The sequence below is a fragment of the Lissotriton helveticus genome, chromosome 2_1 (assembly GCF_964261635.1).
Source record: "Lissotriton helveticus chromosome 2_1, aLisHel1.1, whole genome shotgun sequence".
NCBI classification, from domain to species: Eukaryota; Metazoa; Chordata; class Amphibia; order Caudata; family Salamandridae; genus Lissotriton; species Lissotriton helveticus.
In genome coordinates, this window is record NC_136059.1 from 529,632,954 (window position 1) to 529,777,132 (window position 144,179).

A 144,179-nucleotide genomic window follows, 5' to 3' on the forward strand; every position below is an offset into this window, starting at 1 on the left:
TTTAAAATTCAACCGCCAGAGTTAGTTAGAGCAAGGAAGGATAGGAAACCCGCCAAGCTCTACATGCCATGGAAGGAATTAGATGGTAAAGCATTGGAGGACTGTCTTGTAGCCTCTACCTTTACTCCATCGGCAGATGTAAATGGGGCGGCTGATAGATACACTAACTGGATAAATGATGCATGCATATCTCTAGTCAAGCCCAAACTATCTCGCCCAACACGCACAATCCCATCTGCCCCTTGGTTCACCCTGGAATTAAGAGACTACAAGGTGTCTTGTAAAAAACTTGAACGCCAATGGCGCACGGAATATTCACAGGCAGATAAACAAAAACTCAAAGCAAGCCAAAAGATATATAAAGAAATGATAAAAAAAGCAAAAAGTGTATATTTCTCGGCCAGAATCGAGGGAGCTAAGAACTCCTCCAAAGAACTTTTTCAGACGGTGTCCACTCTGTCCACTCCAAATTCAGTCACTATCCCTCCCAGTCTGGAGCTCTGCGAGACTCTCGCCAAATTCTTCTTAAATAAAGTGGAGCAAATCTTCACAGCCCTTGAACCCCATGTGGGACTCACTCTTACCGAGGGATCACATAAGACCATGCAAATAAAACCACAAAATTTGGAACTTGGGGAGTTTCGGCCAGTAACAGTGGAAGTAGTAAAAAAGCTACTACTGAGAACCAAATCCGGCTCCCCCCGGGATCCCTGCCCAGTCTCAGTAGCTCAACTGGCAGTCGCCCCTATATCCGCCTTGTTAGCAGATTTATTCAATATAATGTTCAAAGAGGGAGTATATCCACTATGCTGGAAACAAGTCTCAATAGCTCCTCTGCTTAAAAAATCTAACTTAGACATCTCTGACCCTAGTAGCTATCGACCTATATCTAGACTTCCACTACCGGCTAAGCTTATTGAAAGGGTCATGAATGCACAGCTTTGTGACTTCCTCCGATCCTCTGGTTGTCTTGACTCTGCTCAACACGGGTTTAGGGAAGGTCATAGTACCGAGACCGCCCTCATTAAGTCCACTGAGGAAATCAGGAAAGCATTGGATGCTGGAGGACGGGCGGTCCTGGTGCTCCTGGACCTGTCCGCGGCCTTCGATACGGTCCACCATAACATTCTGTTGGACCGTCTTGAGGGCTGCGGAATCCGAGGAGTCGCACTGACCATGCTGAAATCCTTTCTATCAGACAGGATCCAGGTGGTGGCCATGGGAGATTTTGAATCTAGCCCTTTTTCCCTCCCAGGAGGGGTTCCTCAGGGCTCCTCCCTGAGTCCTACTCTATTTAATGTTTATGTCACCTCCCTCGCCCCGGTGATTCGTTCTTTTGGCTTCGAATTAACATCTTATGCAGATGATACTCAAATTGTGGTATCTCTGCTCCCGGGGCGAGAGGAAGGAACTGCGGCTAGATTCCAGGACTGCATGACTGCAGTAAGTTCATGGATGGCCAGGAACTGCCTCAAATTGAACTCCTCAAAAACAGAGGTTCTTCTGTTTGGTAATGTGACCAATCTCTGGACCCCTAATTGGTGGCCTCATGAAATGGGAGCTCCACCTATCCCAGCCACTACAGTAAAAAACCTGGGGGTGATTATTGACACCCAACTCTCTTTCAAACCACAAGCTAATGCCTTATCATCCTCCATTCACTGGATAATAAAAACTATTAGGAAAATTCTTCCTTTTCTTTCCAGTGACAGCAGGAAAACGGTGGTGACAGCATTCGTGCTGTCCCGCCTTGACTACTGCAATAGCATGTATTTGAAAGCCCAGCAGAGAGTCTTGAACAAAATGCAAACACTCCAAAACGCTGCTGCCCGACTGATTATGGGTCTACCTAAGTTTGCATCGGTCACTCAGGAACTAAAAAACCTACACTGGCTTCCAATACGGAAACGCATTATGTTTAAAGCTCTCTGTATAGTATTCAAGGCAGTAAATGGAATTGGTTCATCATTCCTTCAAGAACACCTCCAACTGTACAAACCAGGACGACAACTAAGATCTGCTAATAAAAGCCTGGTTATGACTAACCGTATTAGGAAAGCCCGATGGGGAGGACGCAGTTTCTTCCATGGAGCATCCACCATTTAGAATGAAATGCCCCTCTCCCTAAAACAAAGTAATGACCTTATGACCTTCAGGAAAAATATTAAAACATGGCTTTTTAACCTCTAGTGATTCCTTTGCCTCTCGGAGAAAATGTATCGTTTCAGCGCCAGGACACCGCCCGGTAACAGTGCGCTTAACAAATGGTAAAAATAAATAAATAAAAATAATTCGTGCCTAATGTGATACTGCGCATAATTTGTTACAAGCTGATGCTAAGAACAGTGGATACCAGTGATTACTGGTTGTACGTTTATGATATGTTTTACTTTTACTACGTTCACTCTGTGATGGGTCTGACAGTGATCCAGTGGGCCCTGCCAGGTGTATATAATCCCTTGTAGATATGACCTAGTGCCAGGAGGCACAATGTATATTATGAGATTACTATTCTAATGTGTTATGAGAATTCAAAGGCTATTTTTGATAAAAGCTTGTGTGGAGATCCTTTTGCAGTGTGCCTGGGATGTTGTTGCTGTGTGCATGCGCAAATGCTTTACACATGGCCTCCGGGAGCCTGACTGCTCGTGCCAAGCTACCAAGGGGGTGATATGGGACGATTTATACAAACAGAAGATCCAGCACTCCATTCAATATCAAAACATGTCACAATTAACTAAATTCCAGATCCAATCAGCAGGTCTTGTGTAAATGTTCTTTTTTCAAATCTTCTTTAAAAGGAAACGAACGTAGCAAACTGGTTTCGTCCCTAAGGACTTCTTCAGGGCTACAAATAAGTGTATATGAAAAATATATTATATTTAAAATAATATTTACAGACAGATATACAGTTTAAAAACAATTTTTTCTATTTAGAATTTTAATTTTCATTGCTTCAATATGAAATAATTTCATATCCAATTGTATATATTTAATTGATGCGAAAGACAAATAAATACATTTTATAAGTTCCAATGAAATAAAAAGGTAATACAATACCCCTAATACACACTATTAAACCACGACCTGCTGAGAAAACAGACTTCTTAGTCACATTTGATTTAAAAATCCACATGAGGGTCAACTTTCTTTCTTGCAGTTCATATGTTGCTAGAGTCATAATCTGTGATTTCATTACTGACAAGAAAAAGATGGGTAAACGCGCAATTATTAATGCGAAATCTCCTACAATTCCATTGTCGATGTATTAAACAATGAAAATACAACCAAGAGACATAAATTCATTTATAGTCTCGATATTTCTACAGGACCAGACAAGAGATGCAACCATCATCACAAAATATTTTGACAATTTCATCAGCGCCATATTATAAAAAGATCTTGTGATACAGAAACCATATGCTACCCAAATAACAACTAAATTAACGCTTACCAAATATATTTTTTCAATAAATCTGTTCCTATTTTCGTCAATGACAAACTTGCGATAGGTCACTCCCTCCCAGAACAACCTCCGATATAGTAAAACCTGGAAAAAATGGAACATATGTTAAAGTCACGGTCCTATATTAGGACTTGCTTAGATAGTTATATTTCTTTAGATGAGCATACCTCAGTAGATTTCACGGGTTATTTAAGTCCCAGATGTCAATATACCTATTTGTCAGGTCTCCGGTTCCAGCATCCCTTATTAGTGGAAGTGCGGTGTTTCACCTGTCGCAATCTATATACTAAACCAAAAGAATAGGCAGCCTTTAGTTTTTAAATATCTTTATTTTAATGAAGCCAACTTTAAAATGATTTATACCAATTCATGAGATAGTGCCAATAGCTCAAATATTTTGTTTTCATTAATTTAAGTCATCGTCAGTTAACCGAAAATCTTAGTTTTTTAGTATCTTTATTCTACTAAAACCAAGTTCAAAATAATTCAAGTTTGTACTATATAGGAGGTTGTTCTGGGAGGGAGTGACCTATCGCAAGTTTCAATATATTGATATGGGACACGTTTAAGGCTGCTGCTCGTGGTTTCATTATCAATTTTGTCTCCAAGAAAAAGAAAAAATCCCTTGCTCAACATAAATCCCTACTAGCTAACATCGATTCTGTTCTTTCGCTTCTGACCCTAACCTACATGAACTTATTTGTGCAATATTGAACCCTGAACAGCTGCCACAAGTTAATCCATTTTACATTTTTACACAGGATGTACATCACCCCAGCGAAATCCCATAAGATAGACCCAAACAGATCCCACTTCTGCCTCACATGCGGGGCACCACAAGCAGACTTTGCCCACCTCGCTTGGAGCTGTAGCCAAAATACAATCATACTGGGAGTCATACACAAGACATTGAGTGACATGGTAGATCTCACTCTCATCCCCACGCCTGAAGTGGCCTTATTGGGATATGTGATGAACATTCCGAAAGGCATATGGAAATTTGTCTCCCTTAGTTTGCTACTGGCGAAAAGAGAGATTGACAAACACTATGGCTGTAAGACTGCCCCCACTTTATTGTGGGAAAGAGTTGAGCTTCATAAAGCACACCAAATGAAGCAGAAAAAAAAGGAAATAGCTAAATCCTTAAACTTACTTCAAAAACCGAAAACTCCGGGCACAGATGGATATACGGTAGAATTTTATTTGCATTTCTCAAATTTATTACAACCCAAACTACTTCACCTTTTCCAATATTTTAGCAATACTGGCAAAGCAGAGGGTACATTTTAGAGGCTACAATTTGTTTAACCCATAAGGAAGGTCGTGATCCTAAGTTTTGCAAGAATTACAGCCCAATTTCCCTTGTAAACGTGGATTATAAAATGTTCGCTAAATTGCTTGCCGTGCATCTCGAACCTCTTATGCCTACCCTAATCAATCTAGAACAATGCGGTTTCATGAAAGGCAGATTAACCTCTGATAATTCTCTAATGTTTTTCAATGTCCTGAATCAATCATCCACCCTCTCTTATTCTCTTGCTGCAATGACCGTCGATGCAGAGAAGGCTTTCGACAGAGTTGATTGGTCATTTTTATTCAAAACTCTAACCTGGCATGGTTTTGGCCCTAAATGTATTTCCCTTATTTCTTTACTTTACTCGTCACCTACTGCCTCTGTTTTAGTTAATGGCCTTATCTAACAATGTTTCCATTGCAAAGAGGTGTTCTCCAAGGATGTCCCTTATCCCTTATTTCTTTTGTCCAATCTATTGAACCCTTCTTGTCTCGTATTCGTCAAAATTCTTCTATTCTGGTTTTTCTTGCGGAGACTCTCATTTGAAATTGTCAGCCTACGCAGATGATATTTTGCTATTTATTTTCAACCCTGAAGCCTCTATTCCTTCTCTATTACAAGAATTTTTAGAATTTCCCTTGGCTTCTGGATACAAAATCAACTTCGATAAGATGGGAATCATGCCCATAACCAAATTCTGTCTTAAATACCAATTTGGTATCAATGGTTTTCGTTGTAACAACTCTAAAATTAAATACCTAGGAATTTGATTTAATAACTCAATCTTAAACTCGGTTAAACTCAATATGAAAGAGACCTTAAACCGTGTTTCTAGCCTTCTTTCATCCTGGAATCCTTTTTTCCACTCATGGTGGGGTCGTCTTGATTCTATGAAAATGATGATTACTCCTATTTTATTATACGTTCTCTCAATGATTCCCATCTGCATCCCTTCTTCGTACCTCAAAAATTTTTACTCTCTTCTATCTATGGCATAATAAGAATCTCCTTGAAATTTCTCAAGAAATCAAAAGCTAATGGTGGTGTAAAGTTTCCCAACTTTCGACTTTATCATACAGATTTTCACTTGAAACATGCCTCCAAATGGCTTCTTACAGTTGATACACCTTATACTCCCTAGTGGGTTAACATGGAAAGAACACTCCTCGCTCCTTTCTCCATAAATTATGTTTTTTCGTTTACTGCAAAGACTAGTATTACGTCCCACCCATTATTTTGTCACATCTGTTTCCTGCTAAGACCTTATTACCAACATTCACTATCTACCAGAGCATCTTTCTTACAATCTCCCTTATGGTATAATTGTCTTATTACTATTAACAATAGATCTCTATACTGGAAATGTTGGAGAACTCGGGGTATTGTATGGGTCCGAGACATGTTTGATGGTTTGACTCCTTGTTCTTTCCCTCAATTTCAAGCTTCAATCAACTGTCTGCACTCCTTCTGGCAGAAATTCTCAACTCTCATGGGAATTATTCTGGATATCTTCTACTCCCTTCCCTTTGAATCTTCCCCACCTTTAACTGAAACTTTTTTTTTAAATGATTGTTGCTGTTTCCAAAGGCTTCTTTGAACTATAAATATCTTTCCTCTCCAGACCCTACTCGTTCTAAAACAAATTTGGAGCTTGCTTTGGAAACTGATTTGAGCGGAACTTGGAGCGTTTATTTCTGGAATACATTTTGGACAAGATCATTAGAAATCTCTCGGTCTGCTTCTACCACTCAATCTAGGTTCTTTCTTTTCCACTAACTCTACTTTACTCCCATATCAATAGCAGTTTCTTTTCCCACAAACAATGGCTCTTGCTGGACATGCTGCTCCCCTTCTGCTGACTTGTTACATCTTTTATTCTTATGTCCACTGTAGCCTCCATCTGGGTGGGTATTGGATCTCTTATTTCTAAAATCGTTCACTTATGCTTATCCCTGACCAATGATATCCTTTTTGCAGGTAGTTTAATAGAGTCTTTGGCCCTATCTGCACATGAAAAAAGGTTACTTGATCTTATGCATTAAATTTTCAACAAATTACATTACACTGGAAATGCTCAACTAAACTCTCAGTTAAGGCATGGTGGAATAACCTTTGCCACTATCATAGATTAGATACTGCTTTTGCCTCCGCTCATAATCCACTTGTTAATAGAGGTTTACATTGGTTACCATTAACCACTTATTTAAAAAAAGTTGCAAAAAAAGAAGTAATATCCTTCAAACGTTCTGAAAATGTTAGACCTCCTTACGATGTTATTTCTCTACCTTTTACTGTGTATCAGTCCTTATTACTATTTATTAGTATGTGAATTACTTCATTGATTACTAATATGCATTGCAATTCGATCTTCAGTTATTAAATTAATTTTTATCCCTTACCCCTTTCCTTCCTCTCATATTGTAAAACTGTAAACAGCTTCTTATTTCTCTCAGTATTCCTTACATATTTGTTATTATATACTACAAGATATTATATATGGCTTACTGATTTGCAATTAATGTTTTGTTCTAAATAAACCTTTTAAACTTAAACAAATAAATGAGGTCCTCCTTAAGTTCCTGTATCTAATTACAAACATCCTCATTCCACAGCTCAAGGCCTTCTTCACCATCTGTGGCGAGTGAAGATCCTCAAGTAATAAGAACATATTTTAGGTTTGGGGAGCTGTATTCTGCTCCTCAAGGGCAGAGGAGGGATGTACTCGGCTGCACTGGTGGCCTTCAGCCTGCCATATTTACAGATCTCTGCCTGTCTGGCCGAGATCCCTGTGCCTTCAGATGAGCCACCACCAAATCAGTTTCCTTTAAAGGCACAATAGCTTTTCTTCTGTGGGTACCATGGTCAGTGCATCCACACAGCAAAGTTTGTTTTGAAAAACAATGAACAAATGGCCCGACACTGTGCAAGTTTACTCCCAGTATATTGGTGTTCAGTATTGCCATTCTTTATGCAGTGTTCTCGAACAGGAATAAAATAAGTCAAAATGTCCATCCTCAATAGGATGGAAAGTCTCCTATCCAATGACTTATGGCCCAATAACCCTTGGCAAATACACAAAAGGTGATGAAAGGAATGCTTGCAATAAGTATAACCAATGGCAATCACTCAGACTAGCATTCCAAACCATTGTTCTTTTGCCCACTATCAGGTTAAACCCAGCCATTTGCAAATACGTTTTTGTCCTGCTCCAACAGGAAAAGTCCAACCCGAATTGTCAGACCAGATCCTCTCTGAACCAGAACGCAAGCAACCCAAGATGGGTTTCACCCTGATTGGGGCTCGTCAGTCTGGTGTAGCTTGGTTTCAGTGGCACAGTGAGCGAGTGACCCATGTCGGCATACTCTTGGCTACAAAGAGCATGGCATCAAACACGCAAAAGGTGATGGAAGGAATGCTTGCAATAAGTCTAACCTATAACAATAACTCGGAGTACCATTTTATCCCATCGATCTTTCTTCCACCATGCCTTTTCAGATTATACCCAGCCATATGCAAATCAGTCTTAGTCCTGCTCCAATAGATACAATCCAGCCTGAACCATCAAGCCAGGGCTCTCCGAAACTGAACACAAGTAACCCAAGACTGGTTTCACCCTGATTGCAGCTCATCAGTTAGCTTTCACCAGAAAAGCCAGTGGAAACTCCACCGGTGGACACACATCCAATAAAAAATACACACTGCAGACCAAGAGTTTGGTAGACAGGGTATTCCTCCACATTTGTGGCAGTGTGCACCGTTTGCCAAACTTTAAATAAGGCCCATAATTATGTTCCTGAACTCTCTGACCAACCTTCTAATTCACACCAGCATATCTCTGTTCTATGAATGAAATGAATGAATGAATGAAATGAAAGAAACATTTATTAAGCGCAAAGCTACCCGAGGGCATCCGAGCGCTGACAGAGGCACAACAATACACACCACAACCACATTAAGAGAAAAGCCGCATTTTTAGAAGTTTACGGAAGGCCAAATGATTAGATTCACTGTGTATTTGGAATGGAAGGGTGTTCCATATCCTGGCAGCATTGTAAGAAAACAAACGGCCCCCGCTTCCTGACCTTTTGATTCTAGGTACTAATACAAGATGGAGGTCGTCAGAACGCAGGCATCTATTCACGGGATAAGGCAGAATAATGAAACAATTAATAGATGATCACTTCCTTGTTAGCATCTTGTGAACGATACACATGGCCATAAATGTAACTCTCTCCTGAAAATGAAGCCAATGGAGGGGCTTCAGAGCTGCTTTCGCAGATTGGTGGTTTGGAATCCCAAGGAGCATCCGCGCAGCGCAATTTTGCACCGTCTGGAGCTTCGAGATGGTGGAACAAGAAGCTCCTAAATAGAGAACATTCCCATAGTCCAGGTGAGAGAGAATGAGAGCCTGGACCATAAGCCTTCTTAGGTAGAAGCAGAAGAACTTTCCGGAGCATCCTAAGGATGCCATAACAGGAAGCCACCACATTCCGAGCCTGTGACTCCAAGCTCAAATCATGATCAAGCCAGATACCCAGACTTTTAAATCGGTTCTTGGGAGCGGAAGCGGGACACAGACAGACTGACCACAATACTTCTGCATTAAAAAAATGGAGGGGTTCCCAAGAAGCATCATCTCTGTCTTATCGCCATTCAGTTTCAAATATGAATGATCCATCCACTTGGCCACCTTCTCCAAGTAAAGGTGTAGGCCAAGAGAGGAACTATCGAATGGTTGAGGGCCACGACAAGTTGAGTGTCGTCGCATAGGTGACAATCTGCACCCCAAAAGAAAGTACGATCTCCGCTAGCGGGCTCATATATACATTGAACAGGGTGGGACTCAAGGACGATCTTTGCGCAACACCGCAGTAGAGAGACATCAGTTTTGAAGTAGCATCACCTTCGAAAACCTGAAAAGACCTGCCTTCCCAAAATGATTGCAGCTACACTATGGCCCCCCAGTCACCCCAAAAATGTCTAAGTCTATGGACCAAAATTTGGTGGTTAACAGTGTCGAAGGCATCCAGGAAGATGACAGCTGTAGTACCTCCGGCGTCCAAAATCTTCTTGGACTCTTCGACTAGTGCTAAGAGTGCAGTTTCTGTACCTTTTAGGGGTCGAAAGCCAGTCTGGAAGCGGTGAAATTCAATTCAATTCAATTCAATTAATTTATATAGCGCGCTACATACCCAGAGGGTCTCAAGGCGCTTGGAGAAGGGTGGGGGATTACTTGTCGAATATCCAGATGAAAAAGATTGTGGAACTCCCAAAATTTGGAAAGGACTGATTTAACATGTTTTTCCACAATTTTACTGATCTCTGGAAGAAGCGAGATGGGACGATAATTTCCCAGGAGATCAGGATTGAGACTGGGCTTTTTTAGCAACGCCTTCACCGTGGCAATTTTCCATGGAGGAGGAACTACTCCAGTACAAATGGAGGCATTAATCAGCTCCACTAAAATAGGAGAAACAGTTCCGGCGACCGATTCAAAATAATAGGTGGAGCTGAGTCTCTAGGCGACCCACACTTTACGAGCACTAAGATAGTTTGGAACGACTTGTGGTTCATCAAAGAAATTTCTTCCAAGTGATGCTCCCTGCTCTGTGGAATAGTATCCAGCATTAGCGAATTACCATGGCCATCCGCAAAAGGAAAAAAAAGTATAGATGGCTTGAATTTTTTCATAAAAGAAATGTGCCAGACTATTACAGCGAGAGCAGGTAACATCACAGGTAGATGGAGATGAGGGGGATCTATACTGTTGTTTTGCAAAGTGAAAAATTTTGCAAGGAGAATTAGCTGCCAAAGAAATTCTTTCTTCATAATAAAAGGCTTGGGCCAATTTAATTTCTGCTTTATACATTTTAACAGCTTCCCTATATTTCAATTTCTTGACTTAAGTAAAGTCCTTTATCCATATTCTTTTAAGTTTCTTACAAGTTTGCTTTAGCTCACGGAGCTTAGGAGAGTACCATGCCGTTCTATTGGTCACAGCTGTATTCTGAATCCACTTCTTCGGGAGAACCCGGTCTAGTGAGGCCTCAATCCATTTATTGAAATTTTCATTGGCAAAGATATAGGCTGTACGAGCCATGGTTCTGCTCAAACAAACAATTTGCAAAGTGCATACAGACTTTACATGTCTTTACAAGTACACATGCTTGTGCAGCTACCCCAGTGTACATGAGCACTCAGGCAATGATGAAATAAAAAATACTGAATGAAAAATAAGTTGTAAGAAGTTCTGAACGCTTAATATTGTTAACATTTACTGTCAATCAGGGAAAATCTGTGTGACATGCTGTATGAGATTTGGTATCATGTTTTTTCTTAGTGATTTGAAGTAGAGCCCTAATTGCTTGTGGACTATATGAAAGCAACACATATGATAACAGTATCACAGATATAAATGAGTTATTGTCTTTTTACAATTAAGGTCACATTTTCCTATTTCGCACTTAAAGACTAATCGAGCCAACTCACACAAAGTAACTATATTTAAACTCATGGTAGGTTACTTACTTGTGACTGTCACTGAGTAGATAAATGTTCTGCTTGTATTGACTTGAATGGTTAATTGTGTTGGGAGTGGGGGATTATATGGCTGAGATCCATATACCTGTCTCAGTTCCAGACATCTGCGCGCTAATCACATCATTATATTATTTTAGAAAAGGACAACCCTGCAGTAAATCAATCAAGCGACAACGTTTTCTTCCAAGGGAAGGCCTTGCCACTTTTATCTCCTGCCAGCACAGGCACATGTTGCCTGTGCTGGCAGGAAGTTGCGAGCCAGGAAAGAAGGTAGAATGATGATGAAGAGGCAGAGAAAAGCTGTAGGTTAGGGGGGAAGGTTCAATGATGGTGATGCAGCAGGAATGTTGTTTGTCTGAAGGTGATAGGACGTGGGACCATTTGTTCAGTAACTCTCCAATGTGGAGCCTCCGGTGGTTCTTTTTAGCAGCATGAAAGTGTAAAGGGGAACAAAATTTCACAACTCAATTTAATATACAGTGTAGCTCAATATGGTTACACAATAAGTCAGGGTGACAACCAAGTGAAGATTAGTCAAGATTTATTACAAATTTAAAAATAGTTGGACATATACGAATCTCAGCATGAGAGTATAAAAATACAGAGGAAATGGAAGGAATCCAAATCTTCCGAAAAGATTCACTCGGTGCATCAAGAAAAGAACTAAAAGTTCAATAACTATTATGCAGGAAATCAGAAAGCATGAGTTAAGGTTCACCTGCGTTGGCACTTCATTGGAGAAAGGCATTTAATTCTAGCTATCCATACTATCCACTCTAGGATCGCCATCCCTGATTTAGCATTTAAGCAAAAGGTTTGAAAGAGGAAAAGGAGTCAGCGGTGAGAGTCTTCCTAAGAAGTCACTCCAGCATCAGATGGTTCAAGCATCATGAAGCCAAAACAGGAAAGAGCAAGCTAGCGCTCAGGTGCTTCTGTCGGAAAGGCAAGTTGGACAATGGGCATCTGTCCCGCTCTCCAATGCATCATATATTCAAAATTGTAGTGATCAAGCGTCCCATAATGCTTACCTCAGACATATTCTACAGTAGGTTTCAACCGCAGTTTTTTCCATGATGTTGATTCCTATCATGGCATCCTCAAAGTACGCCCCTCTACAACAGTTCGTCTTTGGTCTTCTCTCCTTCTCCTGTGTGAACACACCTCCCGACACCTTATCTTCACCAGGTCATGCTAACTGTAAGGTCATAGGACGATGCAATGAATGGTTACTGAGAAATGTTAGGTGATAATAAGGGTTCACATTATACAGTGCTTAATTTGTAAAAAAATAAATAAAATAAAAAAGAATAAGTGCCAGGTCCCTCATTAGGAGGCCACTGTTGCTTGCACCATCCACTGCCCCTGCCAGTGCTGCCAATGACACTACCACTCAACTACTAACATTACACTCTAAGAAGCAGGGGCAACTTCTCCATTGGAGCGGAGGAGCGCCGCCCCACTTAAACACCCCCAAAGCTCCACCATTTTATTTTTCATGCCCCGTCCTGAATAGAGGGTCAGGATGGGGCCGGGCCGCTGCTGCAGAGTGACAGCAGCATGTCACTCAGCAGGGAAGAGGGTGGGCTGGCAAAGCACTGTTTAAAGTGAGCATGTCTTTTTGGCTGGCTGTCATGTGACGGCCAGCCACACTTTAAACAGCTGTAACCCAGATGTCTTAAGACATCTGCATTAGAGCAAGCCGAAGCCTCCAGAGCACTGTGGAGCGCCAAGTGAGGCCACTTCCATCAATCCTAAGGATGCTCTCATGCCGGTGAAAGCAGCCCTAGGATTGGTGAAGGAAATTGCAGCTTCCGGTTCCAGTTCAAAAGATGAGGTCGGGACCGTAGAACGTTGTGTTTGCATATGGTATGTTTATTTGTTTTATATATTATTTGCACACTTTTATATATATAATTTGCATGTGCCCACCACACCCTTGTAGATACCAGCCGTCACTGCTAACAAGTGTAACAGTTCCTTCTATTTCAGGCCCTCAAAACTATAAGAATGTCTTGGGTGGCAGTTATTAGTCATTGTTAAAATACATTCAGTCAGATGCTGCTCCTCTGCAATGACGAGGAGCGTAGCCCAACTGCTTGGCTCAGAGCCAGCAAATGTAAAATAAAACTATGTTCTTGGATTGTTTTATTTTGCACTTGCTAGCGGTTAGCCAGTGCTGTAGGGAGGTTCGCATAAAGGCATGGGAAAGTGGAGGAGGAGTTCTACGTGTCCTCCCTAAGAACCCATGTGTTTTTGGCCGGCCGTCTCAGGCCAACCAAAGTTCCTCCAGTTTGGCTGCATTGAACAGTCGGACTGGAGAAACTCCCACTCACCGGTCTGCCTGGGCGTCTTTCTAGCCCGCTTAGACAAATCCGCAGTGCGGAGATTGGATGGGAGTCGGTCCTAAGGGCTGCTGGGACTAAGAGGCCAGATGGAGCAATGCAACATGGGAGGCAGCCAGTGGCCTCAGGTAAGTTTTTTTATATCTATTATTTCTACCCCCACCCTCGCATGAGCCCCCCCTCACACACGCCACCCACCCCACCACCCTTTCTTTGTGGTGGACTCCACTGTATTCAGTTAATAAACAAATGTTGTGCTCATCCATAATTAGGCAGACAGCGCTACCATGTGGCAGACTGTATTAAGAGATGGGGCTAACATTTAAGTGTTGATGCTGAGCAACAGAAACCCCTGGCTCAAATTAGGCACTGGTCACAGGAATGATGTGTTTTAGGGAGGGAGGTTAAGTGACAGGCCAATTTAGAAATGGGGAAATTCCTTATTTTGAAGGCACCTCACATAAAAAAATGACTGAGAATCTACCTGGAAGGGGACTTAAGGTAATTGTAAAGGAAGAAAAATCCAGAAAAGAAACAAATCTTTGCAAAATAATAGACATGTCATAAAAAACACGACAGACCCGGATTTCCAGTTTGTGCTGGAAAGTATATAATTTTGCATCAGTTTTTAAAACGAGTATTTTCCTGTGGATAAACAACCTCCGATAACTTGGGGTAGGGTCAAGCTTGATATATTTCCGGAAAGCATGTTCAGGACCTATGGCTTTTTAGCAAATTTGTGTGATCATTGCTGGTCCATCAGCCCATGCACACTCGGGTGAAATAGTGTCTATGGTATAACTGGAAATATCTTTCTTTTTTTGGAAGGTTTAAGAAATCAGTAAATCCTATAAAAATCGGAACTGTTGCCATCCATAATTGCAGTTCTGCTCAGAATGTAATGGCTTGAATTGGCTTCTCTCAGACCGTTCGTCGCTGTAGTGACCCAATATATTATTCTCAACGTTATGAGTGAGGAAGCCACGCATCGTCAATTCCATCCAAAACAGTGCTAATTAGGATTTTAAAAGATTTCACATATCCACTGATTCCGTGGATAAGGACTAAGAGGAAGGGGTCCCAGCGTAAATGAACAAACGATTAGAAAACAGTAAGTAGTAAAATCACACAAAAAATGAAATCCATCCGCACTGTTTTAATCACAATGGGAGTACATATTGAATCTATCACATTTGAACAATCAACACGTGGTTGAACAGTGCCCCAGGAAGGGAGGGGGGGTGTGTGAGATTGTGTGAGGATAATGTGACGGGGAAGGAGATTGAGTGACAGAACAATCAATCAATTGAAAACATTAAGTAAAAAGAGTTACACATTATTTACAGGACAAAGGACAAAAAAGTTCAGGTTGTATATCTAAATGAGTCATACTCCGTAGAGTTCAATTAATGAACAGTTAGGACATGAAGTTGACATTCAAAGGCAGGTGGTTGTCGACGTTTCGACCCTCAAAAATGTGCAGGTATTGATACTATCCTTGCAATGGGGTCTTCATCAGGACGTGTAACGGGGCAGGCAACCTATTCAGTGTATACAAATTTGAATTATTATTATTAATTTAAACTATGGAATTATTCCATCAAATTACAGAAAACGACAAACAGCACACTGATCCAAACACGGACTAGTAACGGGGGAACCATTGATTTAAATTGAGAACAGAATGTGTTTCGGGCATTTAATGGCACCATTATATGAGAGAAAATTAATTATGAGCATGAGTGATTTATTAAATCATAAAGGCGTGAGTTTTATCAGGCCAGTGATTTGCAACATTATTTAAAACGAGAGTGACCCATCAAAATAATGAGCAAGAGCGATTGGGCAGAGGAAAAGAGTCACGCGGTGGCAATTGTGGCAGGAAAATACCAACAAAGAAATCACAAAATATATAGAGGGGTAGCCGTGTAGAAAAGTCAGCCCATATCGCACCCGATGCCCAGGCCGCTGGTGCAGGGCGACTCTTCGTTTGCATCTTGAATAGCTACCAAATAAAGAGACGGGCACTGGAAGTAGGAAAACAAGAACAGGGTTTATTACTCATGAGGAGAGCCTGTCCTTTGGGACACTCGCATAGTGTCTTCGGGAGGTGCTCTAACAAGTTTCTCTGAGGCTTCGTCTTTTATACACAGGTTTGTGGCACACAGGCATCTTTTATTACAATCAACACTTTGTCTAGTATGGAGGTATTCCAACACGTGGCTACAGTAGGGCCCTTATCCTCCATGCAATAGGAGGGGGCTGTCATGCGGCTGAGTTTTCTGCTGATTCCATTGGAATGTGTGTGCCTGATCGAATCTCAGGGGGTGGGGTGGCCATGATCAATAGTGGCCTCTTTCAGGAGAGGCGAGTGCATACAGAAATGGGCAATAAACTGTATCCTCAGGCTAAGGGATGACCAGTGGTTCGTGCAATCATTCAGGCTCAGAGGAAGAGGTCATCAAAGGAGGGGTATTCATGGTGGGACAGGAGGTGTTGGTCAGGCGCCGGGTACGATTCTGAGGGACAGAGTCATGCGGGAGGGGTGGGCTCATGACTCGCGCATGTGGGAGAGGGGGCTGTCAGGGTGCATGGGGGAATGCTTGCAGGGTCAGGGAAGTGTGCTGATGAGCGATCGTGAACAGGGAGACCATGGTACCTAAAATGGCTGTCATGTACATGTGTGCATGGATCTATGCTGGCAGAATAACACACTCAGTGCTCTCGCAATATCCGTTCTGCTTACAACAAGGGGTGCTATGAACACAAATGAACGCCGCTTATGTACATACACATTGCTATTTTTAACAGTCGCCGCTTTTTACATAAGCACGTTCAATTTCTACACAGTCGATGTGATAGGCAGAATACAATACATGGTAATTTACATCTGTTGGGCTCTTTATACAAGCCTAGAAATCGGCATAATATTTAGTCGGGGAAGAATCAAGGAAAATGTTCCGACACATAAAAATCAAGTCCACATTTTCTTTCTAGTGGCATCATATACTGAAAGAACGCTTCTGATACCTTCCGGCTTGTCAGTACTATAGGGGATTTTTTTGGGAAAACTAACCACATGAGTGACCGATGAAACATTTCTTAAAAGGCAATACAAAATGGTTGAGGGAGGTATTCAATTCGATACAAGTAATTTAGTCAAGGGGCGAATAGAAAGTTCTGGAAAGGGGGAGGGTCTTTGTCGCAATGTCTTTTAACAGTGTCCGTCTTCTTTTGTTGGCGCTGCTGAGCACCGGCGGTGGAGCTATAGGTCCAGCTCGGATTCGTCCTTACACGTTGCAGGGTGCGATCAGTCCTCTGCTGTTAGATCACAGTCCTGTTTCCTAACTTATTGTCTTAGGGGTGCCTTATGCTGGGCACCTGCGTGTCTTTCCTTTTCCGTGACAAAATCCCAGTCCATAGTCAAATTTTATATGAAAGAGTTTGTTGAACAATCGAGGGAGGAGAGGGCGGAGTGGGGCCAGATCTTTGAACACACCAAGGGACTAAGGGAGCAAAGGACAATGAGCAGGCAGGCCCATCAGTCGGACTCAAAAAGGGACGGGAACTTCAGGCACGAGTGGGTCAGCAAGTCGAGGGCTTCAAGGCAGCCCCTTATTCCTTTATCAGCTGAACTTGAAAGTTGTGCCTCGTCCCGCGTCTCGTTGCTCTGCGGCTCCACCTTTGGTCGTCACACGTGCTCCATGATCTGTGGCCAGGCTGTGCGTCACGTCCAGCTCCTCTCCTTTGGCGATTGTATCTTTAAATGGGTGAAAAACAAGTTGTTAGACAAACTGGTCGGGAGAACAGATATACATCTCAATTCCTTCCCTATTCCTGACAAAATGGTTGGGGGATAGGTTCATCGGTCACAGTCAGAGGTCGTTATTTATAGAGTCTGTAGAAGGGCATTGCATATTGAATTCATAGACTTGTTTGGCGTTCATTCGCGATATATGATAAGAGAAATTGAACTTTTGTACACAATGCATTACGTTACAAAAAATCGAGTCCTTTATGGAGAGACTCGTTCTTCCCTTTAACCCAAGTATCGACAATATCACATCTCCCTTCGGGGTTGGCTAATTCTTGCAAACAGGGGCGTTATCATAGGGTTGATCGGGGGCGCGTGGGTGCTTTTGGACAGGGAGCTGGGGTCGATCGGGAGAAGTGGGGTACTCTGGACATCCGCACTTAGGTGCAAGGGGGTGGGGCAATCGGGGCATTTGGGGATCGCATTTCTAACGAACTGAGAAACAGAAGGCCATTGACGTTATAGTTCCCTTATAAAAGACCAGATTTAGGGGACATTCGTCGTCTTACCTGTCCTTTCCTTCATTACCAACTCGGGTTCTATCGTTTGCAGAAAGGAGAGGTAGTAATATGGCAAGTCACAATCGCTTTGGTTTTGGTCAATTTTGCTGAACATTTTTGCGTTCGAGAAAACCTAATAATGTTTTGTGCCGGAGGGGCACAACGTCTTTATATTTGAAAAGAGAAAACGGGGTTTTTTGGAAAGAGGAAAAAAAAAAGAGAGAGAGAGAGAGAGAGAGAGAGAGAGAGAGAGAGAGAGAGAGACCGCACCCTAAATGGTCCATTCGGTACACGTATGACACGGGGAGAGAAAGAGAGACGTGTACAATAATGGACCGTTCAGTGCGCGTGCAACACAGAACAACAGGGGTTAAGTAGCACGGAAACACAGGCAGAAGGATGACGTAGATTCGTGCATCACGTACACACAAACTCAGACGGGGAAGACAGTACATATATTATACACAAAAAAATCCAAGACAAAACATGAAAGTTATTGGCCAAAATTATCCCTTTTCTGTATGCTGTGCATTTTTATCATCCTAAGCTCTTTTTACCTTTTTCTTATCTTTTATTCGTCGGCTGCCTCTTACTGGTGGCTTTGGTGCACACACTTACGCCTTTGGCAACTGGTCGTGAACTAACCTGGTCGGGCTAATGCTCACGGAGGTTTATTCGAGTCATTCTTAGCAAGTGCGTTTCCAGGCTGAGACAACAGTTGGTGTCAATTGGAGAGCAATGGGGCAGCTTTTAGTTATGTGCCTATGAGGATGCGGAAAAGGAGGTAGGAGGTTTTCAAATATTGGCAATATCCCTAGTCCTCTCGGCGGAGGATACTTGTGTAACCCCTACCTCGAAATATACCCTAAACTTTTCCCTATTTAGTTAAGCGTGGAGTGATTAATCATGTGTGCACGTTATTTTTGGTGGTATTATTCGGAGTGCATGGGCACCATAATCGAACGCCTTTTTCCCGTCTTCTTCGTCCGCCAGATCACCATTTTCCTTCTTTGTATTCCTAATCGATGTTCCAAGGTGACCTGCAGAAAGAGGGAAAAAGAAGGGGCGGGGGCAGCATTTAAGAATACAACAGCGCGCATAAACCCGAAAAGGCTTTTACTTACTACATACGCGGTCTATCTCCCCGGAACGCAGTTCTTGCTAATTCGGCATTTAAGCCCAGATGAACCTTTTAGTGTGCGAGAGATGTTTATCGGAAGCCGGTGGATAGCATAGGTCACCCAAGTGTGGTATTACAGATCGTATGTAAGAGGCCAGATGGCACTCCTTTGGAGCGACTTAGGGGCATTTTAGTACAATCTTTCTGATACAGGTAGCGTATAAAGTATAGACTGAATTCCAGGATCTTTTAGTGGTTGCTTTAAGCTGTACAAAAGTGTGCAAAGTACATACAACAAAAACCGTACCATTCATTTTTGCAGTATCTCTGCGTACTATACCTTTTTAATCTTTAAACAGTGGTCATTTATTCGAAACTTACTAATTCACACGTGACAACTATGTTTGCTTTTTCCAAAAATCTTTAATATTAATGTCAGTGCAAAAAATATGGGCCTACAACCCCGTGTGCCGGCCACGGAGCAGGCTAGAACTGTAGATGTGGGAATACTTTATTAGAAAAACTTTTAGTGGAGTCCGTTGTCGTTTATTTCATAAAAAGTGCGCCAAGTGCAATAAAAATCATATTGAATCTTTAGTGTGAGCGAATATCATAAGCATCGAAATTTCGAACTTTCAATAATCATGATGCGCCAAATTCAACAACAATTCATTGTCCGAATGTTCAATTAATACCCATCTGATGTCAATTTACCGTCTGAACACATAACCAGTACCCATCCAATATCAATTCTTTGTTCGAACATATAACCCGTGCCCTTCTCATATCAATTCATTTCCCGAACTGACAGTACACATCCTATATCAATCCATTGTCCGAACTCATAACCAGTACACATTCTATATCAATCTATATGTTTAAAAAAAAAGCTTCATACATATCCTATGACATCAAGGCTGAGCAATCGGGGTACAATAAGGAGTGTGAGAGTTTCATTTGCATCGGCGCCATTTTGGGTGCAGTCAAGCAGATTCAGGCATAGTCTAAATGTCTATTAACTCGTAGTTGGCTCAGAGCTTCTCTTGGCAGTCCAAAGTTCCGTTAAAGGGTAAAAGAAAGGATCGGTGGTTTGAACCATCAGTCAAAAGAGGAGGGAGGCAACAATCTTTTTCTACCGGGTCATACTGTGCCTTCGCCGGAACTGATCCGAACTGTAGTCTGCAGGATTCTAGTCATTCAACCTGAGGCTGGCGACAGCATGGGAGCGCCGACGTCCTGCGGCTACATTTCCATCGTTCCGTGGGCAATCATGGCAGTCACTCCCCATCGGGGGTATTTGCGGGAGTCGGGGACTCCCGCGGCTCCTCTAGAATCTTCAAGGTTGTGGAGAACTATGACGGTGGAGTCAGTAAGTGACCGGGCCATTCCTTCATGCTGGGCCCGCTCTTGCCAGGTCGACCGCCATTTTGAGAGTTCGGCAGCCACCGGCGATCGCGGGGTAAAGTGAGCGGACGGGCTCCACCCTGCCGGGCGAGGCGCCGCAGCATCGCCACAGTGGAAGAACCCTTTTCCGGGCGCCTGGAACGTTGAGGGTGCAGTTGGGAAGCCTCCACCTGAGGAGGCGGGAGAGGCCTGTTCGCACCGTCTCTCCCTCCCAATGCACCCCACGGCGTCTTGCTTGACATTTGTTATGGCCGGACCAGGCGATGAGGACGGGGGGGGTCGGAGGCATGTGCAAGACATCCCCCCCAGTGTTGTCGCAGCCATTATAAAAGAAAGAAGTGGCGCCTGGCGTGTTGTTGCTGCCATTACGGAAGAAAAAAGAAAGAAGTGTCGCCTGGCGTGTTGTCGCTGCCATTACGAAGGAGAAAAGGAAAAAATGTCCCGTCCGTCTTTGGGCCGGGCTTCCGGTGGATGTCGGCCGGACGCCCCTTGCTCTGGCCCCATAAACGGGTTCCTTGGCTCATCGGCTGCAGCCGGATCTCGTCGGCCCCAGCCCCCGGTCGTTGGTGGCCGGGCCGGGAGAGAATGTGGCGGGACTACCTGCAACTCTCAAGGGCCACCACGGCCGGACTGGGAGAGAGAGGGGAGGGTCGAGGACATAGACATTCCCCCCCCTGCAACTCTCCGGCGTTGTCAAGGCAATCCCCTGGCCGGGTCCCTTTGGCCTCGGCCTCTCCTCCGGCTACACCCTATGTTACGATCTCCTGGCCGACTGTTGGCAGCAGGACCCGCCCTATATGTGTTGTTTCCGGCTGGGCGTAGCCGTAAACTTGTTGCACTTTGGAAGTTTCCAGAATGGGGGCGGATGTTCTGCTGACTTGCATTTTCCCCAGTTTATCGTTCTTATTGTTTTCCGGTTTCTCATTACGGGTTACTAAATAGGTTTTACCATTAAGTATTGTTATCGTTTTACTTGTTCGTTATTTAATAAAAAGTTCATTTTTCATCAGTGGCCTACTGAATTCGTTTTCCTATTCCCTTCTTTCCAGGTTGTTTCATGCTAAAGTTTTTCTGTTAACAGGTTACAGTGATCACTTCGTTATTATTGTATATGTCCTTTTTACTAGGGGTGCTTTCTGGTCGGACCAGATGACCTTCCTCTAGTAAATGGTCCGGGTGAAACTGGCGTATCAACCAGTGGGGAGTAGATAGGCATGACAGATTACAACGGGGGACAAAGGTCCGCATTACCTACCCTTCACTACTTGCAAAGACTAGAGTATGGCGACTTCTGTGCTCGTTTGCAAAATAGAGAATACCTCCAAAAGAACCAATTCCGAACAGTCAATGTTCGGTCAATCAATCAATCAATGAGGAACGAAATAGGTACGACGTGTTAAAGGTTTGCGTTACCTACCCTTCACTCTCTGCAAAGGGAGAGAGAATATTCCTATCCTTCCCCGTTTGCAGGCAGAGAAGATTCCTAAGAGAACCAACTTCGAACAATTCAATGCTCGATTCAATCAATCAATCAATGGGGAGAAAAAAATAGGCACGACGTGTTAAAGTTTGCGTTGCCTACCCTTCACTATCTGCAAAGACTAAACAGAGTCTGGCGACTCTGTGTTTGTTTGCAAATAGAGAATCTCCCAGAAGCAATCAATAGGCAATACTAGTATTTTCAAACAATCAATCAATCAATCAATTTCGCAATTTGTCGTGTGTTACGACCTTACCCGGACCGGACCATGTGGGCAGTTTCTTCGCCTTCCTTTTTCCAGCGCCCGATCGTTCTCTTTCTCCATGTTTTTACCGCAGCATTCCTGTGGGATTCCAGTCAGGACAATAGGTCACTCGAGAGAGGTCCGTTCGGAATCGGTGAAGCTCATTCAATCGGCAGCCGGACGAGGGCCCTCTCAAGGCAGGTATACTCCAATCATTTAGATGTTCACCCCATCGTCTGGACCTCTCTTACCGGACCTTATGTCGCTGATGGGCCCCGCGTTTGGGACGCCAATTGTAGAAAAGTCAGCCCATATCGCACCCGATGCCCAGGCCGCTGGTGCAGGGCGACTCTTCGTTTGCATCTTGAATAGCTACCAAATAAAGAGACGGGCACTGGAAGTAGGAAAACAAGAACAGGGTTTATTACTCATGAGGAGAGCCTGTCCTTTGGGACACTCGCATAGTGTCTTCGGGAGGTGCTCTAACAAGTTTCTCTGAGGCTTCGTCTTTAATACTCAGGTTTGTGGCACACAGGCATCTTTTATTACAATCAACACTTTGTCTAGTATGGAGGTATTCCAACACGTGGCTACAGTAGGGCCCTTATCCTCCATGCAATAGGAGGGGGCTGTCATGCGGCTGAGTTTTCTGCTGATTCCATTGGAATGTGTGTGCCTGATCGAATCTCAGGGGGTGGGGTGGCCATGATCAATAGTGGCCTCTTTCAGGAGAGGCGAGTGCATACAGAAATGGGCAATAAACTGTATCCTCAGGCTAAGGGATGACCAGTGGTTCGTGCAATCATTCAGGCTCAGAGGAAGAGGTCATCAAAGGAGGGGTATTCATGGTGGGACAGGAGGTGTTGGTCAGGCGCAGGGTACGATTCTGAGGGACAGAGTCATGCGGGAGGGGTGGGCTCATGACTCGCGCATGTGGGAGAGGGGGCAGTCAGGGTGCATGGGGGAATGCTTGCAGGGTCAGGGAAGTGCGCTGATGAGCGATCGTGAACAGGGAGACCATGGTACCTAAAATGGCTGTCATGTACATGTGTGCATGGATCTATGCTGGCAGAATAACACACTCAGTGCTCTCGCAATATCCGTTCTGCTTACAACAAGGGGTGCTATGAACACAAATGAACGCCGCTTATGTACATACACATTGCTATTTTTAACAGTCGTCATTACCTGTATCGTAGATAGTCAGGAATTGAATTATTTGGAAGAGACTTGTCGCTGTGTCTGTGAAAGAGCACAGATAGTGGGTCACAAACGCGACTCATTATCAGAATTGTATTGGCACACAATAACCGAGAGCAGAATCTCAATCGGGCACAGTAGGGAGGAGAGTGACTTACCCAGTCAATGCGTTCAAGACGCGTTCACCAATTAGGAATCATTAGTCCGAAGGACTGATGGTAATGCGATGTCTGTCAATCAAGATAGAGAGGAGCATTTAGTGACGACAAAAGATGGCGGGACATATCTAAAGAGTATTGGTGCAGCGGTCCACAGAGTGCACTTACCCGGCGCCGAATGAATCTGACAGTGTACCGTTCACGCTCGCAATGGCGAGTCGAGGTTCCGGATTCATTAAGTTGCCATGGGGACTGGGTCACGTGGTGAGACGCACCCGCATAGAGATGGAGGAAAGACTTAGTTTGTGTTCCATGGTAGTCTTGGTAACTGATTTGATCGTGATATGTTTAAAAGAGGGGACAAGAGTCCCTCCATTTCGTTGCGATTAGTAAAGGTGCCATTCGGCTGAATTACCACACGATATATGGGTGTCTGTTGAATCAAATGTGGTCACGGAACTAGAGGATTTATCATACATGTAAATTACTAAATTCAAGTGCCCTGATAACCGGCTTCATTAGTACTAAGATACCGATATGAAATGGATAGTTTAAGATGGTGTCATCAGCTTGTATGAGTAGCAATAGCCACATGCCCTACGTCAAATGGTAATGGCCATATGCAATTGATGAAGAACATATATAAAGATACCGCTACTTACAGCGAAGGCGTACCTCTCACATGAGGGTATAGGCCAAAGATAAAGCATAATATACCAGGATTTACATAGACTAATAAGCGCTGTGATGCAACCTCAGAGTTGATGCGACGTACCTCTCGCATGAGGGTATAGGCCACAACAATACATTGTATGCTAGATAGACGCTTAAGACAGAGTAGCCAATTGAGAAAAGGAGCTATCTTGCTCATTGAGACCAGTTTCAATAGAATCATAGAAAAACATCCACTTTAACTCACGTGTATTTAAGATATTGGAGATGTTACCACCCCGGGGTCCGTGGATAAGGGGCACGTCAATGTGCACATTTATGCGAAGTAAATGGTTGTTTGTGAAAATGTAACATTTGAAAATTATGTGACGTCAATTATTTTTGCACCTGGTTACTCGTACTTGTTTACAATTTCAGGCAAAGCCATCGAAGTAAGCTCGACCTTCCATTAAACGTGCAAAATCTGTGATGTTTTCTATTGCATTTTTAACAGGCGAAAATTTCTTCCGAGTTATATTTTAAATATGCATAAACGTACAATATTCTAGGCAAAGAAGCATTACAGCGAGTTCTAAACATAGTTTCACATATGTACACCACACTGCGGTGTTTTGCTGAACCGGTAGCGCGTCTGCTGAGCAGGTTGGTCTGGGCCCACACAGAGAGCTCCCTGTCATAATGCTAATCAGCTGTGCATCAGGCAGAACAAGCTGGGGTTTAACGTGCTCCATTAGTGAACAAAACAGAAGGCAAGATCGCTAATGCGCATGATGTAACTAGGGTCCAGAAAATAGCTGCAGAGGCTTTTAGCCAACGCCTAGGCTCGTTTACTGAATCCTTAAGCCAACAGAGAAAGCCAGTTGTGATATGAAGGGCAGTGTGGGCCGGACTGATGATTCTGGGCACCGGGCAATCCCCCGGTAGGCTGGCTGGGGTGGGGGGCCGGTTTTTTACACTGGGGGCTGGTTTTGTTTCGGTCCGGTCTCTTCTGTTTCTCCGCTTCACGTTGCGAGTAAAAAAAAAAAAGCACAACTGCAGTGGTGCACACCGTCCATGACCGGTGCAGCAGCCTTGTGAATTCAACAATTAGGAGCAGAGGAGGTGCTGGTGCGCAGCACACAGATGACTCCTCCACCGCCGCGTCTGCGCGCCACCCTTCAGAGTGCAGTTCACCCTAGGGTGGGGCTGGTGGTTCCCTGCATGCCACATGCGCACTGGGGCTAGCGCAAGTGCGCGTGACTGACATCCGATCCCAGAGACTGAGTTGCCGCCATAATTGAACTATTCCTAGCCCCCTGGGCCCTGTCATCTGCCGCCTGCAGCAGGTGAGTTTGTCCGTCCACTCGACAATGTATCATCATGGGCAGTGGGAACTGGGCGGGCGTCGCGACCGGGCTGGGATTACATTTAAGACAATGCTAAAGGTATAGGCCCCGGTCCTGTTCTGATCTGCAGTGTGGATTTGATTGTGAGCAGGACGGAGTGAGAACGAGGTCAGGTGGCTTGAGTTGCGCACCATCGTGGCAATAAATCAAAAATTGTAATCATGATGATTGTCACCGTCAGGGACAGTGACAATCATCATGATTAAAAGGTTTGATTTGGTGCAGGCAGCGCAACTTCATGTTGCGGGCGGCCGGGCCGCGATTAAAGTAGAAGTTGAGAACGAAGGTAATTAATGCAGGCTGCTTCAAACTGGTACTCGCTACTGTGGCCCTGATGTATTTCAGGGAGTGGTGTTATTATTTGGCACTTGGTGTCTCCCAATATCACGTGGTACTTAAGTAGGGAAGAAAACTAGTGCTCGGCACTGGCTGTGTTAAGTCATTTCCATCTGAATTAAAACTTATTTTATTTGTAAAATGCTGAAACACTTTTGCTGTGTGTTGACTCATGCTTCTTGCCAGAGAGCGGTCAAGCCTGACAAAAAAACACCTCCATTGTGTCACGTAGGTGCTTTAAAAATTGTCTTGAAGGCATTTGAGTGCAATTAGGGGTCAAAAAGAAAGCTTGCAAAAGGGTTTTGTCTGCCTGTGCTCGGATCTGGAAGGCGAAACACTGGCAGGCTAGCATCAAAGGACCGCGACCCTTCGGAAAATGTACATATGTGCATTCGATGTAATGTGTGAAAAATGTGTGCGCAGCAGAAGATTAAAGCGTTGCTCTTGGAAAGGGAATTTAAGCAAAAGTCTGAGAACAATAGAGTAAGCATAGATGCAAAGTGAGGTGAAAGCATGCTCTTGGGGATTTGATTGCTACACATGGGAAGTTTTGCGACAGTCTATAAAAGTGTGACATGATGACAAAGAAGAGGGGTGGGCGTAATCAACTACATTTAATATGTGCAATGCTTGTGAAATTGACGAGTCTTAGGCGTCATGTGAGATGCCGGTGCGTGAGCCTGGTCATAAACATGAAAAGCAGGACTTTTTCGATGCATGTTTATTGCAAGGGCCTCAATTCTACCATCCGCTTTCCAGGTAGATTGTGTGCAACCAGTATCTATAATTGTGCAATGAACATCGCAGCATGTGTAGCCATGGCACACATCTAGTTTATTCACAGCGGGTGGTAGTTGACAGTTTCCTCAAGACATTTTCTTCCTAAACCACATCTCACTAGTATCGAAGTTACACAGTCGCAGTAATGTAAAAAAAAAAAAAAAAAAGAAAACCTACTCGTACAATGAGTAGCTAAAAAAAATCAGGCTTGCACAAGAAGGTGAGTTTTTTGCTTGGTGGGCTGGAGAAAGTCCCCTGCATGGCTCCTGAAAACGCACAACCCTGTCTCGAAGTCCCATAGGAAGCTGTAATGTTTTTGTCTCTCGCCTCAGCATATATAATGATCATGCGTGTGCACTAAGGGCTCCATGATCTGGAGTGAGACCCAGAGCGGGGCTTTGTAGCTGAATATGTAATGAAAAATGAGCTGTAAAATTCACCTTTTTGGTCTCTTTTTTTTTTCCAAAATTTTCTTTGGGGGGGAGGGGGGGAAGTAGTGGTCAGGCTCACTCGTTGCGCTCACTCGCAATGCGCCGTGCGGGGGCTGGTCTGGTGAAATTTGCCAGGGCTGCTTTCAGTTCCCAGTCCGGCTGCCAGAGATGAGGCACAGCAAACCTTACCTCTTATATCAGAGAAAATCTCTTTCCCAAAATGGCTGACCCACAACACCGCTGCCGAGGCCATTTAGAAATGTGACATTGCGGGGGCGTGGCTTGGATGGCAAGGAGGCTAGAGACCTAAGTCCGGAGCTCCCGACCCCCAAGTCCAACGAGCGGCGCGCATCATAGTTCAACGCGAGAGAAACGGGCCCCAAAGCTAGGGAGGTGTGTAGGAACCGATCAGGCACCCCGTGCGAGGCTCAGTGGAAGAAAAAGTGCAGGAACGAGGCGATGACGGAGGAGAAGACGAGCTGCCAGGGGGTAAAGAGGAGCGACCCCAAGATGGCGGCGTGACCAAGCAGACCCGGGGAAGATAACAAGCCACACTGACGACGAGCAAGCCAGCCCGGAGACACAACACACGACTGCCCCGATCCTACCGCCCCAGTAGAAGAGAGAGGCAGTCAAGGCGAGCGATCGGTGCAGCAGAAGCAACCGCCGGGAGGGGGACAACCAAGTAAGCAGACAAGCCCCGGCATAGCGAGACAGCGCGAGCAGAACAGCGCAACAAGCGCGCTAGTCGCCCCCTTACTGCTTACAACCCGCAACCCAGAACTAAGGCTGGAAAATTTAAAAAAAAAGGGGGACAGTCACTCAAGCACAGCCCAAGCAGCGTCTGGCCAGCAGGGGAAGCCAAAAACAAGGCGGCCATCTTGGTGAGGGGAGAAGAAGCACAGGGCGGCCATCTTGCCAAAGCACCCTACAGTGGTACGCCCCGCAGTGTACGTACAGCCCAACGAACAGCGCAAATACAAGGTAAAGAACAGCAATAGCGCAAAAGATACCAGCGCAGGAAACACGCGAAGACATCGTCGCAGAGAACGCACCGGCTGCCCTCTCCCAACTCGCGAGCCAAAACTCGGAAGTGTAAAACTTCTAAAACTTCTAAAAAAAGGCGCTCTCTCAAGCACAGCCCACAGCGAACAGCGCGAAACAGACCGGCGAGCGCGCTGGCCATATCTTTCACAACCCGAGACTCGGAACTAAGGCCAAGGCCAAGCAGCGTCACGTCAGCAGGGGAACCAACAACAAGGCGGCCATCTTTGTGAGGGAGGAAGCATAGGGCGGCCATCTTGCCGAAGCATCGCTCTACCAAGCAAGTAAGCAAGCCCCGGCATAGCGGAACAGCACAGCAGATCAGCGCAAACAAGCGCGCTGGTAGCCTTGTTACTTCCTACAACCCGCAGCTCAGAACTAAGGCTGAAAAAGGGCAATCACTCAAGTACAACCCAAGCAGCGCCAGGCGGCCATCTTGGTGAGGAGAAAGAAGCACAGGGCGGCCACCTTGCCAAAGCACCACACAGCGGTACACCCCCAGTGTAAAAAAAAAAAAAAAAAAGATCAACGCAGCAAACGAGATCCCTACAGCCCACGACTCAGATCTCAAACTTAAAAAAAGGGGGCAATCAGTCAAGCACAGCCCATAGTGAACAGCGCAAACAGATCAGCGCAGTTAACGCACTGGCCGTCTTCCCTCAACCCGCAACTCAGAACTAAGGCTGACATTCACAAAGCGGAGCCAAGGCAGTAGTGAAGCCAACAACAAGGCGGCCATCTTGGTGAGGGGGAGGAAACACAAGGTGGCCATCCTGCCAAAAGCACCCGAACAGCGCACAACAACCCAACAAACAGCGCAAACAGATGAGCGCTACTCAGAACTAAGGCCGGCATTTAAAGGGGGGCAATCACTCAAGCGCAACTCAAGCAGCGCCAGGCAAGCAGGGACGCTGATAACAACGTGACCATACAAACCACAACAAACGACCACCGGAACAAAGGCAAAAGAACCAGAGAGCACGGTGCAGGAGGCTGGCGGAGTATAGAACGAAAACCAGAGTGGTCAAGTGGCCACCCAGGTTTAGAGACAACACCACAACGTTGACAAACACCCTGAGGCTCAAAGAGGGTAAAGGGGGAGACAAAGCCGCAAGAGGACGCCCACCAACAGAAGGGAAGCCCAAGTTCAACCAGGCCAAAAGAGGGACCGAGGCCATGGCAGGCAGAGATGGGAAACAAGGCACAAATGACCCGAAGAAGAGCAAGAATGAAATCCCACCGTCCCCGGGAAAGGAGCGAAACAACCATGGGGAAGGCACAATCACGCTGGACACGCTCCTAAAGAAAATAACCGAAGGGAACGAGCTGGCGAAAGCCACGAAAAAGACAGTAGACAGCATCCAAATGGAGCTAATAGCAATCAGAGCGGAGCAAAGCAGAGCCAATGGCAGAATAGACGAGGTAGAGAAGAGAGTAGGCATGCTGGAGGACAGCGCAAACATAACGCATAAGGACATGGGCCTTGTGATAAAGAGAACAACGGCGCTACAAAAGGCCATGGCGGAGCAGGAGGACAGGAGCCGCAAGGGGAACATAAGACTCCTGGGAGTTCCCGAGGAGGAAGAAGACACACCGGGGGCATGCGCCCTGATGCTGGAGGCCTTAATACCTAAAATAACGGGACTCAGCTTCGACAAACCGCTGGAGATTACCAAAGCTTACCGCATACCGGCCAGGAAGCAGATGAACAGCAATGCCCCTAGGCCCATTATATGCAAACCCCTAAGAGAAAACCAAACAGAGGCGATATTTGCGGTAGCCAGGAAGGGCCGCCCGATGATGATAAACGGGAGCAAAGTAACCATCACCCAGGACTTCTCCAAACTAACAGTCGAGGTGAGGAAAGGCTTCCTAGCCCAAAGGGAACATTTGCGAAAAAAGAACATTGCTTTTACATTTGCAGGCCCGTCCAGGATGAGAGTGACAGACAGACACGGAAGCAGAATCTTCGACGACCCCAACGACCTGCACCGATACCTGCGAGACCCGGAACCAGAGGAGATGGAGCTGCCGAGCCCAGGGGCAAAGAGAAGGGCATCCTCTGACGAAACACACGAAGGAGGTGAATAAGAAGGAGTGCTTTTGAAGGAACACGTGTATCGCAGACAACCATGTACAGGAGCAACAGCAACCACCGAGACTCTTGACTGCTACGAACAATAGCCTGGAGTACCAAGCATGCACAACCATGCAAGGAGACTCGGACAGTAACAACAACTTACCTCAAAAAAAGAAAAAAAAAAAAAAAGGGAATCTACCTCATACGATATCAACAGACTACCTCAGAGGGCCGCAGAACGAGTTTGGCCACAGCCACCGGGATACAGAACATGCCGTAAGCCACCAAACAGCAAGAACAACCATACCTACCTCAGCAAGGCCACGGCGGCCAGGGGAAGAACGGGCGGGCAATCCGCTGATCATATCCTTTTCTTTTGAAATTGACCATGAGGGGCGGGGGTTTTTCTCTTTTTTTGTTTGGATAACATGCTAAGGACTAAAAGACTCAGGAAGAACTTGGGGGGGGGGAGTGTGAGGACCCTTGCTGTCGCACACCCGGTTTACTACTGACGGGGGGGAGGGGGGAGGGAGGGAGGGGGTCGGGCCAGGGGGGGGAGTGAAGTCGGCGGATATGATAGTACATGGCAGAGCCGCTGGTTGCGTCTTGAACAAAGGACCTAGAATCTTGCCTTTCTCCACAGGCACCCTATACTTTTCCTATTTCTTTTTTCCCATCCAGCACCCCGGGGGGGGGCCGCAGAACGCAAAGCACAAGCGACGAAGCCAAACCACCATGACAAATCCAACTAGAGCGGGCCTGTCCACTGACTTGAAGGTAGTGTCCATGAATGTTAAAGGACTGAACCACCCAGTCAAACGTAGGAAAATCCTAGACTACTTGTCCAAACTAAAGGGAGATGTGTACATGCTCCAAGAGACCAAGCTCTCCAAAGAGGAGGCGAATCTACTCAAAGCCAGATGGATAGGGGAGGTACTCTGCTCACCGGCAAAAGGGAAAAAAAGAGGAGTAATAACTATCCTGAGCAAGAAGGCCAACATGACAACACTAGCAGTAGACACTGATGAAGATGGCCGCGTGCTCATAGCAAGCGTCCAGAGAGGAGGCGACACAATCCACATGGTCAATATCTATGGTCCGAACTCGGAAGACAAGCAATTCTGGCTGGGAGTGGACAGCAAGCTATCAGATCTCCCCCAAGAGGACCTCCTGATCACAGCCGGGGATATGAACAAGACGATGGACCAGGCAACAGACAGACACCCAAACAGACCGAGTCACAACTCCAACAACAACAACAACACCCTGAAAGACTTATGCACCAAACATCAACTGGCAGACCCGTGGAGGCTCCAACACCCGACAGCGCAAGAATACACCTTCTACTCACACCCACATAACTCCTACAGCAGGATCGACTACATACTGATGTCCAACACACACACGCACCTCATAGAAGACACGGAGATAGCCGCAATCACCGTCTCAGACCACGCTCACATAACACTCACTCTAAGTGGGAAACACAATGAGAACCCAACGAGGAGGTGGAGACTGAACGATGACATCCTCCAGAACAGAGAGAACGTCAAAGAAATTGAAGCCACAATCAAAGAGTACCTCGAACACAACGACAATGGCGAGGTAGGGAAAGACACTGTATGGGATGCCCTCAAAGCGACAATAAGGGGGAATTTGATAAACATCAAGGCCAGGATGAACAGAGGGCGGAACAAAAAACTCAGTGAGCTCGAGGAGGAAATAACAGCACTGGAGAGAGGTCACTGTGCTAACATAACGGACAAAAACACGCTCACTTTGCTCACAAAAAAGAAATACGAGCTGAACAAGATCCTAAGCGAAAGAGCGGGCTCCTGGTTGACGAAGTTCAAGTCGGTCAACCTATGTGCAGCAAACAAAGCAGGGAAACAGCTGGCGTCCTACTTAAAGGCAAAACAAAGGCAACACACGATAGCAGCGATAACGGACCGCACGAACAAATCCCAAACAACGAACAAAGGAATACTAGAGGTTTTCAGACAATTTTACCAAGAACTGTACACTGAGGATCAAAACTTGAGCAAAGATGCAGGACGTGACCTACTCAGTCAAACCAATCTGCCGAAGCTGGACGAGGCGGAAAGGGAATCGCTCGAAGCTGATATCTCGGAGGAAGAGATTGGAATTGCCATAAGCCAACTGAAACGGAACAAGGCGCCAGGACCAGATGGTTACTCGGCGACATTCTATAAAACCTTCAGCGAACACATCAAGACACTGATGGCACAAACATACTCCACATGCATCCAGAAAGGGAGGATGACGGAGTCCATGTGCGAGGCCAACATCACCATAATTCCCAAGGAGGGGAAAGACCCACAATATCCCCAGAACTACAGACCAATATCGCTAATAAACGTCGACTGCAAGATCTACGCAAAAGTCTTAGCCAACAGACTAAACAGGATCCTGCCGAACATCATCCACCCCTCACAAGTGGGATATATAAAGAACAGACTGTCGCAGGACAACACAAGGTTACTGTGCCACCTGATCAACCACACAGCAAGCAGCAACGAGCAGGCAGTCATGATAGCGCTGGATGCGGAGAAGGCGTTTGACAGAGTCTCGTGGCCCTTCCTGGGTAACTGTCTGGGAGCGTTTGGCCTAGGCAGGAAGTACACGGCGATGGTCATGGCCCTCTACAACAAACCGAAGGCGAAAATAGTGGTAAACGGGAGCGCATCCGAAACGCTCACGCTGGGCAGAGGAACCAGACAAGGATGCCCCCTCTCCCCCGGACTATTCCTGCTCGCACTAGAGCCCCTGCTAGCCAGAATCAGGGACAACACCGAGATAACAGGCGTAAAGCTCAAGAGAAAGACCGTCAAACTAGCAGCATACGCCGACGACATCCTAATCACAACAGCGAACCCCTCCACGTCGATAAAAGCTCTGATGGCCACAATAGGTGAATACGCAGAAGCCTCAGGCTACAAACTCAATAAGGAGAAATCGGAGTGTAAGCCAATGAATGTCCATACCACAAGAGAAGTCCTAGGCGACTCCGGCCTAGCATGGCAAACGAAACCTCTGAAATACCTAGGGCTCCACTTTGGGAGAGACCTCACGTCAACCCTGCAACACAACGAGGACCTCACGCTGAAGAAGATAAAGGAGAGACTGGAGTTATGGTCACCAAAGTTCATCAGCTGGTGGGGACGCATTGAAACGATCAAAATGATGATAACACCGGTAATAAACTACACGCTATCAATGCTACCACTTCCAATGACAGAGACATTTCACAAAAAATTGGACCAGCTCATAAACATCTTCCTGTGGAAAAACAAGAAGCCAAGGATAAGCCTACAAAAACTAAGACTGTCAAGAGACCTCGGAGGCCTCAACCTGGCGAACTTCAAGACATACCAGACGGCTTGTCTGGCGAGACAGGGTATCGCCTGGGTAGATGCCACACAAACGTACAGGCCAGTATGGCTGGAGGTCGAACAAGACATCCTAGGAGGACTCAAGCCAATAGCACTCCTAACAGCGAACCGGCACCCACTGAAAACGAGCGCCATACTAAAACACACCAGAGATGCCCTGCTGAAAGTGGACAGGCACATGGCGCAGAAACTGAAGGGCACTGCTTGGGAATCCATCTGGTTCAACACTAAAGTGACCTACCAAGGGGCGACACTGCACAATGATACGTGGATTGGAGAAGGTATCAGCACGCCCAGTCAATTGGAAACAAAGAAAAAACCGCTGACGTTCCAGAACGTGCAGCAGCTACATGACCTCCCGAACCAAGAGTTCTATAACTTCCTAAAAATTAAGACAGCAATAACAAAGGCTAACCTATGCGGAGGAGAGCCGGGGATCATCAAGTATCTGCAGCTCATCGACTCAGCAGGTCATCAAACGGCAAAAATCTATAAACTACTCAGCCCATCCAAGATGGCGCAGAACAAAAAAGCAACCAACACATGGGAAATGCGCCTGGGCAGGCAATTAAATGAAAAGGAGCGAGCGATAATGTGGAGTTCAGCGACAACAAACAAAATCACCCCACAACTAGCGCAAACAAAATACTGGCTGCTCCACAACGCATACTGGACGCCATCCAAACTCCACAAGGTCGGCATAGCAGACTCAGACAAATGCTGGAACTGTCTGAAAGAGGAAGGGACCCTCGAACACCTTATCTTCACCTGCGTGAAAGTCAGGAAGTTCTGGGCACAAATCAACACTTTCCTGAACGATATGCTCAAAACACATCTGGAGATCAGCTTCGTCAGCCTGGCGACTGAGCACCTAACAGCGAACCTAAAAAGTAAAGAAGAAAGAGAACTCCTAGACCTACTTCTCACAGCAGCCCTCAAAATGATCCTAACGAACTGGAAAAACACAGCCAAAGCAAGCTTTAAAACATGGATCAACTGGATTACCTTCCTGAGGGGAGCCGACAACATCACAGGCACCTTCTCGAAAGAACACAAAGCCAAGCTGCACATGTGGGACCCGCTTGATGAGCTCCTGAGGACGACCCAATAAAGGACAATCAAAGACAACTACGTGCGCACCCCCCCCCCCTCTCTTCTCTTTTCTTCTCCAGTGGAGGGAGAACAGTAGATATATATGACCGTCGTCTGTGTACCTATATCTGTATATATATATTTTTGTACGACCTTCTTTTGTATACCAATAAAAATTTCTAATAAAAAAAAAAAAAAAGAAAAGAAATGTGACATTGCATTTTTATTCACACAGCCATTTGAGCGGTAAGCACATTAATAATAAATAACCTACATAATTGGTCCAGCACTCGGAAATGGCCGGAATCCAATAAAAAACAGTGCAAAATGTAAAGTAGATGTAAATGGATTGCAAAATTTAAATTCCACCAGTGCCCAGGATAATTCTGCAGCGTTGTGATACTGAAAAGTTGCTTGCTTACTAAAGTTTACAGGAGGTTTCTCTTTGCCTAATCTGATTTTAGGATGTTTCATATTTTTACCAGCGTTTTTCTCAAAGTCACCGCCACAAGATCAATGGCTCTATGACACAGGCTGCACCTCACTGATGTTTGCCAACAAAACTCGAACATGGCTGCAGTTGTTTGTGTTTCCATGTACAGGGGATGTGGGCAAATAGTTCGGGCGGGATTGGCACGTTTTCGGCTGGGCCAAGATAGATGTATCTATGGTTTGCCCCTGTCTGCAGTGGCATGGTGAGCAAAACAAATGATGGACTGGATTGTAACCTAGAGTAAATGCGAATGGATGTTGTGATTTCAAGCATTCATCTCTGTTCTTTTCTTTTATCTCACCTGTTCCATTGCCTCGACTCACTGAAATTTTTGTTTTATACACAACAGAGATCGAAATGCTTGGATAGATTTGAAGGTCTTTAAGAATTGTATTTACTTTTCTGATTATTCCCCCTTCCCATTAGCACCCATATAATATCTCCCAGTTTTTGAGGAGTGGATGATTGGGACTGCAACAGTTGAGAATGCGTAGTCTATGACTCCATCATATACTAAAAAACTGTCAACAAAGTGTGAGAATATGTTTTTAGATACATATATATATATGAATACTACTAAATAGAGTACAAGGAGGGTTATGTAGAAGACTACAAACCTCTAAACAAGACTGCATTGTGGAGATACGACTGATTAGGATCTCCGTAGTCTTAAGACCTTGGTCCTTTGTTTTTGTTTTTAACCCTTTATTCATAGTTATATTCAGTCCCTCTATCCTTTCTATTATAGGTCTAAGCGCCTCTTTTAATGATGTCTCTTATTTGAGTCTGTAGATTTAGTACCAAAGTAGACACCCACCCAGGCTGATCAGTGGTTCGAGATGTGGGGTCTACCGCTAAGCTAGCCATCAAGGGCTGCTCTATATCTACAGCCTGGCCCTGTGTTTTTTCCTTTTAGCTGGTGGCTTGGCTTTAGGTCTTGCTTTGGCTTTGGTACTTCTACCTAACTGAAGGGGAGCGCTTGAATTCAGGGACTCTCTGCACGTCCTGTCTAAATTTGACAATGGGTCATTGGACAACTCAATGGATGTTGCTTCTATTTCACATGAAGGGCTGGAGATCAGTAGATCAGATTCTAAGTTTGGTGTAATGGATAAACGCCTTTCGGTCCGTTCTATTTCAGAGGCTACAGCTCCGAGGGCTTTCTCCAGAATGTTAACTATTGATGTGGGCTTGGCACTGGGTTTAGGCGGAGATGAAATTAATTTCTTGGTCGCACAAACCCTGTTGCCCATCTTAAAGATTTTTTCAAGCAATTTATACACTTAACTAAACAGACCAATGTTATATATACAGTAAAACTACACACAGAAAGGAAAATATTTCTTTACGTCCTTAGCAAATCCTTATAGGCGGCTAGTATATCGGTAAGCCGCACCTAAGGGCTATCAATCTAAACAGGCAAGAGGCAGGCAACAGTACCTTTATGTCCAAGTTCCTTCTTGACTGAAGTTAGAGGGCAGCCCAGCCCGGCCTCTTCTGGCCCCTGACGGCCACAGACGGCCCGCCCTTTGCCCGGGCTTAGCCCAGTGTCCGCCCGCGCACGTCCCGCTGGAGGGGGAGGGGGAGGGGCAGGCAGTCCAGTCGTGGCCCCGCTGTCAGCTGTGAGCAATGTGCGCTGTGTTCTCCCCGCTCTGGCTCTCCAATTCACCCTCCAACGAAGCGTCTCCCGCAGAGCGGGAGGCGCGAGCTGTTTCTTAAGCCCCTGGTGGAAGGGGGAGGGACAGGCAGTCCGGTCGTGGCCCCGCTGTCAGCTGTGAGCAATGTGCGCTGTGTTCTACTGAAAAAAAATATATATATATATATATATATATATATATATATATAATTATAATATTAGTGAATGTGGTTTGCTTCATTATTTAAATATGCATTATATATATAGCAATTTGCATTGACGAATGAGTAGATATATAAAAATAAATATTTGGATGGAGGATTTGGTAGCAGTGTAATTGACTGTTTACTTGACCAATTTATAGTGTCTCACTAAATATAGTGGATAGTGACTAAACTGTTTGAATATCTGTATCACTTTGTCAGTAGTTGTGTAAACTGGTTCTCCAGTTGGTTACTAGTTATGTGAACGTCTGTATTAGTTATTAATTAGTTAACTGAGTATTTGTATGGGAGAGTGAATGTGTGTGTGGTTCGGTGGGGGGTGTGTGACTGCCCAAAGATGTGTGAATAGTTGATTCACTAGATATATGAAGTTAAAACTACATGTTCTAACAGTTATTTGGGTGAGTGAATATCTTTATGGGTGTGGTGATGAGCAATATATTTCTCAATGGTACATGTCCAACAAACTAGAAAAATAAAAGGCAGTGTATGTGTCAGTTGTTGTATATTAATAAGTATACATTAAGACTCAATGATTGTGTGAGTGACTGTATAGATAACTTTATACTTGTAATAATGATTTTATAATTCACTAAGTATGACTTACTATCTAAATGAATAGATGAAGTTGTGTTTGTATGATTGTGTAGCTAAGTAAATATGTAAGTATGATCCATTGTTTGCATAAGTGAGTCAATCAATCAATCAATCATAGTATTTATATAGCGCAATACTCACCCGGAGGGCCTCAAGGCGCTGGGGGGGGGGTCTGCTACTGCTCGAACAGCCAGGTCTTGAGCAGCTTCCTGAAGGCGAGATGGTCTTGGGTCAGGCGGAGGTGGGTCGGAAGGGAGTTCCAGGTCTTGGCGGCCAGGTAGGAGGAGAAGGACCTTCCTCCTGTGGTGGCTCTTTGGATGCGGGGGACGGCGGTGAGGGCGTGGCTGGTCGATCGAAGCTGGCGTTTGGGAGCGTAGAAGTTGAGGCGGCTGTTGAGGTATCCTGGGCCTTGGTTGTGTAGGGCTTTGTGTGCGTGGGTGAGGAGCCGGAAGGTGATTCTCTTGTTGACCGGGAGCCAGTGCAGGTCTCTTAGGTGTCCGGAGATGTGGCTTCGGCGGGGGATGTCCAGGATGAGTCGTGCTGAGGTGTTCTGGATCCGCTGGAGTCTCTTCTGGAGTTTGGCGGCGGTTCCGGCGTAGAGGGAGTTGCCGTAGTCCAGACGGCTGGTGATGAGGGCCTGGGTGACCGTCTTCCTGGTCTCGGTGGGGATCCATCGGAAGATCTTACGAAGCATGCGCAGGATGTTGAAGCATGACGAGGAGACGGCGTTGACTTGTCTGGTCATGGAGAGGGAGGAGTCCAGGATGAAGCCCAGGTTGCGTGCGTGGTCTGTTGGTTTGGGTGCGATGCCCAGGGCGGGGGGCCACCAGGAGTCGTCCCAGGCGGAGGGTGAGGATCCCAGGATGAGGACTTCCGTCTTGTCCGAGTTCAGTTTCAGGCGGCTGTTCGACATCCATTTGGCTACGTCTGTCATCCCTTCGTGCAGGTTGGCTCTGGCGGTGGCGGGGTCGTTGGTGAGGGAGAGGATCAGCTGGGTGTCATCGGCGTAGGAGATGATGTTGAGGTTGTGCTGGCGTGCGATGGCTGCGAGGGGGCTCATGTATACGTTGAAGAGTGTTGGGCTGAGCGAGGATCCTTGAGGAACGCCGCAGATGACTTCGGTGGCCTCCGATCTGAACGGGGGGAGGCAGACTCTCTGTGTCCTTCCGGCGAGGAAGGAGATGATCCACTCAAGTGCCTTCTCCTGGATTCCGACGTTGCTGAGGCGCTGTACTAGGGTACGGTGGCAGACAGTGTCGAAGGCCGCGGAGAGGTCCAGGAGGATGAGGGCCGCTGTTTCTCCATTGTCGAGCAGGGCTCGGATGTCATCGGTAGCTGCGATCAGGGCGGTCTCGGTGCTGTGGTTGGCCCGGAAGCCAGACTGCGAGAGGTCGAGGGAACCGTTCATCTCGAGGAAGGCGGCCAGTTGCTTGTTGACGGTCTTCTCGATGACTTTTGCCGGAAACGGGAGTAGTGAGATGGGGCGGTAATTCTTGAGGTCGGTGGGTCCGCTGATGGTTTCTTTAGTAGAACGCTGAGTTCGGCGTGCTTCCAGCTCTCCGGGAAGGTGGCGATGTCGAAGGAGGTGTTGATGATGTCCCGCAGGTGGGGTGCGATGACAGCGTCGGCTTTGTTGAAGACGTGGTGAGGGCAGGGGTCTGTCGGGGATCCAGAGTGGATGGAGTTCATCGTGCGGATGGTGTCTTTGGTGCTGATCGGGGTCCAGGCGCGGAGGGTGGTGGTGGGGGGTGGTGGTTCGGTCGCGGCGTGCGTTGGTTGAGTGCTGAAGCTGTTGTGTATGTCCGCGAGTGAGTAGGATGACTTCATATGTGAATGTGTGCTGGTGTGTAATGTCGATTTAGGTGTATAAGTATTTTTGATAGTGTTCTATTGTTCATTGACAGCATGTATGAGTGAATCTACAGGTAAGTGATTAGATGTGTGTATACATCTAAAATCACTGAGTGGGTTTTTAGATACTTGTATTTCTGTAACAATGGATTCAAATATGATACTCTTTATTTTACAAAGAGTGATGAAAGATTTTACTAGTGTATGAAAAGGTGTATGTGATTGTCACGTGGATGATGTCATCAGTGATGTCATCAGTGATGTCATTTGAGATGTCATCAGTGATGTCACTGACCATGTCATGAATGATGTAATATGTGACATCATCAGCAGTGGATTGCGGGTGCGCGAAATATAGTTAGTACAACTAACTATATAGGAGCAATTTCAATGGTTTTGTATGAGTGAAATGTCCAGCTAACTATAACACCCCTAAAACTTATAGTTTTTTGAGTGAATTTTAAAGGTTTTTTAAATGCTAATTCCTAACTATATAAGGCCTGAAACCTATGGTTTTTTCAGTGAATTTCAAAGGTTTTTTAAATGCTAATTCCTAACTATATAAGGCCTGAAACCTATGTTTTTTTCAGTGAATTTGCAAGGTTTTTTAAATGCTAATTCCTAACTATATAAGGCCTGAAACCTATGTTTTTTTCAGTGAATTTCAAAGGTTTTTTTAATGCTAATTCCTAACTATATAAGACCTGAAAGCCCACCAGGAATCTCCAGTATGCACCAGGGGACTGCATTGCAGAGAGGTGTAATGAAGCCACGCCCCTTTTTACACCTCTCTGCAATGCAGCCCCGTGCATGTTTGAAGAGGGGGAACTAATTTCCCTTGCATACTGGGGGCCCCTGAGGGCCAACTCGCCCACCTTGAACCTCCAGTATGCGCCAGGGGGCTGCATTGCAGAGGTGTAATGAGGCTATTCCCCTTGTTACACCTCTCTGCAACGCAGCCCCCTGGCGGGTTAGCAGAGGGGGAACTAATTCCCCTTGAATACTGGGGGTCCCTGGGGGCCAACTAGCTCACCAGGAGCCTCCAGTATGCGCCAGGGGGCTGCATTGCAGAGAGGTGTAATGAGGCCACACCCTTTTTTACACCTCTCTGCAACGCAGCCCCTGTGGATGTTTTGAAGAGGGGGAACTAATTCCCCTTGCATACTGGGGGTCAACTAGCCCACCTGGAACCTCCAGTATGCGCCAGGGGGCTGCATTGCACAGAGGTGTAATGAGGCTATGCCTCTTTTTACACCTCTCTGCAACGCAGGCCACTGGCGCGTTTGCAGAGGGGGGACTAATTCCCCTTGCATACTGGGGGTCCCTGGGTTATATCTGCCCAAACGCCGAAATTCCGAACAATTGAAAATGACTTTTCTTGAGAAACATTTGGATTTGGATTATCATGTCCTATACTTCGGAATTTTTGAAAGACTGACTTTGAGGATGCTATAAATTATTCAAGTCTGCCCGAATTGTGTGGGTAAAATTGATACCTAGTCACTTTGAATAAGAATGTACTTACGTCTCGTCTAACATTTGGAAGAAATATCTAGTTATATGACAACAGGATACCGACATAACTTGAAGGAAATAAGAACGCCCTGAAGAAGTTCTGTTGTACAGAACGAAACGCGCCAGCTGGCTGTGGTACATAAACGTAAGGAAAATAAATGCATTTGAATATACACCAAGATTCAGCGCTTCAATAAGGACTCTAAGTGATATGATTTGATTGGACTTATTGTGCAAGTGGTGCAGTGCCAAACTTTGGAATATTCTCCACTACTCTCTACTACTTACTCTCTACTACTCCACTACTCTCTAATACTCACTCTCTACTACTCATTCTCTACTACTCTACTACTCTCTACTACTCTCTCTCTACTACTCACTCCCTACTACTCACTATCTACTACTCTCTACTACTCACTCTCTACTACTCTCTACTACTCACTCTCTACTACTCTCTGTCTACTACTCACTCTTTACTACTCACTATCTACTACTCTCTACTACTCACTCTCTACTTCTCACTCTACTACTCTCTACTACTCACTCTCTACTACTCTCTCTCTACTACTCTCTACTACTCACTCTCTACTACTCACTCTCTACTACTCTCTACTACTCACTCTACTACTCTCTCTCTACTACTCACTCTACTACTCACTCTCTACTACTCTCTACTATTCTCTCTCTCTGCTACTCACTCTCTACTAATCTCTACTACTCACTCTTTACTACTCTCTACTACTCACTCTCTACTGCTCTCTACTACTCACTCTACTACTTACTCTCTACTACTCTCTACTACTCACTCACTCTCTACTACTCACTCTCTACTACTCTCTACTCCTCACTCTACTATTCACTCTACTACTCTCTACTACTCACTCTCTGATACTCTCTCTACTGCTCTCTACTACTCTCTACTACTCACTCTCTACTCTAATACTCACTCTCTTCTCTCTACCTCTCTACCTCTCTCTACTTCTCTCTCTACTAGTCTCTACCTCTCTACCTCTACCTCTCTACCTCTCTACCTCTACACCTCTACCTCTCTACCTCTCTCTACACGCACACATATGCACATATATATATATGCATATATATGCATATGCATTTATGTATGTGTATATATATATATATATATATATTTCGAGCTCCCTGGTTCAAAAAACCAATAGAAAAGCACTCGCAGCAGGTTAAACTTCGCATTCAAGTTTTATTGTGCAAATTAATCTCAAAACAGACGCGTTTCAGCTCTTGCCTTCGTCAGTGTCAGCTGGCGGCGGCAAGGCGGAAGTGTAATAAAGCAAACCATTGAAACAAACAATGGACAATCTTCCACAATGTGTGAGCGCCATCTTTGAATGGTTGATTACCCAAAATTTCAAAACAAAAACAATCAAGCAATGTTTGGACTGGTAAACAGAAACCAAATACTAAGCAGACCGACTTCAATAGTAGGACAATTATATACATGCTATATACACGATATTTACATTTTTAAGCCCTGGATGGGCTAATTCATCGTGTTCAATGGTATAAACAACTCGTTTACTGTAAGTCAACCAGACCCACATTGCACTAAATCAATACAAACTCTCATTGGTGAAGGGCATCTGTTGGCCAGTTCCAATCATCGAAACTATAACCAATCTTCTTCATTTACAATTATGGACTGGATGGCCTATTCTATGTATTATAAATGACATGCATTCCTATCCATACATATTAGTTTAAATAACCAAATGACCTAGATTATTTTAGATTCAAACGCCCAACCACCAACAGAAATTAATAAAAATCCTAAATGAAGCAAAATATTCTCTGGTAGAGACACTTGGTACTTTCAGCCCATATGTTACCGGAAACTGTTTCTCAAAGGTGTGTTAGAAGTTCCTCCCCTGCATTTAGACCTCCAGGTGACTTTGTTTGGAGGTCCACAATGTACCTAGACTCCAAACGCCTGAGCTTCATCTTCAGGTCACCACCCCTTACAGTTTGTGGGACACAGTCTAAACTAAAGAAGCTTAGGAGAGTCCTGTCGCTGTTATGACACAAGGCAAAATGTCGGGCCATCGTGTAACTCTCATCTTTGTTTGCGATGGCCCTTTGATGTTCCAAGACCCGTAGTTTAACCGCCTTAATGGTGCTCCCCACGTATCTAAGTCCGCAGGGGCATGTTAGACAGTAAACCACAAAGGTGGTTGAGCAGGTAATGAACTTGCTAATCCTGATCTTGGTGTTTTTATGTGGCACATGATAGGACAATACTCTCTGACTGTTGCTACATGCCTTGCATTTCCCACATGGGTATGACCCATGCATGGCCTGTAGATCTCCTTTGGGTTTCTCTCTCGCAAGGTGGCTTTTGACCAACCTATCTTTTAATGATCTTATTCTTCTAAAGGTGATCATGGGATGTTTTTGTAAATCCTTCCCTATTACGGGGTCGGATCTCAAAATTCCCCAATTCTTGGACATGATAGCTCGAATACTATTCGCTGCCACCGAATAGTTCGTAATCAGTCTAATGATGCCATTCCCACCTTTGGTTGCTCTCCCGGGATTTCAGCACAGGTAAGTATTTATTATCTCGACAGACGCGTTTCGGGAAAACTTCCTTCCTCGGTGTCAAACAAACACGCTATGCGCGGCACCATATTTAAACAGATATCTGGTCCAAGTGCAATAAACACAAACAAGGGACAACCACACAATTCTCTATGTGCGAAGCGCCATGTATAAGTGGAGTGTTTATACAATCACATATTCTCAAACAACAAATACATTTCTTAATCGTCTGAGATTTAAAATTCAATACCGCCGTGGATCGGCAATCGCGACCCAGCCGGGTCGCGAGAAAACCTCCTGTGTAATGTTAAATAGGTGAAAACAAAATAGCCGGAGCCATTACGTTAGACTATTCTAGCGCTAAGTGTAAACGACATTTTTCAGGATGTAAGCATACTCCAATTATGATACACTTAATGATTTTTCATTCCATTCGTACGATACTCAATGATAATCAATTATCAAGCCGTGGATCGGCTATTGCAACCCATTTAGGGTTGCTAAGGCCCCTCTGGGGAAGCTAATTAAACCGCCCGTTATTGTCCACCATTAATAACATCACAGGGTTCATATCAGACATATGGACCAGATTCAAAGTAACCATCTGTTATAGAGTCATCCGCATTACAGGTACAGAGATAACAAAACTACTAAGGCTCGTTCTAAAAATAATTACATTCATGTTATTTAAAGCATTCATTTTTCAGTTTATGCATTATTTTACATGACAAAATATGTGTTTCAGAGAAATATATTATATTGAATAGGCATATGTGTCAGAAATCGAATTTGTATGAACTACATAAACTGTCTAACTCTTAGTGAATTTCCCTAACCCAAATGTACAGACATCTCCTCTCCACTGTTTAGGCCTTCAGGGGCCTTCGCCTGCAAGTCCACTATATATCGTGACTCTAGTCTCCTCAGCTTTAATAACTTGTCCCCGCCCCTTATGCTGTCCGGGACACAGTCCAAACAAAAGTATTGTAGCTGATCCCTGTCACTTTTGTGCTTCATCGCAAAATGTCGGGCGACTGGGTAAGAGAAATCCTTGCCAGCAATCGCTCTCATATGCTCAAGGATCCTGAGTTTCACTGGATTGATCGTACTCCCTATGTATATAAGTTTGCAGGGACAACGTAAGCAGTAAACAGCGTGGCTCGTATGGCAGGACATAAACTTATTAATCCTTCTGTTCTCCTTGCATCCCTTTACTTCATAGGATAATACACGCTTGCTAAATGCGCAAGCTTTACATCTTCCACAAGGGAAGAACCCCTTAGCTTCTTTAATTGATCCAATTTTCTTGATTATAGGATCGAGGTGACTATGTACTAATTGGTCTCGTAGAGACCTAGCCTTTTTAAAAGTAATCTGGGGTGCCTGTGGGATGTCCTTGCCAATAATAGTGTCCATCTTAAGGACATGCCAGTGCTTTTTCATCATGAGTCTCAATTTATAGGAATCACAGGAGTATGCAGTTATGAGGCGGAACCTTCCCTCTTCCAAGTTAGCTTTCTCTTTATTCTTCTTTTTAAACAATGACTCCCTCGGTAGTTTGTTAACCCGTTGTAGTGCATGGTCCAAAAGGTTCTTGTTATAGCCTCTTGCTAGAAATCTGTTGGTGCTTTCTACTACGGCCTCTTTGAAATCAGAATCGAGCGAACAGTTGCGTTTAAGTCTCAAAAATTCCCCGTATTGAATTTTAAATCTCAGACGATTAAGAAATGTATTTGTTGTTTGAGAATATGTGTTTGTATAAACACTCCACTTATACATGGCGCTTCGCACATAGAGAATTGTGTGGTTGTCCCTTGTTTGTGTTTATTGCACTTGGACCAGATATCTGTTTAAATATGGCGCCGCGCATAGCGCGTTTGTTTGACACCGAGGAAGGGAGTTTTCCCGAAACGCGTCTGTCGAGATAATAAATACTTACCTGTGCTGAAATCCCGGGAGTGCTGCCTTTCTTTTCATTGAAATCGAAGAGTGGTTGAGCCTTTGATACATTACGCGGGACACCACCGCGTTGCAGCACCCGCTTTTGAAGAGTGACTCGCTGTTGGTGTAATTTGGAGCAGGCATGAGTTTTATGCGAGTGCACCGCCGCCACTAACCTTGGGAAGAGTGGGAACACGATTCCAAATTGAAACCAATATCTGGAGGAGAGTGTTGGACTGAACCGTGACGATTCACGGTAAGCCTTAATTTTCTTTCTACACTCATACAATCAACAGTGTCGGCTAAGCGAGGGATAAGTAAGCAATACAGGGAGTACAGTGTGGTTTAAGTGTTCCGGGACCGGAACACTACAGTATCAACCCACCAGACTAAGATGTTCAATGTCACAGAACGCCGCGCGGCGGCAGCGGGGATGTTTAAAAACAAAAACCCGGATATCACGCAACCACCGCAGAAACCGGTGACGGAGGTCGGAAATGCTCTGGCTGTTCTATTTATGAAACTGGAAAAGCTCTACGAAAGGGAAATACGCAAATGGTGGGAGGGCACCTCCCTTCAAAGCTATATCGAGGTGCAACGAGTCCCAAGAGGTTTGCGTATTTTTACCGTGCCAGCCTATGAAAACCCGGATCCCTTGTTATTAGAAGCCTGGGCAGCACACATAGCATTGTCGTGTAAAGGGATGTTGGAAATTTTAATACAATTCGCTTGGAGCGATCGGGACAAGGCTTTGAAAGAGATCGAAATGCTTGAACAAGAGCTAACACAACATCCTGAGAAAGATCAACAGGAACAATTGAGAGCTTTAATGAAGAAAAGACTGGAGAAATATGAAATCAAGATTAAAAATCGGAAACAAGAAAAATATGATCGTGACGAAAGGGATTACGCTATGGGCAGGATCCTAACTTTCGCTAAAAGGTACGATCAAAGTCGCAAAGAATTGGCAAACAAAAAAGAGACTCAGAAATCAACTGTTCCAACTACTGTCGAAACTTCAGAATCGGAAGTCACAGAGGATGAGCGATCAGGCGAAGATTTGGCTGGATCCTCAGACACTGGAACAAAGACCCCTTTTCAGCAGGAATTCAAAGTCATCCGCCAAAACTGGCTAAGAGGCGGGAAGAACAAACCCCCAGAAGAGGACGACAAACAAGGAGGGGTGGCTGGGAAGGGGAAGGGGAAGGGGAAGACCCTTAACCACAACACCAAGAGTCACGAGGAGCAAGAGAGGAGCAAGATGGTAGAGGAGCAGGATCTCTTAACCATTGTCAATCTATCACATAAAAAACTTACTCCTTGTGAAGAATCAGTACTGAAACTGGGACTCACCTTCTGCCCCAACGATCGGATAGAATATACGCAAACCAGGATAGATTTATTCAAGTTTATTCGAAAAATAAAACTGTACAAACATTATAAAATCAAACAAACTCCTAAAGAGATCAAATTTCTGAAAACTAGCCAGAGAGAAACAGACTTCCTCCGTGTGAATGACTTAACTGCATTGGAAATTTTGGAAGATTTAAGACAAGAAAGCACTGTGGAATGTGCCGCAACTTCGACAACACTCTCTCAGAGACTATTGAGAGTTGACATTGAGCAACAGGCACCCAGCAGTGGGTTTAAACCTACTTCCAAGTTCCTACCACAAATGCCTCCGGATGCCATTGACACCTTCTCGGATTTAATGATTAAAGATCTTATGGCTCTAAGAATGGAGAAGCAACCAAGAAATAGGAAGGATAATCTGACCAGAGCTCAACGGATGGCAGTTAAACAACTAGCAGAGGACAACAGTATCATCTGCAAACCTTCCGACAAGGGGGGCAACGTGGTCATTCTTTCACGGGATTCATATATCAATGAGGCTATGCGGCAATTAGGAGATAAGACTTGTTATGAATCGTGTTCTAAACGCGTATACCAGGAGAGCATTGAGGAACTTTGGGCCATATTGAAGAAATGGCACGATAAACATATGCTCGACCTTGATGAATATCTATTCCTAGAGACTACTAATCCAATTTTACCAACATTCTATTATCTTCCCAAGATACACAAGAATATGGATAACCCTCCCGGACGACCCATCATTTCGTCAAAGGGAGGACTGACAGAGAACCTCTCGAAATTCCTTGATCACTTTCTGTTTGAAATAGTTCTCTCTTTGAAATCTTATATAAGAGATACAACAGACTTTATCGAGCGAATTGAAAAACTTGATTGGCAACCTTCATACTGCCTTATAACACTTGACATTTCCAGTCTCTATACTTGCATCGACCACACCAAGGGTTTACATGCTGTAAATTATTTTTTGCAGAAACGACCATTGAAGCTGGCAATGCATAATGCAATGTTATTGGAATTAATTGAATTTTGCCTCAGCAATAACATATTTCTTTTTCAGGATAATATGTTTAGACAAGTCTCTGGTACGGCGATGGGCTCCTGCTTCGCCCCCAGCTACGCGAATTTATTCGTTGGCTGGTGGGAGGAGCAGGTAGCCTGGGCCCCAGAAAATGAGGAATGGTCGAACAAAATTGTATCCTGGTATAGGTACATAGACGACCTGTTCCTAGTTTGGAATGGCTCGTCTGATGAGGCAGAAACCTATGTGCAAGTGCTAAATAATAACAGTTGCAATTTAGTCTTTACGGGTCAGATTAGCCCTTCATCAGCTAATTATCTGGATTTGAAGGTACAGGTGTTTGGGGACAAGGTCAAAACAGCACTTTACAGAAAACCCACTGCGGGTAACAGTACGCTACATGCGTCTAGCAGTCATCCCCACAGTTTAATCAAGAGTATCCCCTACGGGGAATTTTTTAGACTTAAACGCAACTGTTCGCTCGATTTTGATTTCAAAGAGGCCGTAGTAGAAAGCACCAACAGATTTCTAGCAAGAGGCTATAACAAGAACCTTTTGGACCATGCACTACAACGGGTTAACAAACTACCGAGGGAGTCATTGTTTAAAAAGAAGAATAAAGAGAAAGCTAACTTGGAAGAGGGAAGGTTCCGCCTCATAACTGCATACTCCTGTGATTCCTATAAATTGAGACTCATGATGAAAAAGCACTGGCATGTCCTTAAGATGGACACTATTATTGGCAAGGACATCCCACAGGCACCCCAGATTACTTTTAAAAAGGCTAGGTCTCTACGAGACCAATTAGTACATAGTCACCTCGATCCTATAATCAAGAAAATTGGATCAATTAAAGAAGCTAAGGGGTTCTTCCCTTGTGGAAGATGTAAAGCTTGCGCATTTAGCAAGCGTGTATTATCCTATGAAGTAAAGGGATGCAAGGAGAACAGAAGGATTAATAAGTTTATGTCCTGCCATACGAGCCACGCTGTTTACTGCTTACGTTGTCCCTGCAAACTTATATACATAGGGAGTACGATCAATCCAGTGAAACTCAGGATCCTTGAGCATATGAGAGCGATTGCTGGCAAGGATTTCTCTTACCCAGTAGCCCGACATTTTGCGATGAAGCACAAAAGTGACAGGGATCAGCTACAATACTTTTGTTTGGACTGTGTCCCGGACAGCATAAGGGGCGGGGACAAGTTATTAAAGCTGAGGAGACTAGAGTCACGATATATAGTGGACTTGCAGGCGAAGGCCCCTGAAGGCCTAAACAGTGGAGAGGAGATGTCTGTACATTTGGGTTAGGGAAATTCACTAAGAGTTAGACAGTTTATGTAGTTCATACAAATTCGATTTCTGACACATATGCCTATTCAATATAATATATTTCTCTGAAACACATATTTTGTCATGTAAAATAATGCATAAACTGAAAAATGAATGCTTTAAATAACATGGATGTAATTATTTTTAGAACGAGCCTTAGTATTTTTGTTATCTCTGTGCCTGTAATGCGGATGACTCTATAACAGATGGTTACTTTGAATCTGGTCCATATGTCTGATATGAACCCTGTGATGTTATTAATGGTGGACAATAACGGGCGGTTGAATTAGCTTCCCCAGAGGGGCCTTAGCAACCCTAAATGGGTTGCAATAGCCGATCCACGGCTTGATAATTGATTATCATTGAGTATCGTACGAATGGAATGAAAAATCATTAAGTGTATCATAATTGGAGTATGCTTACATCCTGAAAAATGTCGTTTAAACTTAGCGCTAGAATAGTCTAACGTAATGGGTCCGGCTATTTTGTTTTCACCTATTTAACATTACACAGGAGGTTTTCTCGCGACCCGGCTGGGTCGCGATTGCCGATCCACGGCGGTATTGAATTTTAAATCTCAGACGATTAAGAAATGTATTTGTTGTTTGAGAATATGTGATTGTATAAACACTCCACTTATACATGGCGCTTCGCACATAGAGAATTGTGTGGTTGTCCCTTGTTTGTGTTTATTGCACTTGGACCAGATATCTGTTTAAATATGGCGCCGCGCATAGCGTGTTTGTTTGACACCGAGGAAGGGAGTTTTCCCGAAACGCGTCTGTCGAGATAATAAATACTTACCTGTGCTGAAATCCCGGGAGTGCTGCCTTTCTTTTCATTGAAATCGAAGAGTGGTTGAGCCTTTGATACATTACGCGGGACACCACCGCGTTGCAGCACCCGCTTTTGAAGAGTGACTCGCTGTTGGTGTAATTTGGAGCAGGCATATATATATATATATATATATATATATATACATACATATATAAACATATATAATCTGCATATCTATATAAATACAAATATAAATGCATGCATACATATACATATATGCATACATATTGAGCTCGGTTGGTGGTATTATACTAGGTATTGGCGCTCCAAGGGAATATACACCTTTCTATTTTCAGCTCTATATGGTTGACGGTGCTACAAGGAGAAGAGAACCACACTTCCTCTTCTAAATTAGGCAAAAGCCACTAGATACTAGAAACTCCTTAGCACACGATTCTATATCGTACTCCAAGTTTGTACATATGTGTTTCCACCAGACATCAATCATGCAGTCATTAATAATTGAGATCCTTGTTATTCAGGGTTCTCGATGGGTGTTATTTATTTCAGGAGACGTCACAGCCAACACGTGTTTCGTCGGTAGGAAATGTAACCTTCGACTTTTTCAAGGCTGTTAGAAGAAAAGTGACGTTGTAATATTCAAATTGCGGGCATTACATGATGTTACAGTACATATAAATACATTTTGTTTGTTAGATTACCGTGCGCAGGTGGTGATATAGATCTTACATATTGTGCATATATATTTAGGATAGTACCATTTTAAGTATATGTTTAGTTTTACATTAACCATTTGGTATATACAGCGTACTTCCAAAATGTCAGAAGTTATAAGGACCCTTTATGAAAATGGAGACACCTGTGGATCATTCCTAAATCGTGCTGTCAAGTATTATATGTGCATGGTGGTACTATCGAAGAAGGTGGTGCCGTATTGATCTAATTAAATCCAAAGTGACATGCATAGATGTAAATAGTGCTCGGGGTACCTATTCTCCGAAATGTTTCTTCTTCTGTATTGAGAAATAAATCAAGGAAAATATTTTTGTCAGACCCATTTTGAAGCGTTACAGGCGTATTCACATTTAGGGCATTCTAAGCGTGTTGGTTTAGGTCTACTTACATTCGATGAGGTGATACTTCCAACCCTCAAAAGGGTTCTGTTAGGGGACTTGTTCTCGTGCTGAAATATCCCACTGTTTGTAACCGGAGTGTCGGTTGTCAGTATGGCAGCTGAAAGTTAATTTAATTTTCATTATAAATCTATGTTTTATTCAATTAGTGATTTTTCTAACGTATAGCTTACGAGTCAGTTAACGTGATTTGTCATAGGACTGAATGACGCCCCATCTTGTAACCCGTGATGTCTAGATTATGCGGTAAATTCCCTTTATATTCAATTGGATGACATTAAATAGAAAACTCCGTAACTTCTAGTTGGTCATTTATTAGCACCGTTCACAATATTTCCGATATGTAAATAAAATTAAATCTCTTTTGCATTTGTGCTCTACATTACGTGCATTTAAGATGCTGCTTCTTTCTGCTGCATATGTGGTTTCCGTGCTGAGTGTAATCTGAGTCACGGTAGCGTGGTTAGGCTACGACTGCTTCGCGTGTATTTTTAGCATTATTGTTTATCTTTATCTTACCTTTCGCCGCTTGCGCTCGAGTGCTTCGTATCTGTCCCCTCTGCCGTTTCTATGATGCAGTGTTCGCTTCCCCGAGTTGACTCCTGATATTTTGGAACTCGGATTGTTCCGTGTCACATGACCCTGTTCACTTCCGGTATGCCGGTAATATTGTGTTCAGGGTTTTGTTAATAGTGTTTTAGTGAAAACGGCGGCCATCTTAGCCTTTCTAAGGTGTCCATAGTTTTAATGGCCCCATTTTATTTGTTGGTTACTTTATTTTGTTGAGCTTATCTCTGAGTTGTCTAAACGGCTTCTATTTAATTATCTCATTGCACGTGTTATGGTTTCATATTTATTTAAGGAACTCTATCGCAGTTGTTTCTTTATACGTGTTATAGTTTCATGTTTTTCATAATTTGTGGTGAAGACTAACCATGCTCTGCTCAGTGAATAGTGCTTTTACCATTATCGTATCCAATCAGTGAGTAGTGATTGTGAAGTTTTGGTCATTGTGATATTTTATGATTATTATTATATTTTGGTCGTATTGTGAGGGTATCTTATCATCTCGTTCCATTAGTGATGTGCTTCGAAGTGGGCCATTACTGTTGTGAAGGTGAGGTTTTTCCATTCAAAACGGGTACCGTACAGAAATGTGTGCCATTAGGTGGCTCCTTTATATACATATCGATAGTACAGGCATCATACGTTTCAATATAGAATATTCACATTTTTTATAACATACATTTGATAGGTACATGTTACTTTCTATTACTGATCTTGTCGTGTTCATGTACCTAAAAAGTAGTGAAATTCGGGGTCAATGTTGAGACTCAGTTCAACACTTTTAAGTGTCATAATCCAGGTCGCCTCCCTCCTGCGTAATGCCAGCTCCCTATTTCCGCCCCTTGGGTGGGTGGGTATATATTCGAATCCAAAAAACTGGAAAGAGTGATTCGTTATTTGCGCTGGGCAGATAGACATGTGTGCTGCCACTGGGTAGCGCATGTCGCCTTGTTTCACAGCCCTTATATGTTCATTTATCCTGTCCCTCACTGGTCTCTAAAGCGTAGACTACATATTTGCTTTGACAGTTTATAGTAGTGAGGATGCGATATTTTTTGTTATCGTTTGGTCCTTCAAATTCTTTTTTCTTCTTATAAGCCCACTGGCAGGCTACGCATCCCCCACAACTGAAAAAACCCGGTTCTGTCAGCCATGTGTTTTTCTTTACTGTGTTGGGGTAGCTGGGGCTCAGTATGTTCCTCAATGTTTTTCCTTTCCTGAATGTTATAGTGGGTCTTTCTGTTATATATTTGTTTAGTGTAGTGTCTGTCCTTAGTAAATGCCAGTGTCTATTCAGACTTTTCCTTAGAATCGAGGCCCAATTGTTGTAGCCCGTTACTAGTCTGATCTTTTCAACCTTCTCCTTGTTCTTATGTTGTTTTTCTTTAAGTGTGTCTGCTCTAGTTACTCTATCAATTCTGCCTACTGCTTTCAGTAGTTGTTTTCTTTTGTACCCTCTATTTTCAAATCTTTTCACCACCCCTCTTTTCTGAGTTTCAAATTCAGTTTCATTGCTGCAATTGCGGCGTGTCCTGACTAATTCTCCATAAGGGATTGCTCTTTTTTGGTGTTCCGAGTGTGCACTGTTTGCGTGTAATAGAGAATTACACGCGGTACTCTTCCTGTATAGTCTGCTTTGGATTGTGTTATTGTCTATATAAAATTCTACATCCAGGAACGGGAGCTTTGTGTTACTGTATTCCATCGTGAACTTTATATTCTGGTCATTGTTGTTTAGGTAATTATGAAATTTGTATAGTCTCTCTGATGTACCTGTCCAGATCATGATACAGTCATCAATGTATCTGCCCCAAAATAGTATGTCATTGTTCCATTCAGAGGCCGGTGCACCCCAGACTCTCGTTTCCTCAAACCTCCCCATTACTAGGTTGGCATATGAGGGCGAAAATCTGGAGCCCATGGCCACCCCCTGTTTTTGCCTATACCATTGGTCTCTATAAAGGAATACATTGTTGTCCAAAATGGTCTCAACCATTTCTAGGATCATTTCTGTGTGAGACCACGCACTAGCTGGTCTTTTACTCAGCATTCTCTTGATCGCAGTTAGTCCAGTCTCTCTTTTGATGCATGTATGTAAGGAGACTACGTCTAGTGTGACCAATAGCATATTGTCTTCCCATGGTAGGTCTGCCATGGTCCCTAGTATATGTTTGGTGTCCCTGATATAAGATGGGAGGTTTGATACCAGAGGTTTCAAAAATACGTCGACAAACTCAGATAGTCTCTCGGTCGGTCCCCCTATGCCTGATATGATGAGTCTGCCAGGCGGAAAAGTGAGATGTTTGTGTACCTTAGGTACTGTGTGGATGCATGGGTATCTTGGTCGGTCTACTTTTAGATAGGCTGGTTCATTGTCATCAATTAGACCCATCCCATGCCATTTTTTCAAGAGTGTGTTGATATACTCAGTCAGTCTCCATATAGGGTTGGTTCCTATTTTTTCATAACAGTCGTTGTTTTCCAATTGAGTGAGAATTTCATGGTTATAATCGTTACTTCGCATTATCACCATGTTTCCCCCTTTGTCGGCTTTTCTGATCGTGAGTTCCCTGTTTCTACTTAGTTCTGTGAGTGCTTTTCTCTCTCCCTGAGTTAAGTTGTCTCGATGTATATGTGATGCAGTGTCTTTGGAGTTGTGTTTGTCCAGATCACTGACAACTGCTTTGAAAAACAGGTCTATGTTATTGCCCGCTGTGAGTGTTGGTGTCCATGTAGATGTTTCTCTTAAACTGCTTGTGATATTGTAGTCCATATTGATATCCAAATCCCTCATGATTCTATCTGTGAGTATCACTTCATCTTCACAGTCAGTTATTGATAACAGCAGTCTGGTATCTACAATATCTTGAATACAATAATCACCTTTTGCCAACATGCCCAAATTTTGCTGCAATTCTTTATTTACTGGTTTATTCAATTCAAAGTGTGTTTTCAATTTTAAAAGTCTTGTGAATTTAAACAGATCAATTTTAGTAGTGCAAAAATCACCAACATCATTAGGACAAAAACTCATTCCTTTCTCCAGTACAAATATCATATCATTTGTAAGCACAGAGTCACTCAAATTCATCACAGATACATTTCTTATTTCCTCTGATTCTGGTTCCAGGATCTGGTTCTCACTCCCTGTCTGTCTTGGCCTGCTACCGCCTCTTTTGCCTCTCCTTGTTTTCCTTGCTGACCTGTTTTTCTGTTCTCTCTGTTTCCCTTTTTTATTCTGTGAATCTCTAATAAAAAACTATTGTTAGGGTCAGTTGTGCCAGTTGCTCCCAGTACTCCCTCATTTTCACTTTCTATTGAGTTCAAAGTATCTAGGGAAGTTGAGCTCAAGCCGACCGAGATGGTTTCGCTCTGATTTTGAGAGCTTGTTTTGGGAACCAAGTGATCATATTTTTTGGCGAAGGTGAATACTCTTCCGCTAGAGTAGTCACGCTCATCTCTTTTAAGCTTCCTGCTCTTACGTAGTTTTATGTCTGTGACATGTCGTTGTACTATATCATTTAATATCTGGTAGTTTTTATTGGTCACATCTGGTTGGTTAAGTTCCTTAATTTCCAGCTCTAATTTATCAATTTCAATTTGTAGTTTGGCCACCTTTCTCTCACAGTTTTCTATTAGTATCGTCATTAGGTTATTAGAGTTACTTGTTAGTTCCTTTTCCCAAGCAGTTAAGAGGCCTGGTTCTAGGTCTTCGTAAGTTGGGATGATTTGTGATCTGAGGCCTCTTGGGACTCTCTTAACCTTAATGTATTGTTTCAAAGTCGCTGCATCCCACCACCTGGATGTTTCACTGATTTTTAATTTTTCTAGTCTGACAAATTTATCTTTGAGACCATCTTGTCTTGTGGGTTGTGCACCCAGTCCTGAGGAGGTGCTAGCTTGTTGGGCGCCTATGTTGTTAAACAAGTCTTCGGCTTCTTTGTCTCTATTTATCCTGTCATTATTTAGAGAAGTCATGCTGTTCCTTTGGGCTGCCCCTAGTTTTTGGTAACTTATTGAGCTCGGTTGGTGGTATTATACTAGGTATTGGCGCTCCAAGGGAATATACACCTTTCTATTTTCAGCTCTATATGGCTGACGGTGCTACAAGGAGAAGAGAACCACACTTCCTCTTCTAAATTAGGCAAAAGCCACTAGATACTAGAAACTCCTTAGCACACGATTCTATATCGTACTCCAAGTTTGTACATATGTGTTTCCACCAGACATCAATCATGCAGTCATTAATAATTGAGATCCTTGTTATTCAGGGTTGTCGAAGGGTGTTATTTATTTCAGGAGACGTCACAGCCAACACGTGTTTCGTCGGTAGGGAATGTTATTTACATGAAAGTTTTAAAAACACTAATAAAAGCAAAGCTAAAAAGCCACCTCATTACAAACAGAATGGCTTTAACTTAAACGAGGGCGAGATCTATTGCATTTTCAATGCTTGTTTACTTTGGTTCCATCAAGAAGGCATTCAGATGTGCCACACATTTGCCATAAATTCTGAATGTTAGCACTCTAGTTGCTCATTAGATCACTGTAGTAAAGCTACTGCTCACCAGGGAAGTCTGCTGCTAATCATACTTTCTATGGCAAAATGAACCCCCACATTTTGTTCCTTTTTAAATTAAATGTTTTCAGACTTACCACTTCATTCCAATCAAGATGGCTTCTGGTGTGCCATACTTTTGTCATAAGTAAGACTGTTAGCGCTCTAGTTGTTCTTTAGAACACTCTGGGACATTCTGTCATTGGGCTATACTTGGGCTACATCTGGGTGATATTTGGGCTACATTTGGGCTCTTTTGTCTCTGGTGGCCATCTTGGGAGACTGCATGTCAGAATTTTTTAATGAAATAGAAGAGGATTTGGGAAGTCACTCAAAATGTGCCCTAATTTTTCTTTCTGCGGCACTAATCATACTGTCTATGGCAAAATATACCCCCTCTTTTTGTTCCTTTTTAAATTAAATGTTTTAAGAGTTACCACTTTATTCCAATCAAGATGGCTTCAGGTGTGCCATACCTTTGTAATAAGTAGGACTGTTAGCGCCCTAGTTGTTCTTTGGAACACTCTAGGAGGCTGCAGTAGAACACAAAGGAATCAACTGACAATCTCTGTCCTTGTTGGATGTACATGTTTTACTGAGAATGTCAGACTTCATGCTCACATGACTGAGAAAGATAATGTGAATTTACAGAAAATATGCTTTCCATTTAGCTTATAGATCCCCTTCCAAACCACTGTGGGAAAAGCATGAGATAATAGTTTTCTTTCAAACATGATTCATGATATCCCAGCAGAAGGCTTTTTCACATGGTAAAATCACCTTAGAACACACCACAATTCCTAAAATGAGTATGGTACCATCAACAAATGATTTATAATGTAACTAAAGTCCTAAAACCCTCTATTAACTACAATGCTTTTTAATGAGGAACTATCATGTATATTGGTCCCAAGATGGCTGCCAACACTTCTTGGATGAAGTGCTGACAGCCAATCAGATCTCACGATGAGATGTGTGGTTAGGCTCCGCCCAGATATATATGTGTTTTTGAAGTTAATTCTCATAAAACCACTGGAGCAATTTTCACCAAATATAGCAAAGGCACTTCTGCGTACCAGTCCCTACAATTTTGACAAGTTTGGTGTAATTCCGTTCAGCGGTTCGGGCTGTAGCCTTGTCAGAACGTCCTATGGAAATTAACATGGGGAAAACACGTTATGGGACCCCCCTTTTTTCTCAGCCCCCACTTCAAAAATCCCCCCGAAACTTTCAGGGAAGGAGCGCAGCGGAGCTGGCCAAAATTTGGGAAAATTACACGCAAATTCCTCAACCGGCGCCAAAGTTATTCCCAATAGAATGTTACGGATTTCCTATGGTAGCTAAGTCCTAACTAAATGTGATAAAGAAGCAAAGAGCTCTGGATAGTTCCCAAGTTTAGCTAGAGAGCAGCTCCTGTGTAGAGCACCTTACCACCAGCCACACTCTTGAATTTGCTCACCTCAGATGTCTGCTTTCTATCAAAGTTTTTAAGCATAGGATCAGCACATTGCCATCCATGCTGAGATAAAATGGTACAAAGTATTTGGCCATTTCTACAGCAAAGTCTTTAGCATAGGATTAGCACAGCGCCATTCACACCGTGCTGTAAAATGCTAGTAGATTTTTACCACTCTAGGCACAGTATTACAGCTTTGGATTAGTTAAATACCATCGAAGCCAATCTGGAATGAACAAAAGCAACCCCTGACATGTGTTCCTCCATCATTATAGCTCTTAAAAGAGAGTTAGCTTTGTCCAGACACAAGGGAGGACCCAGTATAAGTCAAAACAATACCCTTTCAGCAATAGAGTACTGCATAAATTATACAAAAAAGAAGCAGAGAACTCTGGGTAGTTATCAAGTTTAAGTGGAGAGCAGCTCCTGCATATAGCACCCTACCACACCAGCGAAATGCTTAAATTTGGTCACCCCAAATGTCTGCTTTTCTATCAAAGTTTTTATACATAGGATTAGCACATTGAATCTATACCGAGATAGAAAGGGGCTACGTCTTTAAGCATAGGATGTGCACAGTGCAATACACAGCAAGCTGTAAAATTACAAAAATTATTCTAAAGCTCCAGGCACGATATTCAGGGCCGGAATGGCTAATGGGCAGTTTGTAATGCTGCTGAGCTGGGGGGTGATTTTGTTCATGGAGACCTGCGTGTGCTAAACGAAATTAGTTTTGCATGAATTATTTCGAAGCACACGCAGGTCTCCATGAACAAAATCAGCCCCCAACGCAGTGAAATCAGCCCCCAGCTCTGCAGCATTCCAAACTGCCCGGTAGTCAGTCCGGCCCTGACGGTATTACAGCTATGGACTGGGAAAATACCAGCCAGGCCAACCTAGAATGAACAAAAGCAACCCCTAACATGTGTTCCTCTATCATTATAGCTCATCAGAGAGGTTTAGCTTTGTCCAGGCACAAGGGAACACCCAGTTTTATGTCAAAACAATACACTTTCAGGCATAAAATGCCATATAGATTATGCAAAAATTAAGCAGAGGACTCTGGATAGTTCCCAGGATTTCGGTGGACAGCAAGCAGCTCCTGTATAGAGCACCGTACAACACCAGCGACACTCTTGAATTTGCTCACCTCAAATGTCTGCTTTTCTATTGATAGAGCGCGCAGGTCACCCGTCTATAATTTTACCAAGATTTTCTCCTAGGCCCATATACAATTTTAATCCCAATTATTTAGAACAGGTAACCTGGGCACTGACTATCAGATATTGATATTTACTAGGTCCTATACCCTTGACTTACACTCCTAGTCACTGGCAACCGTGGACCTGTGGGATCAGGGAGTTAGCATAAATTGGGTATGGTAGCAATACAATAATATGCACTCATATAATAACCACAGACTCGAGAAGTTTTGAAAACCTTTATCTAATTCTCATCCAAAGTCGTAACCACCTTAGTTTTTCTAAGGGAGGGTAAAGAAAAGGAACATTTATATTTTCATGAACAGTCCTTTATCTCCAATTCTAAAAGATAGGAGAAAAATGGGTCATGCTAAAAATAGCCAGAATCACGATTTTATTAATTATCCCAAAGGAAGGTGGAAGAAAATGAACATATACAATTATAACTTTAGCAAGATTCAGGGAGGTAAGAAAAGGACGCAAATATACTATTTGTTTCCCACAGAGATTTATATTTACCTAGCACGGTGTGAAGACCAACCCTGGCCACGGGTCAGTTAAGGACAGGAACCCTGAAAGTTGCAAACGCCAGTAGGCCAGCAAGTGCAGGTCAGAGATAGGACAGGAAAACCAGATTTGGATCAGAACCGGACCACCGAAAGTTGAGACCAGCACCCGCAGTTCAGTTGCAACGCCTGCGCTACTCCCTCTCTGCAGCTATCAGTCAGAACCCCGATTGGGTTATCGATTTCCCCAGCAAAGTGCTTCGCCAAGCACTTAAGGTCCCAGAACCCTGATTGGGTCAGCGAGTCTTCTGACAGAGTGCTCCGCAGCACCTCTGTTCTCGATCAGCTATTGAGTGCGTTGGGTCAGTGACAGGTCAGCTATTCGGACAAGTCGGACAATTTCTCTAGCTAAGCCTTCTCTAGCTAAGCCTACACTAGTTATACTATTTTCCAGGTCAGTGTACCACCCCCCAATGTTGCAAGTGTAAGGATCCCCAATTTCGATTGGACAAGAGAGGAGGAGAGGTCGACACACCACCGAAATATTTGATACTTCAGCATTGAATATTAGGTTTTACGTTCCCGCCCATCATTTTCAGGTTCTCATGATGTCTTCATTTCATATAGCAATGAGCAGTCTATTGACAAATACATTGTAGTCTTTTGACTTCTTCTTAGTGGGGTCAGACGTGAGTTCCCAGGCACATCTTGGCTGAGGCTACCATCTGGCTTGGGTTCAATAACATGGAGTTCATCTTCTCGCTGTGGACTGTCATGCGCCGAAGGGATTTTCAAAATGGAGTAAATAGCACCTCCCAGGCCCAAAGATTGCGATACATGAAAAGTAAAGGAAACAATTTTAGAACACAGAATAAAATGAATACACTGTATACCATGAATCTCTACACTATTCCCATTACTTTATAATAAACTATAGCATTAGGATAAAGCAGAACGAACAGCTTAGCAAAAGCAGCAGTGCAAGCTTCTCGCATGTGAGAACACAAAGCAGCCATCTTAGCTCTAGGGCGCAGATGCGACAGATTCCCTCCAAAGCTGCGAGTTCGTCACGTCACATGGGTATGACCGACGCATGCGCAGTAGAAATTCCCGCGTAGCAGCAGCCATTTTATTTGCAAGCGTATTAGGATTAGAAAACACATAAGCAAGCTTCACTCGGACACCCGATATCAATGTAAAGGTGTACAATTAATAAGACAAACATGTTGGTAAATTCTTTAATCGTTATTCGAGGTTCATGAATACAAACAAGTCACTTTATGTGCGAATCCTTGCTCCATCAATCCCCTCTTTGATGATATTTTATATCATCACAATTAATGGAACCAGATGCCAACTTCTCACATTTCACCCATTTCAATCTCTTCAAACTTTCTATTTTGCTTTTTCTCAGCATTCTTATCAGGATGAGAATTTTTCATCTTTTTATAAATCTGGTTATTCAATTATTATAATTCGAGCTCTTCAATATTCCTTTTTACTCCTCGCTTATTCACAGAATATTTCTTTTTGTGTTTTCGACACTTGCAGCAAATTATTATTCCGAATACTAATAATCTTAATCCCGCTATTGGCATCAGTATTTTGCTCACAAGACTTTTACCTAAATTAGAAAACCAACTACCTACGACGGAGAGACCATCAGTAAGTCTCTCCCATGCACCGTCAACCTCCAGAGGTTTAAGCTCCTTTTCCAAATTTGTAATATTTCTCACATACCCATTTATTTCCACACTTTTGTCTGGTATGTAAGTTCAACAATGTTGCACTTTCAACATTCTGCAGACTCCGCCCTCTTTTGCCAATAACGTGTCAAGAGCAAGTCGATTTTGTAAAACCATTGATCTGATCGCAACCAATTCAGTATTGACCATCAGGAAACCTCCAGCAGTGTCAGTTGATAACCGATCTACTACTGTAGACAATTTGCAAATTCTGTGTGTATTCAGAGCCACTCCCACTGTAGGTATCAATGCACTAAAAATATCACCTACTATTTCACCAACACTTTCTCTTTTGCTACGTACTAATTCATTAGTTCTTTCATTGCTTCCAGTGATTTTACCCACATGGTATATCTTGGGAAGGCAATACCAAAATAACAGCTCCCATACCAATGGTTGGGCAATTTGAAATAAGCCTTGTTCCCACATATATAATAAATTCCAGGAAACACAGGCTCTGAGCCATCTTTGAAACCCCAACCCCCAATTACTTTGTAATTGTGCCCGCACTCACTGGAACCAATGAATATATTGTTATAATAACTGGTTCTTTCTCTGTGAAGACAAAGTTTCCCTTTCTTTTCGAAATCCAGCAACATAGCAGCATTAGCCCCACCATTTGAGGTGCTCCCTATGCTTTCAGCCCATTTAGGAGTTTTCTGATTCTTGTCATTTGCTTTCTTTTGGAAACTTTCTCTTCTTTTCTCTACCATGTTCAGAAACATTTTCTCTTTTTCATGTGATAAACATGTCAAATTATTCTTGTGTGCGTCATCTATATTTATTTTACCTATAGTTAGAAAATATTCACTCATGTATTTTGCTATATCTCTAAGTTGTATGTACAGGGTTTAAGTTTCTTCGTACAGGAAGTTCAGAAAACATCACATGTAGATTAGAATAGTAATACTGTAATGGTCCTCTTTTGTAAAATAGGATGGTTAAAACACTACAGGAAATTCCATAAGTTAGTGGCAGATGGTGGTACGTCACACCCTCAGCTACCGAAGTAGGCAGCTTCATGCAGACATAACAGTCGTCTATTTCCATAGCTTCTACATAATGTACTAACAGGTTTTCAAATACATTTAAATGAGTTCTGTTCTTGATTTTATTATAATGTAGTCCTTCCTCATCTGGTGCTTCTAAGTCTACTTTTGTTTGTCTAAGGCTAAATGCTCTCTCTGGTATATCTACTCTTTGTGGTGTGTCTCTAGTGTTTAGCTCTTCTGTGTCTTTGGCAATTGATTAGTAGGGTACAGGTTTGTGTCTTTACTCATCATGTAAGGAATAGTTATTGTTAGTCCTATGCAAAGTAAAAGTACTATTGCTATACTACATAAACATACTTTACAGCATGTTTTTAAACAACCTCGTTTCGGTCTTCCATTAACAGAAGAATCAGCCATTTTGACTGAAAGGAGATTCAACCCCTCTTTGTAACTTTACACAGCCTCTTTTACCCTGTGTGGATTTCAGGTCGGTCTCACTTCTTCATCAGTTTGGTCAGTAATCAATTCTTCATCACTTTCGTCACTTATTTCCAGGTTTTCAAAATCTTCCAATACAAGATAAGTCCATTCAGGGTTTTTGTATTTATTATTCAGTCTTTTTATTCATGAACTCCTTCTTCTGGTTTGTATCACAGGTGAGTCTGCTTGACTCGAGACTTCATTCACCTGCTCAGGTTCTTCGTTGATTGTTTTTAGTCGCAGTCTTAGTCTTTTGACAAATCTAGGCACCTTGTCTCCTTTTCTGAGTCTTTTAACTGGCACTGTGTCTTGGCCCTCTTCAAATGCTCTTTTATATTCATTCAGTTGTGGCATATTGGTTTCAAGATCTTTTTCTGTTTACCTCCCTATCTGACTAGGTCCAGGTCTTACTTCAGTTTCTTCTGCCTAGTCACTAAACTGGCCTTGTTCAGGTATATCCTGGATTTGTCTTTGGGTTGTTTCTTTTTGTTCTTCCTGAACACAATTGTCTATTCCTACCTGGTCCTGTTCAAGCTCTTCGAACTTTTGATTTTCTTCCGCTTGAACTTCCACCCTAATTTCTATTTGTCCCTCTTCTGGCTCAGGAGTTCTTGGAGGAGTGTCGATTGCCTCCTCTTTCCCTATCTGATCCTCCTCAGAATCAGTTTTGATATGGATTTCGATGATCTGAGTATCTCCTTCTACACCTGTCTCGTCCTCACTCTCCCACTATCTATCTAAATAGGTTTGTCTTCTTGTTCTCACAGGATCTATAGTCAGGTCGATTATTGGGACCCATTCATCTTGACTGGAGCTCGTTGTTCCTCTTCAGCTACTTCTGGATCAAGTTGTAAATGTAAATGTAGATGTGTTTGTATTTATATAGCGCACTTCTACCCAGAGGTCTCGTAGCTCTGTATTCATACCGCTGTGGAACCCATCCTGGTTTTCCTGTGAAATGTCCACTTCTGGGCACCCCCAAGGTAATCATTGAGCCACGCTTCTCAACACCTCGAGACCCTTCAGCTTCACAACCTTCAGCCTCAGTTTCCTCAGGTTCAGTCACTTTCTTCGTGTGACTGGCATTAATACAATGTGGCACTCCTGCACATTTCACAGCTGTTTTGGTAACCAGAATTACTTGTCGTGGTTTTCCCCACCTTGGTGCAAGGCAAGTTTTTCGAGTATGCTTCTTTATTACTACCCAATCACCAGGGTTCAGGTCATGTGCTGGTGTTGCTGGTCTGGCGACAGCGTCTTCCCCAACCTGGTGAGAGATAGAATGCGCTTGGTCAGCCAGTTCTTTACAGTATTCTAGCACCAAATCATCAGAAATGCTTATCAGTTTGTATCCTGGCACCCATGCTTGCCGCATTGCTCTTCCCATCAGTATCTCATGGGGACTCAAGCCTGTGTTCCGGTCTGGAATACTTCTAAGTCCCATCAAAACAAGGGGCAAAGCATCTGGCCATTCCATTTGAGTTGATTCACACATCTTTCCCAATCTTGATTTGATTGTGCCATTCAATTGTTCTACCACTCCAGAAGCCTCTGGGCGATATCCACAGTCCATTTTTTGCGTGATTTTGAATGCTGCGCAAATTTGATTTATAATCTCACTATGGAAATGCTTTCCTCTGTCTGATTCAATTGTCACTGGAAAACCGTACCGAGGTATAAGTTCCCTAAGTAACAGTTTGGCTACCGTGATGCTATCATTCCTGCGTGTGGGGTAGGCTTCCACCCATTTTGAAAACAGGCAGACAATGACAAGAATGTATTTCATTCCTCTACAAGGGGGTAACTGAATAAAGACAAGCTGTAGTCATATAAAAGGGCCCTCTGCCTTTCCAATTTTCCCGGGCAACACTACCGTTTTCTTTCCCGGGTTAAATTGTTGACAAACCAGCCACCTCTGGCAGAGTGCCTCTGCTATGTTTCTGAATTTCGAGTTGAACCATGCCTGTCTAAATATGCGTATCATAGCATCTCTTCCCAAATGTGTGTCTCCATGTATCAACCTAGCCAAAGGAGCAAGCAAACAGTCTGGGATCACAGGCATCCCATCAAGGTAAACAATGACACCATCTTCCACCCTCCTCTGACAATCATCCATCACCGTTCTTTAGCCCACTCTGCCACCCCAGTTCAGACATGGCTATATGCAAATCAGTCTGACCCTGTGCCTCATGGGAACAGTCCAGCCCGAACTGCCAAGCCATGCCTTCCCTGGACCGGCAACAAGCTTCCGAGGACCGGTTTCTGGCATTCCAGCCGTCTTCAGCCCGGCTTGCTTGAATCCAGTGGCAAAGTGAGCAAGGGACTCACGTCTGAGCATACCCTGCCACACTTATGGCGGCCAAAAGCGGTACAAAAGGGGGTGGTGATGGACGGAGCATCAGAACCAATCAAACACTCACACCCAGTCAGAAGATCTGGGTTTGATCCACCACCGTTCTTTGACACTGTGGCTCATCACACCTTGCTACAGTGTCTAAGGATGGGTGGTGTCTCTGGTCCTGCCTTGCAGTGGCTGGGCTCGTTTCTGGCTGAGCAAAGCTTCCAGGTGAGACAGGGAACTCACTACTCGAAGAGCATTAAGCTTTCGCAAGGGGTGCCACAGGGTTCGGCTCTTAGTCCGACCCTTTTCAATCTGTACGTGGCCCCCCTTCCCAATATTGCAGAGAACTATGGGATCAGGATTGTGTCCTATGCCGACGACACACAGCTAGTGGTGTCCCTCACGCAGGACCCTGACTCAGCGGCAGTTAATTTCAAGGCATGCTTGTACGAACTGGCAGCCTGGATGTCCAATAATTGCCTTAAGCTGAACGGTAATAAGACCGAGGTACTGCTGGTTGGTCGGGCACCATCTGTCTGGTCGTCGGCATGGTAGCCCCAGACCCTAGGCCCCACCCCCTTTCCAAGTAAACTAGTAAAGAATCTTGGTGTTTGGTTGGACCACAAACTTGATCTTGAGGATCAATCCAGACGAGTGGCAGGGACCTGCTTTGGGGTCCTGAAAGGCCTTCGTAAGACCTTGGACCGGCTGCCCATTTCTGCTAGACAGACTGTGGTGCATGCCCTTGTAACCTCCCGCCTGGACTATGGCAATGCTCTGTACCTGGGAGCGACAGGGGCATGCCTAAACAGGCTCCAATGTGTGCAGAATGCAGCAGCGAGGTTGATCCTCATGCTACCCAGAAGAGCATCGACAAAGAAGGCCCTAATTTCGCTCCACTGGCTTCCGGTCAGAGAGAGGGTGATGTTTAAGGCACTCTGTGTGTCACGGCATCTCGCAGGGTAAGAGTCCGGCATATCTGGCTGATCTGATTTCTCACTATGGGCCCACTAGGCAGTTGAGATCCTGTGGTTCGGGTCTGCTGAAAGTCCCTAAGATACATAAGTCTAGAATGGGGGGTAGATCATTTCAGTGCCTGGCCCCTCTTAACTGGAACAAGCTGCCTCCGAGCCTTAGGTTGGAGGCAGCGGAAACCAAGTTCAGGAAGGACCTGAAAACTCATCTTTTTGGTGTGGGCCTAGGTAAGCTCTAACTCGTGGTCCTTGCTCTTCATGCGGCTTGGCGGCCTCTCACTACAGCGCGGGGACACACCAGCTGGCTTAACCAGGCGCTCTATAAATCTTTGTATTATTATTAGTGCAAAAGATGGTACAATTCATTTTGCACAACACATCTTGTCCTAATAAGTTCACAGGACTTGAATTACAGACAACAAATCTGTGCATTTCTTTAAAGTTACCTATTCTGACTTCCATGGGCTCTGTAACTGGGGTACTAATCTGTTTATTAGAAACACCCACTACTTGGATTGCTTCTCCCGAGAGGGGTAGGTTTGGAACGTCCACTGTTCTCACAGTAGAACGGGTAGCACCAGTGTCCAACAGAAAGATGACATAATTTCCTTCAACCTTTCCTTCAATGTATGGCCCTGACTGCTCCACCGGCAAGGAGGCGCCAAGCACGCACTCCTCGCCCCCCCCCCACTCAGGCATCGTCAGTAAGGTTTGTCACAGAGGAATGTGTCTTTTAACAGAAATTGTGAAGTTGCTGTATCTCTACTATCCCTTCCTTCCCAATTTGTGGTGTCTTCACCCTGCTGTGCTTTGCTCCTATAATTTGGTCTAGGTGCACGAGGCAACTGATTCTGCTTTACATGCTGCTGGGTCTTCCGTGGTACCTCATTCTGTGTCCGTGGATTTAAATCATTAATTTGCACATTACCATTCTGCACAGCCTTACACTCGTCCCTCCAGTGTCCCATCTTTCCGCACCCATGGCTGGGAAACTTCTTTCTTGCCTCTTCTCTACTCATTTTTCCCCTCGGCTTTTCCCTGGCCGGGGCCCTAACTCTGGTTACTAGTCAATTTGCTTAACTGCTGTTTTTGTTTATTTTCTAGCTCGTCTTCACAATACTTAGCATATTTAAGGACCTCGTCAATTGGCTTGGCCTGCCAACATATTTTATTGTCTTTAATCCACTGCGAAATCTCAGGCCTTAATCCTAACACGAATCGATAAATGAAATGGGTCATGTCTTTCATTTCGATAAGGTCAGCCCACTGTACGTCTTGAATACTTGTAACAGACGTTCATAGTATGAATGAATAGTTTCATCTCGGTTTTGGGTGGTTCTATCTATCCTAGTCCAGTCAGGCTCTTTTGCAGGCACCTTTCCTTTCAGGTACAGTATTACCTGATTATATTTCTTCATCACATCCTCGGAAGGGGCCCCTGTCTTTGGGTCTCTGGCGTATTCTTCAGTAGGCCAATCAACAGCAATTTTACATTCTGTCCACAAATCTACGGGAACTACAATGTCAAAAAATCTGTCTAGATCTTTCAGAAGGCATTTGGACACTTTCACAAATCTTTCGACCTGCCTGTACCAGTCTACAGGTTTTTCGCGTAACTTTGGGAAGTCATTTGTAAAGGATACAATGTCCTGTCGGGACCATGGCACATGTACATAACCTCCACCTGGCACTTCTCGCATAGGATATAATTTTTCTACCTTTTCTGCTTCTTTTAAGACATATTCAGAAGTCATTTGTTTCGAGCGAGCCTCTTCCTTTTTCTTAGCCCACCTGGCTTTCCATTTTTCTAAGTCTCCCCATTTTTGTAACAGGTTTAGTAATTCTCTTATCTGCACCTTTCTCCCTGACACGTTCATGTTTTCTAAATCTTTGTCAGAGAATTCTGCTCGGTATGGCTTTTGCAACACTTTTAGATTTGCCAATGTCAATTCCCATGCTACCTGCAGTGTCCATTAATTTCTCATGGTACACTCTTGTATTCCGGGTAATACTTTTGCAAATGAATAATAGTTCATCTTTGTAGGAAGGTGGATATCTGACTATGTTTACCCCCAACTTTTTGCCTAGTGTTTTGCTGGTTTTTGACTTAGTTGGCCTGGGATCCTGCTATTCAGGACCCCAGGCTTCCTGCTCTCTCTGTTAAAATGGACTCCATGTACCTTAGGTACATATCTAATTGGATACTTGGTCACCTTATCAGTCCCTCTACAGTGTATCTTAGGTACCCAGGGCATAGGTGTACCCAGGGCCTACCAGGGGCTGCAGCAAGTATTATGCCACCCCTGGCTGGCCATCCAAAACTGACACAACTGGCTGTTATCACATCTGGGGCAAGGTGGTGTAATCACCCTTTGCTTTAGATATAGCATACCTATATCTAACCCCAAAATGGACACATATATTCCTGTCAGTCACTCCTATGGCAGGCCTTATCAATCCTGAAGGCAGAGTGCTTGGAATTATGTGAGATGGTGCTCTAGCATGAGCTGAGCCTGTCTGCAGCTTGCGGAACCAAGTCCTTATAGCTGTTCCATGATAACGCTATACCATATACTCTTAAGTGCATTATAATCCTCGCGGTTATTGCTAACTTTGATATAGCATTATCAAAACATGTCGAGTAAGGTGTCATACGAATTGGAATACTACCCCCCTCACCAGTTCTGGCGACAGGGGTAGCATTCCACCCTTTTAGAGGGACACGACATGTATGTAACTGTGAACCCCGGTTAAAGTTAACTCGAGCCTTAGCATCACAAAATGGATGCTGCCACCACAGACAAAAGTCTGACCTCCTGCTGCTGGGAGTCCTTCCAGCGAGGGAGGCCTGGACAAAGGGTTTCCTGCCTTGGGAGGTGCTAGCACCACCCAAGACAGGATTTTGTGTATTGAGGTAGGGAGGCCTGAAAGGAATGAGACATGCCTGGGGCACACAAGGTGTCCCTGTGCATACACCGGTTCAAACCAGTTGCTGGGGCACTCCAGCCCCAGCTCTGGCGCAAAACCGGACAAAGGATAGGGGGTGTAACCACCCCCCTTCCTGGTCCCACCCATAGGAGGGACCTAGTCGTAGTACAGCCCCCTTTAGCAGGATAAAGGTAGGAGCTGGTCCCATTCCAAATTAGATTATCCTGAATTCAAACTTTACAAGAAGAAACTCTGGACTTCGACGTTCTGCTCCACAGAAGACTGAAGAATCTCCCTTGTGGGCAAGGAGTGTCCACCCTGCAACTGCAGGCACCATCAAGCGTCCTAGCGGTCCACTTTGTCGTCCTTCCTGCCGGATCCAGACTTCAGAGCCCGACGAGACCCGGACTCACAGACCTCTCCGACCTCTACTCACATCTGCAGCACAGCTGAGACCTGTGGGTGCGACGAGACACGTGGGACCGGCCATCTTGAAGAGACTGCATTTCGCTTCCAGCACGACTTCTGAGGCATCCTCGAGAAAGTGCTTTGGGGATTGAGAAGCCCCAGCCCCGAGCAGCTCCTGCACCAAAGACCAGCCCTCCAACATCCACGAGATCTGCGTGGGGCCCTTTTGCTTGATTGCTGCTCGACGCGTTGTCTGGTCACTTGCCGGCTGGCTAGTGACCTCCTAGACGACGATCCAAGAAATCTACAATGCTGGTCTGGTTGCTCAAGACTGGCCCTTGCTCCCTTCTAAAAGAGGAGCACCCTGGACCCTCCTGGTCCACTCCAGATGCCGTTTCCACTTGCCACGTTGGTTGCCTTTGCCAAGGCCTGTTGACTCCAAATCCGGATCCAACACCGCCGACAGCGAGAGCCTGCATGGGACAGCTCGTGCCTCCATCCTGGTTGTCGAAGACACCTCCTGGTCCACGTGGCTGCAGAGACAAGCGTCCACTCTTCACCTGATCGCGACAACAGCATCTGGTTCCCTCCTGGTTCCACACCGGTCACTGGCTAGTGACTTTGAACACTGTCCCCTCTGCTTTCAGGTCCTCTTCTTCCTCGATCCACCTGTGGAACGCACCGGACATCTTCCTCCTGGTCGCCTGCAGCATCTTTCTTCAAGGCTCCATAGACTTCGACGCGGAAACCCGACACACTTTGACACCTATGCACCCAAAGCCCGTGAGTGAGGTAACAAGAGCATTTCGGTGCTCAAGGGTAGATTGACTCTCCTAGTGTCCAGGTATCCAGTCGTTTTAGTCGTAACTAGTAGGAACTGCCTTTTACTTACCTTTTCGTAATTTGTTATGCCCATTGACTTTGCTCCGCATCCCGCGTGTGAGTTCACACTCTGCACACGCGTCCCGTGGGCCTCCTGATACTTACCTAAGGTTAGGGTAGGGTAGTCCCAGCGAACCTACAGCCTCTGGGCATCTTCATTTTCTAAATCGTTCTACCTAACCCATTTACTTAGTATATGGTTTGCCGTGCCCCTAGGGCACCATTGTGATTGTGTGCAACTTATCGTATTTTTCCTAAGAGATTGTCATGTGCTTAGCCCTCTGATCGAAGTGGTGGTGAGTGATGCACAACAGTAATATTCAACAGGTGTAGGTTGGGCTAAACAATTTGCGGGTGCGCTCTGATCTCATAAAGAGTTCAAAGGTGTTTGTTATTAATAAATATACTGTAAGGGTGGGCGTAGTTCGCGAAGTAGCGCTACGCGAAGTGCACTTCGCACTACGCGAACTTCACGTAGCACTACGCGAGCTGCGTAGTAGCATGTTCGCACTGTGCAAGATGCGTTTTCAATGATTGCACAGTGCGGACAAGCATCCGGCACTGTGCAAGCATTGAAAACGACGTCTTGCACAGTGCGAGCTGTAGTTTTCTGCTGCTCGAGTAGATTATTACTCGAGCGTCAGCTTTCTCAACGCGAACAGGTAGTTTCTCATTGAGAGCGGTCGCGAGCATGCACAACCACTCACAATGAGAAACCTGACCTCCTCGCGTTGAGAATCTCGCCAGGATGTCATTTTGCTAGCTCGCGGTCGCGAACATGACGTTCAGGACCGCGAACAAGCAAAAAATGACCGCTGCACTACGCTACGCTGCACTACGCATGCTCGCACTGTGCTACGTGCAGCTCGCGTAGTGCGAAGTTGCGAAAACTTCGCAAACTCCGCGAGCGTAGCGTAGTGCTTCGCCCAGGGTTAATATACTGTTTATTTGTATAACAACCTGTGTGGTGTCCTTTCATCTGGTATTCAAGGGGTTATATGTGGTAAAACAGCTGGCTTCACATGCCAAAAGAGTTTAGCCTAAGACTGCTTTGTCCATGCTCCCATTAGGATAGCTGGTCTATAAGGTTGACTTACAACCACTCACCATAAGGGTTGTTTGGACTGATACAAGGTGATCACTAGAACTAGTGAGCATCATATATCAGGCCAACTTCTCACAATCTTCACTAAGAGTGTTCAGTCTGTCCAATCCCACATTCCCAGCCATCAATTCCTCCAATTCGATTCTTAGCTTATATATATCTAATGGCTTTGTCTGGGTTTTTGGTCTTTCTATTTCTCTGGTCCATCTGTCTATTTCTTCAGGGGTCACTACCGTGGCACTTCTCGTACCAGAAGATGTCTCTATCTGGAATTCTCTTGACTTTAAAGGAGTGTTCTTTCTCATTGAACTACCTTCTGGTTCCCTTATTGGTAAGTCCATTAGTCCGAGGGAGGGAGGGAGGGCGTTCCACCGTGTTTCGAACTTTTCCAATCTAGCGCTTCATCGCGCTACACCTTTTCGATACATATTGACCCCCTGATGAAGAGCCACACAGCTCGAAATGCATTGGGGACATTGATTAACGTTGTTTCACAACAATCATGACGCAATGAAAAAAAAAATTGTGCATTTGGAACCATTATGTAATATTGTCTTCAAGTTTATTTCATCAAAACGAGTACTTTTTTGGATTGAAGAATTATTTGCATCATGCTACAAAGTGAATAAAACTTTGAACATTTAAATACCTTCAGATATACTTGCTTTTTTAGCACGTAGGAGTGATCAGGTTACCCACCTTACGCCTGTAAGGTTCTTTGCGTACCTTTACTAGGTGATATCACAATAGAAGTTTTGCCAGCGAACTCTTTGCTATCATTTATTCATACATTCATACAGAAAACCCTAAATAGTGATTCCAGTTCTGCCCAACCATGCACTAACTTCCTGCGAGTAAGTGACCTCACTGCGATATGGCTTCCCTTTACCACCCGCTATTCTGCCCCCGGGGATTTCAGACAAACATATAACAGTCACAAACGAGTTTGGTTAATACATAAATCAATATAACATCACATCAGTAATATTTCAGAACATTTAAAAACATTTTACATTTGATCAATCAATACTTATCTGGCAGCAATTTTAATTTTCACAATCAGCAGCAATTTTCCTACCTACCTATCTTTAACTAATCCCTAACCTTTCCTCTGCTACCAGAAAATATACTGATAGAGCGCGCAGGTCACCTGTCTATAATTTTACCAAGATTTTCTCCTAGGCCCATATACAATTTTAATCCCAATTATTTAGAACAGGTAACCTGGGCACTGACTATCAGATATTGATATTTACTAGGTCCTATACCCTTGACTTACACTCCTAGTCACTGGCAACCGTGGACCTGTGGGATCAGGGAGTTAGCATAAATTGGGTATGGTAGCAATACAATAATATGCACTCATATAATAACCACAGACTCGAGAAGTTTTGAAAACCTTTATCTAATTCTCATCCAAAGTCGTAAGCCAAAGGTTTACAGCAAGAAAGCTATCGATAATCAGAATCATGAAAAGCATGTAACTATGCAAAAGATATATTATGCCAACCATTTAGAAGTCTAAAGGGAAGGTAAGAACAAGTAACATACTGAAATGAACTCACAGAAATTAGACTCGAAATGGTGTTTTCTAAAGGACGGGGTAAATAAGGGACATGCTAGAAATCACAGTTTAATCGCTTTCAACGGGTGGGTAAGGAAAAAAGGAACTCAATTTGTAATGACGAAAATTAAGTAACCATGTAGCTATAGGGAAGGTAAGAAAATGGAACACACTAATAATTCAGAATAACCACTTTAGTTTTTCTAAGGGAGGGTAAAGAAAAGGAACATTTATATTTTCATGAACAGTCCTTTATCTTCAATTCTAAAGGATAGGAGAAAAATGGGTCATGCTAAAAATAGCCCGAATCACGATTTTATTACTTATCCCATAGGAGGGGGGAAGAAAAGGAACATATGCAATTATGACTTTAGTAAGATTCAGGGAGGGTAAGAAAAGGACGCAAATATACTATTTGTTTCCCACAGAGATTTATATTTACCTAGCACGGTGTGAAGACCAACCCTGGCCAGGGGTCAGTTAAGGACAGAAACCCCGAAAGTTGCAAACGCCAGTAGGCCAGCAAGTGCAGGTCAGAGATAGGACAGGAAAACCAGATTTGGATCAGAACCGGACCACCGAAAGTTGAGACCAGCACCCGCAGTTCAGTTGCAACGCCTGTGCTACTCCCTGTCTGCAGCTATCAGTCAGAACCCCCATTGGGTTATCGATTTCCCCAGCAAAGTGCTTCGCCAAGCACTTAAGGTCCCAGAACCCCGATTGGGTCAGCGAGTCTTCTGACAGAGTGTTCCGCAGCACCTCTGTTCTCGATCAGCTATTGAGTGCGTTGGGTCAGTGACAGGTCAGCTATTCGGACAAGTCGGACAATTTCTCTAGCTAAGCCTACACTAGTTATACTATTTTCCAGGTCAGTGTACCATCCCCCAATGTTGCAAGTGTAAGGATCCTCAATTTTGATTGGACAAGAGAGGAGGAGAGGTCGACACACCACCTAAATATTTGATACTTCAGCATTGAATATTAAGTTTTACGTTCCTGCCCATCATTTTCAGGTTCTCATGATGTCTTCATTTCATATAATAATGAGCAGTCTATTGACAAATACATTGTAGTCTTTTGACTTCTTCTTAGTGGGGTCAGACGTGAGTTCCCAGGCACATCTTGGCTGAGGCTACCATCTGGCTTGGGTTTAATAACACGGAGTTCATCTTCTCGCTGTGGACTGTCATGCGCAGAAGGGATTTTCAAAATGGAGTAAATAGCACCTCCCAGGCCCAAAGATTACGATACATGAAAAGTAAAGGAAACGATTTTAGAACACAGAATAAAATGAATACACTGTTTACCATGAATCTCTACACTATTCCCATTACTTTATAATAAACTATAGCATTAGGCTAAAGCAGAACGAACAGCTTAGCAAAAGCAGCAGTGCAAGCTTCTCGCATGTGAGAACACAAAGCAGCCATCTTAGCTCTAGTGCGCAGATGCGACAGATTCCCTCCAAAGCTGCGAGTACGTCATGTCACATGGGTATGACCGACGCATGCGCAGTAGAAATTCCCGCGTAGCAGCAGCCATTTTATTTGCAAGCGTATTAGGATTAGAAAACACATAAGCAAGTGTGAGAAGTTGGCCTGATATATAGTGCTCACTATTCTAGTGATCACTTTGTATCATACCAAACAACCCTTATTGATGATTGGTTGTAAGTCAACCTTTCAGACCAGCTATCCTAGTAGCATGGACACGAGCAGTCTTCAGGCTAAACTCTAGAGGGCGTGTTAAGCCAGCTGTTTTACTATCACATATACCCCTTGAACACCAAGTGAAAGGACACCACACAAGTTGTTATGAAAATAAAGGATATTTATTTATAACAAGTCTACCCTGAACTCTTTATGAGTCAGGGAGCTAAGCACAATACAAAACTCTTACGAAAATACTGCAAGTTGCACAATTTACACAAATGCCCGAGGGGCACGAAAAACCATATACACAAAAAGTGGAATGCGAAATACTAGCAGGTAAGTAACAAGATCCAGAGGCTTCAGGATCGCTAGGACTACACTACTGAACCTTAAGATTACGAGCAGGAGGCCTAGGGAGATCGGGTGCAGAGTGTGCACTCTCACGCGGGATGCGGGAAGAAGTCTATGGATGCTAGTGTTTCTAAAGTTACTGTTTCTGGACGAATCCGACTAGGTAGACTAAAAACGACAAAGGATCTGGACACTTGGATAGTGAACCTGTGCTGGAGTACCAAAATACTCAAGTTACCTAGCCCAGGGGCCGCGGCTGCATAGGGTTCAAAAGACGTCGTGAATCCTCGTTGAAGTCTATGGAGCCTGAAAGAAGAAGTTGCTGGCAGGTGACCAGTGAAGAAGTTCGGTGTGATCCACGGCTGGATCAGTGAAGGAGACGACCTGAAAGCAGAGGGGACTTAGTTCTTAATCACTAGTCAGTGATTATGTATTATGTGGGCACCAGGATGGCACCGGATGAAGTCACCTCGACCAGGTGAGTGGGCGACGCTGGACTCTGCAGTCACACGGGCCAGGAGGCGTTGTCGGCGTCCAGGCTGGAGGTGCGAGCTGTCCCACAAGGCTGTCGGCTGTCGGCGATGCTGGACTCAGGATTTGCAAACACAACAATGATGGACAGAATGTGGATCAATGTCACACATTCACCCCAGTCAAAAGATCTGGGCCCAAATCCATCGTTTTTCCACTCCACACCACCCTGGGTTAGACAATGGCGATATGCAAATCAGCGCTGACCCTGTTGCCCCATGGGAACAGTCCAGTCCGAACTACAAAAGCCATGTCCTTCCCAGAACGGAAACAAGCATCCGAGGACCGGCCCGGTTTCGAGGTAACACCTCTCATCAGCCCGGCTAGCTTGATTCCAGTGGTGTGGAGTGTCTGGGACTCACGTCTGAGCATCCCCAGTACACTTAGAGCGGTAACTGCAAACACAACAATGATGGACAGAATGTGGATTCAGGATTTGAGCAACAAACCTTGGCAAAGGCAAGCCCACGCGGTGGAGTCAAGATGGCGTCTGGAGTGGACCAGGAGGGTCCAGGGCACTTCTTGTTGGACAAGAAGCAAGGGCCAGTCTAGGGGACCTAGACCAGCGGTGAAAACGTCGTGGTACGTCGTCAAGAGGGTCACTAGCCAACGGGCAAGTGACCGCACAACGTGGCAAGCAGCAAAGAAGCAGAAGGGCCCCACGCAGATCTCGTGGATGCTGGGAGGCTGGACTTCGGTGCTGGAGCTGCTTAGGGTTAGGGCTTCTCAAACCCCAGTGCACTTACTCGAGGGTCTCTCGGGGGTCGTGCTGGTGAAGCGTCGTGCAGGTCTTGAAGATGGCCGGTCCCACGGGTCTCGTCACACCCACGAATCTCAGCTGGGCTGGATGATGTAGGTAGAGGTCAGAGATGGCAGGGAATCCGGGTCTCGTCAAGCTGGGCAGTCTTGATCCGGAGGATGGACGTGCAGCAAACCGCAAGAGCTTCGATGGTGCCTGCTGGTGCAGGGTGACTACTCCTTAGCCACAAGGGAGAGTCTTCAGAAGAAATCAAGAGTTCCTTTCGTGGAAAGTAGTTCAAGATTCAGAATTATCTAATTTGGGAAGGGGGCCTGCTCCTACCTTTATCCTAAGAAAAGGGGCTGGCACGCGACTAGGTCCTGCCCTATGGGTGGGACCAGGAGGGGGGTGGTTACACCCCTCTCCTTTGTCCGGTCTCTCCCCAGCTCAGGAGCTGGTGTGCCCCAGGAACTGGTTTGAGCCAGATTATGCACAGTGAGCACCGGGGTGCCACTTGCAGTCACCTTCCTTTCAGCCCTGCCTACCTGGGATACACAAAATCCTGTCTGGGATGGTGCTAGCACCGCCCCTGACAGGAAACCCTTTGTCCAGGCCTCCGTTGCTGGAAGGACTCCCAGCAGCAGGAGGGCAGACTTGTGTCTCGGTGGCAGCACCCATTTTGTGGAGCTGAGGCTGTGTCTGACTTTAACCGGGGTTCACAGTTACATACATGTCGTGTCCCTCTAGAAGGGTGGAATGCTAACCCCGTCGCCAGAATTGGCGAGGGGTTAGTATTCCAATTCGTATGACACCTTACTCGACATGTTTTGATAATGCTATACCAAAGTTAGCATTTAACCGCGAGGATTATAATGCACTTAAGAGTATATGGTATAGCGTTATCATGGAACAGCTATTTGGACTTTGTTCCGCAAGCTGCAAACGGGCTCAGCTCATGCCAGAGCACCATCTCACACAATTCCAAGCACTCTGCCTTCAGGATTGATAAGGCCTGCCATAGGAGTGACTGATAGGAATATATGTGTCCATTTTAGGGTTAGATATAGGAATACTATATCTAAAGCAAAGGGTGTTTACATCACCTTGCCCCAGCTGTTGTGCAGCCAGTTGTGTCTGTTTGGGTGGCCAGCCAGGGGTGGCATAATACATGCTTCAGCCCCTGGTAGGCCCTGGGTACACCTATGCCCTGGATACCTAAGGTATGCTGTACAGGGACTGATAAGGTGGCCCAGTACCAATTGGTAAAATGCCTAAGGTACATGGTTGTAATTTAGAGAGAGAACAGCTAGGCTGTGGGTCTGATTAGCAGGCCCACAGCCAGGGAAAGTCGTAAACCAGTGAAGAAAAAAGCAAAAATCTGGGGTGGCCATGGGATTGCAGACCCCACTCTCCTACATAACCCCCCCCCCCCCAAAACTTAGGGACATTAAACTAACCTTGACCAGGTGAGTCTTCTTGCTCTAAGTGGAAGTACCTGGAGAGACCATCTGCATTACCATGGTCAGTTCCTGGGCGGTGCTCCACTGTAAAGTCCATCCCCTGTAGGGAAATGGACCACCTAAGAAGTTTGGGGTTTTCACCCTTCATTTGATTTAGACATGAGGGGCTTATGGTCGGTCTGAACTTTGAAGTGAGTACCAAACAAGTATGGCCTCAACTTCTTCAGGGCCCAAACCACAGCAAAGGCCTCCCTCTCAATAGCTGACCAACGTTTCTCTCTAGGGGTCAGCCTTCTACTTATAAAAGCAATGGGCTGGTCATGACCATCAATATTCAGCTGAGATAGAACAGCTCCCACACCCAACTCGGAAGCATCTGTTTGGACAATGAAAGGTTTGGAGTAGTCTGGACTCTTGAGAATAGGTGCAGTGCACATGGCCTGCTTTAGGTCATCGAATGCCTTCTGACAGCTAACTGTCCACTGAACTTTCTTTGGCATTTTCTTACTTGTCAGGTCATTAAGTGGAGTCACAATGGTTCCATAATTTCTGACAAATTTCCTGTAATAACCAGACAGGCCCAAGAAAGCTCTGACCTGTGTCTGGGTGGTTGGAGGAGCCCAGTCCTTTATGGCCTGTATCTTGCTCTCCAGAGGTTGAACTTGGCCTCCACCTACAAGGTGGCCCAAGTATACAACTTGACTCTGCCCTATCTGGCACTTAGTAGCCTTGATAGTGAGGCCTGCCTTTTGCAGGGCCTCTAAAACTTTCCTCAAGTGGATCAGGTGATCCTCCCAGGTGGAGCTAAAGACAGCAATATCATCTAGATATGCTGCACAAAAGTCATCCAACCCAGTGAGAACTTGGTTCACCAACCTTTGAAAAGTGGCAGGGGCATTTTTCAAACCAAAGGACATCACCACAAATTGGTAATGACCTCCTGGGGTAGAAAATGCTGTCTTGGCCTTGGCATCCTCAGCTAACCTGATTTGCCAATAACCAGCTGTCAGGTCAAATGTACTCAAGAACTTGGCAGAAGCCAATCTGTCAATGAGTTCATCTGCTCTTGGTTTTGGATGGGCATCTGTCTTAGTGACAGCATTGAGACCCCTGTAGTCTACGCAAACCCTCATCTCTCTCTTACCATCCTGGGTGTGAGGTTTAGGCACTAGAACTACAGGACTAGCCCAAGGGCTCTCTGAGGGTTCAATGACTCCCAATTCCAACATCTTTTGTACTTCAGTTTGGTACACAGACATAATATCGACTCCAAAATATCGTTTGGACAGAATATCGAGTTTTAAATATCGTTTGGAGAAAATATCGACAGGTCAGAATATCGACAGCCAAAATATCGTTTTTAAGGTAAGTGAAGTAATATCGACTGTAAATAATATCGAAAGTAAAAAATATCATTTTTTATATAATATGTAATTATTTATAGTGTTTTTATGTTATAATATGTGTGAAAAGTGTCATTTTATGTTATAATTATTTTTAATTAATGATTTTTTTAAAATTATTGTGTAATTTTATTCTGTAGCGGGTTGTGGGTTTATAGGGGAATAGGGTGGGAAGTAATTTAAGTATAATTAATTAAATATGTAAATTTATTAATTGGTAGTAATAATTAATTAATTGGTAATTAAATAATAAATTAATTAATTGGTAATTAAATAATATATGGTATTGGTAATTAAATAATATATGTTAATTGGTAATTAAATAATATATGTTAATTATTTAAAATTTAATTGGTAATTAATTTAATTTAATTTATTAATTGCTAATTATGTAAATTAAAATAATGTATTTCCTGTAGCGGGTTGTGGGTTTATAGGGGAATAGGGTGGGAAGTAATTTAATTATTATTTATTAAATATGTAAATGTATTAATTGGTAGTAATATTTAATTAATTGGTAATTAAATAATATTTGTTAATTAATTAAAATGTAATTGGTAATTATTTTAATTTAATTGATTAATTGCTAATTATGTTAAATTAAAGGGGTATTTTTAGGGTTCAGGGTCAGTTTTTAGTTTTTGGGTAAAGGGGTATTTTTAGGGTTCAGGGTCAGTTTTTAGTTTTTGGGTAAAGGGGTATTTTTAGGGTTCAGGGTCAGTTTTTAGTTTTTGGGTAAAGGGGTATTTTTAGGGTTCAGGGTCAGTTTTCAGTTTTTGGGTAAAGGGGTATTTTTAGGGTTCAGGGTCAGTTTTTAGTTTTTGGGTAAAGGGGTATTTTTAGGGTTCAGGGTCAGTTTTTAGTTTTTGGGTAAAGGGGTATTTTTAGGGTTCAGGGTCAGTTTTTAGTTTTTGGGAAAAGGGGTATTTTTAGGGTTCAGGGTCAGTTTTGGGTTTTTGGGTAAAGGGGTATTTTTAGGGTTCAGGGTCAGTTTTTAATTTTTGGGTAAAGGGGTATTTTTAGGGTTCAGGGTCAGTTTTTAGTTTTTGGGTAAAGGGGTATTTTTAGGGTTCAGGGTCAGTTTTGGGTTTTTGGGTAAAGGGTTTTTTTAGGGTTCAGGGTCAGTTTTGGGGTAAAAATAAAGTAAAATTAAATTTACATTATTTTAATTTAATGAAATGAAATTAAATTAAATTATATTTAAATATTTTTAAATAATTTAAATTAAAAAAAATTAATATATACTTACCAATACTTACGTTGTAATGGTAGTGCATTGTAAAAGTTGCGTTGTAACGTCATATATCCACTGTTGCACTCTTTGCAGTGGGAATAGTAATTTTTACTCTCTTGTATTTGTACGTTAATAATATTGGCTATTATTTAATACAATTTTGTTACTATATATATATATATGTTTTAAGAAATATGATTAAAAAATATTATTTTTTTACTTTCATTAATTATTTAATTATTAAAAGTTAATTTAAGTATTGTTAATTATATTTTAGTAATTAATTTTTTATATTAATGTAATTAAACATTGTTTTTATTAAAGTCGATATTTTTTACAACTATATTTTTGTAAACGATATTTTGTACTCGATATTTTTGTACTTACCTGTTTGTACATACAAACTCGATATTTTGGTTGTAGATATTTTTTCCTCGATATTTTGGGTAGTCGATATTTTGGTAGTCGATATTATTTCAGTGATCCCTTCAGTTTTTATGCAGTCCCTGACGTGGTCAGGTTGCCTGTAGATTTTACTCTTTATAGGCAGACTGTCTCCAGTGTCCACCTCATGTGTGCACCAGTTTGTCTGAGAAAACATTTGTCTGTAGGATTGAAGGACTTGCCTACAATCCTGTTGCTGATGCTCAGAGAGGCTGTCAGAAAAGACTACACCATCCACTGATCCATCATCAGGGTTCTGAGTGAGCAGGTCTGGGAGAGGGTCACTCTCTTCCTCCTGTCCCTCATCTGTGGCCATGAGCAAGGCCATGTCCTCCCTGTCAACAAATGCTTTGAGCCTATTCACATGAAGTACTCTGTGAGGGTTCCTGGGAGTTCCCATGTCCACCAAATAGGTGACTTCTCCCTTTTGTTCAATGATGATGTGGGGTCCAGACCATTTGTCTTGGAGAGCTGCTGGGGCCACTGGCTCCAACACCCACACCTTCTGTCCTGCATGGTAAACAGTTAGGACAGCCTTTTGGTCATGCCAAGCTTTTTGAAGTTCTTGGCTGGCCTCCAGGTTTTTTAGATGCCTTATCCATGTACTCTGCCATCCTGGAGCGGAGACCAAGTACATAGTCCACTATGTCAAGTTTAGGCTTTTTGAGAGGTAACTCCCATCCTTCCTTCACAAGACATAGGGGTCCTCTTACAGGATGCCCAAAACAAAAGCTCAAAAGGGCTGTAACCAACCCCCTTCTGTGGGACCTCTCTGTAAGCAAACAGAAGGCAGGGTAAAAGGATGTCCCATCTTCACCTAAGCTTTTCTGGTAACCCTTTTATCATCCCTTTGAGGGTCTTGTTGAATCTTTCAACAAGCCCATTGCATTGTGGGTGATAGGGTGTGGTGAATTTGTAATTGACACCACATTCCTTCCACATAGCAGTCAAGTATCCTGACATGAAGTTTGCACCTCTGTCAGAGTTCACCTCCTTAGGGAACCCCACTCTGGAGAAAACTCCAACCAGGGCCTTTGCCACAACAAGCGCTGTTGTGGTTCTAAGGGGAATAGCTTCTGGATACCTGGTGGCATGATCCACTACCACCAGTATAAATCTGTGCCCAGATGCTGTTGGGGGGTCCATTGGTCCAACAATGTCAATCCCCACTCTTTCAAAGGGAACCCCCACCACAGGTAGTGGTATAAGGGGGGCCTTTGTTGTGCCACCTGATTTGCCACTGGCTTGGCAGGTGATACATGAACGACAAAAGTTCTTAGTGTCCTCAGACATATAGGGCCAGTGAAAGTGTGGGGCAAGCCTGTCCCAAGTCTTATTCTGGCCTAAGTGACCTGCAAGGGGAATTTCATGGCCCAAGGTGAGAAGGTAACCTCTCAGAGACAAGGGGATGACCAGCCTCCTGGTAGCACCAGGCTTGGGGTCTCTTGCCTCAGAGTAAAGGAGTCCATCGTCCCCGTACACTTTATGGGCACCTGTGGCATTCCCTGCAGCCTCAGCAGCAGCCTGCTGTCTGAGGGGTTCAAGAGAGGAACAGTCTAACTGTGCCTGCCTCAAGTCTGCCCTGGAAGGGCCCCCTGTCCCAAGAAACTCAACCTGTTCAGGCTCAAGCTCTTCTAGGACAGTTCCTTCTGGGGTCTTGGGGTCAGTCTCCTGAGAGAGCTGATCCATCACCTGAGGCAGGGGGGAAGAGTCAATCTTGCCCCTACTGCTCTTTCTCTTGGGTAGTGTCTGGTCCATTGTTCCAGGATCCAGCACTAGTTCAGCTGGGCATTTCCTGGCCTGTGACCTAGTCACAGCAAGGACATGTGCTGACAAACCTAACATTTCCACATGAGTCCTATACTCCACATCTGACCATAAGGAGGATTCCAAATCATTGCCCAAAAGACAGTCCACAGGGAGGTCTGAACTAACAACAACCCTTTTGAGGCCATCTACCCCTCCCCAGGATAAGTTAACAAGTGCCATACTATGGGAGGTAGTGGCATTGCTAGCATTGGTCACCAGGTAGTCTGCTCCCAGTATTACCTGGTCAGGGTCCAAAAAGTTAGGTGTCACCATGGTGACACTGGCACAAGTGTCCCTGTAGGCCTGAGCCATTTTTCCATTAATCAAAGGTGTCTGCCTGTACTTGCCCAGAGTACTGGGACTTATTGTAGGGGTCATATCCATGTCCCCAGTACAAACAAGAACAGCCTGAGTAGGTGTTCTGACTAAGTCAGAGCCCGCCTCAGTTCCCAGGGTTAACCCCACTATAGCCTTAGGAGGATTACTACCACTACTAACTGTACTAGGGGGTGCAGGTGCCTTAGGGGCAGTAGTGGTAGGAGTTGGGCCTTTCTTGGTGCACTCACTAAACCAATGAGTATTACTTTTGCAGTATTGGCACCATGGTTTCTTCTGACCATTCTTCTTCTTTTGGGAATTCTGGGAATTCTGGGACCCACCCTCTTTAGATTGTTGGGGCCCTGTTGAAGACTTCTGGTCATTTTGCTTGTTCTCATTACCCTTGGGATCTGCTTTCTTCTGGCCACCACCCTGGTTCTGGTTCTGCTGCTTGACCCTTGTCCTGACCCATCTGTCTGCCTTCTTTCCCAATTCTTGGGGAGAGGTCAGATCTGAGTCAATAAGGTGCTGATGCAACAACTGATTTTGACAATTACTTAAGATTTGTTCTCTCATAATTAGATTATACAATCCTGTGTAATCAGTAACTTTACTTCCCAGTAACCAGCCTTCAAAAGCCTTAGTGGCACAATCTACAAAGTCGGGCCCAATCTTGAGACTGAGTTTTCTGGGTGTCTCTGAACAGCAACCTGTACTGTTCAGTGGTTAAGCCAATCCCATCAATCAGTGTATTTTTCAAGACTTGGTAATTGTTAGCATCCTCAGCTCTAGTAGTGAGGAGCTTATCTCTACCTTTACCTTCAAAGGAGAGCCACAAAATAGCTGCCCACTGACTATGGGGGATGCACTGGACAGTGCAGGCCCTCTCCAAAGCAGTCATCCATTTGTGGATGTCATCCCCTTTTTTAAAGGGGGGCACTATTTTACTCAGGTGTCTAGTATCAAAACTCCTGTCTTTATCCTTAGGGATATTGCTGCCACCAGTGGGGACCACCCCACTTAACTGTTGCTCTCTAGCAAAGGCAAGCTTCTCCTTGGCACGGGCAAGTTCTTCCCTCTGAATCCTCAGATTAGCCTGTTTCATCCTTGCTTCATGTTCTCTTCTCTGAGGGGAAGTCAGTCTCCTCTGGGGAGAGATCATTCTCCTCTGAGCAGAGGCATGAGAGTGCACAGATCTATTGGAGTCCCTAGAATGAGACCTATCTCTTCTAACTCTAAAGTTAGGCCTGCTTAGGGTCAGTACTGGGGGTCCCCCAGATCCTTCCCTATGTAGGTCTAAGTTGGCCCTAGTAAGTCTGACTAGCTCAGGACCATTGTCTGCCTCATCCCCAGAGACTTCCTCTTCCTCCTCCTCCTCCTCTTCTACATCTTCTGTTTCAGGGAGGTTGGAGTCTGGGTCACCAAGAGTACCTTCTAAGGGGTGCATGCTCCCATCTGTCTGAGAAGCTTTTCTAGCATCATATATCTCTAAGAGACCTAACAGAAAAGGAGTGGTAGGGTTAGAACCCTGTTTTAGTTTCCTGGAGGTACACAGTTGTCTCATCTCCTGGAAGCTAAGGCCTGCATATCTGGAAGTGACCTGTGGAGGGTCAACAACCACAAGGGGAGTCTCTGAAGACTCTCCATGGGTAGACATGCTTCTAGTGTGGTGTAAGTGATGCACCTACCTATACTATGGGTTTACCTACTGATCCCTTGCTAAGAGTTGTAGTCAGGGTGTGCTAAGCCCTGTTGCACTACAACAGCTGATTCAGTAGAACTCAGAGTATTCTAAGTTAAGTTATATGTACCTGGGTACTTATGTGATCTTTCAATTGATATTCTTAGGATACGTGCGAGGTAAAACAACAGCAAGCTCAAATCCCAACCGCTGCACACCAATGTGAGAAGTTGGCCTGATATATAGTGCTCACTATTCTAGTGATCACTTTGTATCATACCAAACAACCCTTATTGATGATTGGTTGTAAGTCAACCTTTCAGACCAGCTAACCTAGTAGCATGGACACGAGCAGTCTTCAGGCTAAACTCTAGAGGGCGTGTTAAGCCAGCTGTTTTACCATCAAATATACCCCTTGAACACCAAGTGAAAGGACACCACACACGTTGTTATGAAAATAAAGGATATTTATTTATAACAAGTCTACCCTGAACTCTTTATGAGTCAGGGAGCTAAGCACAATACAAAACTCTTACGAAAATACTTCAAGTTGCACAATTTACACAAATGCCCGAGGGGCACGAAAAACCATATACACAAAAAGTGGAATGCGAAATACTAGCAGGTAAGTAACAAGATCCAGAGGCTTCAGGATCGCTAGGACTACACTACTGAACCTTAAGATTATGAGCAGGAGGCCTAGGGAGATCGGGTGCAGAGTGTGCACTCTCACGCGGGATGCGGGAAGAAGTCTATGGATGCTAGTGTTTCTAAAGTTACTGTTTCCGGACGAATCCGACTAGGTAGACTAAAAACGACAAAGGATGTGGACACTTGGATAGTGAACCTGTGCTGGAGTACCGAAATACTCAAGTTACCTAGCCCAGGGGCCGCGGCTGCATAGGGTTCAAAAGACGTCGGGAATCCTCGTTGAAGTCTATGGAGCCTGAAAGAAGAAGTTGCTGGCAGGCGACCAGTGAAGAAGTTCGGTGTGATCCACGGCTGGATCAGTGAAGGAGACGACCTGAAAGCAGAGGGGACTTAGTTCTTAATCACTAGCCAGTGATTATGTGGGCACCAGGATGGCACCGGATGAAGTCACCTCGACCAGGTGAGTGGGCGACGCTGGACTCTGCAGTCACACGGGCCAGGAGGCGTTGTCGGCGTCCAGGCTGGAGGTGCGAGCTGTCCCACAAGGCTGTCGGCGATGCTGGACTCAGGATTTGAGCAACAAACATTGGCAAAGGCAAGCCCACGCGGTGGAGTCAAGATGGCGTCTGGAGTTGACCAGGAGGGTCCAGGGCACTTCTTGTTGGACAAGAAGCAAGGGCCAGTCTAGGGGACCTAGACCAGCAGTGAAAACGTCGTGGTACGTCGTCAAGAGGGTCACTAGCCAACGGGCAAGTGACCGGACAACGTGGCAAGCAGCAAAGAAGCAGAAGGGCCCCACTCAGATCTCGTGGATGCTGGGAGGCTGGACTTCGGTGCTGGAGCTGCTTAGGGTTAGGGCTTCTCAAACCCCAGTGCACTTACTCGAGGGTCTCTCGGGGGTCGTGCTGGTGAAGCGTCGTGCAGGTCTTGAAGATGGCCGGTCCCACGGGTCTCGTCACACCCACGAATCTCAGCTGGGCTAGATGATGTAGGTAGAGGTCAGAGATGGCAGGGAATCCGGGTCTCGTCGAGCTGGGCAGTCTTGATCCGGAGGATGGACGTGCAGCAAACCGCAAGAGATTCGATGGTGCCTGCTGGTGCAGGGTGGCTACTCCTTAGTAAGCATGGGCGTAAAATCCGTTCCGCTCGCGGATTTTGCGGATTTTCGGTAAATTCGCAATCCGCGAACTCTCGCGAACTTACCGAAAATTCGTAAATCCGTGCGAAGCGGATTTTTTTGCTTGGTCGCACTTGCCAACTAGCATACTATACAATTTCGCGGGAGTAAACACTTGCGAAAACGTAGATGCGGCGGGCAGCGACAATCTCGCAATTGCAAGATTGCAAAATTTGCAATTTCGCACAAGAAATCCACCAGCAGGCAGCATAAACCTTGAAAATTATGATTTTTATCAGAATAACTCCTCAGGTTGACATTTGCCTGCACTTTTTTTTGCAAGGAGTCCATTTTGGGGGGGGGGTGGGAGGAAGGAAGTGCCCCTCAGTCTCCAACTTGCTGTTCCTGTCCAGCAGGCTCCTTTCAGTGCTTTCTTCATGTGCTGGTCACTTTGATTTGGATCTTGACCTGGAAGCACTCAGCAGGTGCAAAAGTTCAATCTTATCATTAGTAACCATTCCCTGTAGTGCCTGGAAGGATTACGTTTTGTGGATGCTGCTGGATATTTGGATTTTTGCAAAACTGAAAGCACTCAGCAGGTGCAAAAGTTCAATCTTATCATTAGTAACCATTCCCTGTATTGCTTCCTGAGGGGCCCCTTCAGAGTTCAGTTGCCTACTTGCAACTATTCTATGACCCTGCTCTGACCCTCACAGCAGGCTCAGAAAAAGCAATTACAGATAAGGAAGCAGGTTCCAGCCAGGAAGTTCAAATTCAGAAACACATTAATCAGCCCCTAATTCATTTATGTCAGTTGAGGCAGGGCAGGTGTGCTTTTCCACCCATAATCTACAGTGATGAACTAGAGGGTGGCATGGGTGAGCCAGAGGGTGGCATGGGTGAGCCAGTGGATGGCAGTGGTGAAACAGAGGGTGGCAGTGGTGAAACAGAGGGTGCTGTGATGAACCAGATGTAGAAACAACATGTTCGCGACCGTTGCTACCCGAAAAGTAAGTTCGCGTTTGCGAACTGGTACAAAATCCTCGCGAACTGGCAGAAATCCTTGCGAACACAAAAAAAAATAAAAAATCCGCAAATTCGCGAGAGTTCGTGGATTTTGCGGATTGCGAATCCGTAAATACGCAATTTCGCGGATTGACAATTCGCAAAATCCGCCCATGCTTACTCCTTAGCCACAAGGGAGAGTCTTCAGAAGAAGTCAAGAGTTCATTTCGTGGAAAGTAGTTCAAGATTCAGAATTATTTAATTTGGGAAGGGGGCCTGCTCCTACCTTTATCCTAAGAAAAGGGGCTGGCACGCGACTAGGTCCTGCCCTATGGGTGGGACCAGGAGGGGGGTGGTTACACCCCTCTCCTTTGTCCGGTCTCTCCCCAGCTCAGGGGCTGGTGTGCCCCAGGAACTGGTTTGAGCCGGCATATGCACAGTGAGCACCGGGGTGCCACTTGCAGTCACCTTCCTTTCAGCCCTGCCTACCTGGGATACACAAAATCCTGTCTGGGATGGTGCTAGCACCGCCCCTGACAGGAAACCCTTTGTCCAGGCCTCCGTTGCTGGAAGGACTCCCAGCAGCAGGAGGGCAGACTTGTGTCTCGGTGGCAGCATCCATTTTGTGGAGCTGAGGCTGTGTCTGACTTTAACCGGGGTTCACAGTTACATACATGTCGTGTCCCTCTAGAAGGGTGGAATGCTAACCCCGTCGCCAGAATTGGCGAGGGGTTAGTATTCCAATTCGTATGACACCTTACTCGACATGTTTTGATAATGCTATACCAAAGTTAGCATTTAACCGCGAGGATTATAATGCACTTAAGAGTATATGGTATAGCGTTATCATGGAACAGCTATTTGGACTTTGTTCCGCAAGTTGCAAACGGGCTCAGCTCATGCCAGAGCACCATCTCACATAATTCTAAGCACTCTGCCTTCAGGATTGATAAGGCCTGCCATAGGAGTGACTGATAGGAATATATGTGTCCATTTTAGGGTTAGATATAAGAATACTATATCTAAAGCAAAGGGTGTTTACACCACCTTGCCCAAGCTGTCATGCAGCCAGTTGTGTCTGTTTGGGTGGCCAGCCAGGGGTGACATAATACATGCTTCAGCCCCTGTAGGCCCTGGGTACACCTATGCCCTGGATACCTAAGGTATGCTGTACAGGGACTGATAAGGTGGCCCAGTACCAATTGGTAAAATGCACCTAAGGTACATGGTTGTAATTTAGAGAGAGAACAGCTAGGCTGTGGGTCTGATTAGCAGGCCCACAGCCAGGGAAAGTCGTAAATCAGTGAAGCAAAAAGCAAAAATCTGGGGTGGCCATGGGATTGCAGACCCCACTCTCCTACAGCAAGCTTCACTCGGACACCCGATATCAATGTAAAGGTGTAAAATTAATAAGACAAACATGTTGGTAAATTCGTTAATCGTTATTCGAGTTTCATGAATACAAGCAAGTGGCTTTATGTGCGAATCCTTGCTCCATCACTATCACAGTTTTTAAGCATAGAATTAGCGCATTGCCATCCATGCCAAAATAGAAAGGGGCAAAGTATTTTGCCATTTCTACAGCAAAGTATTTAAGCATAGGATTACCATCCATGTCGAGCTGTAGAATGACAAAGCCTTTTACCACTCCAGGCATAGTATTACAGCTTTGGATTGATAAAACACCATCCAAGCCAAACTTTCATGAATAAAAGCAACCCCTGAAACGTGTTTCCCTACCATTTCTAGCTCCTCAGAGAGGTTTAGTTTTATTCAGGTACAAGGGAGCACCCAGTATAAGTCAAAACAATGCCCTTTCAGGCATAGAGTGCCGCATAAATTATACAAAATAGAAGCAGAGAACTCTGTATAGCTCCCAAGTGTAATATATACATTAATCTCTTGGTCTCCTTTAAAAGGTTGGCATCCAGTGAAAGAATTATTGGCTTTGTCAATGCATGTTTTTTCCCTCCAGTTCTCTACAATCAGCATTATGATATTAGTATTAGTCCACTCCATCAAGCAGATAGTTTCCTTAGCCTATTGTACTTCTGGGAGTGTTTACTAAGTTCCATCCCTCCAGTTTCTTTTTCAATAGAAGAGAATCCCTCCTCCAAAGGCCCCTGCAACTCCTGCAGTGTAGGGAGGCCCCCTTCTCTTCACGGGGCCTTTATTCAACCCAAAGCCACATATATTGGAGGCTTGGGCTCCTTATCACACTCTCTGGGGAGGCCTTATTTGCCTTATGCCAGCGATCCCACTAACTTACTTTAGAGTTTAGGAGAATACTTGAATGCAGTTGGTCGTTCATGAATTCCAGAGTTATAAAAGAGCACGTGAGGCCTCATATACTCATGAAAGAATTGGAATAAAAAATAATAGTAGTGAAACAGAAATACAGAAATATTAGGTTTTGCACAGTCAGGAAACTTGGGGCTAGATGTAGGTAATAGCAAATTACCGAATGGTAAATACCGAATTTTACCGATTCGGTATTTACTAATCGGTAATTGCTATGTAGGAAAAAAAATCGGTAAAAATACCGATTCGGTAAGATTCGGTAATTACCGATTCGGTAATTACCGAATCAGTATTTGCCATTGATTCCTATGGGCCTTGAAGCCCATAGGATTCAATAGCAAATACCGATTCAGTAATTACTGAATCGGTAAAATTACCGATTTTACAAGGGGGACAGGGTGTCACTTTGACACCCTGTTGTACCCCTGTTTCTGGCTTGTGTGCCATGTGACACACATACATGCCCTTAGAGTATGTCTGTGTGCCACATGGCACAGGTGTACATGCAAAGATGTGCATGTACACTGGAATTCGTTATTTACCATGTAATAGTATAACATGGTAAATAACGAATCGGTAATGGCCTGTGGCACTGTTTTCAGAGCCACCTACATGTATTATTAACTGATTCGGTATTTTACAAAATCGGTAAATTTACCGAATCGGTAAATATACCGATTCTGTAAATGAAGCCAACCTACATGTCAAATCACAAATACCGGTCGGTAACGGCCGTAATCGGCCGTTACCGACCGGTAATTGGCGACCTACATAGGGCCCATGATTTTTTTCTGTATGAAGCTGAAGTTCGTAGATTTTAGCAAGCATATTAAACCCATAACTGCCTGCAACAACACAACCAGGGGACATGTAGCAAAGGATTATTGCTCATTGTTTACAGCCCCCCCTAAACATGAATATTTAACCTATGCCACAATCTCAGGCATCAGCATCAGTGTCAGTATACAAAGTAATGCTGCTGTATATACCAAGCATGCGGACAGATGTCATGTGAATTGCAAACACTGCCGCACGTGATTGTGTAGGAAGATCTCTGTGGTGGGTAAGTTTATGTGCATTGCATTTTTATTCACTTCATTTGCCAGAAGCTACATTCAGAAGAGAATAAGCCAACTTTAGAGTTTTAAGCCAACTTTAAATAAAGGATAATATAAAGCTGAGTGTGCAAAAAAGTTATGACCATTATTCTCATATTTTCTATCTAGCAATATATACATAACTCTAAAAATATAAACAACACAGGGTAGTTTCTGCTTGCCAAGAGCTGGCAGGCATGACATGCTATTCACAATAGCCAGATTAGAAATCTTAAAAAGCTCTGGTGACTAACAGCTGCTCTTTTCAACAGATATGAGATTCTTATCTCCCACAGATACCCTCTCTGTGCCTGTTTTTTGTTGTTGAAGGATTCCATATGGATTCTTCCAAGTTAAATAAATGTCAACTACAATAATTTGTGCATGGGAACTCTTCCCACAAGGGATGTATTTAATCTGTAAAATCAACTGAAGCCCTTGTCAAGATGAGTCCTTGGCAAGGATCCCCATTTACCCCTGCGTGTTGGGTCAGCAGGTGAATGTCCACTCTACTTCAGTCCAGGAAGAGTTTATATAAATATTGTTTTTTGATGGAGTGGCCTGGCCGGTATGTGAGGGGTGAAAAATAAATGTAGGCCTTGAAACTCCCTAGAACTCACAAATGATTCCCTTTGAGCAATTTCATGATCTGTATATTAACTCTTTTCATTTACATTTTGTTTATGTGTGGACTGTGTGTTCAGTTGAGCACTGAACACATTTTGGCGCAGTTATATGACTAATGAAACTGTATTGAATACTACATTTTTGCATTCATTGGCTTTTTGATTGATTGCATGGCCTGTTGTTTTATACTCATTGTTAGAAATAGGACTCTCAAGTTGGCAGAGGTAGGTACCTTTGTCCAAATAGGGATGCTTCCTTCTAGTCAGGGTAAGGGGGATATACACTTCAGATAACTCTTGGTCCCCCCCCCCTACGTAGCTTGGCACAAGCAGACAGACTTATCCCAAAAGCAAGGTGTAAAGTATTAGTACAGAAAACACACAGTTTAGAAAAATAAAGTATCTTTCTCGAACATACATGTAATAAGAATATGACTTAAAAAGGTTCCAAACAACTTGGCTCATAGAAAACTATGAATACCTGATTTCTTTTAAAGTACCTGTAGTTGCGACAAAATTTACGAGGCCAAATAGCCACAGAGATGGGACGCGCTGAAAAACAAAGAGATGCGTCAGTTCCTGAGACCATGGGGAGGTGATGCAACAGTTCTGCTGCATGCAGGAAAAGTGATGAGTTGAATCCAGTCTGTAGGGGGGAGTGATTTGTCGATTCCGAGATGGTTCTGCTTCACGGGTGATGCGTGGGGAAAACTTGACACAGAGGTACAATGCGTGGAAATCCGGGATGTGTCAGTGAACGATGTGGCAGCATCGAGGGGCGCTGCGTCAGTTTCTTCAGCCGTGACCCCTCAATGCATTGGTTCTTGCAACGGCGACAGGTGCTGCGTCGGTTTCGGCAGAGGCACAGCGATGCGTGGAGATTCTTCTCGCACAGCGGTGCTGTGTCATAGAAACAGCCGCAAGAAGAGCGATGCGTCAATTTTGTTGTTGTTGCATTGCTTTTCCACCTCCCAATAGCAGGAACAACCTCCAGAGGCCCAACACAGTCACAGGCACCTTTTGGCAGCTCAGAACTTCCAGCAAGTTCAGAACAGGAGACCAGCACACACAGGCTCTTGGAGATCTTCCTCAAGCAGGGGACACAGCACAAAGCAAAGTCCTTATCCTCTCCTTGGCAGAATCAGCTACTGCAGGCCAACCCCAGACAGCACACAGGAAAGGGGCAGTGCCTCTCCTTCAGTTCCTCCAGCTCTTCTCCTTGGCAAAGGTTCCTCTTGAATTCCAGAAATTATCTAAAGTTCTGGGGTTTTATGTCTAGTACTTGTTCCCCAAAATGTCTTTGTTCTCTTTGTGCAAGGGTCTCTGAGCCCAGTCCAAACCTTTTCTGCCTTCACTGGTGCAGTATGGCCGCAGGGGGTGGAGACAGCATTGTGCAAGGGATACAGGTCTTATTCAGGTGCAAGGAAATCTCCGCCCAGTACTCTGAATGCAGCCCATGTCCATTCAGCCCAGCCCTGACTCATTCTTAGGAAAGGCAGGACACACATCACCCCCTCTCTCAGTGGTTGTCTGAAAGAATGCTCCTCCATAGCCCCTGTAACTCCAAAACCAGTCAATACACAAACAGGCAGAGGCACACAGAATCGTTAAACAAGAAAATGCCTACTTTCTAAAAGTGCGATTTTCAAACACACAATTTAAAAACCGTCTTTCCTAAAATATGTGTTACTAAATTCTGAGTTCAGGAAGCCTAAACTTTATTCCTCTATTGGGGCCCAATGGTAAGTTATACTTGTAAGATGTTACAAAGCATTTGGCATTCAATCCTATGGGGCAAGATAGCCTTTCAATGGGCAAAAACGGAATTGGCAATATTTCGCTATCAGGACATGTCACACACACCAGTACTTGTCCTACCTTTCAGATACACTGCATCCTGACCAGGGGGTACCTTACATGTAGGAAAAGGGAAGGTTAACGCCTGGCAAGTGGGTGCGCTTGCCAGTCGACATGGCAGTTAACAACTGTGCACAGACACTGCAGTGGCAGGCCTGAGTTACCTTTTCAGAGTTACTCATGTAGGTGGCACAACCAGTACTGCAGGCCCACTAGTGGCATTTGATTTACAGGCCCTGGCACACTCAGTACACTTTACATGGGGCATATAATAAAATCACATATGCCAATCATGGATACGCAATCATGTTCACAATTTAGACCGAGAGCATATGCACTTTAGCACTAATCAGCAGTGGTAAAGTGCCCAGAGTCCTAAAACCAACAGCACCAGGTCAGGAGAAAATAGGAGGAAGAAGCAAAAAGTTTGGGGATAACCCTGTAAAAAAGGTGACGTCCAACACTCATGGATTAAGTTCCCACTGAGTTGTTCTTCAAGTGGCACTTTTCATCATCTTTAACACATACCCAAGGAACCATTGTGTTCCTATAGGTAAACAGAAAACAGGCCTGGCAGGGCCTGCAGCAGTTAATTGGGTGAAAGTTTGCACTCCACGTGTCAATGTTTGCAGTGCTGCAGCACCCAGTGTCCATAGATTTTAGTCTTCATGTTAAGAAAATATTTACTTCTAAAATGCAATACTGTATTACACAGAATTAGCATTGGTGCCACTGGATATAAAACCCGTTTAAGATCAGTAATGAAGGGATACATTTTGACATGCAAACCCTAGATTGGTTGTATTTATAGGGAATATGATGATTGCATTGGTAGCTTGAAGATTTAAAGATTTACTTGAAACAACCGATCTCATTGAATTTTAAAGAAGTGTAAATGAATTGACTGGTGGAATTTTAAATGGCATGTTAATACTGTGTTGATTTCATAATTTCAATGTATTGGGGTATATTAAAGAAGTATAGGAAGATCTATTAAATGTGACTTTAAAGGAATACAAATGATTTTTTTCCCAGAAGCGAACCAAAGAAAAAAAATACAGCATGAAAAATAAGTAAACAGTGTATCGGTGGGAGAGAGAACAAAAAAAAGGTGGTTAACCCAGTCCAATCACAAACTATCCTTGAATGTCAAGAGAGAGAGGAGTCAACTCAGATATTGAAGTCTAGGTTAGTTGACATTGGTCAGGAAAGTATTTGTTAACAGGAGAAGGAGGGGTTGCATCTGAGGACTCTAGGGAGAGCGTTCCACATCTTGGGAGCGTTGCCAGAAAACGATCGGTGTTGGGTGGTTCTCTTTTTCAATTTCGGGGGAATAAGAAGGAGTGAGTTGGAGCTTCTCGGTGTTCTGGATTCACCTGCTCTTACCAGTTTGTTGTTCATGTAGTTGGGGGCCAGAGAGTCAAGGGTTTTGTGTGTGATGCAGGCCAGCTTGTAAATACACCTCCCTTCTATGGGAAGCCAGTTGAGGAAGTTGAGAGCTGGAGTGATGTGTTTAAATCTTTTTACTCCAGATATGAGTCGAGCGGCCATGTTCAGCATGGTCACATTATCTTTATAATAGGAATGTTTCTGCATGAGTACATCTTTTAATACTTGTGCTTTTTTTTGCAAAGCACATAATGACCTATAAAGCAGTCGACATGTGTGCTGATTTTAAAAAAATAATTTATACAAAATCTCCCATCAGATTATTTGTTCTAGACTTTGATGTGCCTTCTCATTGCATTAATGGAATTCAAAACTGGCAGGAACTAAGCGCAGGATTGGCAGGATCTTTCCTGCCACACTGACAGGCAGATCGTGTAAGGTCTCCAACTTCACCCTCACTTACCCGTACATATTTCCCTGAGCCATTTTTAAATGCTGCTGGGAGACTGGCCAGTGAATTCACAACTATTTTCACAAATGCATATTTTCTGTGTTCCTTCCTTGCTCTGTCCAGTGCCTCTTCCAATTTTTGTATCATTGGTTCGCGTAGTAATTTCCTCTGAAAATTCTTAAGCTGTCTAGGATTTTGAATTTATCAATGTAGAAAATTGAAGGATAATGCAAGAATATAAATTTGCAACATTAAAGCTTCTTTTCAAAATCCCCCCCCCCTTTTGTACCGCTTTGTTCACCAAAAGTTGGCAGGGTATGCTTAGACGTGAGTCCCTTGCTCACTTTGCCACTGGATTCAAAGAAGCCTAGCTGAAGACGGCTGTAATGCCAGAAACCGGTCCTAGGAAGCTTGAATCCGGTCGAGGGAAGGCATGGCTTGGCAGTTCGTGCTGGACTGTTCCCATGAGGCACAGGGTCAGACTGATTTTCATATGGCCATGTCTGAACTGGGGTGGCAGAGTGGGCTAAAGAACGGTGATGGATTAAATACAGATCTATTGACTGGGTGTGAGTGTTTGATTGGTTCAGATGCTCCGTCCATCACCACTCCCTTTTGTACCGCTCTTTTCAAAATCCAGCACCTCACGTCTCATGCAGTTTTTGTATCTGTATTTCTAAAAGGACTTCCTGCTCAGATGAAAAAATTAAAAAATGAAGTATCACAGGGAATATCTAGTCTGATAGGCCTGGAAGACACCCACTTTGCATATCGCCCCCTCCAACTCAACCAAGTCAATGACAACACAAGATCACATTGATTTAAATCCGCACACAGGTCATGTTTATTCAAAACATGACAAAATCACAGACAGTTTTTAGGTATTAACAAAATTAGCAATTAGACTGTTATTAACATCGCAAATGTTTTTTTTAAAACAGGTTTTATTGGGTTTTAGAGAAGACAGTGGGGCGCATGGGCCACAAATCACATACAGGATGTTGACATAAATAAACCCAGACAAAGGAAAAAAACAATACCATAACCTGCACAGTGATATCCTCCCATCTGACACCATATGTCAGTATACATGTTGTGCAACATAGAAGGCATTAGTCAGGCACAGCATTCCTTGACCTGTGGCATTGCATCTTCGAATTTCTTTGTCAAGAAAATTCAGCAGAGCGGACAGTTACCAAAACCATTCCTTTGCAGTCTGCCCATCTTTGCCAGACCATGGGGTGCTTTTGAAGGCATCCCCCTTGCTTTACATAAAGCAACCTCAAGCCCCGTACAGTGATCCATTCTCCTCTTCCACACTCCAAGAGATGGAGGAGCCTCGGTCTTCCACAATCTGGCAATATCCCTCTTTGCTAGGGTAAGCCTCAGAAACAAAATCAATTGTGTGTACCTATTTCCACCTATAGCATCCTTACAATTAAGAAGAATCCATTTTGGGTTCAGTGGAATGTCCCAAGAGTGAACCCTCCCAAGACACGACCCCACTCCTCACCAGAAACTATCCAATCCCACCCAACTCCACACAGCTTTGCATTGGAGGTGCATCGGGCAATCATGCGTCATAAGTGATGCCTCATGAAGTTAACTCTATGGAGGAATTTTAACTGAATGAGTAGGAGGCGGCCCAAAATCCCCTCCTTCCAATGCGCCCCCAGGGCCTCGGTCCAATCCAGGGCCTTGGTCCAATCGTCTGGATCTAGGGTATTAAGATCAGCCTCTCAGGCCACTCTGAGAGCAGGTAGCACATTTGAACTATTTGTGATTAGGTAAGGTAAATATTTGCTATTTTGTGGTCGCCGTGAGGTGTTTACCTTCTAATGGGGTGAGCTTCAGAAAGGCCGAAAGGTCTCAAAGGTATGGAATATTAGCATGACAGAGCTACAAGTAGCCATGGAATTGGTTACAGTGCAATCGGTATTTAATTTGTATCTCTTGAAACGATTTCAGGACAGTCCCACATATCATTTCTCCCAGAGTGGAGATACCATCTGAAAGCCCTTGAGTTTGGTGACTTGTGTGACCATGTCACTTCGACACAACGGTGTCCCCTCAGTCAACTTCCCCCACCATCCCATCCACCGCAGGGAAGACCTCCAGCCGTCTAGAGTCATTTGTGTCGCTGGTGGAAGGGACCCAAACCCCCTCCCACTTTAAAAGCATTCCAGTAAGGAGGTGTCACCCATCTGTACAGCACAGCTTAAAGCCATAGACAAAGTCAATAGCTCTGGCTAAACACTTATAAGGTCCCAAAGGCGATACCTATTGGCTATGCCAATGCTTGTTTTATCTGTAGGCCTCATTCTATATGCATCACATCTATCTATCTATCTATCTATCTATCTATCTATCTATCTATCTATCTATCTATCTATCTATCTATCTATCTATCGCCCTCGCGCTATCTTTGTATTTTTAATACAACAACCATTCCGATTTTGAGAGGAGTAAACACCTCAATACCCATTAGATTCCCCATGTTATACTAATGTTCTGATTTGTTACCTTTGCCTCAAATTGTAAAGCGCTCTGATATCCTTCGGGATCAAGTTCGCGCTATATAAAACTTTATAAATAAAAAAAAAAACAATAGGGAATATTGTGTAATTTGATTTACTATTATTAACTCTACATGGTGTAGCCAGAGTGGAATAGGCACTAAAGGAAGCACGAAAAGGCCCACTTGCTCCCTCCTTGCATTGTAATAGATAGCCTTTATTGAGGTAAAAAGGCCAACTCAAATCCTCGAACCATGTGTCACTTCACCTGCGGAACCTATGGTAGCTATGTCCCTGAAAACATCATACTCTGCCAACAACACAGCACCTGATGCACTGATTTGTGCAATGACCTGTGCATGTTTCCTCTGGCATCCTCTCTACCCCTTTCTGGATGACTTACCTTGACAGAGCCAGAAATTGCACAAAGCCAAAGAACATGCCAAATTAAGAAGGTAGCACTTCCAAGGCAGTTATCTGTAATTACAGTCACTAACTGGCGCACTGCCTCTCCTCCAGTTCAGTCCCATTCTCGCTGTGTGCTCGCCTTATCTATGAAAAATTCCAGTGATGTTTGCATGCCTTCTGTCACACAGATCTGCAGATCAAAGTCCCCATGATAGTGCTTGGCTCATGGCCCTTGGCAATGGCCCATCCAGTCCTTAATGTGTGTGGTGCCCAATGCCCCACTCTGAATCCCGAGGTCATTGCTATTGAATGTCGGCATGCCAGATGCTAAGGCTGCTAGTTTTGATTCTACCTCATGCCCCTCTGTCCCTTTATCGCACTCTTGCAGGTTCCTGCTTTCACCCTCTGTGGCGTTTTCTTCCTTTTTTCTCTTATTACTTATTTCCCCTTTGTGAGGCTTTCCCTCTCACTAAATGTCTGATGAGTAAAAATATGTGTCAACCCCCAAAGAAATAAGTGTTGTGGGCCCCATTGCCAACAATTGGCTCACATTGGGCAGTAGGCCCATCTGGGCTATATTTTCACTGGCCCTGCTGCCAAATCCTACATGAGGCTTAAAGTGTATTTGCTTAGAAAACTGATACACCAAATATTCAATTACTTATTTTAACTTTTGTAATAAATGTAATTGTTTTTTCTGTAAGTGATCGTGAAATGAACTCTTGTATTTGTGTTGTGGGTTGAGGGCACCTTAGATTCATTAGTGTTTCCTCACTTGAGAGGCAGGCAAACACATATTTCATAATCATCAAGATTTGTAAGTGTCTGGGGTGCCAGAGAGCCGCTCAGTAGGATGGCCGCTGCTTAACACAGTTCTGCCAGATGAGATGACAATTTATTAAAATCCTCCATATGCCCTCCATAGCCCTCAAATACTCAGCAGCTGTACTCGGAGGGCACTCTTGTCCGGCTGGTAGAAGACTGGGCTGTCTTGGGAGCATGCCTGTAGCTGGTGGAAGGAGGCTTATCTGCTGAGATAATGCGGCCTACCTAGGCCAGAGGATCCTTGAGGCATCCTGCTGCTGAACCCTGTGCCCACCCACTCACCACCTGAAATGTGACACCTGTCGCTGCCAGACCATGTCCCGTGGACCCTCTTTCCTTGGGTGTGTCATCAGCAGGTCTGGGGCTGTCTGTTGCCCTTGTGGGGTGCTGTGCCCCAGTGGGGGCTGCTGGCGTCCTAGGGTCCTCTGGGGTCGTTGGCCTGTTGTTTCCCACTGTCACCTGAACCGTGATCATGGTCATGCAGCTGGGGGGATGTGGTGGCCCCCTTTGATGCTAACTAGGATGGCCCCCCATTCAGAACATTGCATAAGTGAAGAAAGAGATGCCCCTGACACCGGCTGGCCAAAGGGAGAGCTGGAGCAATGTCTGGGCTGACTCGCTGAGCGCTGTGGTTGAATTCAGATCTCGTGTCTCCTGGACATAGGTGTGTGGCAGGACCCAGCTTGCTCCAGTTGAAGACAATAGATCTTCTGCCCCCCCACCCCCCCATCCAATTCGCAATGGGTAAACAGGACGGTAGACAGTCAAAATGATCTTTTCAGACCCACCAAGCTGTGACTGAAGTGGATACACCTCTGTAGACTCTGGGCCTATAGGCCGCCGAGGAGGCCTCCTCCCAGCTCGACCAAGGCATAAAGGATATTTTCATGAAGCTCAAGCATACCCTCAGTTCCATAGACTCCAAAATCGATAAGCTAACTATGCGTTTGGACAAGCACGGCAGATGCATTGACCAGGTCAAGACATGCGTCTTGAAGGTAGAGGACACTCATATAGCCACCAACGAGCACCTTTGAGGATGGAAACTACACTGGAGATAATAAAAAACAAAAATGAGGACTTGCAGGCTCCATCCTAATGGAATAGCCCCGCACCCCGAAAACTTAAGGTCCCAGAATCAACAGCTATGGACAGAATTGAAACCTATGTTGAAGAGTTGCTCCGCTCCCTGTTCGGCAATGCTCTGTCCTCACTGTTTGCACTCAAGCATGCCCACCACTCTCTGAGCCCTTAACCACCTCCAAGGACTCTGGCATGACCTATAGTGGCAAGCCTCCTCAGCTACAAAGAGAGAGACAGTGTCTTGAGACTGGCTGGGGAACCCCAAAACAATACCAAGGCAATTAACTTTTGTTCTGCTCAAACTTCACAATATCTGTACAAATGGCCCGCCTGAATTTCTACCAGCTAAACACCTATGACACATGGCTGAGGCACATTATTCATTCATTTTTTCTGCCAAATTGCATGCCTCATTCGGTGGCAAAACTCACCTTTTCACTGACCCTACGGTGGCTCTGATATTCTCCAGAATGTTTGCAACCAGCCCCGATCCACTAAAAGTGGCATTAAGCTGTACTCACATTGACTTGACCTGCATGCAATGAGGCTTGGCTGTAGATTACTGAGGCTATGTATTGCTACTTACTGCCTGTGACCATCTTGACCTGGCCCCCAGATACAATATTTCCACATTGACCATGAACCCCACTATTTTATGTTTGCTCTCAGTCTTGGCCACCCAACTTGGACTTCCTGTGCTATACGCTAGACCTCCTGGTGCCCTGGGGCATGCATTCATACATACTTTCTTACCTTGTTCCTACCTGGAGCTATGGTTTGCCTGTCATCCCCTGCAGCTTCCAGCGCCCCTCGCACAAGCCTTACACCCAGTGCTCTCATCCTGTAGGCTGCCATGACTACCCTAAGATGCGTGACCTGGAACTTACGTGGATTGGATGGTCAGCATGAGGCTCGGCTAGGGCACGCTTACCAATGCCGACACCACATTGATATTTTTATTTGCAGGAACTCCCTCTCACTAGGCCCTCGCATCCCTGACTATGTGCTGATCGGCTCACAGTGACAAATGCAGTATTATACTTTAACTATGTTCCTGGAGTCGCCATTCTCGTCCGTAAGGGCACACAAACATGTCCATGTGCGACATGCAAGGTAGGTATATCATCCTGCATGGCAAACTCAAGGGCAGGTCTCTCTTGTTGGTGGCAGTCTATGGGCCTAACACTGATAGCCCGGAATATTAACATGGTGATTGACCCTCACCAGGACTGATCAAGCGACACGAGGTGGTACAGGAGTAGTTGCTCAACTAAGTCTTACAATAGAGGACATGGGGCTTATTGACCTGTGGCGGTGCGCCCAACCACGGACAGAGAGGGCACTTGCATTGATGCCTCACATAACACCTGGTCTAGAATTCACTAGTAGTTCCCTACCTCAGGACCAATGAATCTCCCAAGGACACTTTCGAAGCTCGCCCCTAACCTCCTTGAAGTCACAATTTCGACATGCGGAACCATTTCTTCGCGTGGGGACTCCCAACCAATGCTTTCCACGACTGGATATTCCAAGACGACATTTGATCGAGTATTGTAGAATATTTTTCCCTCAGCTCACAATCTGTGTCCCCTGCTTCAACACTCCGGGAGGCTTCCAAGGCCTACATTCTGGGTGTGTGCATAGCTAAGCAAGCTGGGGTGCTGAAAGCGATTTGAATTCACCGCGCTAAGCTTGAATTTGATATTCAAGCCCTCGAGCTTGCCTTCTTCCTCTCTAGGGATTTGGAAGTCCTCACCTCAATCAAGTGGAAGCTTGGCAAGTATGAGGAGGAGGACCTACGAGAGACACACTATATTGGCAAAAAGGCTGTGGCCCGACGCTACAGGGAGGGGGACAGGACGAGTGGATGCTGGCCAAACTGCTGCATCAGCCCTGGGCCAGTGACCATATCCGAGAGATACTTTACGATGGTCAGGTTCCCCTCTCTGAGGGCCTTAAGCACACTAGACCAAACTTTTACACTGGCCTCTACACCTCCAAGTTTGCTCGTGACCCAGCCCAATTAGATGAGTTCTTGGACTCTATTCAGTTCCTCTGGCTTGAACATGTGTCTCAGCAGTATCTTGATGTCTCGTTCTCAGCTGAAGGCATATTACAGGCGATTCAGAGCATGCCTACGTATAAATCACCAGGACTGAATGGTCTGGACGCCACTTTTTAAAAGAGTATGCCCAGATTCTTGCCCCTCACCTCTTGGCGGAATATGATGAGTCTCTAAAGTTGGAAGAATATTATGAGGCTCCCTACATTGCGTGAGGCAGTTATCGTCACCATTCTAAAGCATGGGACAACCATTAGGACTCCTATTGCACTCTCTCAATGATTAATGTGGATAATAAAATTCTCGCTAAATTACTTGCGACTCACCTTATGCTACTGCTAACCATCTGTCTGGACGAATTGAGCTTTGGGCCTGGGCGAAATACTTCTCAGAACCTCCGTACACTATTTGCACTCATGTACTCCATAAATCCTCACGGCAAGGCGGCAGTCCACTTGCTTGATGTAACCAAGGTGTTCGACTCCTTGGAGTGCCCTTTCTATTGCACTGCTGGAACGCCTAGACCTCAGGACATGCCCCACCTTCATTGGTAGGGTCAAACTACTCTACACACTTCTGTGCACCAGGCTGCCCATTAATAGCAAGCTCAAGACCCCTTTCCTTGTCTTCTGTAATTCCCCTATCTATTCTTTAATATTCCCCTGCCACTAACTGCATACTTCTTCAAACAAATCCACACACAGTTAGTAACTCTGACTTGGGCTGGCAGCTAACTCTTCCCTTTGAACAAGGTAGACTGTGTGCCATAGAGATGGGACTATAATATTTCTGCGCACAAGTGCAATATGTGCACTTCTGGATACATCCACCCCATTCCAACCACATCTGGCCATGAAGGACTCCATCGTTGGCCCGAACCAGCTATCCACCACATGATATCTGCTTGCCTGGCACACCCGGGTTGAAATAGACACTGTCACATGCGCCGTCTAGGCATGTAACAGAACTACCAGCAGCAGATGATGAGAGTGTGTCCCACCAGTTGACTTTGCTACATCTCCTCATGCTGGGTGATTTAGGATGTATGACGTTACAACGCATACTATTACAACGCATGTATTTACAATGCATTTTTTACAACGCAAATACTTTTACAACGCATGTTTTTAAAACGAATACTGTTACAACGCGAAATAGAGTTATTAGTAGGAAAATGCTATTACAACAAATTCAATTACAACGCATACTTTTACAACGCATAAAATACGTTTTTTGGTTTTTTTTTTGTAAAATAAAACCTGGCACGGGATGTAGGGAAATTAGGGGTTTAGGGTGGGGAAGTGTTTTAAAATGTAAATAAAAATTAAACGTTAATTCAAAGAAATACGAAACTTTTCTTAAAATTAATACTCAAGTATTAAAATTACTACTCGAGGAGGAGGAGCTACGCGCGGATCCAAAATGGACACGTGAGCAGAGTGCTCCCGAGACCCCTTCCGCCACCCACATCTATCCTGGCATTAATCCTGAATTGGTCGACGGGTATTTCATGCTGATGCCCTGCTGATATTGAAAGCTTTTCTCAGAATTTGATTTGGCCGCCGGGAACTGGACTTGCTACACCCTGTAATTTGAGGCCTACGGTGACGAGAGTACGCGGGTTTTAGTTCCCGAGGTGCCCAGGTGGTAATCGAACAACAACGGCAGGAGGGACGCCTCCGTTGCCCCTGTGGCACTTTCGGTTTCGATTTCGGTCATCATTGGTGTCGACTCATCGCTGTTTGATACTGCTGCCCTGGCTTGGTTGCCTTTTCTCCTCTGGCTGTCGTTCCTCGACTTCTCGCTTTACTGCGCTTGCCACAGAGTGATTCATTCTTCCCAGATCTCGGAGGACCCTTCGGAGCTCGTCGATCACCATGGCAGGCAAGCCGGACGCTGAGAGGCGCAACACCAGAGGCCCGAATAGAGGGGGAGCCGCTCAGACCCAGACTATTGAACGCTTTACTCGCCCGAAAGGATCCCCGGGTGGTCCGAGCAAGGCCCTCGTAGACGCTGTCGACGGTCCTCCTGCGCATGAGGAGCCGACTTTGATGGATGCCATGGGCGCTATTGCCAATATCCAGACATCGATGGGTCAGCAATACGAAACGCTAGCCATTAAATTGTATACGGTTGCGATTGAGGTCAACCTTATCAGGACGGACCTGGGGAAAACCAACGAACGGGTCAAATCTCTGGATGTAAAGACAGCAAGCTTGATTACAGATGTGTCGCATCTTCAGGCCGAGGTCCGCGATCTTCGCGTGGCCAGAGACTCGTTTGCCTGTCGGCTGGATGATTTTGAGAGCCGAGTCAGACGCAATAATGTTCGCATTATAGGTGTTCCGGAGACTTCTACGGATGTGCCAACGGACCTTTTGGTAGAGGACCTTATCCAAAACTATTTGACACCGAAGGGCCTTAGTAAACTTTTTGCGGTGGAGCGTGCTCATAGGATTCCAAGTGGGAAGCCCAAGCTCGGGGCCGCTCCGAGGCCTATCATAGCCAGGATTTTTAACTTCCGTGACTGAGACGCTATCCTGCAGGCCTCCCGTACTAATGGTCCTACCAAGTTTGAAAATGTGTCGGTCAGTTTCTATACGGATTTCACTCAGGAGGTGCAGAAGCAGCGTATGGCCTTTACGGGGGTGAAGCAACGCCTCAGAGATATGGAACCGAAGTATGCCATGCTTTTTCCGGCTCGCCTGAGGATTGTGTATAATGACCGTACATTTTTCTTTGATCGTCCTGAAGTAGCTAGTGACTGGCTAGACTCCTTGCCGATGCAACACACTACCTCGGAGAGTTCGAGAGGTGCCGAAGATGGCATGGAAGAACAGGATCAGTGAGTCGGTACCGATGAGCCATTATTGGACGCTTTGCAGTGGCTCTGTGATAGTTCTGTTTTATACGTTGTGGATACCCAGGGGTGGGGGGATTCGGGACTCTTCCTCCTCAGGGGACATTTTTCTCTCTCTTCTTGTAGGTTAGTTTAATGTGGCGACAGGCACACTGCAAGTTGGGGTGGCTTTCTAGTCTACCGCAGGGGTGCAGGGTGGGGGGTTGTGTGTTGAGGGTTCTTTGGGGGGAGGTGGGTGGGTCTTTTCTTGTTTGTTTGTTTCGAGGCTCTGATTTGGTTGCTATTTTATCCTTTGTGCCTGCTTTGTGGCAGGGGGGACTGTTGGTTTCTGTTTTGGATGGCGGGTAGGGGGCTGCAGGTGCTGAGCTGGAATGTTAATGGTCTCGGAGATAGAATAAAACGGGGGATAGTTTCACAGTATTTAAAACGACACTCCCCTGATGCTGTTCTACTACAGGAAACGCATCTGGTAGGCAATACGTGCCGTGCACTGAATAGAAGAGGCTACCGTTTGGTGGCCCACTCTGGATTTACCACTGGATCGAGGTGGGTGGGTATCTTGGTTAGGAATTCCCTCCCCCTCGAGGTAGATGACGAGGTGTTGGATGATAGGGGCCGTTATGCTGCTGTCGTGGGTCGCTGGGAGGGGAAGACGATCTCCATTTTGTCTGTGTATGTTCCCCCTGGTCTACAGTCCACTACATTCTCGGATTTGGAGGGGTGGTCCTGGGACTCCCCGATGTTTTGCTGGTGGTGGGTGGGGATTTTAATTCGGTTGTCAGTGGAGAGGAGGATCGCAGCCCACGTAGAACCCTCCCCAAGTCGCAGCTATGGTTGGGAAATTTCATGGATACCCTGGGATTAGCAGACTGTTGGAGGCAACTACACCCTGGGCAGCTCCAGTATACCTTTCACTCGGGGGCCCACGGTAGTCTCTCGCGACTTGACTATATCCTTGTACCAGCAGCGCAGATGATATCCGTGAGAGAAATTAGACACCTGGCAAGAGGGATCTCAGATCACTCCCCACTGTGGCTTAATATTGATGTGCGGCTGGAGTCCGGGGGTCGTGTCGCCCCTATTAATCCGTGGCATCTCCGCAACCACGACATTAGTAAGGAAGTGGTTAAGTGTATGGAACATTACTTTGTTGAGAATGAGGGGTCAGTATCCTTCCCTGTTATTTTGTGGGAGGCGTACAAGACTGTGATCCGAGGTCAGACTCTTTCTCTGATTGCCAGCGACAGGAGGCGCAGAACTGTAGAGGTGGTACGACTTGAAACTGATATTTCTGAATTGGAGGAACGTATGGAATCTGTGATTACGCCTGATAACTTGCATTCCTTGGCGCTTAAACAGTTCGAATACAGAGCTCTGGTGACCGACGCGGCTAAGGCAATGCATCGTGAACAGCAGGGACGCCTGTATGATGTGGGTGACAAGGCTGGGAAATTGCTGGCTTGGCTTGATAGACGGGATAGGGTGAATCGTGTGGTGCCTGTTATTGAGCGAATGGATGGTGTGCATGTTGTGGACCCGATCGAGATAGTTGAGGTCTTTTCCCAGCACTTTCGGAAGGTGTATTCGCCGGTCTCGGATAGACCTGAGGAGGACTCGCACCTGTTGCTCCGTGATATTACATTGCCTAGTCTGTCGGACTCGGATAGGGAGCTTATGGAGGCGGATTTTTCTACCGATGAAGTAGCGCTCGCTATCCGTGCACTTCGCTCGGGTAAGGCTTCGGGCCCGAACGGTTTGCCAGTTGAGCTGTACAAGTTGTGTCCCGACAAAATGGCGCCATACCTTCGTCGATCGTTTTTGGCGCCACGAGATCTCGGGCTTCTTCCCCGAGATCAGAGACTGGCGTCCATTGTGGTCATCCACAACGACGGTAAGCCTCGGGAACACTGTTCATCATATCGGCCGATCTCGCTTCTGAACATAGAACCCAAGGTTCTTGCTAAAATTCTTGCGAGCCGCATGATCACGGTGATCGGCGATTTGGTGCACCCTGATCAGTCCGGATTCATCCCCCACCGTAATACGGCACTCAATCTTCGACGCCTCCATGGTGTCCTGGCGAGGGCGGGGTCTCTTACTGACCCGGCCATCTTGGTTTCCCTTGACGCCTCGATGGCCTTCGATACGGTGGAATGGCCATATTTGTAAGCTGCCCTCACCAAATTCGGCTTTGGTCCCAAGTTTATCGGGTGGGTTAAACTTTTATATGAACAACCGCTCGCTCAGGTGGTGGTTAATGGACGGGCCTCGGCTCCTTTTGTCCTTGGGCGTGGCACGAGACAGGGCTGCCCTTTGTCGCCTCTCCTTTTCGCGCTCGCTCTCGAACCCCTTGCTGAGTGGCTCCGTTGGGAGCCCTCGCTCAAGGGCATACGGTGGTCCCCTACCTTCGAGGACCGCGTGTCGCTCTATGCCGATGACATACTATTGTACCTTACTTCTCCCCGTAAGTCGTTGGGTGTCCTGTTTGATGTCTTGAGCTCTTTCGGAAGGAATTCTGGTCTGATTATCAACTGGACTAAATCCTGTATTTACCCACTCGCGGGTGGCCAACCTTCTTTGCCTCGCTTCTGCCCTATACCTATCTCCAGTGTCGGTTTCAAGTATTTGGGGATCTATGTTTCTTTGGACTCCAAAGTCCGATTTGAGCGGAATCTACAGCCCCCGTTGGCCCGACTTCGATCGGATGTAGCAGCGTGGTGTAAATTGCCTCTTTCCCCTTTGGGGAGGGCGGCCTTATTTAAAATGATCTCTCTTCCACGATTCTTGTACGCCGTTCAGACCACGCTGGATCTGGTTCCAGCTGATTATTTCCGTGAGATCGAGGGCCTCCAGAGGAAATTGGTTTGGGACGGACGGCCACGCATAGCGCTGGCGAAATTGACTCTGCCTTGGTATGACGGTGGTATAGCTCTGCCGGATGTCAGGCGCTATTATTGGGCATCCCAGTTGAGTGCTATCAACCACGCCATGTATGGACCTGTCCCTAATCCCGCTTATGATATGGACAGGTGGCAGCTGCCGGGGGGCGATTATAATAGAGCGCTTTGCTCCAAGATTGACAGGAGATGTTTGACTGGCCCCACTGCGGTGGCCATACATGTATGGGATAGCGCAACATCGGCCACGGGCTGGACTGGTAGACTCACTAGGGCGACTCCTTTATATGCAGCTGAGAGGCTGGGCGGTCTGTGGTCTTCAAAATGATTTGATCGGTGGGACCTTATCGGTATCAGCAAAGTGGGTGATCTTTGGGCCACCGATAGAGTCAAGACTTTTGACGAGTTAAAGCGGGAATATACGCTGAATGATAGCGAATATTTCCGATACCTTCAGATCCGTCATGCGCTCACCTCGGTCTTCCCCACTGATACCTCGATTCCCGAGTCTTCTCCTTTGGAGGATAGAGTGCTGGATGGACATGTTCCTGACAGTACTATTTCCCTCATATACAAAAAACTTATTAATACCCGTTCGGATCTCCTACTACAGCTGCGTGAGGCGTGGACGGGTGACGGGCTGGAGTTGGACGATGAGGACTGGCAGGCTGTAGTGTCCTCCCCTAAGGAAGTCGCTATTCCGGCACGTCTCCGACTGGTGCAGCTAAAGATTCTTCATCGTGTCTATGTTACGGGTCCACGGTTGATACATATGGGTTATTCGGTGGATGGGTTATGCCGGCGTGGATGTGTTTTGCTTGCTACTTTCCTTCATATTATATGGGAGTGCCCGGAGGTGGTGGCCTTCTGGAATCGTGTGCATGCGTTGATGCGAGGTGACGGGCGTCGGGCTATTTCCTGAGGCCCGACGCTGTCTGCTGAATATTTGGGAACCGAATGACTGCACCGTTGCTCAGACTCAATGGGTCACACTGGGCAGTATGATTGCAAAAAGAGACATCGCTCAACTTTGGGGGTCACATAGGGCGCCACTGATCTCGACTTCGGAGGAGAACATGGACTGGTGCATGTTTCATGAAAAAATTGTATACGTCTCCCGGGGTAGACCCAGGAAGTGGGTTAGGATTTGGGGTCAGTGGAACGCTCATCGTGGAGAGATTTGTGACTCTCCCATTGCAGAACCCCTTGACATTCCAGGATCTCCTTGACTTTACGTTCCAGTACTTTGACTTTCTGTTCTCTGTGCAGTGTTGCTCGCTCCTGATCCCCGCCACCCATCTGTTATGTTATGTTATGTTATTATTATTTTTAATGCGCACAGATGCTCCAGCGAAGGAGCGTCCTGGCGCAGGGAAAGGTGGACATAACACAACACTAAAAACCAGAAACAAAGAAGAAACAGGAGTGATTGAAACAAAAAATGAAAACAAAAAAGTTTTCAGAGCCCTACGAAAAGTTAGTAGATCATCTAAGAGGCGGATTTCTGAGGGAAGCGCGTTCCAGAGAGTCGTGGCTCTCACTCGAAAGGAGCGTCCGCCCATCCGGCTGAGTCTGAAACGTGGGACAACCACTAGGGATTGACCAAGAGATCTTAGTGGGCGAGTTGTAACATAGGGAGAGACCAGTTTGTTAAGTATCTCTGGTGCCGACTTTTGTAGAATTTTAAAGACCAGGCTAAGAGCCTTAAAATGAATTCTATTTTTGATCGGAAGCCAGTGCAAGGACCGAAGAGTATTAGAGGTGGGACAGGTCCGAGGCAAACCGACCCCCGCCCTCGCCGCTGCATTCTGTACCCGTTGTAGACGAAGAATCTCAGCTTGGTTTGCTCCTAAAAGGAGTGAACTAGCGTAGTCCAACCGGGAGATAATCATCGCTTGGATGACCAGCTGTCTTGTCGGGGCGTCAAAGAATTTAAGCACCGGTCTTAGCCCGCGGAGGACCCCAAAGCAACCTGCCGCCACTCTCTTGGTATGGGTCACAAAGCTTAATGTGTGGTCAAGCCACACTCCCAGATTCCTAAGTTCCAAGACTGGTGTAGGGGCCGACCCCAGCTCAGGTGGCCACCAAGTGTCCCCCCAGCGGTCCGCATCTCCATGTTTTCTGATGCTTGCTCTTCGTTGTCTCCCCCATACCGCACGTAGCAGACCCTATACTGATACTCTTGCCTCGACTCTTTTCTTGTGGTTTTCTTTTTGTTGTTTGTGTGTATTAAAACATGAAAACCTTTTATTTATCCTCATCTGACAGGTGCTCCTAACCACATCCTGCTTCTAAGCTGCCGGACCCTTGGGTTGTCGGCTGATGAGCTATGTACTGTTTTATTTTTGCTGATTTCATTACTGACCGGCCGTGTTGGTTGTAGGTCTGTATCTGTTTTCCTTTTGTACAATAAAGGTTTTTCAAAAAAAATAAAAATAATAAAAAAAAATTACTACTCGAGTATTAAAAAAATACTCATTTTATCGTAACTAATGAAAATTTGACACGTAAAACGAATTATAAAATATAACATACTCAGAATATATTATTTTTATTGTAAATATATATTCGTAAAAACAAACATTTTACATAAACATAGTCGCCATTTTAAACTGTGTATTTCATAGATATGTCCTACAACTCTTTCCATGAAAATAATAGCACAACACTACTTTCAAAATGGATGCCAAATCGGAACGAAAAAGTGAAAACTACACATCTTTATTTAATTTTTAAATTATAACTTTCCACAGAAATGAAACGGAATTAAAAAATAAATACCAACGCTATGTTTCTTAAAAATAACAGTGACACTGACTCAAACTTATAAATACGAGTAAGACATCATTTTTAAATCAGTTGATTATCAACTACCAGAGTGACCAGACACCAAAAGCTGACCCTCTGACCTCTTCTTCGAGATAACACCCGATTCCTTTTTAGAAGCATTACTTTTCGCAATACAAGTAAGTTTACAAAAGTAATAACAGAAATATTTTCATAAAATATTTAAAATTCGATCCCTAATAAGTTTGATTTTGAAACTTAAATTAACATTATTACCACCCAGATATTACTATAATTAATGAGACATATATTAATAAAATGAAGCACAACATTTTTTAAGATGATTATAATTGAAATTACATGGTTTATTAAATATAATTATTTTCAAATATCTAAAAATATATTATTTTTCTAACAGCACGAAAACTTAAAATAGTAAATATATAAGAACTTCTATAAAGTTTGACGAAAAAGCGAAGTTAAAAAATAATTGATTTTACTATAGGATCCATACTCTTCTTCAACAATAATTTCAAGGTACTTTTCTAATTTAAAAAAATTATAATTTAAATTTAATAAAATTGCAAAACATTTTCTAATCCACACATATTTAATCTATTTTTTACACAGAAAATCAATAATGAAAATATAATAAATACTTTCATCTTTGGAAATTCAAAAGTCCATTGTTAAAGAAGGTAATTATTTTATAATTTGCATAACAGCATTTTTATACTGTGTTCAAGTATATCGGTAGTAAAATATTGCAAAAGTGTGGGATGGAGTAGGAATAAAAATTACTAATCTAAATCCAAAAATGTGCAGCAGTAGGAAAATGTGGTATACTGTAGAGATAACAATTACTATTCAAACTCCAGAAAGTTACAGCAGTAGAGAAACTGTTAAATAGTATAACAGTAACAATAACTATTCTAACTCCAAGAAGGTGCAGCTGTAGGTAAACTGTGGAATAGTGTAGAGATAACAATGAATAATCTAACCTCTGGAACGTGCAACAATAAAAAAAGAATAACATATGCACAAAAGTATTAACATATGTAACTACATCTTAAACAGTGAAATGAAATATAACATTTCTTATTTTTTTCTCAAATTTTCAGGTACTCATATAAATCTTCTCAAAACCAAATCAAAAAGCGAATCCCAGAAGACCAGACAACCAAAAAGAGCAGAAAAAAACGATAAACCAGAACAAAATATACAGCAAATAGAAAACATCTACATCAAAAGGTATTTAAAAAGCACATTACAAAACACATTACTATTCTAACTCCAAAAAGGTGCAGCAGTAGGGAAAGTGTGGGATAGTGTTGGGGTAAGAATTGCTATTCTAACTCCAGGAAGGTGCAGCAGTAGGGAAAGTGTGGGATAGTCTAGGGGTAGAAATTACTATTCTAACTCCAGGAAGGTGCAGCAGTAGGGAAAGTGTGGGATAGTCTAGGGGTAAAATTTACTAATCTAACTCCAGGAAGATACAGAAATAGGGAAAGTGTGGGATACAGTAGGGGTAAGAATTACTATTCAAACTCCAGGGAGGTGCAGCAGTAGGAAAAGTGTGGGATAGTCTAGGGGTAAGAATGACTATTCTAACTCCAGGAAGGTGCAGCTGTAGAGAAAGTGTGGAATAGTGTAGGGATAATAATTACTATTCTAACTCCAGGAAGGTGCAGCAGTAGATAAAGTGTGGGATACAGTAGGGGGTAATAATTACTATTCTAACTCCAGGAAGGTGCAGCAGTAGGGAAAGTGTTGTAAAGTTGCAAGGTAATGTAAATGTAATATAACGTATGCAGAAAAGTATTAACATATGTGACTATCTCCAACATTGAAATTAAATATTACATTTAATATTTTTTTCTCATATTTTCAGATACTCATATAAATCTTCTCAAAACCAAATCAAAAAGCGGATCCCAGAAGACCAGACAACCAAAAAAAGCAGCAAAAAACGATAAACCAGAGGAAAATATACAGCAAATAGAAAACATCTACATCAAAAGGTATTTAAAAAGCACATTACAAAACACATTACTATTCTAACTCCAAAAATGTGCAGCAGTAGGGAAAGTGTGGGATAGTGTAGGGGTAATAATTACTATTCTAATTCCAGGAAGGTGCAGCAGTAGGGAAAGTGTGGGATAGTCTAGGGGTAAAAATTACTGTTCTAACTCCAGGAAGGTGCAGCAGTAGGGAAAGTATGGGATAGTCTAGGGGTAAAATTTACTAATCTAACTCCAGGAAGATACAGCAGTAGGGAAAGTGTGGGATACAGTAGGGGTAAGAATTACTATTCAAACTCCAGGAAGGTGCAGCAGTAGGAAAAGTGTGGGATAGTCTAGGGGTAAGAATGACTATTCTAACTCCAGGAAGGTGCAGCAGTTGAGAAAGTGTGGGATAGTGTAGGGATAATAATTACTATTCTAACTCCAGGAAGGTGCAGCAGTAGATATAGTGTGGGATACAGTAGAGGTAATAATTACTATTCTAACTCTAGGAAGGTGCAGCAGTAGGGAAAGTGTTGTAAAGTTGCAAGGTAATGTAAATGTAATATAACGTATGCAGAAAAGTATTAACATATGTGACTGTATCTCCAACATTGAAATTAAATATTACATTTCATATTTTTTCTCGTATTTTCAGATACTCATATAAATCTTCTCAAAACCAAATCAAAAAGCGGATCCCAGAAGACCAGACAACCAAAAAGAGCAGCAAAAAACGAGAAACCAAAACAAAAAATACAGCAAATAGAAAACATCTACATCAAAAGGTATTTAAAAAGCACATTACAAAACACATTACTATTCTAACTGCAAAAAGGTGCAGCAGTACGGAAAGTGTGGGATAGTGTAGGGGTAAGAATTACTATTCTAACTCCAGGAAGGTGCAGCAGTAGGGAAAGTGTGGGATAGTCTAGGGGTAAAATTTACTAATCTAACTCCAGGAAGATACAGCAGTAGGGAAAATGTGGGATACAGTAGGGGTAAGAATTACTATTCAAACTCCAGGAAGGTGCAGCAGTAGGAAAAGTGTGGGATAGTCAAGGGGTAAGAATGACTATTCTAACTCCAGGAAGGTGCAGCAGTAGAGAAAGTGTGGGATAGTGTAGGGATAATAATTACTATTCTAACTCCAGGTAGGTGCAGCAGTAGATAAAGTGTGGGATACAGTAGGGGTAATAATTACTATTCTAACTCCACTAAGGTGCAGCAGTAGGGAAAGTATTGTAAAGTTGCAAGGTAATGTATATGTAATATAACGTATGCAGAAAAGTATTAACATATGTGACTGTATCTCCAACATTGAAATTAAATATTACATTTCATATTTTTTTCTCGTATTTTCAGATACTCATATAAATCTTCTCAAAACCAAATCAAAAAGCGGACCCCAGAAGACCAGACAACGAAAAAGAGCAGAAAAAAACGAGAAACTAGAACAAAAAATACAGCAAATAGAAAACATCTACATCAACAGGTATTTAAAAAGCACATTACAAAACACATTACTATTCTAACTCCAAAAAGGTGAAGCAGTAGAGAAAGTGTGGGATAGTGTAGGGGTAAGAATTACTATTCTAACTCCAGGAAGGTGCAGCAGTAGGGAAAGTGTGGGATAGTCTAGGGGTAAAATTGACTAATCTAACTCCAGGAAGGTGCAGCTGTAGAGAAAGTGTGGAATAGTGTAGGGATAATAATTACTATTCTAACTCCAGGAAGGTGCAGCAGTAGTGAAAGTGTGGGATAGTGTAGGGATAATAATTACTATTCTAACTCCAGGAAGGTTGCAGCAGTAGATAAATGTGGGATGTCTATGGGTAATAATTACTATTCTAACTCCAGGAAGGTGCAGCAGTAGAGAAATTGTTGGATAGTGTAGAACTAAAAAATACTATTCATACTCCAGGAAGGTGCAGCAGTAGGGAAAGTGTGGGATAGTCTAGGGGTAAAATTGACTAATCTAACTCCAGGAAGATACAGCAGTAGGGAAAGTGTGGGATACAGTAGGGGTAAGAATTACAATTCAAACTCCAGGAAGGTGCAGCAGTAGGAAAAGTGTGGGATAGTCTAGGGGTAAGAATGACTATTCTAACTCCAGGAAGGTGCAGCAGTAGAGAAAGTGTGGGATAGTGTAGGGATAATAATTACTATTCTAACTCCAGGAAGGTGCAGCAGTAGTGAAAGTGTGGGATAGTGTAGGGATAATAATTACTATTCTAACTCCAGGAAGGTTGCAGCAGTAGATAAATGTGGGATGTCTATGGGTAATAATTACTATTCTAACTCCAGGAAGGTGCAGCAGTAGAGAAATTGTTGGATAGTGTAGAACTAAAAAATACTATTCATACTCCAGGAAGGTGCAGCAGTAGGAAAAGTGTGGGATAGTCTAGGGGTAAGAATGACTATTCTAACTCCAGGAATGTGCAGCAGTAGAGAAATTGTTGGATAGTGTAGAACTAAAAAATACTATTCATACTCCAGGAAGGTGCAGCAGTAGAGAAAGTGTGACATAGAGTAGAAGTAATTATTACTATTCTAACTCCATAAAAATGCAGCAGTTAGAAAAATGTAGATTATTATTATGTCTTATTTGTCATTTCAATTTACATACTAAAATAAAACATTTTTTCTTTACAGATAATGTCTGCACAGGAAACTGCTACTTATATAAAATACAGAAAAGGAAATAAATTACTTAATCATGCTGGATACATATATTGTAAAGAAAGGATAAGTTTTCCCAGAAATCATTGGAGGTGCGTGCAATACTACTCATCCCATTGCAGCGGCAGAGCGATTACCCATGAAAATATTATTATTAAAACAACTGATCATAATCACTCTGCCTCTGCAATGGAGATTGATGTAAGAGAAACCATAAATGAGATGAAAGAACTTGCAAGCACCTCTAATGATTCTACAGGATCCATTTTAAGAGAGATAGCACAGCATGTCCCCAGTCATGTCGCTAGCAATATGCCTATAATTCCTAATCTGAGGCGAATTATACAAAGACAAAAGCAGGCAAGTAACACACAAACAACTACACCTCATACCTTTTCTGACATTGTTATTCCACATGAACTTACTATTTCTTTTGCTGATGAACCCTTCCTTCTCCATGACAACAAAACCCCTCAAAAACATATTCTAATTTTTAGTACACCCCGCAACCTTGTTAAGTTAGAAAATAGTGAAATTTGGATGATGGATGGGACGTTTAAAAGTACACCCCATCCTTTTACCCAAATTTACACTACACACGCTAAAATTAACCATAATGTGATCCCCTTAGTATATAGTTTACTACCTGATAAGTCTTCTGCAACCTACACTGAACTTTTATCAGTTATTAAAAATACAACGACCAAAAGTCCTAGGAAAATAATTATGGATTTTGAATTGAGCATGATCAATGTGATCAATAAAACGTACACGGATACCCAAATTCAGGGTTGTTTTTTCCATTTTTCCCAGGCATTCTGGCGTAAGTTACAGAAAACAACCCTGGTTGCAGAATACTCAACAGATAGAAAACTACAAGTTGAGTTAAAAAAATTAACAGCTCTTTGTTTTGTGCCTCCCGAAAGTGTAGATGAGTACTACACTGCCATTACAGAATCAAATTATTACAATGTTAATGAAGACAAATTGGCACCCATTCTAAATTATTTTGAAGACACATGGATTGGGCACCTAAGCAGATCGGGTCGCAGGAGGAAGCCACGTTTCCATGTGGAGTGGTGGAACTGTTACACGAGCTGTTTAGAGGGAGAAGCTAAAACAAATAATGCCATTGAGGGATGGCATAACTCCTTCAACCATACAATTGGAAAACCACACCCTAATTTCTACTCTTTTTTGGAAACTTTGAAGAGGGAGCAAAGTTTTCAAGAAATGAGACTTTCACAAACATTAGCTGGTAGTCTAAACCCACGAGTTACACAAAGAACAGAAGAAATGTCTGAGAGACTATTGGGTATTATACAACAATTTTCGTTGTCTGTGGCTCTAGACTACCTTGAAAATGTTGCTAACATTCTAAGCTTCTAAATAACTTTTTCTCTTTACTTTCCTGCTTTGCCCTAAATTTAAACAAACACTAATTACAATTGGCTATAACATTTTTCCAAAACTATTTTTTTAAATTTTCGTCAGGCCTGCATACCTTTTTTTAGCTTATATTTTTTTCTTCTATGTTTTCAAACTTTATTAAACCAATATTTGAAACATCAAAATACCACAATAATCCGAAATCTAAAGTCAATATTTTTAATATTTTTTTGAAAATTTTGAAAATATTTTCCAATTTGACAACCATCTGACAATATATTTTTTTTTAAATAAAAATGCATTTTGAATTGAAAATAATTTCTTCTATTTTTTGGAATAAAAAAATATCTTGGAAAAAGCTTCTTTAAATAACCATGTAATTGTCATATAAATTGTGTTTACAAGCACAAATTATTTTCAAAAATGTATATAAAATACCATAGTAATAACAGGAAATAAATCAAATAAACTCAATTATTCTTCTATTTTAGTAAACCAAAATTTAAAGTATCTCGCTAAACATCCAGATAAAGACCACGATATACAAAAAGGGTACTCTTTTGCACTCCTTCTTGTTATAATATCTTGATCGATCATATTATAATTCTAATACTTAGTTGAAAAATATGTGATCATTATAATTGCATCCTAAATAAAATACTACCTCCTAACAAAACATTTTCTCCCTATATCACCCTAGCTATTTACGAATTAAATGCAAAAATCCAATGCAATTTTTTTAAAAAAGGAAACAAATCTACCACCAAAATAAGCTTATTCCCTCTATCTCCACCTCTACTAGTTACAATAATGAATTATATAGATAATGTTATATTATCTAACCAACCATTCCAAAGTAAACAATTATTCCCCCCTTGTAAATCATACTATCACTTTCAATCCTAATACTTTAAAAAAACAACGCATACAAAGTAAATTATTTATGACATTTTTTCTAATTACCAAAATTACAGTTATAAATCGAAGAAGCTTTAATCAAAAATTGAATAACCACATTTCAATTTTTTTTATATACAAAGAAAAGCAAGAAATTATTATTTTAAAAAAATGCATTTATGAAATCTTCTTTTCGTAAACCAATTTATTTCCCAAAAACATTACCATTACATTCCTTTATTGTTCAAAATCAATAAATTAATATCACAAATAACTTTTCTCTTTAACTTTTATTTTTCTACGACCCGACATAGGCATACTCTAATTACATGATCGGCGACATGCTTTTTTACAATATTTTCATTACATCTGTAAACTGCAATCTCTCCTTATCCTTTCTTTACAATATATGTATACTTTTTTAACTTAACATGTATAAATAATAATTTGAAATGTTTCCTACCTGGACGCAGATCCGCTTCCAGCTGCTTCCTCCATCGATGCTCTTCAAAATGGCCGTTTACGTTCACGTTTACGTACTTACGTCATCGAAAGCTGCAAAGATTAAAAAAGGACTATTTTAATTAATATTTGAATATATTTTTATTAAAATAATTATAAGTCATTAAAATACAGAAAAAAATGTATAAATTTCCTTGAAAAAATAGAAATGTAGCTATATTTTTTTAATAAAAAAATAAAGAACGAAACAATGTTGTCTTTATTGTTATTAATGTATTTATTTAATCTAAACATCTTTTTACTAAATTATTACTTCAAAAATAATGTAATATTATCCTTACCTGTATGCTTATCCCATTTCCTTTCAGAAGCTTCCCTTTCTTCTTCTTTTTATCCTTCATTTTCAGTTCCGCGGGACAACCAGCTTCATCTATGGAAATAAATAAAGGACAATTACTTCCATTGAAATCATGCAAAATCGTGGGAATTTTTTTATTAAATTAGTTTTAATAAATTTTACAATTATTATTGATAGTAAATAATTATTATATTTTATCTATTACTTTTAAAACATTTTTTTTTAATTTTAAATAAAAAATAAATAAACACTCTTAAAATATTAATTATCCAAAAAAAACACTTTTATAAAAATTGCAAACATTAATTCTATTTTTTTTAAATTAATACTAAAGTATTAATTACAATGTACTACAGTATTACTAAAATATAATTAAATGTATTACCTGAGTTTTAAAACAATATTAATATCACTTTTAATAAATGTTTAAACAATAATAATATTTTATTTTAATAATAATATTAAATTAATTTTTTTAATGATATACTCCATTTCTTTAATTATAATACTAAAGTATTAATTCAAATAACTTGAGTATTATTAACAATAAATTAAATATAACACCTGAGATTAAAAACAATAGTATTTTCAAGTTATCTAATATAATACTCTATTTTTATTCAATTATACTAAAGTATTTTTTCAATATACTAGAGTATTTGTACCATTTAATACCTTAGTATATTATTTAGTATATTTAATATATTTTTATATTTTAAATATTATTTATTGATTCTTTACATTATATATTACAAAAAATTAAACTTTCAAAAATCTTGACAATATTAATTCTCTTTTTTAATTTATTAATATTAAAATATTATATTAATAAAATAGATTAATTTTAAATTTTATTAATTATATAAATGTATTACTATTTAAAAATCAATAAAAATAATAATTCACAAATATAATTTTTACAAAATTTAAAATAAAATATGAAACATATTACATATAACATATAATAATTGCGTTGTAAAAGTACTTGCGTTGTAAAGGTATTTGCGTTGTAAATCCATTTGCGTTGTAAAAGTTTCATTGTAATGGCAGTTCGTTGTAAAAGTTGCGTTGTAAAGGTTGCTCAATGGTGATTTATGTCTGGAGGTGCAATTTTTCATGGCACAGCACAATTGCACTGCCACAGCACACTCTACTTGACATTTTCACGTACTTTCAATTTAGAGCCATGCTTTGTGCCCTATCATGACATATTGCCTGCTGTGCCTCTGATATTTCACACCCTGGACGTGATCCTAACCAACCCATCACCGTGGAAATTGATCACATGAGTGTATGGGGTCACATAAGATAATACACCTATACACAACCCCAGGGCGTAGTCCAATTGGGCAGGTGTGCAGACCCCCCTCTCACTGCTACAATGGCGATATTGCTGTGAGCTGACTAAGGTACTCTCCCCCAACTTTTGACTGCTCTTAATCTCGATTAAATTCCTTCATCAAATGTATCACACTCCCGCCCAGTTACACCCCATGGAGCTCTCGAATGATGCCCTCTGCTGCTGGTCTCCATTTAGCCTGGGAGTATCTTGGGGTGGAATGTTTCTGGTTGACTGTCAATTATGCCATTGACTCAATCACTGACCACCGGCCCGTAGATCTTTATTAGTTGGAATGTTAATATTCCTGGACAGACATAACGTTGCAATACACTGGTGCACACCAAGTGAATAACTGGTTGTGTGACCTAACTTACTGCCAAGAGCAACTACCAGCAGAACGGCAGTTACTGACTCAGAGTTCCCACCCGGTAGACCTCTGGCCCCCTTTCATCACATACCTTGTATCCCATGTGAGCCCAGTGGGAGTCCATAGTACCCCCAATCCCATGATACATGAGAGGTCTGCCCACAAAAGCGTTGACACCCCCAACAGGCTTCAATTGTTGATCGGTGATGGGTCTGTGGTGCTTTCAGTCATGTTTTTCAACTTTCTGCATTTACAATGTGCTTTTGCTCTGCCTCTTTTCTTTTGTGGTTGCTTACCTTAACTGTGTGAGGTATTTTGTGTTTGTTGTGGTCTTGATAAAACACAATAATTAAATAAATAAAAACAATTTCAAGAGTCTGCAGGTGGCACAAGTCTGTCAAGACTAATTCATTGCACAAATAAATCAATGCCCAGTGATTCCAGAATGCTACACAATTAAAGGAGCGACAATGAAGGGGCATTGTCTAGATTTTTCTAGACTCAAAGGCAATGCAGGTGCATATCTAGCTAAGCTGGGTGAAGGGATCTGTTGATTAAAAGAAAAAGGAACCCTAAGGTTACCTAGAGCAAGTCAATAACCTCAGGGCTGTTAACTCTGCTGCGTAAGGTGATGCGAGGGCACCGCAAGCTTTTAAGTGATATTTACTATACCACGCAGACACTGACTTTTTTTTAAATGACTGTGTTGCATTACAAATTGAACAAATCAAGCCCCCCTCATCCAACGGCTCATAAAGGCACTGTAATAAAAAGCATAAGTATAAACGGATATTAATGTAATACAGCATGCCTGCATGTTATTGGAAAGTCAGGTGACAAAATGAGAAGGATGAAGAAGTGAAAAGGGCTGTTGTAGTAGCGGACTTCTAAAGACCACCAGGGAAGCAAGTTGCAATAACAGGGTAATCGAAAAATGCACGTCCACCTACCACGAAACCTCCCCGGTCTTCAACTTAGTGAGCGGCTGAAATGGTCAAGCCAATGAGGCGGACCATAATAGCATGTACCAGACACTTGAAGATTCCAGGTCATGCTTCAGCTCTATATGAATCCAATGGTAACGGATGTCTTTTCAATTAAAGCATTTGTCGACCATCTATATGTGCCATGGACTAGACAATGCTTCCTGTAGAGATACCACCAAAGCTGGTTGCTCATGCAGATTGTCCATCAGATGTAATGAATATGGGCATGAGCATGAGGGTGGTGTGATCACATGAGTGTGAAAGGTAAATGCGTTGACTGGAGTAGTCACACACCTTCCCACCTAGCTAAAGAGTTGGTGGTTTATTTTGCATCTAAGGGGGCTTGGTTTGAGTACCTGTTAGTCACATGCATGTCTGTTTGGTATATGTGATATTTGAAGTGGGAGTCGGCTGGTTTTGACAGTCACCACCTGAGGAAAGACGTACTTTGCTGCGGCAAGGGCAGAGCATGGAATGCTCTCCCTCCCTTACCGCACCTGTCCTCCCGCCTTTCACCCTGACATGTAGTGACCGCCCAGCTCCCTGTTACCACTTGTTCAAAGCAGGTGGCTATTGGAAGGGGAAAAGGCCTATCATTCAGCACAGATTCAGACTCTTCCGATGGCTTTTTACTCACTAAACCTGAGTGAACATGTGATTCTCACTCCATATAAAATAGCTCATAATAGGGACATGCTTCCAGAAAGTGCAGCTCTATAGGGCCACCTAGAGTTGATGAAAAATTACAACAAAGGCACAGAAAATAGCCATTTCTACAGTGCATAGGGGACACTATAGCAAGCAAAGTACTCGTTTTCTGGAGCACTGAACATGCTCCTCGTAGCAGCCTGGAAATGCCCGCAGCAGCTGTGAGAGTCTGAGAGAAGCCAGTTGTCCTCCATGAAAGCTCTGGTCCCGCCACAGCACGTGCTGCGAGGGCTGGCATGACTCGATATGAGAATAAACATTCATATTGGTATAATGCACTACTTTATTGACGATCGACCACCCCAGACTTTCCAGATCCCGTAAAAAGCTTCTGCAGCATAGATCTAGGCAGAGACTGATCACACCCAGAGAGGCTCAGTATTTTGTGAGGGACCACATGAGACTTTTACCTAAATCGCCAGATGCTTGCTTGTACCTCCGAATGAGGAGAATTCAGCAATATCACGTTTCCCCCTGCTCTGATCTGTAAAACTCAGAATTTGCAATGTTTTCGGTGCTCAAGCTCTGATAGTGTTTACTTGGTGAAAGTTGTGCTGGGGAACCTTGGGATACTTATGCATCAATTGTAATCCCAATTTGGGTGCAAATTCTCAAATGGGACTGAAGCAGGGTTACATACGAGCCCGTTGTAATGAGAGCTTGAATGTAAATTACTCACCAAGATACCCGCAGTGAACCCCGCACCTAAACTTCTGCCATAGAAAGAGTCAGTGACAGAAATATACACACGCTCCCTTATACTCCCCAGAATCCATCCACTAGGAAGACTACACAATCTGGTATTTTTCTTTACGTTTTGCAATTCCTTTTGCTGCATAAATAACAAATATCCACTTAGAGTCAACACGTGCATCTAGCAGTAGCTGGAATTGTCTGAGATACTTAGAGCGAAAAGCAAAGGTCAGTGTAACAGTCAAGCTTCAAGAGGCTCAGGCATCTTACAACTTTTTCTAGACTTGAGCCATGATATATATTACCATGATAATTGTTATGCAAACCATGAAAAAGTCACATCACTACTCACTGCTGCTGGCCCGAAAAGAGCTGAAAATGCTAATCTAACAACAAGAGCTGCAAAAGTCTCTTGCCAAGCAGAATTTTTCATTTGTCAACCAAACATTTATCATGTTCATTGCAGCGGGCCTTTTTTGAAGAATGGCTGGTAAAGTATTCTAATAACCTGGTGATTAAAGTTGTGCAAGAGGTGTTTGCAGTACGGAGACTTGAGTTATTCTAAACCGAAACAGCAGGAGAGAATGTGGCGTTTTTCAGTCTTCAGTGGCGGAATGGTTAACATAATTCCTTTCCCCCACCAGTGCTGCCTCCCTCGTCCCTTCGGGCACATGGATCACCATTATTTTCATTCTGATAAAATGATAACCATGTTTTTCTTTCCATGCTTCAAGGTTGACATTTATCGGCGCTACACAAAACAGGCGCATTCTTTCAGATTCTACGCAAAGTAGAAAGGAGTGGGTGGAATGGATGAATATATTGCCCTGGCCAATGTTTATTTAAACAAGAAAAATATAAAGATTAGATTCAATAAAAATGACAGTGTCAAGCTAGCAATATAAATCTTGGCAATCTACACAGGATGCATTCAGCAATGTAAGATCATATCACATGGAAGTAACTCTGAAACCCTCTAGAGCTAGCCGCTGCCCTGAAATAAAATAAAATGACCTCAGTGCACATCTGGTAATTCATTCCAAAGAGTGAAAAAAACTCACGGCGGAAAAGGGGGAGTCGGATGCGCCTTCACTGTGAAGGCTTCTTTTCAGCCTCACTGGCCTCTATCGCTCGGCTCAGGGCGCTACATACACAGGACTTGTTCAATTAACAGATAACGCTCCGAAACAAATTTATCTGTACACGGGACACTTTCTTTGTGTAAACCTTGGAATCGTCAAATTGTTTGACTATTCATTATGAAGAGCGAGTCAACAAACGCCAGGTTTACGAGAGCCTGTTGTCCACCTCCTCCCAGGCCTTCAAAACGACCTCAAAGTTCTCCTCCTCCAAAGACACCTCCAAAAGTAATTCACGCCCTCTCTATTATCTGAAGGAAGACCTCCCATTACTGAAAACTCTATTCTCCATGACTATGGAAGTGCCTTCGCAGTGTGTTCTTGTGGTTGGGGTGTTTGCCATTTATTGCAGTATTATCCTTGTACCTGGGTTTGGTACTCTTTTGTAACTTGCACACGTCACTTTTCTCTTGTAACACACTGTTTGCTACCTCTCACATGTTGTTTGCCTTTCATACTTGCACAAGTGCCACCATTGCCTACGTAATGTTTGTTCTTGTGCCTGAGTGTCTAGCATATATTGCAGTATTTTACCTCTAATTGTACTTTGTTTTCTCATGTAACCTGCACACTTCTCGCTTTTTCCTCCTGTAATGCACTGTTTGCTACCTCATGTATTATTTTTGCTCACAATTGTCACTTTTACCTCATGTAACTTAACGTCTGCTTTTGTAAGTTGTTCACCTGTAATTTTCTGTTCCTATTGAGAAGCGCTCTGACGCCTTCGGGTAAAGTCCGCGCTATATAAAAACGCATAAATAAATAAAATAAATAAATGAGCGCGTGCATCCATCCTCGAGGCACCAACACTAGGGACTGCAGTATGCCGCCTCCGGTCGTCTCACCTTCGTGCACCCACAGTCCCACTCGCTAGAGGAATCCTCCCTGTTAAACCTCAAGGTCAGCCCAGCCCAGCTCTGCAGGGTGTCAGAACAAAAACCACAAGTCCACCGATCGCCACCCAGGTGAAATATTACAACTGAGAGGCCTTCTAAAGTAAAAATGTCAATTTTCTAGCTATACCTCAAGCTAAAAGTCTGTCCCCTCTACGCTAAAGTATTGCAGATACTGTTATTGTACAGTATTAAGATGCCTGTTAGTCCTCACTGTTGAGTGTGTCAGACAACAATCTATATACCTTTCTCCATATATAACCTCAGTGTTTTTGCAGCTCCCTCAGTCTGTTTACCATTCTGTGTACCTTGATGTAAACGTGAGCGAACGTGCAGCATTTATGAAAAATCCGCATCACCAACCTGTAAACTTTATTACTTCGCTTTAATGGTACAAACTTCAAAATACCCACAGGTCTACTACATGAAAATCAACAAACTTTTACTCCTCCTCTCATTTCTTGACAACCGGCCATATCACCGTAAGAGAACAATCACATTTACCAAGAGCCTCAACAAACCTAGTCTTAATTAAGTTTAAATATCGAATGAGCACTTATTCCTAGGAGCTTTCAACCTACAACTCGTAGTACAAGTCAAAGCAATAAGTCAATTTACTCACTTTAATCTGACATGAAAACAACCTTCATCAGCATTGTCAGAAGCCAACTCATAGCAAAGGTCCCATATTCAGAACAAATGCAGCCAATTCTATGCTCCTCAATATACAAGGACCCGTAATTACTGACTTGTCAGGGCAGCACAAAATCAATTTCTAATTAAACATCCGTTTACAGACCTAAGAAGCAGCCAAAACCAGCCTACACTTGATCTATGAGCATCAAAAACTTCTCCCATGGCGCCTTTAATTATAAACTCCCTTCCGCCATGTATTGAGATGATAACTTGGCCTCTCTTTTGGCACCTCTACATTGACCAAGGAAAGATCGATCCCTCCCCTGCCTCCTGCACAGAAGAATATATAAGAACGGTGGCAGGTGTAGGTGTTTGCTCTTAAGAGTCACAGTTAAAAGTAAAACGTACAAGGAGGAAAAACTAGGGGTGGGAGTAACTTGCGTAATTTGCTGGCTGCAGCATTATTGCGTGAAATTACAGCAATGTGATGCAGAATTTTGCAAGTAGCGCAACAGCATTTAGTGTTATTTTCATACTGGCGAATGCACCCTCACTTCCAAAATGACCCCGAGGATGCATTTTGCTCCTAAAATAATAGCGCTATGTGCAACAGAACACAAACACAAACCACATCAGCCGCTCTCTACATTTTTGATCCTGTGCTCGTGCAGTAAAATGTGTGTGCCAAATCACTCATACACATTTCTGAAAGGCCGGGGGAGGAACAAACCATCACCTGGCTGCATGGGTAACAAGGACCGAATGATTCAGAGGGAGAGGGCTGGGTGCCAAAACAAATACAGAGCTCAAGGAATCCTAATCTGATCAAACTGAACGATTGCCCCCCCACCCCCACAACCCTTTAAGTAAGTTTCATATATTGTATTACAGACAGTTTATTACAATCATTGACTACACAACCCAGCCCTACGGTTGGTTCCCCCACCAGGCAGCCTTTCATTGGCATGGTGACCTACTTTTGTGGCGCCTGAAAGGGCGAGATTTTGATCGATACCTTATATCTATTGATCCAAACCTCGATCTGGTCGACTGAACCTTTATTGCCTGTCTTGGAAGGAAACAGTACCTATCTGCAAATTAGTTCACCCAAGAAAGGACTCTACTCTCAAAGATCACGGACAACTTCTAGGTTTCAAAAGTTTATTGTAAAGATATAATGAGCTGCAAATACAAGCATCTCAGAATGAGATTCACGAGATACACAGGTCCAATTACATACATGTGCTCTCGAAAAGCCCTCAGACGAGCAACAGAAATCACTAACACAAGTTCTAAAAATAGCAAAGCTATCAGCATAGACGCATATCTCTCCTTCATTTAGGTTGGAGGAAAACAAACACAGGTTAGGCGTCCCTACCCTGTTCTAGATGGTATCCCTACTTAACCAAATCCCAACCTAACAAAGGTGTCAGCAGTGAATGACCCCCAAGGGAAGTCACTCACTCTAAGTCTCTTGGTGAAAACCTAAAGTTCTCCAGTCATGACCCCTCTCTGCCTACCCATCCACTCTCTTAGGGGTCCTCAGGTCTCTGCTCTAACTCCACCCAGGGGTGCTGTCCCTAATACAAAATAGTCAACAACATTTGAGACGCCCCTTGCGAAACGCCTCTCACGTGGTGCAACTTCAGGCTTTTTCCATGATGCTTTGTATTGGGCCTCAGACGTTAGAGTTGACCTTGCTTCTCAGTCTCTTCTCCGGCCCGCTGATACCCCTTAAACATTCCAGAACCCTCCTCCATGTCTGGGCCGTCTACTGAACAGACCTCTATTCATTCACTTATAATTGGATCCCCCCTTTCCTGTTGCAGACAGATATCTGCCGCCAAGAACCCAACTCTCATAGACTTCTAAAAAAGTCTTGCAACATTTCTCAGCCCAGACATGTACGTGTAAATCAATGCTAAAACATCTCAGGCCTACAATATTTCACATTATGATTATAGCATTCAATTTCTTCATTTAATTAAAGCATGTTAAAACTCTTATTCTATTATTTAGAAAACATTACTCTAAATCATGGCCCATTAATGCAATGACCAAAAACGTTAAAACAATCTGTGTCGTGAAAAGAAACACCTTCCCTTTTAGCTCCAGCTCTGGCCCTGAGGCCTACCACGTTCTGCGTTTTACCACAGACCATCTTATATGTTAACAGCTACACGACATAGATTCAAAATAATCTCGTCTAATAAAATCATATAATGTCACGCATTTCTGTATTAGTTCCACTTCTACTTAAATCTCTATATTAGCTATACATTTAGAATATAATTTCAGATACTATTAGCACTCATGGCATTTCTCTTCATGAATTATGCTCTCTATAGGTAAGTGTGATGTACTCATATATTTATATCAGTTTGCGCTCTCTCAGTTCCCCCCTTTGATGACCTCTCGGGGTCATCACTAACATTTAAACTGCAGTTATTGCTGGCATTCTCTGCGCTTCCAGAGCTCTCAGGCTCCTGTACTGATTATCTTGTATGGCAGCCAATCTCTGCAACTGTTCTCTTTGGGCCCTTTCTGACCTTCTTGCTCTGTACCATTTGAATACCCTCACCAATCCCCACAATATTATCCCACAGATCAATATTATGATGATAGGCTTTAGGATATACCAAATAAAGCTTTTGCCTAAGGTGGAAAACCACCCTCCAACTGTACTCATTCCGTGGCCCACCTTTTCCCAGACATTTTCTCTACTCAAGTCTTCGATCTCTTTGTGTATATTAGTTATGTTCTTAATAACTTTCTCAAGGGGTTTTGAAAGGTCTGGAATGTAAGTGCAACATTCCTGAACCTTCAAAGCCTTACAGACTCCGCCCTCTTTTGCTAATAAGACATCTAATGCAAGCCGATTTTGAAGAACCATAGCCCTTATCGATTGCATCTCTCCTTCTACCAGCATTAAGGACTGAGCAGTGCTGGCAGACAACCTGTCGACAACTGTTGCCAGTCGTCTAATTTTAACATCATTAAGGATTATTCCCAAAAGAGGGAACATAGCTCCAAAGACATCTCCAACCATTTCTGCATCGCCTAAATCTCTCCTTCCCCTCGATGATGTCTGGCCCTCAATGATCAATAAGTCTTGTGCATGATATATTTTGGGGAAGACAATTGCCAAGTAACATGATCCATACCAGTTGTCAGGTAGTCTCACGTAAGCATTTCTTCCACATACAAAATACACATTTGGAATCACTTGCATTCCCTTCAGGAAATCCTTAGTGTAGTACTCCAAATTAAAAGCATGTTCACAGTCAACTTCACCCACGTATACATTTTCATAATACGTTTTGGCTCGGTGAAGACATAACTTTCCTTTCTGCGCTTTATCTAAAGCTATTGGACCACTACTACCCTTTCTCTTGTGTGACTTCTCTTCCTCGGTCCAATCTAATTTCCCTTGTCCTGATTTTTTCAAAATCTTTTGTCTCCTGTAACGATCATCCACCTGCCCTATGAACTTTTTCTCGACTTCTGACACCTTGCATGTCAGATTATTTCTACGGGCATGTGAAGTATCTAAGGTAATCCAAGGAATGAAGAACTTGGCCAATCTGTCTTCACTCTTCCAGTAATCCCATTTATTCATCTGCTTATAATTCGGGACTTCTGGCAACACAGAATCATAATTGGAGAAATAGTATTCAAAACTATCTCTCTCATAAAATATACTAAGCAATAAGCTACATGTAATGCCATATGTCAAAGGGAGGTGATGATATCGAATTCCTTCATCTACAGACGCAGGCAACTGCATGCAGACGTAGCAATCCTTAACCTCCATGGCATCCACGTATTCATACAAAAGTTTAGCATAAGCATTTGACCTAAAGTCTCCTTGGGACTCGTCTACATGTAACCTGCGGGCTTCTGCAGCCAATAACGCTTTCTCTTGAGTGTTTTCCCTTTTCTCACCTGCAACAGTGGGTGTAAGTGTTACTACAGAATTCGCATCAGTTACCTTTACCTCTTCCTCATGTCCCTTTACATAAGAAATTGTTACCACTAAAGCTATTAATATTATCACTCCTACTATTAGTGTACCTATTATACATTTAGCTCTGCGGTTCGGGGTGCCGGCCTCCATTTCGTCAGACTATATAGTTCTCTCTTTATCTCCGCAAAAAGTTCTTTTCCTCTCGTTTCTTTGCAGTCTCTTTTCAATCCTTTTTGTCTTTAGAATCCACACAGCTGGAGGCTGACAGCCTTTTTCGCAAAAGTCCTTTCACAGTTCAAAAAGACAACCCTAGCCCTTCTCCATCCACTCAAGGGGTTCCCTAAAATTCTCTGCTTCCTGGGCGCTAGGTAATCTTCTTTTCTTCTGCTTGCTTTATTTACAAAGTCCTTTAACAATCGACTATTAGATTTGTGGTTGCAGCTTCAATAGCATAGTTCAATATTTCCATGCGAAGAGTATGCTCTTCATGTGCTGTTATCGTGGTACCAAAGTCGGGGAATTTCAATTCTGTAAGAAACATGTGTTTTAACTTGCTGAGGCGGGGAGGTCTGGGGAGCACGAATGTTAGTGACCCTTCTTGTTCGACACCGGGTACCAACAGTTGTATTTCCACGGTGATAATGGGCTCAGAACTGGACACCACCACCGCTCGGATCCTCCCTGTCTCCGGTTTCACAGACATTTGTCGCCAGATATGTCCACTCAGGTGTGGAGTATCTTCTGTTAGGCACACGCACTCTACTTGACCTCCTTCGGTTCGGTGCCTCAGCGCCCTGAGCACCTTCTTCTGGGTCTGAGTCTTCTGATATCGGAGGAAGGGTTGCTTCTGGAGTTGACCTCAGGCTAGAACTTCTTCTTTGCGGCCAATTTGCTTCTCCACGTGCCCTTCTACTCCTTCTCCTTCTGGTCTGTTCTCGCTCTCTTTCAGACCTGTCAGGGTCAGACTCGTACTCCCAGCTGTCTTCTCCTTCTGTAGCGTCTTCTGTTTCGCTGTTGTACTGACCGTCCTCAGCTTGGTCAGACTCGTTCCCTGCTTCCACTGGCACCTCTACAGCTTGGCTAGCCCCCTCTATGGCTTCTTGGTCCTCAGCTGGACGTCCATCCGAGAGAGGAGCTGTTTCCAGAGGTGCTGGAACCCTTTTCGTATGCGACGCGTGTATCCAGTTGGGCAGGCCTCCCACCTTTACAGCTGTACTTGTGATCAGGATGACCTGGTAGGGCCCACGCCAACGAATATCCAAGCAGCTTCTTCTCACATGTTTCTTCACCAGGACCCAGTCCCCAGGATACAGGTCATGGCAAGGGCCCTGGCACGCTGGAACCTCTGCAGCCTGCACCTGAAGGGACACAGAACGCATGGCGTCAGACAGCCCCTTACAATAGTCCAGGATCATATCATCTGTGATATTTAACAGTGCAGTAGCTGGAATAGATGGCAGTCTCATTGCTCTCCCCATTAACACCTCATGTGGTGACAACCCTGTTCTTCTGTCTGGGGTACTACGAAGGCTCATGAGTACCAATGGCAGGGCATCAGGCCAACTCAGGGTTGTTGAGGAGCAAACTTTCGCTATTCTGGACTTGATCGTGCCATTAATTTGTTCCACAATTCCTGAGGCTTCTGGTCGGTAACTGCAATGGAGCTTTTGGTCTATATTCAGTGCAACACAAATCATCTTCACAAGCTCGCTGTTAAAATGTGTTCCCCTATCTGATTCCAAAAAGGCCGGCACCCCGAAACGAGGGATAAGTTCTCTAAGCAGTAACTTAGCCACTGTGAGGGTGTCGCACCTACGTGTAGGGTATGCCTCAACCCATCTGGAGAACACGCAAACAACCACCAGGACATAGCGGAGGCGGTTGCATCTTGGCATTTCAATGAAATCTATCTGCATTCTGTTGAATGGACCTCCAGACCTTCCTATGTGACTTAGTGCAACTGGTGTTCTTTTCCCTACATTCAGCTGCTGGCAGGTCACACAACGCTGGCACACTGCTTCTGCTGCTATTCTAAACTTAGGATTGTACCAAGTCTGTCTAAACACTCTCAGCATAGCATCTCTCCCTAAGTGTACGGGACCATGTATGAGTCTAGCCATTGGACTCACCATCTCATTGGGCAACACTGCTCTGCCGTCTGCTGAGACCCAAAAATGAGTCTCACCCATTACACATCCTGCTTTTACCCATGTTTCCTTTTCTGAATCAGGAGCATTTTCTTGCATGGTTGACAATTCATCCCAAGTATCAACAGTTTCCAGTATCATGGCTAATTCAGTTCTCACATTTATTCCACCCACATCCACCTCTGTGAAAGAGTAACCTTGTTCTGCGCAATACCGCGCAACTTCATCAGCATATCTATTGCCTTTCGAAACAAAGTCCTCATTTTTGGTATGTGCGATGCACTTTACAACTGCGATACTTGCTGGACATTGCAATGCTTCTAACAACAGGCGCACAAACTCTCCATTGCGAATGGGAGAGCCTGAAGAAGTCATGAACCCTCTTTGAGACCATAACTGCCCGTAATCATGAACTACCCCAAACCCGTATTGGCTGTCGGTGTAGATGGTGACTCGAATTTGATTGCCTGCTAAGCAAGCACGTGTTAGGGCAATAATCTCGGCTACCTGAGCGGAGTTTACTCCTTCCAGGCACCCTGCTTCCACAACTCCTTCAATTGTACAAACAGCATAAGCTGCTCTCAACTGCCCAACTTCGTCTCTTACACATGAGCCATCGACAAAGAAAACTTCGTCTGGGTCGGTCAGTGGCTCATCTACGATGTCGGGTCTGGGTTTGGTGCATAGTTCAGTCACATCGAGACAGTCATGGTCTGTATATTCATCATCATCATCAATATCATTTGGAAGTGGCATTAAGGTAGCAGGGTTCAAAACAGAGCATCTCTTGAGGGTCACGTTCTCTGCAGCAAGAATAACTTGCTCATAGCGCGTGAGCCTGCTGTTGGTCAGATGCTGTGTTTTGGTCCTGGTCATCAACAGTTCAACAGAATGTGGCACGCACACCTCTAACGGGTGCCCCATGACGATATTTTCACATCTCTCAATGCTGACACCCGTTGCAGCAACGGATTTGAGACATCCGGGCAACGCTGCGGCTACTGGGTCTAAAGTAGCCGAGAAATAAGCAACTGGTCTACGGGCATTCCCATGGATTTGGACCAACACAGACAACGCGCAACCTTCTCTCTCACAACAGTAAAGAAAAAATTGTTTATTGTAATCAGGCATTCCCAATGCCGGAGCACGACACAGGTCCTCTCGCAACTGTAGGAACGCCATCAAACAGTCTTTGTCCCATGGTACCGGATCACTCACCTCTTTGTGCGTCAGTTTTTGCAAGGGCTTTGCTTTCAGTGAAAAGTTCACGATCCACTGTCGGCAATAACCCACCATCCCTAGGAACATCCTGACCTCTCTCTGTGTCTGAGGCGCATTCATTTTCATGATCGCCTCTATCCTGTCTGGTGACACTTTTCGTTTGCCTTTCTCAATTCTGTGTCCCAAGTACTGTACTTCTGTCAGGCAGTACTGCAATTTTCCCGGGGACACCTTGTGCCCATTGGCAGCTAGGTGATTTAACAACGCAATGGAGTCTTCCCTGCAAGCTTCTTCTGTTTCTGACGCCACAAGGAGGTCGTCTATGTACTGGACCAGAACTGACTTCTGGGGCAGCACTAGACTTTCAAGATTTTTCTTCAGAAGCTGGTTAAAGATCGATGGACTCTCTGTATACCCCTGAGGGATACGACACCATGTTAGGACGCGATTTTCCAGCTTAAATGCGAAAAGAAAATGGCTATCTTCGTCCAAAGGGATCGAAAAGAAAGCCTGACAAAGATCGATCACAGTGAACCACTCAGCTTGGAATGGAATCTGAAACAGTATCACTGATGGATTCGGTACCACTGGACAACATGAAACGACTATGTTATTAATCTTTCGAAGGTCCTGCACTATCCGAAATTTCCCATTTGGTTTCTGTAGACCCATAATCGGGGAGTTGCATGGACTACCCACAATTTCTTTCAGTATTCCCTGTTTAATCATGGACTCGATCACGGGTTTTATGCCTGCAATCGTTTCTGGAGTCAATTTATACTGGGGTGTTCTTGGGAACTCAGCATGCGGTTTCACTACAATTTTCACTGGGTCCACCCCTTTGACCAATCCAATCTCTTCCCCAGTGAAATCCCATACCTCTGATGCCACTGTCTCTCTCAAATCCCAGGGAAGCTCGTCTACTGTCAAAGTAGGGTACAGCTCCACACATATTCTTGAGTTTGCAACTTTGAAATCTGCATCATCATCATTAGTCAATACCTCCACTCCCTGGGGTGTACAATATATAGTACAATTCAATTTGCACAACAGGTCTCTTCCTAGCAGACACACAGGGCTTGAATCGCAAACCACAAATTGGTGCTCATCGCTGTACTTCCCTATTTTCACCTGTACCGGTTCTGTCAATTGGCTGGTTATTCTCCTGTTTGCGACCCCTACCACCTGTATGGTCTCTCCAGACATGGGCAGGTCTGGAACTGCAGCTGATCTGATCGTGGATCTAGTGGCTCCTGTGTCCACCAGAAATGTCGTAGGGCACCCTGCTACTTCTGCTTCCACATAGGGTCCCCTCTGATCTACCTCTAAGGCTGCCCCAAGGGTGCAGTCTTCTCTTTCCACTCTCTGTCCGGTTAATGGGTCCACATAATAGCATTCTTCCCCTTCCATAAACAGGGGCATTTGTCTATAGGTCTTACCCATACTCCCTACTCGAGGAGGTTGCGGGAACTGGGCTCGGGGAGGAGCCCCCCCCCCTTTGAGCACCTTTCCTTGGTATGGCGTCGCCCCTCTCATAGGTGCGCTCTGGACCTCTTCCTCCTCTATCTCTTGCTCTCCGATCTCCACATTGTAAGGGCACTCGCGTTTCCAATGCCCCAACTCGTTGCACTGGTGGCACCTAGTCGTTTTCTTCAAGGTAGCTATGTCTACTCTGGGTCTAAAGGTAGTACTCTCCTCATTACCCTTGTTCTGACTGTACTGCTTCTTACCTCCTGTACCTGTCCCTTGCTGCTGTTGTTGCGGTCCCCCCTTTCCTGCTGTCTGCAATTGTACCACCATCAGCTTCTCTTTTAGTTTCTTAGCCTTGGAGTCTACCTCATCACAGCAGTACCTGGCATATCTCAGTATTTCATCTAGGGGTTTACTTTGCCAACAAATCGAGTGTTGCTGAATCATCAAACTAATATCCGGTCTCAGTCCCAGGACGAACTTGGACACGAATTGCCCTATGTCCTTTGGATCCATTACATCCAAGCCGCTATACTGTTTAAACGCCTTCAGCAATCTCTCGTAATATTCATGGACTGTCTCTTTGGGTTCCTGTCTCGTTCTGTCTATTCTGACCCAATCTATGTCTTGCATTGGCACTTTTTCTTTCAGCCAAGTCATCACTCTCTCGAATTTTGCCATCACGATCTCGGACGGCCCATTAGTCCTAGCATCTCTCTCTGGCTCCGTTGTGGGCCACTCAGCGCTAACCTTGCATGCTGTCCACAGATCTCCTGGTACTACAATGTCAAACAGCGTGTTCAGATCTATCCATAGGACTTTTGAGATCTTTACAAACCTCTCGACTTGCTTGTACCACTCCACGGGGCTCTCTCGTAACTTGGGGAAAGATGTGGTAAAAGCAGCTAAATCTCCCCTACTCCAAGGGACATGTACATAGCTCCCATTGGCAACTTCACGCAAAGGGTAAGCTTCTATTCCCTGCTGTCCTGGTGTTATACCAATCATGCTTCTTCTGCCGGTCCCTTTCTTGGACCACCTCTCTTCCCATTTATCTAGTGCCCTCCATGTCCTTATTCCAGTAATCAGTTCCCTTATGTGTGTTTTCAGCCCAATCGTTCTCCTCTCATCTAGATCTCGATCTGTATAATGTAGCCTGTGGTTACCCTGTAATGCTTTGGTTCTTGACAAGTCCACCATATATTTGCCTGCTAGTTCGACTAACTTCTCATGGACTGCTCTCGCCTTTCGTGTGATGTCCTTTGCCATATACAGTATTTCATCCTGTTCATACATTTCCATTCTTTCCAAAGGCAGGGTACCATCTACCATGTCATCCAGATCTGACCTTAAGCTGGAGACATCAAGTCTCTTGGCTTTTATCTCAGCTCGCAATATGTCTTTTGAAGGGGGCTCACTGGTCTCCCTCCCATCCCAACTTCGAGCTCTGCGTTTGGGCTCGGGAGAGTTAATGGGTGGTCTCCCTCGCTCCCATCTCTCCAGGTCCCATGCTCGGCCATCCGATCTTGGAAGGTGATGGAACACGGGCCTGTTATCCCTACTCTCTCTCTGCCCACTCTCGTCTTCTTCTCTCCTCTCACCGCACATCTCTCTATTATTTTCCCTCTGGTCGCTACACTCCCTTTGCCTCGTATCGCTCAGTATCCGATACGATCCTTCCTGGTTCCCCATATTCCCTGGGCTGCGCTCATTGCCGTCATCACAGGGACTATGGTGCGACCTCTCACAACTCCCATTCAGTTCTCTGGTGCCGGGCACACAATGTGGACATTTAAAGCTGTTTCTGTACTCTTGCGCTCTCCTCTCACCTTCACTGAGTATTGGGCGTGCCACCCCTTCATTCCCGGGGCCCCCGTTTTCCAGGTCTGTTCTACCTCCATTCCGGGCCCAATGGGTGACTCCCCTACTCCCTCTACAGTCCCACTCCGGGCTACTCTCCCCAGCCCCGCAGTGAGTCCGTGCTCTGCTGTCCTGACTTTCCCTTTCTGCTTCTGCAGCATTGATGCACTTTTGAGCCTTCACTGCCTCATCCCACTGCTTCATGTACTCATTTAGCTCTTGAAAGGATTTTCGTCCAGATCCCCTCAGATCCATTGGCCATCTAGGGCCCCCAGGATCTCCTCCCGGGTCCCCTGCTGTGTGCATCGGGGTGCTCCACTCTCTGGGTATCGGCATCTGACTTGGGGAATTAGTGGTATCGTTCCTCCTTGCCTGCTCTGCTCTTTCCCTGTCTTTCCGTTTCCGTTCTTCCCCTTTTGCTCTCTCTTGGTCATATATCGATATTATAGGACCTATGGTAACAGGTACCTGTAGTGCATCTGGTAATGGGTAGGATGTGGCACTTTCCGTTTCCGGCGCTCTTTGTACCACAAACCTACCGACCACCTGCTGCACCTGACTAGGCTGGAACAGCTCTTTCTTTGGCTCAGGATCCCACTGTGAACTGGGAAGCGGTCTATGCTCTCCTGCAATGCCCCCCTTTTCTCCTTCAGTATTCTCGACCTCTCCCCCTGCTCTATTATACGGGGGTGGCCTGTCTGTCAGTAATCTGTTTATCAGGCTGTCCTCTGTTTCGCTCTCATCATCTTCTTCTAGGGGGCTTTTATTTACTGGCGCCTCTAACACTGGGTACAGTTTATTTATTTCCAAATTATGCACTCTCCATCTTTTAGCATCCGCATCCCACCTGGCATCCTGCACTGCCCTTACCGATCGTTTCACCCTTTCTTGTCTTCTGTTCATATTCCTTTCATGCGCTGCCCTAAGCCATGCATCAAGAGCTTCAAACTGGGTTGGTCTAGGCAAGGGTCTCTTTGAGGTCATGACTGATTTCAATCGATGTAACACCTCTAATCTGAACGTCCCGTACTTCGGGAACGTCAGTTCCTCATTTCCTTCAGTAATCTTACTCCACTCTGATATCCAAAGGATCGTATGCAACCCAACATTTACTGCCATATAACGAGCTGGCGTACCCTCCGGCGGGGCTTCTTCCCCTTCATACGATCCTCGCCTCTCTTTCTTAAACAGCGCTTTCAACCATTTAAAACACTTCATAATTAGGCGCACAAAATCCAGCCTCGCTACTCTGTTTACTTCCTGATGACAATCCACCAATCCTGTCGCGGCTTTGCTAGCTTGGCCTATCACAGCGCGGTCTTTCTCCTGTTGGCCAATCACGTCGCGACCCTGTATGACGTGTTCGCTAGCTGGCCTATCACAGCGCGGTCTTTCTCCGGTCAGCCAATCACTGCGCGACACCACCTGACGTCTCTTTTCTCCGCTTCGCAGCAGCACCCCTCCTTTCTCAACTCGTCTCCCGGTTATGCATGCGTCCCATTCATACACTGAAAAATGACTACTTCCGACCAAGCGGTCACTTCTCTCGACTGTACGTCCACAGTCTATCTGTAATTGTCAACTCAACTGACGAGATGTCTATCGTCTCTCTGATAGGTTACTTACACACACAGTAACTTCCGACCAGCGTCCGTTACTCACGCACTCACTCTTACGTTCCCCCTATCTCGGTCTCTCGGGTGATCAATGGTACCTCATGACCCCCTTCACACTAGTTGACAATTACTCTGGGTGTCCGATACACCCGAACCACTTAAGCTCTCCTTGAACTTAAGATTTCCACCGGTTGCGCGCGCTCACAACCTGTTCCACAGTCACTCTACAGACATTCAACTCCGCCAGACATTACAACATAGATACAATACAAAAACACCGCAATCTAACACGCATAACCCTTTATACTCACTCTCGACCGATACTGCTGCTTTTTCTGTCTCACGTCATCCGGATCTTCCTCTGCGGGCTGTTCTTCCGATCATCGATTTCTAGGGGCCTTGGGGTAAGCTAACCTGGCCTAGGTCACCGTCCTCAAGAAGGCAACCATCCTCTATAGCTACCAACTGAAAGGGCGAGATTTTGATCGATACCTTATATCTATTGATCCAAACCTCGATCTGGTCGACTGAACCTTTATTGCCTGTCTTGGAAGGAAACAGTACCTATCTGCAAATTAGTTCACCCAAGAAAGGACTCTACTCTCAAAGATCACGGACAACTTCTAGGTTTCAAAAGTTTATTGTAAAGATATAATGAGCTGCAAATACAAGCATCTCAGAATGAGATTCACGAGATACACAGGTCCAATTACATACATGTGCTCTCGAAAAGCCCTCAGACGAGCAACAGAAATCACTAACACAAGTTCTAAAAATAGCAAAGCTATCAGCATAGACGCATATCTCTCCTTCATTTAGGTTGGAGGAAAACAAACACAGGTTAGGCGTCCCTACCCTGTTCTAGATGGTATCCCTACTTAACCAAATCCCAACCTAACAAAGGTGTCAGCAGTGAATGACCCCCAAGGGAAGTCACTCACTCTAAGTCTCTTGGTGAAAACCTAAAGTTCTCCAGTCATGACCCCTCTCTGCCTACCCATCCACTCTCTTAGGGGTCCTCAGGTCTCTGCTCTAACTCCACCCAGGGGTGCTGTCCCTAATACAAAATAGTCAACAACATTTGAGACGCCCCTTGCGAAACGCCTCTCACGTGGTGCAACTTCAGGCTTTTTCCATGATGCTTTGTATTGGGCCTCAGACGTTAGAGTTGACCTTGCTTCTCAGTCTCTTCTCCGGCCCGCTGATACCCCTTAAACATTCCAGAACCCTCCTCCATGTCTGGGCCGTCTACTGAACAGACCTCTATTCATTCACTTATAATTGGATCCCCCCTTTCCTGTTGCAGACAGATATCTGCCGCCAAGAACCCAACTCTCATAGACTTCTAAAAAAGTCTTGCAACATTTCTCAGCCCAGACATGTACGTGTAAATCAATGCTAAAACATCTCAGGCCTACAATATTTCACATTATGATTATAGCATTCAATTTCTTCATTTAATTAAAGCATGTTAAAACTCTTATTCTATTATTTAGAAAACATTACTCTAAATCATGGCCCATTAATGCAATGACCAAAAACGTTAAAACAATCTGTGTCGTGAAAAGAAACACCTTCCCTTTTAGCTCCAGCTCTGGCCCTGAGGCCTACCACGTTCTGCGTTTTACCACAGACCATCTTATATGTTAACAGCTACACGACATAGATTCAAAATAATCTCGTCTAATAAAATCATATAATGTCACGCATTTCTGTATTAGTTCCACTTCTACTTAAATCTCTATATTAGCTATACATTTAGAATATAATTTCAGATACTATTAGCACTCATGGCATTTCTCTTCATGAATTATGCTCTCTATAGGTAAGTGTGATGTACTCATATATTTATATCAGTTTGCGCTCTCTCACGCCTTTGCTTCACCGCCATTTGTTGCCTTTCTGATTTCTCAGAATCATTTACCCTTTATTCAGTATCGTGGCACTCCCTTCATATTACAATGATCCTTAGGCATACAGCCATTTATGACTAAGCATCTGCTTCACATTGATAGTCCCCAATCGAGAGAAGGTACAGGTGTTTTCTTGATATGACCCTACATGGAAACATGATTTTATCTGATCTTAACGCATTTCAATGACCATTTTTTCTGGTTTATTCTGTGCAGCTTCTCATATCTTTTCGTGCTCGTTTATCCATCGCTATGTCCTGCTGATGACCCAATAAATCAATAAGGGTCGAAATGCCGTAGGCGATTACTCTGCTTAAAAGTCATTAATGAGAGACTTTTAAATATTCAGTCACTTCTCAAATAGTCCTCATCTCTCTGCATTTTAAGCGATTGCTTCTTCTCTTTTTGCCAGTTTCTTTATACAGGATCTTTTGGGCACTGTGTATTCACTCATCACACCGAGCACTCATTTGTTAAATATTCAAATTGTTTCCTATGCTGCATAAACGCCAGTACTAAGATAAAGAACGTCTAGAACAATCTATTTGACCGCCTCCTTTTGTTATACATTGATTTTATATACTAATACATCAGTGGGTCTTGTATTAAGTGTATTTGTTTTCCAGGATGACACCTATACGGTGCTTGTTTGATACCATATACACCCCTGTCCAAAGGGGGTCTACGGGTTGCCTCTGTGGTGTATACACACTGAACTTTCAAAACAGCTTGCCCGACCTTTGAATCCCCAAACCCAACACTCTCAAGTATTTATAAAACTAACAATATCTTAAGGTCAGAGTAAACATTGAAGTGACCTTTCACTATTATGACCCAGGAATTAGCAATCATTATTCCAGCTGAATTCAGACTGAAGTCAGACTGGCTTTGAATTCTGGATCCTCCAGAAAGGTCCCAAAGAACACTTACTGATGAAACACATGTAAATTAAATGATTCCCTTCACTGTTACTGAGTAGCAATCTTCACTGTTGCAAGCGATATAGGACCCCTTCAATGACCGCGTTCCTCCCCACTGTTGAACTCTACACTCTACCAAACTCTTCTCTCCCTCAGCTTAATAAATAACACTGGGACAGTAGGGTTGCCCCGCGCTTCCTATCATCATCATGAAGCAGCAAGGCCCAGGTAGCTGGACTCAGCACTCATACAAGATGACCCAATTAGCAGGACGCAGCTAACAGAATGCAAGATATGTAACTCATGTAGCGAAAAAGAAGACTCTGGACCCAGGCAGCAGGACACAGGTATCAGGATCGGTGTAACAGGCCCAGGATCCGGAAGCCTGGATCCAGGACACTGGGAGTAGGACTCCAAGAATAGAACTGAGGAGTCAAGGAGCAGGACAAGGAGCAGGACCAAGGCAGATGAACCCAAGATCCAGATAATAAAACCTAAGTCCCAGGTCTCAGACAGCAGCACACAGGACAAAGATAGCTGATACCAGGTGACAGGACTGAGGACTAAGCGTGGGCAGTATACTCCACTCTGCTGGCGGAGTTTTGCCACTCCAGCACTCCGCATGGAGAGCGGAGTTCAGCCAACTCCCCCTACCGCCAGTGGAGCGGAGTTTTATAGGCTTGACAGTCCGAAAGTGCAGTTGAAAAAAGTGATAGGGGAAAAGGCACACAACTTGCAAAGAGGCTGTACTGGAAATATAACACTCTATACAACAGCAGGGACTTAGGGGTTTCCCCACCTGACCGACCACAACCACAACACACTTTTCCAGGACGCTTACCGTTTGCTGGGAATGTATGTGTTTTTGAAATTCCCTAATGCTGTCGTCCAGGTTTGAGTGGCCATCCTCTTGAAACGTTTCTGTCAGCGTAAATAACACAGAAATCCCCCAAGAGTATCACATGGAACACGCTGCTCCAAGACCCCGGCTTTCTGGCTGAACAAGAAAGTGACCCAAGCGTGCCGCACTTGACATTCATTTTTTTTTATTGGGCACCAGGCGGAAGTGAGGAGACAGGGCCGTCTCTAGGCTCACGGAGGCTCTGAGCAGGGAGTGTAGGTAGGGGGCCCAAGGCTGCCAAATCCCTGCCAGGGGCCGCCACGCAAATATGTATCTAAGGATATATATTGGCGTGGCGGCCCCAGGGATTTGGCGGCCCTGATCCGGGGAACAGCTTGCACCTGCCTTAGGCCGGCCCTGGAGGAGATCACCACCAGGGCACCGGAAATGAAGCAGGCAGCAGACAAGCAGTGTGCTTCACGTCCTGCTGTGCTGAGCAGGAAGGGAATGCCGAGAAGCCCTCAGGTGCCACTGCCAACAAAGGGAGCCAACTGTCCCGAGACTGAGATCACAACAATGGTCGCAGTCGCCATGCCCAGGATCAGCGCAGAAGGCTGCGAGGTGAGTGTAGGACAGGGCGGAACTCCGCACAATTCCACTGAATTTTATTTTCAACTACACATAGTACAACTCGGTTAACTCAGCCCACCCTTGCTGAGAACATGCATATCAGTACCCAGTTATCAGGTCATATTCCCTGTATGGAAGGGTCCAAGGTGCAAGACCCAGGTGGTAGGATCCAGGACCCAGATAGCATGACATATGGAACATGAGAACCCAGCACACAGGTTTCAGGATCCAGGTAGCAGGACCTAGGTGTCAAGACCTAGGACTCAGCTATCAGAACACAGGACACAGATAGCAGGACCAAGCACACAGATAGCAACGCTCAGGATGCAAGATCCAAGGCCCAGGTAGCAGGAAACACAAGGCAGATAAAATGATTCAGGTGGCAGGATCCAGCATCTAGCTAGAGACACCCAGGAAACAGGTATTCAGACTGAGGGTCGATGTAGCATGATGCAGAATTTTGGACCAAGTCAGGCAGACACAGAACCCAAGACCCAGATAGCAGGGCAAAAAAAAATCAGAAAAGTAGGACTCAGGTCAAAGATAACAAGACAAAAGTAACAAGACCCCGGGACCCAGAACTCAGGACACAGGAAGCAGGAAAAGTTCTCAGGGCCCAAGGAACAGGATACACGACCAAAATCTAAGACACCCAAGACCAAGACACCAGGGCTTAGTACACTGGATACTAGAAGGACTGAGAAGCAGGAACCAGTACCCAGAACCAAGATAGCAGTAACTTTGGAGCAAGGCTCAGGACTCAGGAGGCAGAACCAAGGACCCAGGTAGCAGGAGTGAGGCTCAAACAATACCCAAGAGCCACTCTAGTAAGAGGTGCACAAGAGTAAAGACTCAATGTGCCAATGGCGCAGTGCCTTTATCTTGCTAGATCCAACAGGCTCACCATGAGAATGGTCCTGTCCTAATGTCCTATACAAAGTTATTAAAGCTCCAGAACTTGAGTCGCCAAAGCGTAAAAATGGTTCACTCAGAATTTGCAGATACCTCTTCAAAGGCCCTAGAGCAGGAGTTTACAACCGGTTGATTGTGAGCTAGTAGTAGCTCACCCATTCCCTTTGTGTAGTTCACAGCTTCATTTTGGGGAAAAAAGCAATTAAATGTTTAATGCATCACGTTTTGCTGTCTGTTGAAAAGAACATGTAATTTTGTGCGTAGGCTTCTTTGTTATTTATTTAAGCCCAGCAGTGCCTGATCCCTGTCATGACGGGTACTGCGCCACCTGTCTTACACTGCATGGAACAGCGCTTAGGGACACTGAGCGTTGGTGCAGCAACACATTCCTCCTGGTTCTGGCATGTTGCTTTTCTAGGGCCTGGTCAAGACTAGCACAGGCCTTCCCTCGTAGTAGCTGAGCATCAGAATCTTGACCTGGGGCAAGGGCTGTGGCGTTGGGGCTGTGTCTGATAGCAGCCCCCAGGACACAATATGACTCCTGCTACAGTCCTGCCATCGGGCTTCAGAGAGCAGGACAGGCCTTCCCTCGAGGATTCCAAGGTACAATATTGGAATTGATGTCTCTTTTCATGAACATTATATTTAAAAATCTGGATCTCATTTAGGAGTGGGGCCTGGCAGGGTGATGCATCCTGATTTTTGTATTTGGTCTCTTGTAATCATCATGTCTTAATTACAAACTCTATTAGCTCTTCTTGACACTAGAAAAGTGTAATGATGTTCTTCTTATTACAGTCTGTGCATGTTAGACCTGACATCATTGGCGTGAGTCTCCCTTCCATTTTTGACGGATTGCCTCCTCTGTTTTGATATGTTTTTGCTGGATTTATGTTTTGGGCACTGTGCCACTGCAAATCAGTGCCGCAGTGCAATTGCTCCCCATGTTAAATTGATATATACTGATTTGAATTCCATGATTGGGTTATTTGATTTATCTGTCAGCCCCTAGTACAGTGCACCATGTGTGCCCAGGGCTTGTAAATCAAATGCTGCTGGTGGGCTTGCAGCACTGGTTGTGCCACCCACAGACGCAGCTTGTAAAGTGTGTCTCAGGCCTGCCATTGCAAGGTCTGTGTGCAGTCTAGCACTGCCATGTCGACTTGGCCAAGTGCACCCACTTGCCAGTCCCTAAACCTTCCCTTTGCTTTATATCAGACACCCCTATGGGAGGCCCAAGGGTAGGGTGCATTGTAAGTATAAGGTAGGACATGCTCTGACGTGTGTAGCGTGATCCAATAGTGAATTACAGCCATTTTCGTTTTTCACTATTGAAGGCTACCTGTTCTCATAGGCTAGATTGGGCAGTTAGATTATTACATTCTTATAATCCTAACTGACTCAGGGAACATGGTAGAAATTCGAATTTAGTATTCCTGAACTCAAAATAATAAAGTACATCTTTTAGTAAAGTTTATTTTAATAGTCTGTGTTTACAAATACCACTTTTAGAAAGCAGGTATTTGCTTGCCTAACCATTTGAGCCTGCCTCTGCTGGGTTGTGTATTTCTTGTCTGGGTTTGTGTG